The sequence below is a fragment of the Nipponia nippon genome, unplaced genomic scaffold (genome assembly GCF_047370975.1).
Source record: "Nipponia nippon isolate SJK-2023a ecotype South Korea unplaced genomic scaffold, ASM4737097v1 scaffold_12, whole genome shotgun sequence".
In the NCBI taxonomy this organism is placed as follows: Eukaryota; Metazoa; Chordata; class Aves; order Pelecaniformes; family Threskiornithidae; genus Nipponia; species Nipponia nippon.
This window is the reverse complement of record NW_028262313.1, coordinates 3624665-3743012: the sequence shown is the minus strand read 5'-3', so window position 1 is coordinate 3743012 and position 118348 is coordinate 3624665. Positions and strand designations below refer to the sequence as shown.

The following is a 118348-nucleotide window of genomic DNA, read 5'->3' as shown; positions in this document are numbered from 1 at the left end:
AGTGTTGGTGTTTTATCTTCTGGTATTAGTCTGTCTCCTGAAGTCAACTTTTCTTTTTAATTAGAAACACTGACTGATAGTTCTGGTACAGAATCAAGTTTTTTGCATGTTTCTGCTTACCCTTCCAGTAGCTGGCTTATTCAGCATTAGCCGTGGCTATTGCAGCCATGTTGGCCACTCTGATATATGTGCAAATTACATTAATTGGTATAATAATACATGTAATACGCGGCTAGTTAACTTATTTATGGACTTGATATACGGAGGTACCTCTGTGACTTGATAGATCTCTTTTCGCCAGGGCTGTTTATGCTCAAAATTAACTTTTTGAACTAGCAAGTAGGGGCTGTGGGGAGCAGTTAGCAGCGTGTCCTGGAGCTGGCTGATGAATGCTCTCCGTAGGTCAGGAAACGCTGCCTTTTTATTAACAGCAAAAGAGCTTAGAACGGTACAGAAATCTAAGTGAATGCTGGAGTCTTTTCTTTTCAATTCTGCTTTCCAGAGTTGTGTTGCACTACAATAGCTCTGCATCGCTTACTAAAACAGCTGCCAAAAAAGCCACAGCTCTACCTAAGGCACAGCTAACCTGCTTCGTACTTCAGCCACATCCGCATCGCGATTCTAGGTCTGGCTGCAGCACCCCTGTACTAACGACATTCCTGGTTTTGTGGTTAAGTGTTCCAGTGGCTAATTGCTACAAAACAGTTGCCTTTTCAGAGGCTATAAGATAATTCTCATCAAAATTACCCAGAACTCTGGGGGTTTGTTTGAGAGGGGTTTTTGTTGGGGGGGTGTGGGGGTGTATGTGTGGTCTGCGAGTGCCGAGATGTGGGCTCAGGGTCTTTTTTTTTGTGGGGAATCCAGTGTCAGCCTGGTGATCATCCAGATTTGTTTACTTTGGCACACCATTTGATTATTGCTCTGTTACGATTTGGTACCAGACCAACGCTCTGGGTTTTTCAGGCTGAGCAGAATCACAGAATTGCCGTGAACAGGGGTAGCAGGATGTAGCTTGCAGTCATAAGCGTATTTTATCTTTCAACAGAAGCACAGAAAAATCCATGAGTATTGATTTCTATTGGGCACAATTATTTTTCTTCAGATTGATTTTTTTTTTTTCTTTCTTTCTTCTTTCTTTATTGGGCTTCTTGAAGTATGTTGTATAATAATGAATTTTTAAAGCAAGGATTTGAGCCTGAAATGTGTTTTTAATTTTTCTTTATTTTTTTGTGGATGGGTTTTCAGCCTTTAAAAGGGAGAACAGAAGAGTCGTGCAGCCAAGTCTGCGCTAGTCATGCTTGCCGCCTCCTTTTCCACACCATGTTTTTATATATGAAAGGCAGGGGCTCAAATTAAATTAACACCTGAAGGCTGTGCGGGAAGGATCCCTGAGCTGGCAGCGCCACAGAGCGCTCTCTTTAGATGTGAGCACTTCTCATTTCGTAGCCCTTAAAAACAGCCTCAGAGCCAAGCCTCTTCTCTTCTGAAACCCCAGGATGAAAGAAGCGGCGATCAGATCTTGTGCTTTGGGGTGTGAGCTTCTTGTGGTTTTAAGTATGTCAGTCTCTCTTAAACTGCTGCAAATGTCTCTGCCCTTAGAAGGAGCAGGCTTCCATCTGGCTGCGTTTGCCCACTGGTCGCCAGACGCTAGAGTGCCCTTCTGTTCTCCGAGCACCGCTCGCTACGCGGTACAGTTAAAAGCGTGGTGTTTTGGCAGAGGTGCTCGGGTCTTGCACCAAAGGACGTGCCCAGCCCGTGCCCTGTCGCGGTCGGGCTGCGAGCGCTGCCCGCCTGGTGCCTCGCGCCCTCCAGCCTCCTCCGCAGCTACGCTAGTCCCGCTCTCGCCTGCGTGCCTTAGCATCCGTTGTGTTGCTGCTGTTCGCTAGAGGCGGGAGTCCCTTTCTGAAGTCTTTTGAATTGTAAAATCCATCTGTTATTGAAGATAATTATTATAAATACTGTAGAGAAAAACCACGCCGATTCTGCCTGCCGGCAGCATTAGCCGGCAGGGTTATCGCCAGCTATCGCTCCTGTGCTCTGTTTTCCCCTTGCTCACGTAAGAACACCAAACTGATTCCTACAGCAAGTTGTTTTTCTAGCTGAGTTGTTTTGTTTTACTCTTAGCTTCCAGTTCTCTCTGCAGCGCTGCTGCATACCTTTCTCTTTTATAAAATTACACCATCAAAAGACTGCATTATATGTGGAAGCTATTCAACATATAAATCCAGACCCAGACTTCCAAGTAACCACTTTTTTCATAAGGGAGGAAGATAAAACCCTTGGACCAGGACTTTATAGCTTTGAAATAAGATCAGAGTTTAAATTTTGCAGGGCAGGCCCGCATCTAGAAACTCCTACACATGATGCAGTCACTGCTGCTTACCAGATTTCGGAGTCAGCTGAGTTGCGGCAAGCATGAAGTAGTTAAGCCAGTACGAGGCATAGGCTAGGAGCACGTACACAGGCAGTTACCGCGCTTCAGTCGTCTCCGCAAGTGCGGCCATCTGCAGTAGCAGGAACACGTGCCCAAGTCCTGACAGGGTGTTTTTATGTGGTAGGCTCCGTTTATGGCAATACTTTTATTCCAGATGCTAAATCTTGCGTTCCCTGGAGCAGGTGAACATGTTGCCGCTAGCTTCGGGGTGCTGGGGTTTACCCCAAGATCGGTGTCATTCTGTTCTCGTAGCTGCAACGGCTGCTTGACTTTGTTGTGTTAGAGAAAATGGTCTTTTCAGAGAAAGAGAAGCATCCTCTAAGGATGAAATTAACGGCCCATCTAACTGCCTCTGCCCTCTCATTTATATATTTTTTTTTTTCCTGTTCCCTACCCTGCCTATTTGCATTTTCCAATCAAATCTAAAACTGTGGTTTCTGGCTCTTTTAAAACCAGTACTTTTTAATATTTGTCATAGTTGAAAACAAAAAATGTTTTAATGTTTGTGGTGATAACGTGAATGTGTGATTTGTATTACTTTTCAGGAAGCGCAAGTAAGAGGAGATAAAATACACTGCAAAACTTCTTCCCCTGCTTCCCACCTCCCTCCCTGGTCAAATTGGGTATTTTCTGCTGCAGCACATCTGCCTGCCGCTGCAGGGACGGCTGAGAGGATGGAAGTCATTTTCAGGTGCAGTTTGGTTCCCGTTTCTGGAATAGGAAGCACAACGGGGGATTCAGGGCCTTAACTTTGAACTTCTAGGCCTTCTGATGTGAGTGGGAATGTGCACATCCAGCTTCAAAATGTCCTTTTCTATTTAAAAAAAAAAAAAGTAGCCTTCAGTGTTTACGTGGGCATTTAACATTCTGTAGCTGTGGGTCACTGGGATCCTGGGCTTTGCCACAGCTTTTGGCACAGACTGTGTTTATTTCCGTGTGTGTCCACGTTGACTCCCTTGCGCAGGAATCGTCTGCGTTTCAAGGAGAGGGATATTGCCATTGTTTAACTTGAGGAAACTCTTGTTTTACTGGCGGCTTGACCGAGAGCCTCTGGTAGTTGGTGGAAACCTTTTGAAATGTACCTGCGTGCCTCCAGTACTTTAATGAGATTGCTTGGAGGACAGCTTTACATGAGCAAATTACGTGAATGCAGTTATACATTGTTGCTTAATGACTCTTTTACAGCGTTAGCTATATTGCTGTGTATTCCAGTGTGGCTGATGTAGTTGTGCTGGTCGAAGGATATCTTTGGGGAGCAAATTAAAATGGAATTACGCTTACTTAGACTTCTTTGTACAAGAGGAATCGCATTCACGCAGTGCACTTTATTTACCAGCACTTCCAGTGGTTTGTTATTTTCTGTTGCAGACGGGCTATAATGAACGTTTTTGGGTTGTTTTTTTTCGCAGCCAGGTGTTGTGCAGCTCTTGCCCGTGAACACTTGCTCCAGTTTGGGCGGCTGACTTCATTGTAGGTAAGCAGGACTGTGCCGTGTCTTTTTTATGTAAATACCAATAAAAGTCTCTAGAACTGGAGCCCTTAGGTGCTCCTCTGACCACTGACAACCCTTGAGAAGTCTGTGCTGAACCTGATTTTTAAGAACTATAAAATGTCAGGCCTGTTGCTGTTCATAAATGTTTATTATCAATAGGCAGCTGGAAATGTTACATCTGAAAAGGTAGAAACACCTTGAATTTCAGTAGGCGTACATTTTTGGGAAAAAAATTAAACGCTTTTTTTTTTTTTTTCAGTTTACAGTTAAGCTAAAAATACACATAAAATAAATAATTTTATTTATTATGTACATCATTTCATTTTTACATGTTATATGAGGGTATGACATGGAGTCTGCACTACGGACAGAAGAGATGCAAGTAGAAAAGAATGTAAAAGTAAGCGTTTGTTTTTGCCTTTTGCTCTTCCCTTCTCTCCCCCCCTTTCTCTAGGGGTGGCTGGTACTACTCAACTGGCAAATGCTGAGGTCCCCGCTCCGTCCTTACATATGCAAAACTCTTACAACATCTAAAAGCTCTTTTGCCTGGAAAAGGCCATCAAGTTTTTGACCAAAACTAAAATAAAGAAGGAGGAGGAAAAAAAAGCCTCACCTTTTTTATCCCATGAAGTAAAATGGCATTTTCAAATATGCTCAGGTGTGAAGCCATTTCTGTGATAGCTTTTTTAATGAAGATTTAATTTGATATTAAAACTCGATTGCTAAAAAAACTGTTTGCAGAGTAAGCCCGGGTCTCTAGGGCATACCATATAGAAAACAGAGTACGTAAGCATCTGCTGCCATCCTTTGCTTCTCAAAGATCCCTAGCCCTCTAGTTCCCAAACCCACCTTATAAACACATACGGTAGTTTTGAAATAAGACTGTACAATATCCAAAAAATAGCTAGACCAAAAAGTGCCCCCTTGCTCAAAAACAACTATTTATAGTCAAAAGGCATTTCACTCTGTTGGCTAAAGGTATCACAGTGTTCTGTTAGCTGATGCGCTAAAAGGCCAGCTCCTTGATCGATCACGTCTTGTCCTAAGCGCATCGTTTCTTCTGGCTTAGGAGTTACTGCTGATGTGGAAATGCTTTATATGGGAGAGGAGACAAAAAATCCCCAAAATAAACCAAGTAAGCGATGCTGAAGGAGGACGTGCTAGCCAGGAGGAATGGGCCGCGCTGTTTTCCGTAGTCGGTGAGCCGTTGATTGAGAAGGGTCTGTGTGTAAGGAAAGAACTGCAAGATCAGTTTGGCTTTTAAGATTGTGGGTGCTTTGAGCTAGGTTGGGGGGTTCTGTTGCCGCTGCGGTGGGGGGGTTTGTTTTGGTTGCACACCTTAAAAAAACAGAGCAGGTAAAAGTGTTTCCCTGAAGCATAAAACACCATCAAACATTCAGAAGATAAGGATCAAACGCTTCTGCCTTGTAAATATATGTTTTTAGATAAAGCATGTTCTCTTTTTAAGACAATCGTTCTTGGTTGTGAATTTACTCCAGAGCAGTGGTTTTTCTGGGTGGAGGCAATTATGTGAATAATATATAAATGACTTGTTTGTCAAAGTGTAATGGCCTGAAATGGGGACAGAAGTAGTGTGAAAATGAAATCGAATCCAATTACAAATGTTTAGAAAATATGCTAATGTGGTGCTCCCCACCTCCTCCAAAAAAGAAAATCCAGCAAGGGAGTGACTTTCGAGTTAGGTTTTAAGTTACAGCTTCACTGAAAACTACAGATTATTTTGGTAACAGTTTCTTTTAGATGCTCCTCCAGTGAGCTGATTTATTATTCACTGTAGTCTCACCGATTCCGATTGATTCTACCGTTGCATGAATGAGAGTCACTGATGCTTCCAGCCCACCTGGGCAGGCTGCAGCCAGCCGTGCTGCCTGCCTCGGCCGGGGCCGGGGGGCCGGGAAGAAGAGGTCCTTACGCTGCATCCACCCCAAAAACAGCTCCAGGGAGTTTTAGTTAAGTAACAACTTTCATTAATTCTAGGCAGCCCTAGTGGTTTGGATGTTTTTGCTGATTTTTTGCCATTCTGTTTGACTGCAGAATTGCAACGGAGGTGGGAGGGGGATTCTGTTTCTTTGGAAATCAGCCTTTGAGGCTGCGCAGAGCTTTCTCATGGACGAGTCTGTAGAAATGTGTTAGCGCACTGCAGGACAAGTTAACTGGTTGAAGGAGAACTCAGCCAGAAATTAGACCAAAACTGAACTTCTTCCCGGTTAATTGAAATGTGCTTTGCTTTGGGATTTTGACCTTTGGAAAAGGGAAGTAGAAATATCAAAGCAAAGCTGAGAAGTCCCAAGGGAAGTGGGACATACACTTAATGGTGGGAGAGCAGCAGGTCCTTGTGTAGTTTTGTAACTGCTAGAAAACCCAGCAGTAGATCAGATCCTTGCTTACACTGTTAGTACCTGTCCAAATTCCCGGAGCAGATACCCTGCCACTGCTCGCGTTCCTGGAAGGGAGCTCAGAATGCTCGTAGGGCCCTTCCTGCGCAAGTCAAATCTTAGCGCTCCTGTAACACAAACCAAAGACCTTCATCCTGAGTAAGCGCTACAGAAAAACAGATTGTACCCACAGCGAAAGCAGGGCGAAGAGCCCCCTCGTAGGGACACGGGAGAGAGTCTCCCGCTATCCAGGAAGGGTTCCTCCAGCAGCCGCCGTGTTGGCGACGCACCGCTGGCTGATCCTGCTCCTCGGGGCAGAAGAGCGGGCTGACTTTGCCCCAGCCACGGCCTCCCTTTGCCCCAGGGCATTGCGCACCCCGTCGCGCCTTGTCGCCTGCGTGACTTGCTGCCCTTGCCAGTGGGGGGGGGGGAGGGGAAGTGAATACGAAGGAGGTGATGACATGTGGTGAAATTTTCTTACAGCCCTGCTCTGGTACCCTGCCGTGTGCGTGCGCATCAGTGCTGGGCTGCCTGTGGAACCTCCCCATGCTTAGAAGTCTGTTGCATCAACCAATTTTAACCTCTTTAAAAGGTAAGGTTTTATATTTATACATTAAGATATTTATTTAAATACTCTTAATATTTACAGTGGCTGTTTCTGCTAAAAATCATGTTACATGTACCGTCAGAAAAAGGATGAAATGCAAATATAGTAAGGTGACATTAAGGGTGAGACATAAATCACAAAAGCGAGGGTGTTAGAGTTTAGGCTTCCAGGGTATGCTGCTCCTGCTCTCTGTCTACCGCAGAAGTCCCCTAAATTCCCTTTGTGGGAAACCATGCTAGTTTTCTACATGGAAAACTATTGTAACGGACATACAGTTAAATCCTAACCTGAATTAGTTGTAAGAAAATAAAAGTACGTACTACTGCTACGAATATTAACTACTTACTGTATATAGCGCCTTTAATTTGAAGATCTGAAAGTGCTTATAAATAATGAACTAACCCCCCCGCGAGGTAGGTAAGTATTATTATCCCTATTTTACAGATGGGGAAACTGAGGCATTAGAGAGGCTAAGTGACTTGCCCAAGGTCACAGGTGAGGCAGTGGCAGAGCTGGGACTAGACCTCAGCAGTCCGGTTCTCTAATCCTGTGCTCTAACCGCTGTGCATGCTTCCTCTGTAGGGACCACGGATACAAATACTTGAGTATGTACATATGTACCAGTTAAGCGAATAATACACAAATGCAGTTATCCAAATAATCTGCAGAGATATGTCAGATAATTTCTTGTTTCTGAAACAACTTCTTTAATCTCTGACCTGAGTACAAACGCCTCCTAGCTCTATTTGATATTCTTAACCCTGGCTGTTATTTGTTAACTTTTTAATTGGTGACCATTTGTAAGTGTGCTGCTTTAAAAAGCCAGGTGAAAATGACACTGGGGATGGGAGGTGAGAAATAAAGCAACTTCAAGAGTAAGAAACCTAAAGTGGTTAGGATCTCCGTTATTCCGAATTCCAAATTCCTTGCATGTGTATAAGGATTATTGAAGCCCACAGAATAAAGGCCAGGCGCGTACCAGTTGGAGCACAGCCGTGCAGCTTGAACCTGAGCCAAGGAAAAGTTTAACTCCTCACAGGAGAAGCTCGAAGTGTCCCGTCAGCTCCTACCCTGGTGGCCTGTGCAGACAGCACGGGGGTAGTTCACCGATTTCTCTGAAGGAAAGAATAGCTTTCACTAAAACGTGTTTTCTTTTTGAGCAGTTGAAAATGGAAAAACGCTAGTGAAATCCCAAATATTGTGACTGCAAGTGAATTCAGAAAAAAACCAGGCTTTGCTTATCAAATTTATTTTTCACAAGATACTTTAATTTCCCTCCCCTGAAGCTCCTGTTTTAGAGTAATAATAATAATAATTCACCAGCTGCTGTAAAGCCTATTGCTACCAGAGGGGATGCATAGATGCAAACAAACAGAATTTTGCCTTTTGGGGGACCAACTTGGCAGTTTTGCAATCTCCTGGACACATGCATTAGTCACAGCCAAATCAAATATTTGTGTTAAATTCCAAAGTCAGCTCAAACTAGCTCATAGCTGGGAGCTAGGAAGTATCTGAGTCATGAAGTCCCAGGGGAGCCCCAGCCAAGCAGCCACGTGACGAACCTCTCGCCTTTAACGTAACATTATCGAGAGATGTTTGCCGACTGCCTTATCTGTCGTGCTGCTCCAGTGTGGCAGTTCCTACCCCTGCCCTTTCAGGACACAGCAGGGGACCGTGACTCACGCACTTTGCACAGAATGGATTTGTGCTGCCTGGTGTCACTTTTACATTTTTGGGGGGCACCACTGCAGAGTTATTTGTGTTTCATTTTGTTATTTGTACCTGTTAATGCAGTGCTGCATTTGAATGACACAATATAACCCTCGCCAGTAGCACTGTGCTTGCTCTCGTGGAAAACTTAAAAGCCTTTCTGCTGTCCAAGGATATGAACCCTGCTTCTGCCCCAGCCTCAGACTCAGTTGATTTAATCTGCATAAACTGTACTTGAATTCCTTTCATTCTTACTCGTTACACAGGAAATTCCATAAAGATTTGCTGGCCCCGTGTCAAGTAGAGTTCATAAACTGTAGTGTGGTTAGGTGAGGCATAAAATGATTCAAACCCTTTCCTTCATCCCCCTGTAGCAGCTCTTGCTAGTGTTCACCTTGCCAGAAAAGTGCTCAGTTTGGTTTATTAAACCACAGGGCTTTTACCGTGAGCTGCTTTGAGCCTTGCTTTCAGTTGGTTCTGACTGCAGCTCTCGCTTAGCGATGGATTTGCCTCTTAAAAGACAGGGGTGCTGCATTTCTTCACGACTGATCAGCAAGCTGCTTCTGACCCTCAGATTTTGCAAGTCTCCTTGTGTAGCGCCAATGTCAGTTTGCTCAGCCCTTCATAAAGGAAGAGGAGATGCAGTTTTCAAAGACAACTCTAACCCTCAATTACTATGAAAGCCTGAAATCTGTCGATACAAAAATGCTTTTCACTCTGCCTTAACTATCGCATCTAGAGGCTTAAGTATTCGAGGATTTATACTGCGTGCTGGTAACAAGACTGGTGTCATTTATAAGCGAGGAATACAGAAACATTTTTGAGGCTCTGCTCCCAGTTGCTCATTGTTTTTGACACCAGAGCCGGCCTGGAGCCATGGGCTCCACCTTGAGGTCTGCACGGAAAACTTCCCCTCGGTCCGGTGTGTTGGCATCTGCAGCTCTGCTACAGGAGCTGGCTGCATCGTTCCCGTTTACCTCTCTGATGTAGGTGTGCTCCATCACGACCTTTAGCTAACGCTGTATAGGTGCCCAAAGGGAAAACCCCACAAGGTCATTTTCCTTAATGAGAGGAGGGAGCCAGGTTTAAAACTCGGGCAGAGCATCCAGCTGCAGGCGTCCCAGCATCTCGCCGGGGGGGACCGCCGCAGTGAGAAATCCCTCTCCTCCTGACCCTCCATCCTGCCCTGAGCACTGCTCCTGCCCCTCGCTGGCAAAATCTGACCAGTGCCAATGGGGAGGGGTAGATTTTCCAGCATTATGCTTTTACAAATGGAATTCACCACCCAGTTCACAGAAGAGGTGATTTTTGGCAGCCACCCTGGGGGTACGCTCCAGCCTACGTAACCTCTCCTGGGGAACAGAGCCTTCGGCGTGACTGCAGGAGCGCAGCGACGAAGCTCTGTCGTGCAGGAAGGCCGTTTCTGAGCTCCCGGTCAGGACTTGCTTCCTCCAAGGAAGCAGCTGACTAATAACAGCTATGAAGTGGTGGTGAGTGCCAATCATCTGGGTTTCTTAGCAACACCGCAGAAGAAAGTTCAAGTATCACATTGGTTTTTTAAAAAAAAAAAAAAAATCACTGTTAAAAATTCAACCATTTTGCCCTTGATGGGGTTGTCTTCTCCCCTCTCTGATGCTCCTTAGGACAAAAGCAGAGACATTCTAGGCCCCGTCCAGACACTGCCACAACTGGGGAAATAAAAGATAACATCTACTGCCGCACTCCTTTTTGTTGCACCTTAGAAAAGGAACTGCAGAGACTTTCCAGGCTGCCAGGTGCAGTTTGAGCCGCTATTGCTTAGGTTGCTTTTCAGAAACGCAGCTGACAGGCCCAGGGAAGATGTTCTCTCTTAGCACTTGCCATATACCAGGAGGATGGTTTTCTTCCTAAAGCCTGACGTCCGCCAGAGACGCAGCAAAAAGCGAATGCAGCAGTGGAAGTAAGATTAGGAATTTCAAAACCCAGATAACAGCTCAAGGGGCAGGGTGTAAGGGGAAGGCTCAATGCCGCGTTTTGGTTCAGCCCATGAGGAACAGGAGAACCGTGCTGAGGTTTGTGTTTCAAGCAGCCACAGCTGGTTTTGGGTCAGTTCATCTACACAGAAGTTGGGAGCAAGGCCAGGTGCTGGATTCTACTGTCAGCCTAACTAGAAGGTTATTCTGCTCCCTCCAGGGGGAATTTCTTATGGGAATTCGGTAAATAAGCAAATCATACCATGTTCTAGCTGGATGATCAAAGGGGTCTCTTATTCAGTGACGATTTACAATATTACTATAATAAACAACCTGAAAAAACACATGCAACAGAAAGAATCAGAGGTCATATTGCTTAAAGAAAACAAAAGCCAGTTATAACCTGAAACCCTTTCTAAAAAGATGTTAAATATGATTCTCAGCCTTCTGCTAAGCCACTGCTCACCAGCTGGTTGTGTTGATGACGAAAATAGAGCAGGATGCAGAGCCGATCGGGTTGGGTAGCAGCAGTGATAACCCAGCGGCGGCGGGATGACGATGAGCGCTCTGGAGAAATCCGTTACTTGGCCACCAGCCTGTCTGAAGCCTGTGGGGTTTGAAGACTAAGACTGCATCCGAAGGGATTCCTGTGGTTTATAGTGACCTTACAAATGGTGAAACTTTCACTTCAGTATTTGTGAGTGTAAAAAAAATAAATTAAAAAAGGTGCACATGGCTATAAAATAGGCTAACATAAGTAGTTATACACTTTTTTTTTTTCCACCTGTGGACAGAAAGGAAATAGGAATGCTGAATCAGATGAGAGCAAACAATTACAAATAACTGGCTAAATTTTCCAGCAGGTGTTCAGATAGCTTTACTTATAGCCGAGTTGTAACGTGATCCTCCTGCCCGTCTTTCCACTGGTTTATAAACAAGTCACAAGCCTCTCCCCATGAATCAAACACATCCTCTGACGAGTCTATAAGTTTGGAATTAGAGGAGCAAATACTGGAAGCACAGTGAAGGGAGCTGGTACAAACCACAGGGCACTCCTTGCTCTGTCCTGTAAGTCTTGTGTTCCCACTGTAGTCCACCTCATTGAGGTTAATTTCACTTTTGGAACAATTCTCTTCTCTCTCTTTATCAATCTGAGAATATTTAATGTCTTTCCACATGTAGTGTGGCTGAATAATTCCATCTGAAATAGTGTACATGGGTTCTGAATTTGGTTCGGGTACGTGTCCGTTCATCTTGGAGAAAAGCAGGCCCAGTCTCTTGAAGGACTCCTTCTTGGAGCTGGAAAGTCTCTGAACTCGATTTCCGTTTCGGACAAAGGAGCGCTTGCTGATCCCGTTGCTTTTTGGCTTCTCTTCCACCATACCGATCCCAGACATAGTTTTAATTAGAGCAGATACGTTGAAGTCCTTTTTTTTGTTGGCTACGTTGAAAGACACGCTCTTGGCTTTGGATTTTTCTCCAGCACCATCCTCATTTGTTTCATCCTTTTGGGACACCTCTGTGCTGCTGGTAGAATAACTTCTCCTCTGGGGCTTCCTGTTTCCTAAGAGGTCAAGAACTTCATAGCGAAAACTTGAGATGTCCTGTTTTAATTCCTAGGGCAAGAGGAGACACGAGTTACACTCAGCAGCTTTATCTGTGACATGAAAGAATGATCACATTCCTCTGGGAAAGCTGTTAGAGTTATGCAAAGGGCTGATACCAAATCACATTTACAAGAATACCGCATACATCTTTGTTATTCAGTGACACGCACAAAAAAATATTGTTAATCCTGAGAATTTGGAGACCTCACAAGATCTTTGTCTCCCAAGGCTGTGGGACCAGCCCTCTTGACCAACGCCTTCTGCCCACCCCGCCACCCTCAAAAAAAGTCAAATAAGACAGTTATGGAAGAAGGGAAACACTCTGAAATTTAGAAATACAGCAGGAATCCCGTTTAGTGGATAGGCCCAACTTTAACTTTGTTGGTAAGTGTTCTTCGTGGCCATTAACCCAGACTCATTCTTTGGCTCTGTCTGGGTTAGGATTAGGAATGTGATGTTGACTCAACTCAGATACTTCATTCCTACCATTTTCCAATGCTTTTGTCTACATAACATATTATATATTAAAATCTGGGAGGTGAGCATATGAGAAGACACTCAAATAACAATATTCTCTGCTCAAAAAACCCCCAACATGCACATCGTATAGATTCCCAGCTCCAGTAACAGTCCTATTTCCACAGCAGGTTACAAATCACCTTAACAAGTTAGTGTGAACTCTGCAAGAGGCTACTTGAATAAATATAATAAATTATTATTAAGGAATAATAAATTACCTTGAAATTTTCTTCAGTTAAGCCTTCGTTGGTTTTGGAAGTTCTTATCATTGCTGCGACGTATCTTTTCACAAGATTTCTTATCACTTCCTGGAATAGGAAACAATAAGAGTGATTCAGCTGCTGGCTCAGACCAAACTCTGTCCTTACTGCGTTTCACCGAGTTCTTACCGACAGCGGCTGTCCTGACTCTGCTGTCTAAAAAGAAAATCCCTTCCCATTAGAAGCAGAACAGTTGCTTTTAAACAAACCTTTGGAAAGGGTTATATACCTTCCATCTGGAATGCGCAGTTGTTAACTACACCGAGCAGGTGTTTGTACTTGGTTTGTATAGGTAAAAGTCGTTGAGAAAAAATTCTTGATGTTCTTAAATGTCCTCAAGCCATTTAATCTCAGCTGCTGAAAGTTTTTAAAATTACCAATCTCATGTGTATATGCTGTGTGTCCTGACAGGCTAAGCTTGCTATTTGAAGATTGTTTATCAAGTATTTGAAGGCCAAGGAGGGTATGTTGACAACAAATAACCCGAAGAGCAGCCAGGACCCCACGGGGCAATGCACGTTCGTGTTAAACCACATCTGCCAGCTGCCTGGGTGGTCCCTAACGGCAGGTTAGAAACGCCTTCCAAGGCTGCTCGGTGTCTGTGGCCAGTGCTGGAAGGACTGAATCGCACCCGCATGGCTTCTCTAAGGGCTCTCGCTCCTCTGTGTTACCTGGGCTCTTTGTTACAGCACACGTTTTTGGTAGGATGAGATCCATTTTGCTCTGTGTTCGTGTACCTCCTTGCTGGCTTTGCATAAGGAAACTGGTACTTCGAGCTTGTACGTTTATCTGTGCTGGCCAACATACACAGAGGTTGATCTCTTTCTCCAGAAGAGACTACTCCAAACCTTCCCTTCGTTTCCCCCATTTCATAAATAGGGATAACAAGTCTGAGCAACACCAAGCACGAAGATGGTCTCCGCACCAAGGTTTTACTGGGAGGTTTTTCAAGAGATTGCACTGTTGGTACCCATAAGCTATGCTGTGAAGTCAGAAAGTACCAAATGTCTGTTGTCAAAGGTAACTAATTGTGTTAAACATCAACTTCAGATAAAAATACTCTTCAAAAAGCAGGAGATGTCTTAAGACAAATTACTAATGGCTTTTGACAGCCTAGCCGAACGTACCACCTAACATGCTGGAGAATTTTTTTTCCTTCCAGCCTGCTGGCATAATACAACATCACACTGAATTCAAGTACTGAAGCTGGTGTTTTTAATATGGTTTCATCCTTTTATAGGTTGACTTTAATGAGTACTTGATGGCAGGCAGGCTGAGAATAAACAAAACCAGCAAAATTCAACAAAGGAACCATTCCTCCTTCCTGAGCTGTCCAAACCAAAAGAAAATCCCAACTGCTGTTTGAGTTAGGGATGCTTTACAAAAAAAGAGGAGAGGAACAATTCAAAAGTGTGTAAAAATGCTGCAGAAACAGTTTTAATCAGGGTGGCGTGACAGCCTGGTCCCTCTGACGGCAATGGGGATGTCACCTTTGACTTCAGCAGCCAGACTGGTACCTGGCAAGTTTTCCACTACTTCAGAGGGGGTGAAGGGCTAGGAGTGATTTACTGAACCATCCCACCTCTAATGAGGAAATGTTTTAATCTATGATAAGTAAAATCCTGTTAGAGGACCTACATTTATCAAAATATATTCTAGAAGCAAGCAAGAATCAAGGTATTGGAAAATGAGCAGGAAGAAGAAACAGCAAGTAAAGACTTCATGTGCTCAAGAGTTTACCTGGTAATGTTGATTCTGAATCAGGTTGTCAGCGTGCCGTTCCTGGAAAGAGAAAGGCACAGATATGTTACCTGTTCAGTCCTGGCTTTAGAGCTCCTGATGGCTCTTAGCAAGTTATGATCCAGCAACCTTCTACTGCACCAGCGGAGCAGTGGCCCTTGTGATCCTGAACATGCACAAGAGCCCTGAAAAATGAAGTATAAAACCATGCAGCAACTTACTGTGAATGTTTTGAGGTTTTCATGCCTCTTCTGTTCGTTGTCAGAGACGTCGCCTGGGCACAGCTGATTGTGAATCCACTTGCAGAGGTACCAGACTGACTTGGGACTGGGGACAATGTTAAAAGGAGGGGGCAGAGTGGCACCTTCATCAAAGTAACTCATCCAGAGCTTCGTCCGTGCAAACTTCCACTCGATATCCGCATGGTCCTACGAGAGGACAGAGACTATCAGCAGCTTCAGGCAGGCTTTCCTGGAGCAAGTGCCCGTGGCTGAGGAGGTGACATGTGAGCAATAAAGGGTTTCTCCAGCTGCAGGCAAAGCAGTATCGCTTCTCCCATCTCTCTCGCTGGGGGTGTACTTAAAAAAATCAGTGTGAAATGTAGCTGGAGTGTAAAAATACCAACCGCTGAGAAATGAGATGATAGCAATATTCAGCAAAAAGAATTTCACACGCTAAAGCCCAGCTTTGTCCTTTAGAGGTCGTGCTTATTAGTTTGCCAATACAAGAAGCAAGAAAACACATTTCTTATTTTGCTTTTTGCTAGCACTTTCATTACCACAAACCGTTGATTCTCATGTCCAAATCCAATGAATTCTTACATTCTTCCCTGGAAAAAGATCTTTTGTAGTGTTTTTTGATTTGTTTGGTTTTTATAGCATTCATTAACTCAGGTCGTATGAGGAAGTGACACATTTTATGCCTGCTATATTTTAAATCTTGCCCCTGCGTTATCCTTACACATAACGGGAGACATTTTACTGTTCGGTTGGGTTTTTTTTTTCATTTATATTATCACCATCCTAGCTTGCTGTGCTCTAGTGTTTTTCATCCCAACGAAGTAAAGGTGGAAAGTTAATAGCATCATTTTACAGCTGTACAGATAGGCGCACGGTCCACGCAGTCACCAGGAAAGGAATACTGAGCCTATGCAAGACACCGGCGTTACAGGCTGCAGACGCTGATCCCCAAATCGAGCTATTTGCAGTCCAGTCTGTGGAGTCACCAGCCTGTCCTGCCCAGTAACAAACTGCATATATTCCCTTCAACATCAGGGCAGAGACAGCTACCTACAGCCTGTATTCAGAGGGATACTGGAGCTATTCCAAATGGATTTCATGCTATTTCATGCTAGTTTTAAAGTTAAAAAACGCCACTATTTTGTATGTCCTGCAGAAATTCTGACGTTAGACAGAAAAGGAAGGAAATAGTCTGAAGCCTTCAAACCAAGTAGTGGTGAACACAGCTTACAATAGTACACGGCATTTAAACGGCAAATTTGTGCATTGTTATCATTGCAGAGTATAGTGCTAAGCTGATGGTTATGACATTTTAGCTGTTCAGCAGCTACGTTAACAGCATCCGACAGGAGATGAAACCAAAGCCGCGATGATGTAGGCTAAGTAACAGCGCAAGGCAGGAGAAAAGGACAATGCGGGGTTTTAAGCTCCGGAGGAGATTTCAACCAGGCTGGAACAAGCAGCCCTCTGGAGCAGGGGATGCAGGGCTGCAGCTCTCAGAGACCAGCAGGGAAGTGTAAGGCAGGGAGTTTAATAAAATATGGCTGAACATCACGCCCAAAAAATTACTACACTGGCTTTCTGGCTACGCTCCGGTGCCCTGACACGGGTAAAATATGCTCACATTTTGACAGTGAGGTGCAGCTGAACTCCATTTTAGTAGCGTATCCAAATTATGTGCAGCTCTCGATTTAAAATGACTGCCTCAGTGGCCCAGGAGCACATTAGTCTTTGCAAATGGTCTGAATCAGCCCAGAACGCTACTCTCCCTTGCCAACTTACCGAAAGGGCTGTTTTCAAGCCATAGGTAGACTCAGAGAAGCAGCCTGCCATGCCCCTTTTTGCCTCATACATTATCAGACCCCATGAGCAGGGAAATTGCAGCATCACCATGAAGCACTAGAAACTGATGCTGGTGGAAATGAAGTTCTGGGTAGTAAAAAATGCAGTTTGCAGCAGTAGAAATAATTGCCACCAAAGAAAAAAAAAGTTCTTGCTCATTTTTTCTTCATTTATCTCTACCTGCAGGCTGCAGCAAGCTCAGCAGAGCTAGAGGAGAGCAGGACAAGCTGGTGCCACAGAGCTGCTGTTCCTCCTTCCCAGACTCCGGGTTAGTGCTCTGAGCTCCACAACCAGCCCACAGGCTGACTCCTGCCTAGTAACTGCTCAGAGTTAAAGGCAGAGCTGTCCCAGCCTCTTCCAGAAGCAGGGCTGGCTGCTCCCTGCTCAGTCCTAAAGGCGCACTCATGCCCATCTACCTGAACGTTTCCTGGTGTGGGCAACTTCAGTTGAAAGAGTCTTCAGAAGGACAAGGAATGGGCGGCATCACACGCCAGGTGAGCCACGGGGCCGCTGGGGAGGGTGGAGATCAAACCTCTGCTGCTGCTCCCCATGCTCCACCTGGATGTGCTCGCTACCGGGGAAAACCCAGTGGTGGCTGCATCCTGAAAGGCGGCAGACAAGAGGTGCATTGCTGGTTCAAGCATCTAAAGCATTTTGCAGGGGAATAGCTGCATGAGACCAGCAGTGAGTTATTCAGCCCTGCTGTGAGTAAGCCCTTCTCAGGGTGCGCAGGAGCTACAGATACCTGGCAACGCTGATAGCACGATCTGGGGCAGCTGGAGGGTTTAGGGTAAGGCAGTAGCTGAAGGAGAGTGCAAAGACTGTTATTTTGGATGGAGACATGTATGTGTTAAGTTCTTCGTCAATACAGAAGTAGGTGTAAATGTCCTGTCGAGGAGTCAGAAGGGAGAAGGTAGTTTGGAGAAGGTTATACATCCACCCTTCCCTTCTACAAAGGTCCAGCAAAGGTCCAGTGTCGGTGGTGGGGTGGGATCAGGTGCGGTGACTTGGCAGCAGTTTCCTTCAGCGCATTATAAAAAGGCCGTGTCCTGGGCAGCGGTGATTTAGCAGTGGATGTTGGATGCTGTTTGTAGAGGAGGAGAAGGCAAATCTATAGCTTGGGGATTGCAAATTAGTTTCTGGGAAAGGAAGGAAGAAAAGGGCTAAAAAAGTTCTTCTGCACAGAGTGCTTTTCGTTCTTTCATTTTAAAATAGCTTAAGGGGACTGCATGGGCTTGACTGGGGCTGAATGCGAGTGCAGGGCAGCGCTGTGAAACTTAGCGGGAGTTTCTCATTGGGGAAGTTCTGTGGTTTGTCTGAACAGATCCCTGTTGGTCTAAATGTGTCTGTGGGTGAGGCTGGTGGACGCTGGCTTCAGCCCCCACCTGTGTTTCCTCCTGTGCAGTCTCGGTCAACAAGTGCAATATAACCTCTCTTAAAAGACAGACCCTCTGTACAAAGCTCAAAGTATCTTTTCTTTCTCTCTCTTTGCTGCTGCTGTGAAATCCCCAGGGTTTACAAACTCAGCCTGTCTCAATTATTCACCTTGATGTTTTGAGAACCTGAGCAAATCAGATGAGAGCTCCTGGCAGTGCTTTTGTGTTGGAAATATACAGCAAAGAGACATTTCAATTTTACTGAGAATCTCTTTGTGTGCCAGGAAACCACCATTTTCTTGGTTAGAGCTCTCTTTAGTGCTGTAAGCGGTGAAATCTGCACGCAAAAATACAGCTTTCCTAACTCTCCTCCCTGTGTTGAGGTTGTGGTTTAACCCCAGCGGGCAAGAAAGCCCCACCCAGCTGCTCGCTCACTCCTCCCTGGTGGGATGAGGGAGAGAATCAGAAGGGTAAAAGTGAGAAAAGTCATGGGTTGAGATAGAGACAGTTTAACAGGGAAAGCAAAAGCCGCGCGCACAAGCAAAGCAAAACAAGGAATTCATTCACTCCGTCCCACCAACAGGCAGGTTTCAGCCATCCCCAGGAAAGCAGGGCTCCATCACGCGTAACGGTTACTTGGGGAGACAAACGCCATCAGTCCAAACATCCCCCCCTTCCTTCTTCTTCCCCCAGCTCTACGTGCTGAGCGTGACGCCATACGGTGTGGGATATCCCTGGGGTCACTGGGGTCAGCTGTCCCGGCCGTGTCCCCTCCCAGCTCCTGGTGCCCCCCAGCCTCCTCGCTGGTGGGGTGGGGTGAGCGGCAGAAAAGGCCTTGACTCTGTCTGAGCGCTGCTCAGCACCAACTGAAACACCCCTGTGTTATCAACACTGCTTCCAGCACAAATCCAAACCATAGCCCCATACCAGCTGCTATGAAGAAAATGAACTCTAGCCCAGGCAAAACCAGCACAGTTGAGTACCAAGAGTACCATGCTTCATGGTTTGAATCCTTCAATATCCAATTCAAACCTGAAGCACTCGTGAGTTACAGCCAGTACCTCACTCATTGCATTGGCTGTGAACGTGGCCTGGTGGACCACGCGCCGTGCTCCACGTTTTTGGTGCATCTCCCCCATGACTGCAGGCCACTGGGCAAGATTTACATTTTTGAGAGCTGCCCGAGTCTGAGCCGCCTTTGCATCAAAGCTGTTACAAAGATTGCACGTAGGTGAACACTCAAAGCGAGCTCCTGAATACCAGTACAGTGAGAGTCCAACCCGAGAGCCCTTCCCTTGCTCAGCCTGGGCCTGGCCATCACACACCCCGCAAAGCTACGCAGCGATGGAAGAGCCCGGACCTCCTGCTGGAAGGTGCAGAGCCACCTGCAGTGGTGCTGCGCTAGCCGCTGCTCTACCAAGATGGGTCACGGGAGATGGCCTGTTGGAGCCCGCTCCCAGGGACAGGCAGCACGGACACAACCCCGGCAGGCTTCAGCAGAAGTGGGGTTCCTGAGGGAGAGGACAGGAGGAAGCGCAGGGGCTCTGCCCCTGCACAGGGAGCTCAGCAGTGCGCGACGTGCCCCGCAGTGCTCCGCCGTGGCGAGGAGCTTCGAGCAGCCCCACTGCGCAGCGAGGACAGGATCCTCGCAGACCTGCGCTGTCTCATACAACGTTCTTAGATGACAACTTTTTGGTAACATTTATAATAAGCTAAAGAAACATATCCACTAGCTTTGCAAGTGTGACCTTGTTGCTTTAGGAATTTAAATCCAAGTTTGGATTTCACTGTCCTCTCTTTGAGCTCCTGTTGCTCTTGCCCTTGTTCTTGTCACCATTTTCCTTCAAGCACTGCTCATCATTTCAGCTATAGAACACTACTTCTAAGAGGGCCGAGCCCTCAAGCTCAAAGAACACATGAATTCAAAGAAACCAGCGCTCGGCTTCTCTGTGAGAAAAAAAACTGTATCACTTACTATCACAATGCGAATGTGTCATAGTGGCCACATAATCCTCTTGCAAATCTCTGCCATTTGAAGTGAGAATTAATCTCCCGTACAGATTTCCCCGTGGGATTGCTGAAGCCATCTTACTGTAGCAGTTGCGAGGATTTTCTAATTCAGTCAAAATGATGTATTCACAGATATGTCAGATTTTAAATAATTACCTGCTACACTAATTATCCAGGATAATTCAAGCATTAATCTCCATCTTTATATCTGTGTAGAAAATCTGTTGTTTACATTTTGTGAAATGTTTTTTAGAAAGATTTCCATCACCATCTCCTTGCTGGGCCATATGGCTTAGATCATACTTTGCCAAATAACGGCCAGCTTCTCAGCTGGTACCGACCCAGCCAGCAGAGCCCTGGCAATGCAAAACTGTTTCAGTTCTCTGTAGGAGACGGCTACCACTGCTGCAGCCTCTAGGTTCCTCAGCCTCTTCATGTGTTTAGTATTTCAGCTCCCTTGTGGCTGGAAAGCTGATGGAGGAAAACGCTGTTACTTTTAACTTAGCACATAGGAGCTGAAGCACAGGCCTGTCCCGTGGGAAGCCTGCGGCAAATTGGGAGCCCGACCTTGTGACTCTTGAATTAGCATCCCTGAAAGCACTGGGATAGTCCTGAGTTTACGTTAGCTCAGGGCTGATAAGCTAAAATGGATTACGGCAGCTCCCTGCACTCTGCTGTTGCACACTGTGGTTAGCTCTGGATTAGGATGGTGTAGAGCCTGGTACAAACACTCAGCTAAAACATGATGCTGAGATGACAGTAACGCTCAGCAGCCAGGCACTCCGAGATCTTCCAACTTTTCCACCGTAAAACAATCACAAGACAAGAGTTACTTAAGCTCCTCTGTGCTACACAGAGGTGCACAGGGGCTTCTGCCCCTTCCTCTAACGAGAGGGAAGAAGTGTGGTCCTGGGATGCAAATCTTCCCCACTCCCCTTGGAAAGAATCATGTATAAAGATACCTAGCGTCTTTCTGGCTGGCACAAAAAGGGCTGTGCGTGCCTTTCTTGTGTTTTATTATACAAGGGCTGAGCTGGACATCAGGCTGCTGCCTGTCAGATGCAGCCATAGGTGGCTGTGACAATGCCCTCAGGACCAGGCTGTCTGACCGTGGCTGAGCGCCTGGGAAGGAGGCACGAGAAGCTTTCCCGTTGTGCCAGGAATGCTGGCAGAAGCCGGCGTGATTTCTGCATCAGGAGTAGCTGGGCTGCTCTCTGCTGCTGTCCCAGGAGGTGCCAGCAGCAGCCCCACAAGATTAGGCAGTGCCCAAGCCATAGTACTTTCCTCTAGGAAGGAAGGAGGAGACGCGGGCTTCACCTTTAAAATGTGCTCACTGACACCTCGTATTTGCAGCCTATTGAGTACGGCAGGCTCGGTGCCCGAGAGGCACAGGAACTTCAGAGGTGCTTTTTTGCTGTGTAATTAGCTGTGCTGCGAAGTGTGGGAGAAGTCATTAAACTCTATTTAGTGTATTTCTCTCTCACATGCCTCTTACTGCTCTTTGCTAAACCCGGAGCGGGAAACAGCACAGAAAATAGATCAGCAATGGCTTTCAAGCAAGCTAGCGCAAGCAATACACCCTTGCGTGTCCTGAACAGAAAGCATTGCAGAAAGAGGGTCAGGAGAAAGTTATTCTTTACAGAAGCCAACAGAGACAAATCTTGTGCAGTTTCAAAGCTGTTAATTTTGTAATATGTGTTGGGCAAACTGGTAATAACGTCAGCAGAGCTTGGGGGTTTAATGACAAGCTCAGAGAAGCAAGCAGGCTATTTGAGGTAAATGATGCTTAATATTCTTCAAAGAAAAATATGTCATAGAAAGAAAAAAAAAGTCTATGAGAAAAATCAGGGACTTACAAAGGCAATTAATGCATAGGTAATTCAGCTGCAGCTGACAACAAATGTCTGTGCTTTCAAAGCTGGGGATGACATACTGAAGGATAAGAACTTAATAGGATCAATCTAAAAAATAATTCAAGAAAAATTACTAAAGGAGGACAATCTAGCATGAGAAAAAGCAATCAGAACAGTCAGGGAATGAGACAGCCAGAGAAGAGATGAAAGCACTGCCTAGCACAAAATCACAGGCTGCACTGGGTAAAGCAGACGGAGTCCTGACCAGCCACCAGCCGCTCACACCAGGGAAGCTGCGGTGGCCCCACGCCAACCGCACACGGCTTTGAAGAGGAGCGTGTGGCCATGCCCTGGGGAGAACAAGCCCACGGCAGATGCAAACCAGCACGTAAAAAGCGAAGGAGTGCCCAGATGTGAGGGAAAACACGGTCGGAGAGCTGCAAAGCAAACCCGGTGCACGAGCACGCAACGCAGGCAAATGGGCAAGGGGCGTGCGGTGCGGGAAGGAGAGCTGTGGGAAGGGCAGCGGCTCAGCCGGGGATGCGGGGCACTGTCTGGCTGCAGCACAGAAAAGGAAAGGCACGTTTATGAAGCATAGGCAGGCCCTGAAGAAATACTCACAAATAAATACCAGCACTGGGATACAAGGAAAGTGAATTCTTGGGCCAGGATACAGGTAAAGACTTGATTTGAGAAAAGAGCTATCCTTATCTGGTAAAAGGCAGAAGGCAGCAAGGCCCTTTGGTGAGGAAATCAAACTGAGCACAAGGGAGGAAAAAACCCCAAATCTGAATTTTTACTAGCAGACATTTCAGATAAGCCATCAATGGGATTGCGAGCCTTAAAAACTTGACAGCTGGATGAAGATCCCGCTCATGGTAGAGCCCGTAAAAGAACACACTGGAACAGAGGAAGTTAGGAAAAGCTGCCCTAATGTTGCAGTGTCCGAGGTCCATCACTTCAAGCAGATCAAGGGAATGGCCAGTTCGGTGTCAACAAGTCACACAGCACGGCCACTGCGCTTTATAATGAGATGGATAAAGGACTCCCTCTTTGGAGCATAGCCAGAGAGGCTCAGAAATTGTGGCAATGGGGTAGGTCACTGGTTGCAATGGAAAAAAAAACCACTAATGGCTTCTGAATACGCAAGGTCAAGTGAAGAGTGTGGGCGTTCGCTCCTGCGTGACGCCGGAGCAGACCCATTAGATGAGCTGGTGCACTGGCCATCGCTTCCCTGGGACGGACCTCCATACTGCGAGCTGGCTGATTTTCCCAGCTCTGGGGAATCAGTTTGTTTGCACTTGGAAAATGCATGCTTTAGCATCTCTGCTATTTATATCTTCCATGTGCAGAATATATTCATAATTAAAATTTTTATTGTAGCTTGCAATGCACTACTTTCCACAACGTATTTAGGTTATATATATCAATTACCTTTCATCTCCCACCAGCATATTGGATGGAAACAACGACAGCTAATGAGAAGGCCGGGGAATATTATATTTGAGAAGACACAGAGAACTGTGGATTGTGCTGGTTTTAGTGCAGTTACATTATTTGAACCGACACCTTTTTTTTTTCCTTCAGTCATATTCCAGCAAAGTTCAGTTTTTATTTTAATAGTCAAATAAATCAGAACAGTAGGAAGGTCATGCAGACAAATAGTTCTCTAAAAAAGCCTCAGCAGGAAGAAACAAGGAGAAGGATATCACTAAGGCTTTGTTCTTCCTGCCATCCATTCTCTCTCCTTTATCGCTGCCTGATAAGAGCCTCTTTTCATGCTGAAAGTCAGAGAGATAAGGTGCATCTGTGCCGATAATGTTAACTACCTCCAGCCAGGTCAAAATCAAGTAATTTACACATGCCTGTAGAGAAATGGTGGGCTGAGGAGGTATGCCTAACCCAAAGGGCTTGAGCGTTGATGAATCTGTTAGTACCATGGCAAAAAAAAAAGAACTTTGCCTCATGTCTACTTGCACTATTTCCAGAATATTATCTTTGATTTTTTTCTGCATAGCCAGACAGCCTGGGATTTAAGTCTTCCAAGGAAGAAGAAATGTCTTGAAATTTACTGCTAGACTGGTGGGAGGCAGGTACAAAGGAGAATCAGGAACTTCTCTGTACCCCTCTTTATTTATTTCTCATTTCTTTTTTTTCCAAGAGAAATTAGACCCAAGAAGAAAAATCCCAGTTTGGATCCACATGTGAATTTCAGATCCCAGGATCCAGTCTCTGCCATTGTAAGGATGTGATTTCAGCTGTGAATGTGATGTCAGCTGCGACAAAGGTATTTAAAGATCTAGCAGTTTATTTATGTTATTTAGGGCCATTTGTAACTTCTAGATCTGAACTCTGATTACGAATAATCACAAAGCACATCTGTTGGTCTTTGCCACTGACTGCTATGCTACAAAAATGTTTACCGGAGTATCTGGTCACATCGAGCTGACCAGAAGGGTAGTAACACAGTAAATTCATTACTGGTCTGACCCTGGGAGCTGCTTTCATGTGTTGCTGGAATTTCCCTGAATCGAAGCTCTGAGCCTCACTGTATCTCCTTAGGCTTTACAACCATCTTATGCACATGAATAGGCAGCCCTGATATCCCTTCCTCAAGTAACCGAAAGAATAAAATTACCATGCCCAAACATCCATAGTTAAGCAATGAAACCATGTACATGTATTCAGGTACCAAATGCTTTAGTATTTTGCTCTTTTATGACTGGTGATAAACTGCCTTTCCTCAGCGAAGGCGTGGGGCTGGACTATGTCTTTTACTGAGCCTGTAAAGGTCATAGCACCAGTGGGAGAAGCAGGTGCCCGACACCTCTGGAAGCCGGCCTGCTTGCAGAGTCACTTAAATGCAGTGCATGAGCTTAGCTGCCAAAAATTGAAAAACTGCTCAAAAATAAAAAATCCTAGCTAAACATCCTGATTGTTTAAATGTATCCTTGAGCCAAAAGAAGGGAAACCATTATAAATGTATGAGATAGCTGAAGTCTCTAAGTGATTCTTGAGCCATGCAGATAGCACCGATTCAGGAGACGAAGCCCCTGTTTCTTCCCCAGACTCTGAGAGCAGGGTCTGCAGCTGAGGAGCTGCAGGGGACCGGACCGGAGAACAGAAATGCAGACAAGGAGCTGCAGCACAGCAGCTAGGTTATTAGGCATCTTCCCATTTAACTGGATGGAGTTACATGTATCCTGTTTCGTCTATATAATCAGCATCAACTTATTTGCTAGATTGCAGCGTGTTAAAAAGGAAATCTGAAGCACTGGCATCTAAAAAGTCACGTTTCAGAGGATTCTTAATATAGCTGTTCCCATTGCTCAATATCAGGTGAAGGCTTTTCCCAGATAAAATCCCTTTTAGTTTTTCACTGCTTTTTCCTCAGTAATATTTTTCCTTTATCTTTCACTTTTCCTCTTTTCTTCTGCCTTTTTAACAAAAGTCCCCTGGATGCAGAAGCACAAGATAATGCTAATTGAGCTTGTCAGGCCTAAATAAAAGATGGGATAATGCAGGGGGCTGCAACCTATGTGGTTCCATCTGGATACTTCAACTTCTATCATGTAGCAAGAGCAAACCTTGCTGCGCTGCTTCACATGTAATGGACAGAGAATTATTGACCTGTCATGCGGGGCACTGGTGTGTTAACTACACCAAAGAAAACAGAACCCACCCATAGAAATGCCAGCAAATTCCCTGTAACATCTTCAATCAGCCAGGGCTCATCTACAGATTGCAAGCTCATCTTGTTTTTTACTTAAATGTAATGTTTCTGCTTCTCTGAATAAGCCCTGGAGTGGTTTGGGCATGGTGGTATCATAGCATCATAGATTAGTTTGGGCTGAAAGGGACCTTTAAAGGTCACCTAGTCCAACCCCCCTGCAGTGAGCAGGGACATCACCAACTAGAGCAGGATGCTCAGAGCCCCGTCCAACCTGGCCTTGGATGTTTCCAGGGATGGGGCATCTCCCACCTCTCTGGGCAACCTGTGCCAGTGCTTCACCACCCTCATCGTAAAAAATTTCTTCCTTGGATCTAGTCTGAATCTACCCTCTTTTAGTTTAAAACCATTCCCCCTTGTCCTATGGCAACAGGCCCTGCTAAAAAGTTTGTCCCTAGCTTTCTTCTAAGCCCCCTTTAAGTACTGAAAGGCTGCTGTGAGGTCTCCCTGGAGCCTTCTCTTCCCCAGGCTGAACAACTCCAGCTCTCTCAGCCTGTCCTTATAGCAGAGGTGCTCCAGCCCTCTGAGCATTTTTGTGGCCTCGTCTGGCCCCGCTCCAACAGCTCCATGTCCTTCCTGTGGTGAGGGCCCCCGAGCTGGTCGCAGTGCTCCAGATGGGGTCTCAGCAGAGTGGAGCAGAGGGGCAGAATCCCCTCCCTTGCCCTGCTGGCCATGCTGCTTTTGATGCAGCCCAGGAGACGGTTGGCTTTCTGGGCTGCGAGCACACATTGCTGGGCCATGTCCAACTTTTCATCCACCCCCAAGTTCTTCTCTGCAGGCCTGCTCTCAATCCATTCTCCATCCAGCCTGTATTTGTGCTTGGGATTGCCCTGACCCAGGTGCAGGACCTTGCACTTGGCCTTGTTGAAGCTCCTGAGGTTCATACGGGCCCACTTCTTGAGCTTGTGCAGGTCTCTCTGGATGGCATCCCGTCCCTCAGGCCTGTCAGCTGCACTACTCAGCTTGGTGTCGTCAGCAAACTTGCTGAGGGTGCACTCAATCCCACTGTCTATGTCATTGATGAAGATATCAAACAGTACTCGTCCCAGTACAGACCCCTGAGGGACGCCACTTGTCACCAATCCCCATCAGGACACTGAGCTGTTGACGCTCTGGATGTGACCATCCAGCCACCGAACAGTTCACCCATCAAATCCATCTCTCTCCAATTTAGAGAGCAGGATGTTGTGGCGGGCCGTGTCAAAGGCCTTACCGAAGTCCAGATAGACGACATCCGTAGCTCTTCCCTTGTCCCCTGATGCAGTCACTCCACCATAGAAGGCCGCTCGGTTGGTCAGGCAGGACTTGCCCTTGGTGAAGCCGTGCTGGCTGTCTCGAATCACCTCCCTGTCCTCCATGTGCCTTAGCAGAGCTTCTCGGAGGATCTGTTCCGTGATCTTCCCAGGCACGGAGGTGAGGCTGACAGGTCGGTAGTTCCCAGGATCCTCCTTTCTACCCTTCTTTAAAATGGGTGCAGTGTTTCCCTGTTTCTGGTCTCCAGGGACTTCACCTGACTGCCATGACTTTTCAAATATCATGGAGTGTGGCTTGGCAACTACATCAGCCAGTTCCCTCAGGACCCTGGGATGCATCTCATCAGGTCCCATAGACTTATGTACGTTCAGGTTCCTCAGGTGGTCACGGACCTGATCTTCTCTTACAGTGGGAGGGACTTTGCTGCCCCAGTCCCTGCCCTGCGGTCCATCCACTCGAGAGGCGTGGGAAGAGAGGCTGCCAGTGAAGACTGAGGCAAAAATGTTCTTGAGTACCTCAGCCTTCCCTCGTCCGTTGTTACCAGTTTGCCAGTCTTGCTCATCGGGGGGATACGCTTTCTTTGACCTTCCTTTTCTGGCGGACACACCTGTAGAAGCCCTTCTTATTATTCTTGGCATCCCTTGCCAAGGTCAGCTCCAGCCGCGCCTTGGCCTTCCTGACCCCATCCCTACGCAACCGGGCAGCGTCCCTATACTCTTCCCAGGATGCCTGTCCCTGCTTCCACTCCCTGTGCATTTCCTTCTTGCCCTTTAGTGTGACCAGCAGGTCTCGGCTCAGCCATGCCAGTCTCTTGCCTTCCTTGCCCGATTTCTCACACCTGGGGATCGAGAGCTCTTGCGCTCTATGGACAGCGTCCTTAAAGATCTGCTGGCTCTGTTCTGCTCCCTTGTCCCTGAGGGCAGTTTCCTGGGACACAGGGTCAGATAAATATCTGGGTTTTCAAAGCTTAAAAACAACAGAAAGGATTAACCTCCGGATCCTGCTGACAATACTCATATGAGCAGGGGTTTGCAGGATTGGGCCTGAGGATGGAGAGTTAGCTTTGTCTAGTCTAACAACAGAAGGAAGATGCAGCATATGAAGTCAGAGCACATCAAGTGCTTCCATTTAGAGGCTCTGCAAACACCAGATGAATATTAACAACTTGATTCAAGTCCATGGGTTATATGTAATTAGGCCAAAGCCAGCAAAAAGACAAACAGTTCTACACCTTCAAATGAATACTTTCGCTTGCTAACAAAAAGCAATTAAGCTGCCTGCCAGTCTAGAGCGAGGCTCCAGGGCTAATTTCACACACAGGCCTCTCGCTGTATGGTAGCATCACGGCACACCACTGCTGCAACGTATTTCCCTTCACTTTCAAATAAAAATCTACTGGGAGTCCCCCACATCCAGTCACAAGCTCCGGAGAGAGCACCCAGCCTTGGGAATCAATCCCACTCTTCTGAAGATGTGCTACAGCTACCCAGGAGGGAACCAGAGAGCAGAGGTCCAGCATTTCTTCACACATATCATGCTCCAGGGGGAAATGTAACAGAAATCTGCCTGTCCAAATGTCACAAAAGGCACCAAGTAAGTTCAGGAAAATCTGCGACTTCAATTAATTATTACTGATTACATGGATGAGTTTCGGGAGCGCAGTAATTGAGATTTGGGTAATTGCAGTTGCATAGTAGAATGAAGAAGAGACTTGAGCGCATTACCTGCACCCAGAACCGGGGGTCTGCACGTGGGCAGTGACCAGCAGGATGTGTGCGTTGGTCAGCTGGAGCCCCGGCGGGCCAGAAAACTGGGGAACAAACAGTGATACTTCATTCAGCCAGCAAACCAAAGAAAAGCCATTTAATCCTCTTTCTAGAGCCTAGTTGTTTTGCTACACCATAAAAAGCTTCAAGAGACATTAATCCCAGCTCATATTGGCAACAAGAGTATAACAAGAGCATAACTTCATTTCCTGCTGTATGACAGAGTTAAAAAAAAAAAATCTCAATTTCTCCTAAGAAATTCAAATTAATGGTTCAGAAATGGGGCTTGTGGGATGAAGACTTCCTGATGCTTTACAGTAGCTTAGATTTGAGTCCAGGCTTTGGAGCTGGCCTTACCTCTATAGGCGGACAATCTGCCACCCCAAAACCTGCCACATGCAGGGGCTGTCCAGCTGTGTATCTTGAACTAAGTTTATTGATTTGTAAAATTCTTCCTTAGCAAAACCACCGAGGAATAACTGTGCAGGTCATGCGAGCAGAGGAGGTGCAAGATTTTTTTTGACAGTCCTAAGGGTCACAGATCACAGGGGGGAAGAGAATTTCTGCTGCTGTTGTGAATTAAACTGGGTAGCAATTACTGCCATGGTGCTAAGGGAGTTCAGCTGGTGCAGAAAACTAGAGGAATTCTTGTTCTTTGTAGATCAAGAAAAGTTTGATACTACTTCCTGGGGGAAATCCAAAGTCATCTTGGAAACAATGTAATAGGGAGCCGAAAAATCTTTATATTCCTCTGTGCTTTAATTTTTAAGCTCTCTACTCTGCAAAAATTGAGAAAATTCCATGCACAACATCCCTACACTTAAAGTCAAAATTTCCTGAAAGTGATCACTTATTTTTAGCTGCACATACCAACTGTTTCTGTTTACTATACAGCTTTTGTTTTGCTATGCAAAATATTTATAATTTTCATTCTTGTCCTCTACAATATGTGCTAATCCACTCTATTTCATTCCATCATTTAAAACTGCACTCCTGGTTTGGTGTCCGATGCCCTAACTTCTCCAATCTGAACACCGGCAGCTATGTTTCAGTTTGGTCCTACTCTCTACTTGCAGAGATGCACTTAAAAAAATCAAATTTGCAGCTGTCTTTTGCAGTAACAGCTGTCTGAGATGAACTAGCTTGAAATAATAGACATACAAACCAACAGGAGGATACAAAATACAATATACAAACCGATTTTGTAACTTAGTACATACTGCTAGAGTGAAGTCATTATTCCAACATGAGACATACACCATGTATTACACACTTGAAGCTGTAACACCTTCGCTTTCATGCACAGTAGTTAGAGGTAATTTTTCTCAGACCTACTTTGGTGTGATGCTATCCCTGAGGTATTAAGCATCGTTGTACTTTCCTAAAACATCTAAAAGCTGCAAGTGCTTACATCTCTCCTTAGTATGTCAGTGGGATGCCTAGTGCCGCAGTGCTGTTGCATGCCACTTATCGCTCTAACTCACCTGGAACTCCGATTACGAGTTCACAGCCCTATGGTTTTCCTCCTGCAGATGGGTCTTAGTTGCCATTTTTCCATCGATCTTGCTTCCCATTGCTCCTGCAGCTGCAGAGTCAGAACTGCTGGTACAGTTCCAGTGACTAATTCCTGCATGACTTCCCAGAATATCACGGATGTGTCCATAAGGAACATGCTTTCAGAAAATATGCATAGATTGTTAATTCCCTGCAAAATGTACCTGCACCCTAGGGCACCAGAAAGGCCAAAATGCACCTGCACCCTAGGACCCCCAGTAACACCCACTTTCACATCGATTTGAAAAAATTACAAACTGGCAGAAGGATTGTATAACTTCAGATGCAGCCAAGTGGCAATCCTACGAGAAATAGCCTATCACGTAAAGTGTCCTCATTACCCACTCTGTTACTTTCTGCCATGTACAAATGATAGAGCCACCTGGCTACTCTCAGATAAGTTCCACTGTCCTTCCTCTTGTCATCGTGACATATTCCTCTTCTATTCATCAGGTGATGGTATTTCTGTCACGTCTGGGACGGTATTGAGATGAGAGACCTGGCAGTGCATAACATCCAGTTGCATTCTGTGCTGCTTGCATAGAACACTCTGATCTTCACATATTGAAACAGCGCAAAGCGTATGGAAATTTTGGTGTGCGTTTGGATTTTGTTTGCTTTGTCAGTGAAACATAGTGTCTCCTGTAACCAGCTCTTGACAGCGGTTTGGCAAAAGAGAAAAATGGGCTGTACAAAAAAAATCAATATTGAAACTGCTTCAGGGTGCCCTTAGAAAAATGTATTTATTGAAGTCTGAAATAGCTTAGTAAAAAACCAACAAAATTATGGCAGAAAAATTCTTCCTTCTGTGAGTCAGGAATCACCCAAAGCTGCGTGGAGGTTTTACTCTTTGCTTGCCTTGCTCTGTCTTCCACAGACACCCTGTGGTTTCATGCTGTGTGCCTACAGTGCTTAATTAACTACCAAGCCCTAACCCCCATACTGGGGAGTCACACGGAAGAGCGAAGAAAGAGCAGTTTAGATTCTCCTTTCTCTAACTTCACAGCAGAAATTCACGTCTATATGAGACAATGGAGAAAAGCTAACCTGAAGAATAACTGCTACAAATGCATGAACATATTTGTCCGTGGAAGAAAGGAGGGGAGAAAAACTGTTTGCATTGCAGCAGTGCCACTGGCTCATTAACAAGTGGAATTAATTAACATGTCCTGACCGCTCCACTGCAGGGAAATCAACAAGCAGAGATGCACTTTCATCCCTGATGCCTAGCTCATTTTATTTCTCTGCAGAGTCCTGCACATGGCACAAGATTTCCTACTGATGTATTTGAGAAGAAGACCCCCACCCCACTCCGAGGGCTTCTTGGTCCTTTCTCCTCCTCCTCCCTGGAATGCCATTGTTCCATCTGCATTCAATGTAATATAAATACCAGGAGGAAGAAATGCCCAGTCTGGCAACCAGTCTGCTGTGATTCAGAAATGGGTAGACCTGATTATAGGAGGTTAAAAAATGACCCACAGTTGTAAAGCTCAACGTTTATTAATGAGTTGTTTTCTTCAGGGAAGAGATTAATTGATGTTTGCCCTTAGAAGACACATGAAGAAAACTTGTCCCTGAGAGAATGCTGTGAGCATGCAGAAATATTAGCTTCAACAAACAAGCTCCACGCACTGCACGAGAAGAGGCTGGAAGTGGCTGCCTCTTGCCTTCCCAAGAAATGTCACTGCTCTCAGCAGCAATTGCAATATGACAGCTTAAGTGACACAGAAGTATCCTGTAGCATTTTCACTGTCATTCTGAGTAGGGGGCTCATGCTGCACGCTGAATTGGGTGTTATGCCTAGGTTATCTGGTGAGTTCAGTCCTTTACCCTCCGGTCTCTCACAAGCGTACTCTCTGATGGAGCACTTCACTGTTCCCAACTGCTCCATATGAAAAAACATGAATACAACAGTCCTCTGGACGATTCACTTCAGTTAATTGTTATGATGGGTCTCTTAAGTCATGTGGGATTGTTTGTAATGTGTCATTGCATCACTCAAATTATTCAGGGAAAAGAACGATGAGTGGTTTGTATTCCAGTGAATAGCAAATACTGCTATTCTTATGCCAATCTTAGGTTTGGGCTTTGTGTCAGTGACAAGCCTAGTTGATGACAATAAAGGAAGGGAGAAAATGGCCAAGGAGAGTATCTTTGTTTTCTGCCCCTCATTCCAGTCTCCCTGGAATGTGAGGAGTAGCACTGAACAAAGAGAAAGCACTTAAAGCATTGAAACAGACTGATACAGCAGCGATGCCTTTTGTGATAAGCTGCTTTTCTGCTCATTTGGAAGGTCAATGGTCCAGTTTTTCTCATACTTTTTAACGTGATAAAGATCAGATGTCGAAAAGTGTCACCGATGTGACTGGGTCTGTGCTCAGTTTGACTAGATAACTAAATTTAGCAGCCATTTTAATCAGCAGATGATCAAGAGCGGTTGTGGAACCTGTTCAAGCAGACAACTCAATACCCTCCTCTGTGTGCCTTAGCCAGGAAAGGGGCTCATCCATACATTTCCCCAGAGATCTGTCCAGGAAGTTGGGAATGGAAATAGTAGGAGAGCTGGTGCTGGCTCTTTTTTTCCTCTGTTTTATCCTCTATCCACTAGAGTAAATCCAGGAGTCATCCAAAGCAGAGAAGGAAGTCTCTACTCTGCCAGTACTTCTGAGTGACCAGCTGAGGACACAAATGACTTTCCTAACTCCTGTTTCTGTTCACAGATGATGTAACGCTTCGTCACCTCACTATCTCTAAACCTATCATGTTAGGCATCAGAACTGGAAAGTTCGTGACCACTGGTTTACCTGAAGTATTGTGCACACAAGATTTAGCTTCCTTCCATACTGTTTCTGTGCAGTTTACCTGAAGAGCCTTAAAACGCAGAGCCATGCTGCTTTAGTTTTCAATCTGTTGACAAATTTAATCATCAATGTACAGATTGGCTTTTAGGTACACAGAATGAGATTACAGTAGAGAGACTAGTTTTGAACAGTCAAATGAAGATAAAGTTAAGTTTGAAACTGGCTGTACAGCCAACTGGCAGCCCTGAGCTGCCTCAGCTCAGATCCAGCCTGCACTGAGGTTACTCAGGAATCGGAGATTATGGGTCTGCAGAGTCAGCTGCCAGGAGACTGGCAGGTGTTAAGAGTTGGAAATGATCTAATTTCAGTGGGAAGACTGTGGAATAAGAAATTACAGGGCTGGGCTCCTGACACACGGTTTCAAATGAGAAAATAGTAATACGAGAGAGGAAAAAAAAAATACACGACACCCACCCCTCAAGTTAAAACCCACCATCAGGAAGCAGTGGGAAGGCTTCCCTTTATATACCCTCTCTGCTACAGAGTAAATCAGCTGCTAATGACAAGGTGATCAGTGAGGTTACTCTACAGGAGAAGACAAGGGCAGATTACAGCTGATAAGCCTTTTCCAGCTAAGAAGCATTACAAACAGAGCAAAACCTCCTCCGCAAGCATGATTCAGGCTAGTGAGTAGAAATCCCAACTATCTGCTGTCAAAAACTGGGGGCAGCAGTCTCCAGCATCCCAGAAGATACACACTTGCTCTAAGCCAAACAGATGAGGCACATGGAGAAAAATAAAAGCAAAAAGAGAGAAAATGAGGTAACTTACGGCAATGAGCTGGTAGGAGTTGTTCATCATGGCTATGAGCATGTTCAGCAGCACAACGAGGGAGATGACATTGTAGGTCCCAAACATAGTGGCCCCAACAAATTCTGTGAACTCATGTCTGGCTTTCACGTTGGTGACGTAGAGATTCAGCAGACCGAACACAGACCAGAAGAGTGACTGGAGGGTCTCGAAAAGTCTGCAAATAAAACCAGATTTTTACTTGGCTACCTGACTCCGGGGAATGGAAAACAATGCCTGGTTCAGGCAGCGTTCAGGTGGGGAACCCATAGACTTCGGGAGCCTGGGACACCACAGAGCGGCTGCTCAGTACAGTCGTTTACTCTCCCCGGGAGGCAGCCTGCACTCCTGCCACAGCGACCCATTGCCCAGTGCACGTGAGAGTTGTGTCACATCAACAACATTTGCTACCTGTCCCAGAGTCCTGTCCACATCCTTGTGAGATGCAACGAGCCTAACTGCCCTGAAGGAACCCAAGGTTCCCTTTCCCACTCTACACACATGCAAAGAACAGCCACAATATATTCACTCTAATTAAAATTGCCATGCTGTGATACTGCTGTTATCTATAGATATGAACTCTCATGTTTAGTCAGTGCCTGCATCATTAATGTGTCTGCAGATGAAACGTTCAGGGAACCGGTCCCCAAGTACAACATGACCGTAGTAGTTAAACAGTACACAACGACGACGCACCACGAGGTAGGAGATGCGAGAAATCACGTTGGTTTGCACCTTTTGCTCTAATACAGGCTGAGAGCTTGCAAGTCCTTTGTCTGCAAGTGCACCAGGCCAGCGTACCAAGACCCCGCCTGTCAGCAATGCACGTGGCCAAAAATGCCAGTCGCTATGGCTTGTTTGTGCAGTAGCTCCCACCCGCCACGGTGCAGTGCCCTCAGTAGCACGCTGCAACAACTGATCAGTAATGACTCAGAGGAAAGAGAGTCATCACATTAATTCAGCTGGAGAGGTTTTCTTCCTTTGAAGTCTTCCTTCCATAGATGAACTAGACCTGACCTCACTGTGCTTTACAGCTGATGAGATCACCTCAGGTCTCTATTTGCTTCAGCCAAAGACAAGTGACCTTTTGCAATCACGTCAAATACATAATCAGCAATCTAAATAATTGCTCTATTTGGGCATCTTTGTTTTGGCTTTCCAAAATATGGCATTTATATCATCAAAAAATGACATTTATATGCCTGTTTCAGAGTTTCCATTTTGGCCTGAGGTCAGTACATATTTTCAAACGCTCCTACCAGAAAAATCAATACAAATAAGTCGGATACTTTACTTGACGTACCAGGAATCTGTTCTCCCGGCTTCTCCAGGCATCTGTTCCACATGTACCCCCATGCTTTATATGGGGATTTAGTTTCTTTATATTTTGTGGACATCTTATGTTTTTCACTGGCCAAAATTATAAACACTCTTTAAAGCAAAAATCCTTTCTCCCAAAACCCAGGCTGTTTGTTAGATTTATTAAATAAGTAAGGTGGTAAAATAAGGATTAACCAAAGAATGCTAAGCATTTCTCTACTAAAAATGGTGGAGTGCTAGCTATCTTTTAACTTATTTTAACTATTAGCAGTAAAAGTACTGATTAGGCTGTAGGCTCAGGGGAGATGGAGGTTCTTGTCATGAAACTGGAATCAGTCTTAGAAGTGATCAGTGCATGCTCTGAATTCACAGTATTAACCAGTTGGGCCCAGACTACGGCCAATATATTTACATGTGGACATGCAGTCCCCCTTCAAAAAGACAGCAACTGGTTTCTGCAACTTTGCATGGAAGTAAGGCTTAGTTCCTCTTTCCTCAGTGTTCAATGACAGGCCAGAACCAAAATCTCTTTCCGCAGTGTTTCAGGTGGGGCTCACAATACTTCGGAGAAGCAGCTTTAAAAAAAGAATTTTGGAAATTGTGATTGAGTGACTAGCCCCTCCTGGCAAGTGTATTTTGGATCTTAAGCAAACAGGAGAAATCTCAAAGCTCCACCACTCTCCATGGCAGTGTAGAGAGAGCAAGTGTCCCGCTCTGCCACGGGAACCCTCCTGACCTCCTGCAGGCCCTGGAGAAATGGCCCCAACGATCAGCATGACCCTCCAGTGAGAAGGACACAGCGGGCAGTAAGGGGTGACTTCTCCACCCCTTCCTCCTCTTCCCCTCTCTCTTCTCCCTCCTTCAGTTGCCAGAACCACAGCGATAAACATATTTTCAAATTGTCTGCCTAAGCAGCAGACACTCTGCTTTCTAAGGGATGGTGAGGCCAAAGCATAAAACCTTAAATTATTCATGACTTCACCTCATTGCTGTCACAAAGGAATATTACTTTTCCATGATCTGTGTTTGCGATGCAGAAAATTTCCTCACCAAGAAAATATTAAACCCATCCTTTGGGAGTAATGGGAAATAATGCACCAGTAAATAGGTGTCACATTTTAAACAAGCTGTACAAACACAAGTGGCATCCTGCTTTTTCTTCCCTTACAAAATTAGATCTTATTGTGTGATTGCCTAGAAATGCTGGTAGGAATGAAAGGGTACTGATTGAAAGCTTTTTACATTTATTATTTTATTAGGGATGAACTATGAGCAAACTTGAGGTAACACCAGCTCTGACTTGAATTCTCTCCAGCCATGCTTGCTCTCCCCAGCCCAACAATATAATTTTCCGTTTTGCAGGTTGCTCGTTCTTAGCCAGTCACCCATGCTGTGCATCTGCTCAAGAGCCAATGTCAGCTTGTACTGGGGGTGTTAATAACGACTATTTAAACTTTTAAGAACATGTTAAATAAATTCCTTAAGCAAGTCTCAAACAAAAAGTAACTGCAGAGCATTCTGTCCCCTGCCAGGAGACCTCAGTCCTAATGGATCCCCTCCCACTGCGATTTTGTTTTAAACAAACCTCTGCCATAAAGGCTGAGCCCCCTCAATTTCCTTTCTGTGCTACCTTCTCCGTGGCAGGGGGTTTAAACTGAATGTTAGGGTGGGAGAAATTGTGGTCTGTATTTAAGCTGATCTGCACGCTTTCTCATTTCTAGTTCCCAAGGTATTACACCTTCTTACAGACTTGAGGATCTTTTTTTTTTTTCCTGCTGACCCAACGCTCTTTTTCGTTAGTCAAATTCTGCTGTTGTTTTCTCCACCAACCTGCTGACAGTGAAATCTGTAAAATAACTGGTTTGCAATGGAGACAGGTCCAAACCAGAATGTAGAACTGAATACAGCTGTTCACCGTACCTCCAGGGAGAGGCAGGCTCTAGTCCTGAACTTTGTGGTTTTGACCCTTCGTGAGCTGGAAGTTGCCACTGAACAAATATCGTGCTTGCTGAACATTTCTCCCTCTGGCTGCTGCATCGATATGGACGTAGATCAAGGAATAGTATTTGTTATTTAATTCCTTTGCAAGGGCAGCACAACACGTTTCTGGGGCATGCGAAGCAATTAAAACAGAAAAAAGACTGAAGTCTTTAATTCTGTTTTTCATTAGCACAATGCAGTTCCATTCACTTCCTCCAGATATAGATGGGTTTAATGAGAAAATTAATCAAGCCTACGATGTTCCTGCTCTGCAGTGGAAAATGGCAGCTCGTCTGGTCTACCAGGTCGTGATGCTCTTGGAAGGCATGACTCTACCCCACTTCTTTTAAGGAGGGAGCCCGCAGGACACTGTTGGAGCCTTTCCTCTTCCAACCTAGTCATGTGGCCTCAGCCATCATCTGCCTTTGGTAACGGTGCAAATATGTCACAAACCCTTTCTTAATCTCAAACCTTCAGCTGAGGAAGGGTGGAGAATTATTGGGCATTATGACAAGTTTTATTCAATTTAGCATAAAGTGGTGGACAACAGTTTTGTTTTGCTTGTTTGCAGGGCGTAGGCCTTTTTCTAGACCGTGCTTTATTTATTTCTCTTCCCATTGTGTTTTAAGTACTGTGCAAGCAGCAAGAACAATTGGGTGGGGGCTGATTATTATAATTATTTCCACTATTAGTAATTAAAACAAATACATCAGAAAGACAATTCATGTTATTTTTCAGCATGTGCTCTCTCTTTCAACCCTGCCAGCTGTCATGACAGCAATTTCCATGCCAACATCTCAGTAAAGTACCAGCATTTCCAGCAAAAAGGATTTTGCTGTGATTTTAGTCTCACCCCACTGCAAGGAAATCGAAGCCTGCAACACCACGTATGCATAAAAATGGCCTAGGTGAGATTGTTGTTGCTGTATCACATTATTTATTAATACCTTTTTTTCATAGGTTTATCCCTTGTTTTCTACATTTTGTTTAGCTTCCCCTCCTTTCCTCCGGAATCAGACAAAATAATTATTACGGCAAAAGGATACTTGCTTTCTCAAATATACTGAAATGGTACGTAGCCATAATAAAATTTAAGTTGTGGGATCATGTAGGGAGACTCTTTGGTCCAGAACTAAAATGATTGTCTCCCACTTCCAGACCCAAGTAAGAGTCTTTCTGACAGCAAAGCTCAGCAGAATATCTGCCCCAGTTAACTCACACCTTTCCTGCACAGTCAACCAGCTCACCTGATATTTGCAAATGAATAAATAAAGGCACTTTCAGTGCAATGACAGACAACAGGCAAAGGCAGGTAGCACAGGGGACAGTGGAAGTCAACTTTAAAAACAGAAAGGAAAGGACATCTTACGTGGAGAAGGCATTGTTCTGTTTCTCACATCGGATCCCCTTGCAGTTGTTGGGTTCCTCCGAGGCACTGGTCTCATAATAAAAATAAAGCTGGTTCAGTCCATTGGCAAAAGCCAGAAGCACCAGACAGTAGATAAAAAGGAATTTAAGGATGTCTAGCAGCATGCGTCCCAGAGAAATCTGCAAGGGTCCCAGGTGTGAATTTGCTGTAAACAGGGATATGAGACGCAAGGAACTTAAAATGTTGGATATTGCAAAGAGGGCTTCTGCAATGAGAGTCGGGTGCCACATTTCCCATTCCTCCCTTGGACGAGAACCGTTATACTGAAAGAAATAACAAGGGTATAAAAGTGAATTATGTTGTAATTACTCTGAGATAACTCAAAAAGTCACACCTGCTTCACATGTAAATACTAACCAGGTACTGGTGACACAAGGAGTTTAGTACTTCTAAACTCCTAAGCCTCAGCTACTGTCAGACTAACATTTGGGATTCAGGATTGAAGCTGACTTGATCAGGGCAGAGACTTAGGTTTAATGATGCCTTCTTATGAACACTCCCTACCAGATTATGACCCCCTGATAGGGATAGCTGTGGGACCAGCTTTTCTTTAGAGGCTTCTGGTATGTTGGCTGTTCTTAGCCTAAATTTAGAAAACAGGCCTTTTGGATTTTGAGTTCACTCTTTGCGGGTTCTTCAGATCCATGTGTCCATACACAATCTCCTTCTCTTTCAACATTTAGAGGGGTTCAGACTGCCCTTCAGCAGGTTCAGGTCAGAAATGTCAAATTACCTTTTTTTCTTTTTCCTCCTAAATGTGACTGCATATTCAAAACACTGCACCTTCCAGAAAGAATGCGAGGGAAGGAGAAGGGAGGGAAGAAGGAAAGCAATGAACTACTGAGCGTAAGAAATGGATGCTTTCCTTTCCTAGTAATCTCAAAAATAAGTGCCAACAGCCCAGAACCGAAATGCTTTCTTCATGTTAATTTTCTTATTAGTTAATTTGTCATGGCAATTTTAGGAGAGGTGCTAAAGCAGAGGTCATAATTACAGCTGAAACACTGGATATATTTGAGTGCATCAATTATAACATTAACTTGGTTCATAATGTAAGCAGAAGCGTTTTCTGAGCAAAGTGCAGCCAGGTACAAATAGGTAACACAAAAGAGCTGGTTGTATAAATGTAACCACTCTGGCTTAACTACGCTGGCACAACAGAATGGAGTCAAAGACATTTTAACATCGAGGAATAATTGTCCTTTTAACATTTGTCTCTGCTCATTTAACATGTCTAAAAAGGCAAAAATGTACTTAGAATAATATAGCTAATAGTGTAGCCAGCGTGTTTAGAACTCCTAAAATAATTTTGTACTTTTTAAAAGGAAATGGTATCAATATCATACTGACAGATGAGTTTGCAGGGAATTTCTATTTAAATCTGAAGGTTCCATACACGAGCTGACAGTTTTTTTCAAGGACACAGCTAAAAGCAAGTTGATATTTCAAACTATTCCTCTGTATGAAGGAGCTGAGACATGATACGAAGGCCTTTCAGCATGACCTCTGATTGCTTCTGACATTTCCAAACTGTTCTTTATTACATGAGTCTGTTAACTTGATTTGAAGATGGGTCTTAAAATGTTTACAAACAGGCAGACACGTTAACTTTTTGCCAGTATCCAGCAGCGGGGGTGGATGGTTGTGATCGGAAAGCCTCCCCTGCCTAGAGAGCAGATTTGCAGAGCTGTTCGCAGTTCTCTTCTGCGTGCTGGCTGGACACAGCAGCCCAGGGGCTCCCTGCTAGGGTTTAGCATGGACTGCAGGTAAAGGTATGTGAAAAGGTCGTCTTCATCTCACATCTATTTTTAAAGCAACTTCTTAGGGTCATCTTTTGGCCCTTTATAAACTGATGGTATATCCTTGCTTGGAAAAGAGTCGTCTCTTCAGAGCAGCCTAGCATCATAGGTAATAGAGAAACAGAAGATTTCGGGGGTATCTAATGAAGCTGGGTATCTGGGAAGGCTGGAGTTGTTTGGGGTAGGCATCAGAAGATGAAGATGAAATACAGCAGAGATGTATGCAGAACAGTACAAGTAAGTTACGCCAGGCAGTCACATTTACCCTTCCTCATTACATGATAATTCAATGCAGCAAATGAAAACTGATTAAGAAAGTATTTTTACCCTATAATTAGCCTGAAGATTTCATTGGTATTGGACAATATTAGGGCCAGGTCTTGGAACCAGTCAAATCAAGAAAAAAAAGTCTCCGCGTAAAAACAAGGATGGAAAACATTAGTGTCAGTATGCAATTTATTTTTCTGATATTTGGCAGAAAGCTAAATGTCCATGTAATCCTTTGAAGTTCTAAGAAGTGTTAGAATATGGTATATTGGCATATATACCAGCCTTTTCCAGCTCGGGGCTGTTCTATAAATAACAAAGTCGTGTTGCAAAAGGTTTTGAAGGCATTATCAACATTATAAATCCTCATGTGTCAGAGCATACTGCAACCTCTAAGTGACATCGGTCAGACGGGAACTTCTGTGAGCATGCTGTTTCAGAACTACTCCTATAGGAGATTTTATCACCTCTCAGAATTGTCTGGCATTGGTCCTCGTCAGGACCAGACCTTAGATCAGCCAGGTCTAAATCCAAGTGGGTCTGATCTGTACTCAAACAGATATATTCCTGTAAGCATTCTTTTGTGTGCTCTACAGCTCTTTGTAGTTAGCCTGCAAGTTTCTGCAGTTCTTACAGAGTATATAAACAAAGCTGTACTTCCTTCGTACGTGTGGTTTGGCTGTGAGTTTAAATCTCAGTATGTGACTGTATAATAATCTGTGGATGCACAGCTCTTCTAGTAATTTGTGTGTGAGAAAGAGAAAGAATGAGATTGTTAACATTTTAAGATTTGTTTGTGAATCTTATGATTTCCAGCATTTTTTTGTATTGCTCACAGTTTAAAGACCAACCTTTCAGGTCTGTAATTTCCTCACCGGTTCTGAATGTTGGGAGAAAAAAGACATAATCTGTTCCTGCTTTGATGCTGTTACAGAGCTGCCTCTTCAGGGCTCTTAAAGCTTTTCCCTTTGAAAAACTAACTCACCACTATGCAGCCTTCTGGATTTTAAAAAGGCCCCATAGCAGGACTGCTTGCTAAAGAGTTTTTTATAAAAGCCTTGCCATTTTGGAGTCAATGAGCTTTGTGAAATTTTCTCCTCTTATCCTCTCTGCCTGCACACGTGCTTGGGCGGGACTAAACAAGGTTGCTTTGGGGAAGTGCTTGTCCTGGTTGTTAGGAGCTGGGCTAAAAGAAGTAGTACCCTTCTACCAGGGCAAAACCAACACAGGAGCACAGCAAAACTAGAAAGCGCCTAAGTGGCCAAGGAGCAGACTCCAGGTACTTGATTTACACCTGTGTAATTACAGTAACTGTAGTGAAGTTACTGCTGATTCATACCAAGAAAAGAATCAGGCCAAGCACGCAGCTCCAACTGAAGCCAAAGAGAGCCATTGCATAAGGAAGTTTGCAGGAGGCCATTTGTGTCTTGTCTGTGTCTTTGAAAAAGACAGAAGGAAAGTGCTTCAGGCCATCCTCTGGCTTCAGAACATGTGCATACGCTACCTTGGAGCATCAGAAGTTTATAAACGTGGAAGGTGCTTTTGAAGATGAGCTCTGATGTGCTTTCTCGTCATAAATGGAACATGACAGTGAAGAATCTACATGGCGTTAAAGCTCCAGCATGCTTCTTTGTCATTTCCTTGCCTATAATTTAAAACTGTAAATTGAAGAGAATAAGTTGACTCCTTTATATCAGATGGAAGCCTCCTACAGCCAGGCTTGCATTTCTCAGTAGACTTTTCACAAACTTCTGATTAGTCATCTACAGATCTGTAGGACTACAGATTATAAATCTTGGCTGTAGATGTTTTCACATAACCCTATTCTTGTTTTTCCTTTACTGCTTTATTTTAAAATCATGTTTTCACTATGTCTAGCATTGTTGAAAGAGGTCCAGTGTCAGTATGGAAAACAAAACCTATCTTTGGCAACTGAGTACCTACAAAACGGACGGCAAGTGGGGAAACTTCTGCCCAATGCCCAAACAATCTACTTCAGTCTTAATCAAAGAGTCAGGATGAGGACGATCATTCTCCAAACAAATTAATAAGCTTTCCAGGTGAATTTTCAAAACTAGACTGCTTGAAAAGCAGCTATTTTCTTTGATCTGTAATTTTGATTTTGACAGTTTCTACTCTGTGTACTACAGTTCTCAGAAGTAAGTTACAAATTCTCTCTCCCAAGTTACTGTACCTTGACGTAGGCAACAATTTTAAGGGAGATAGTTGCAAGATAGAGGGAGTTCATTGCAAAATCCATCAGATTCCACCAGTCATGTATGTACTCATTGAATCCACCATCCCACATTTCCTTGATTTCTCCCCAGATAAAACCTGTAGAAAGAAAGAGAGTTGATTGTCATGATGAAGTATTATTTGCCATTAAAGCACTGTGTATATCTGATGTAATAGAAGACAATTCTAAATTAACAGCTTGGAAAAAATGTCTCATCCCTCCTGTCTTCTACAAAGTATAATACTGCTGGTTATGAGACATTTTACAACTCTGTAGGGAACATAGTCTAGAGAGACAGGAAAACGACCTAGGTTTCCTATCCAGGGCTCCAGATATACACACAGGGAGACTGCTTGAAACATATGTTAATTATAACTAGTATGAGTGGATCAGCTCAGATGACATTTGTTCTACATGAATAAACTATTTAAGCAACTATTGTATTTGATATAGTTTCTAATCGACTGTCTGCTCTCATAGAAACTGTAAGTAATTCATTGCTCAGTTGGACAGTACTGAGTTTTCCTGACTTTCTCTGCAGAACATGCAATGCTAGTACCAGCTTCTGCTTGCCAGTGTATTTCCTCCCTGACCTGGAAATATCACACCAAAGAAGGAAGAAGTGAATTCATTCTCTATGCTCAGTCACTGTATTTATGCATCTTGCTGCACAAAAAAGCCCATAGGGACATTTGTGAAAAAAGGTAGGACTCAGCATGAAAAAGGGTACTGCAGCCTGGCATTGCATCTCTCGGCAATGACTCACCTAATGTCAAATATGGCTATGGGTTTTGCGAGGTGAGTATTTGTTCCTGAGGATATGGCCAGAGCCCATCATCTCAACTCTGAAATGCCTTCTGGTAAAAATTTTTGGCACTCGCTAACCTCCACTATACTTTCTTGCAGCTGGAGGGGTGAGGGGCAGCTTCTGAAGTTCATTACCAGACTGCTGAACTCACCTGGCATACAATTCTAATTTTAAGTAACTTATATGTCCTTTATTGTAGAACTGTTTAAGTATTTTTGAGAGGCTAAGTCCCATTAAAAAGCAAATGGCAGCTAGGTTCCTTCATCACCTACATGCTTCTGAGAATGTCTTTACAGCCCCCAGATATTTTGAATTATCCAGTTTACAACATTACCCTTGAATGAAGACCTGAAACATGTGTGAAAAGAAAAAGAAACCAACGAAATACACCTCCAGGTGCATTACCAATGTAGTTACCCAAATTGCTACCCATACCTAACCACAGGGTACTGCGGTGGTCACTGAAATGCTACTTGCAACTCAAGTTTTAGGACCTGAAAGTTCAATCTGAAGAGCAGATGATGTCGAAATGAACTGCTGCAAACATCCAAGTATCAATCTTAGCTCTTCAGCTGCCAGCCAGCAGGTCAATGGTCAGGCAAGCATAATGTCAAGGCCAATAAGGTAATTTTATTACAGCTGCCTCCAAATCTTTGCATGCACACAAAAACATAAAATAAAATAAATCAATGGAGAGGAGCCTGTTGAAGAACTCATCACTGTATTTATAGTGAGTTATCATTGCTGGTTACTATAGTTACAGCAATGCTGTGTGTGCCTGTTCTCTCTCTCCTTTTATAGTGGAAGATATTTCTTAAATAATAACCTTTAATCTGGTGAAACTGTTCTAATTTCTTCATTTAATAAACAGTCCCACAATATCCCTATTTATCTGAAACAAAGGAGCTCAAAAAAAAAGAGCCGACAGCTGTAAGAGGTGATTTTGAAAGGGTTTTTTTAGTGGATTATCCTTCTTTCATCTGCAAATTAATTTTGCTGAAATGCCTACCATTTCCTTCAATTTTAACTATAAAGTTAAGGATAAAGTGAAGAGATCACCTAAGCTCAGAAAAGACAGTTAACCTTCTCAGCTTATTCTGAAGTTCCTACCAACACATGCATTTCAATGCCATAAATCAGTTTAATAAGATAATGAGGCTTGAGTTACCGTTGTCAGTTGTGGTAGAGCTATGCAAGGAGCAAAGTGCCCTTGTTCACGATGGAAAGTGATTTGGGAACATGTTTGCAACTCTTTCTTTCTTTCCTTGTTTTCCATCAGCAATTTTAGGTTTGGCATGGGGAACAGCTACGTTCGTTCAGCACAGAACCAGCCTGATCCAGAGCCACCACAGAAACGAGGAGCTGAGGCCCAGTGTTACCAGGAGAGGAGCCAGCAGGTACAGGAGAGCAGAGGTGGACCCGTGAGAAGCACTGAGGAGCCGTAAGGAGAGCTCCAGAGACTGAGGTTTGTGAGAGGTGTCCTCACAAAGCATCAGTGCGGCTTTCCAGGCCACTGACCCCTGCTAGACAGTTGAGGTTCGCTATTACCTAACTTCTGGCATTTTGCACTGAAATGACCTGGGCTGTACGGACAGGGGCTGGAGGAGAGCTAGAAAGGTGGGAAACCGGTGCCCGTGAGCAGGTAGGCCGCCTAGTAACAAACCAGCTCACAGTGGTGCTACATGTTAACAGCACAGCAAGGGAGATGGGAGCTTAATTAGAAGAGGGATCATGCTTCTAATGGAGTCCACAGGTTTTCACTTGCTGTTGTGTTGGAGCTCGGCTTGAAAGGGTAAATACTTGTCTCATCAAAAATATATCCAACTACGCTTCTCGGCTCTTCTCCCTCAGTGGCTCTGTCCTTCTCCCATCCCATCTCACTACCTCACCCATACATCCTGCCCTCAGGAACACAGACGACTCCTTTTCTTCACAGTTGTGGTTGCTCAAGCCAGACCGGAATAAGAGCCTCACGTTTAACCTTCTGATAATAAATACTCCCTCCTTCTCCTGCTCATATTAGAGCTCTCGATATTGATTTGGTCAGTGTTTATCAGCACAGAGGCATAAGGCAGAGTGAGATTTATCTTCCCTTTTCTGCTTTCCTGTAGGCTACTGGGGAGTCTGGGACCCCAGGAATAAACCAGCCTGGTACCTGCACGCTGGCTCCGGGAGCACATCAGTGAGAAGGCAAAAGAAGAGGCAGGCTCTCGGCGCTGCCTCCTGCCGTGTACCAGCCAGCATGAGAAGTGACGCTATTTGTTACTAGCACGACCCAGAAGTTAATTCCTAACCTGTTCCTCACACAGAGCGTGGGGGAAGCAGGGAGAGAGCTGTGTCTGCTGCAGTTTACGCAGGGTCATGTCTATGGGCATGTCAGATGGCAATATGAACAGCAGAAAAGCCCTAGGCCAACAGGATCTGTTGTTCCAGAAGGAGCCCAGCTGTTTCACGTAGTTACTGAAGCTGGCTGCCAAATCTCTTTACGTGCTGATAATGCTGAGATCAGGATGAGTCTCCACACAGTTGCCATGGGTGTGAGTCAGGCAACTGTGGCTCAGGCATTTTTGTGTTTCTGATTTACCTAGAACCCAGGGCAGGATCATCCACTCCACGATGGTGGGAGGCGGTCCCTGCATGTGAAGGTCAGTCCTGACGATGTGCTGCGATGCCAGCAGGAGCATGAAGAGGAAGGTTAGGTAAGAGCCGGTGTGGCAGATAAATTTTATAAATGGCTTTTTAATGAACAGTCCCAGCCTGCTCTTCGGTGCAATCAGATATGCCACAGATAGCACAGGAAATAGCAGTCCAATGGTGACACAGGTCAAGAGTTTTACTGCCCAGTGTTTCCGCCTCCATCCTGGAAAGCCATCATACCAAAGTGTTGCTAGTAGCTGCTGGCAGTTTGGCTGAGCAACAAACTGAGGAGGAAAAAAAAAGAAAGCTTATTACTGACTGGTACTTCATGTGCACTCCCCCTCACGTATTTGTTAGAGCCCACACAGGCCCTTATATTAAGTTTAGGGCTGGCTATGGGGTGAAAAAGCATATTTTGGAGACAGAGGGAAGAAAGGAGGGAGATTTCGCTCTTATTTTTCTACATAGGATTTACGATTTCTTCTATGAGGTCTTTTCTCTTTGAAGCACCCTTATGTAGATCAGTCACTCACCACACATGAAGCCTCGTGCAAAAGTGATACAACGAAAATTACTACGAGCTTTTTCTCTTCCCATGTGTTTCTTTTCAGAATGTTTCAGGTTTCGACTGTCTCAAAGAAATCACTGTCAGCATCTTTAAGAAGTGACTAAAAGATAAGACAGGAGGGAAAAGGTGTAAAGCTCTGAGAGTGTGTGTGTGTGAGAGAGGGAGAGAGAATGTCTCCAGCAGTGTGTGGGGTGCTGCACGTGGTTTCGTGCAAGGAGGCCAGCATATGTGTGTGTGGGATGGGCTGGGCATGAGACAGCATGCAGTAATGTAAAGTTCAGCCAGGTGACATCTGTTGGGAAGCAGGACAGCACATTTGTAAATGTGCCTCACTATTAAGGAAGAGAGCAGTTATAAAATGTAAGAGATTAAGCAGAGGCAAAAGGAAACCTTTGATCACAGTACCAAAAGTGACACTCGAAAGTTTACTTCCACTCTGTAAAAAATAGCATTACAATGGTGATTTATTGCATCTGAGTGACTCCATACCAGACGTGCTCCAGTTGCAACTACTTCAGACTGTTTTAATACCTAACAGCCCTTGGAGTTTCACACTCAAGCCAAAGTATTTCTGGTCTATGCCAGAAGACTTTATGTTCCTGATTATACCTGGACAGCCCCATGGTTTTCAAAACATTTCAGACCCATAGCTAATTAGAGATGTCTGCAAGACCAAGACAACTGTTTTTTAATTTACATATTTGATTTCTAATCCATCTTAATGAAGTTATACTTCTGATCTGCTAAATTCAGATTTCTCACCGGGCTCTGCAGGTTCAAAAGCAAATCTTAACTATTGTTGTGAGGTTGCCTGTTATACTTATTTTGCTGTAATTAAACCAGAAAAACTCTCCTAGCATGGATACAGTTATCGATAAACATACTCCTGTAACAATATAACTACATCTATGATCGGACACAGCTATATCAGAACAAATCCCACTTCCAATGGACACAATAGTACTAGCAGCATTTATCAAGGAGAAGAGACCTCTTAGAAGGGAGACTCAAAGCGGTGAGTAACCTGAAGATGACAGTACTGTTTATTACCCTTGGCTTGTCTATATTTAAAAGGGATCTCCGGGAGGGATGTAGTGCCACCACGCTCTTCTTCCCCCTCAGGGAAGATTTTATCAGGCCAAGCACTCTTTCACCACAACAATTTAAACCAGCTCTTGGAAGGACTATGCCATGGTAGCAAAGGGACCGGCTTCTGAATACAAGTCTTACTGTTTTGCCACCCCAAATCGCTATCATTTTTTGACCCTGGCAGAAGCCCCTGTGTAGACACTACTGCACTCAGTGCAGACATGGCCTGGGCTAATACCGCATCAGCCATCACACACGCATTTATGAGACAGTTACAAGGCTCTTCTCATCATGGCTAAAGATACCTAGGGCTCCCCGTAGGTCTTAGGCACCAGGAGATCAGATTCGGTGTGAAAGAGGCAATTTCTTATTAAAAGCTTTAGCACACACCCATACCTTTTAAATATTCGTTCACCGTCAAAACTGCCCAATATTGGAAGGGCTTTTTATGCCCAGTTCTTGGAGCGCTCTGTACAAGCAGAGCGCTATCGCTGCCGTGTTCAAAATGACTAGACTTTGTGTTCAAAATGACTAAACCAAGGTCAAGCGAAAGGAAAATCAGTTGCTCAGTCTGATAAAGTCATTCATTTCTGCAGGTATTTTTAGATTTTGTGAATATATTTTATATACTATAACAGGCTGTTTATATCAGAATCAGACCATTTTTGGACTGGGTAGTTCAAATATATGGACTGACCAAAATTAGTATTGAAAATAAGATCTCCAAGAGGACTATCTGGCATTTATGAAGCTGGATGTTTATGTGTTATTACTATAATAAACATGACTGCTGCATCTAACATACAAGTGACAGTGTGCTCCAGAGAGCATCAGGGAAGAAAATCAGAAACGCATTTGATTTGGAATCAACCTGCACATGCAGGCAGCAGAAACTGGACAACAGTTGATATGGTGATGATCTCCAGAAAAAGCCAAGACCTGTTGTCTGTAACGATCAGAAAATGTTATTGTAAAATTCCAAGTCTGGGGACAGTGATCAAAGAAACAATTCTACAGAAACTGAAAAAGCATCGAGCATCGATTGTCATTTGGTTGGTTGGTTTTTAATCTATGATTTCAGAAGGGTCAGCATGTCATGTCTAAAAGCTAGAAGAAACGGAAGGTTACACTGCTGTATTTTCTCAGTTAAGATCACAAACAGGAGCTGTGACCGGATGCGTTCTGCAGTAATTTACATGGTAATAGATGCTGCTGTTTCTCTGAGATGAGGTATAACTTTTTTTTTCTTTTGAGGGGGAAAATGTATAAACACATTTTCTCTTTATCACATATGATAGAAAGCTCTAAGGGGAGAATAAAACTGTTTTTCCCTTGAGTCAAAGTCAGAGTCATTTGAGAAATCAAATGACTGTATGTTCCTCTGGTTGCTGTGCAACTTGCAAGCATCTTAAAAGTGCCTCTTCTCTGCCTAATAGCTCATTTCTAAAATCTGCTTTCTGTGTTGTAGCTGATGTTAGTTCTTCAAATGGAGAGAGAAATTCACACATCATGAAAGAGCAGCTTTAAAGACCAGCTTGGCAAAAGGGAATGGAAACAGAAAAAGCCATTAAATTTTCCAATCAAGCCCATCCCAACCTCACTGAAAACGGCCTAAGGGAAATTTAAGCACACCACACAAAGAAACTCTTCCCTAACGTCACAAACCATCAAATGCTGTCTTTATTAAAGGTAAGGCTAAGCACTTAGCAATATAAGCTTTTACTAACTCACATTAGTCGAACTTATTAATCATAGAATTAAAATTAGTAAATGCTGCAGCTTAGATCTTAAGTAGTGCAAGGACTACAGCTGGCTGAAAAACAAAATTTTGCGTGTGCAGAAACACTGGAATTCTGGATTGTAACAAAGAATCCAACTAAGCCCTTGGTGTGCTGCTAGAGAACCAATTGCTTGTCAGTAACTTTGTGTTAACCTGAAAGAATACAGAAACTAGCTGTTGCCTTAAGTAGTCCTGTGAATGTCGGCCTCATCTTTGCTTCTAGGTGTTGTTACCTAGACTAAACCATCAAATTCATTGGCTAGACTAAACCATTGAATGCTCAACTCATTAAAGATTGTCTAGGATTCATACTGCTAAATCAATGCACATAAAATATAAAACCATGAAAAAGCTCAGCTTTAGCCCTTTTAGGTGGGAAGTAGCCTGAAACTGTAATAACATCATGGAACTTTTGTTATCATCCATAATTTCAAATTTCTTCATAAAGTTAAGGAAACAATCTTATTTCTACTTTGCAAATAGACAGAACTGGGATCTGGAAAAGCAAGTCGATTTCTCCAACGCTACTTATGCCGAGGCCTTTCCTGAGTACAAGTTCGATTTCCATATAAGTAGGGTCCCAAATACGTTTTTTCACCTTTTTGCAAAGCCTTTAATTTGCCATAGATAGAAATAGCACATGTGTATATCATAGCCTTCTATCATTTCACATGAACATACCGTATATGACAGGATCTGGTATCAGTTAAATTTTCTGCGCAATGAAAAAGAGAGATTGTGATAATTTGAAAAACTGTATATTGTCCCAGTTTTGTAGCTGGTCCAGAATCAGAGGCAGATGTACTGTACCACAAGCTCTCTATTTGTTCAAGAAGATGAGCATATGACTTGCAAACAGTGTATATCTGCAATACATAACAAGCACGGTATCGAGCATTTTTTTCAAGGACTGCTGCAATATAGGAGCCTCCAATCTCTATTACAAATGGCAGCACAAGACATCATCCCGCAGACATGATGGAGAATGTTCTGACAGCTGCATTAATGAAAAGAAATGCTTCCAGAAGGTGGCATTTACACTCAATTCAGCTAATGTATGAACTAAACATTCAATGCTATAAAGCCTGTGGTAGTGCTGTCATAACATTGCCCAGGATTGTCCCTACCTGTAGACAAAGCCTGTAGAAGCATTTCTGGGGGAGGTAATCCAAAGAGCAAGCTGCTCCTCCATTACCTGTTGAGCAGAACCTGTCCCTATCTGAAGACAGAGTTCAGTTAGTGAGTAGGAGATAAGATGCAACTCAGAGTCCCTTGTGAGGACAATGCCACTGTGTCACCCCTGGGCAAGACGCTCAGTCTCCTGGCTTCTGAAAATGGGGATGAGTATCTTTGCCTTTCCAAGAAGTGAGATCAGCAACTTCAGTCATGGTTGGGAAGCACTTTGAGGGTAGAGACTGCTGCAATACAAAGTCTTTTGTGTTCTTTCTTCTTTCAGTCTTGCCAGGGGCTTTGTGTAACATTTGGCTTGGAGCCGGATTGTGCTATTAGAGAATTTCATTTTCAATGTTCATCATACTCATTGTCACCTGATCTTCTACCAAGGGGAAAATTTTTAAGGGAAAAAAGCAGCTGCTGGATGGAGTGTCTTTTTCCTTAATATCTAATCTTTACTGATATTTTCATGTCACCTAAATTCTACTTCTCAGGAATTAAATGCTTTCTGCATGCTGTGCCATTAATATAAATATCAAACACAGAAATTATGTTCCACCCCCCCTCCCTTTATCTATGGGGAAATCCCTTATCTCTCCCAGCCATAAGTAATTTAGGATCAGACACAGATGGGCTGAGATGTGAATGCCTCAGGGAGCAACTGAAATAGCTCCCTGATAGACATCACAGGGGCTGAGCACAGTATCTCTCTGCGTTTATTCTGATTATTGTGAAGGCTGCCAGCAGGCTCTTCTGTTTGGAGTTTGTTGGAGTTCTTTTCTGTACTCTTGCTGTCGATGGTGATAGTGAATGCTCTTCATAGATGAATAAGCACTAATTTGTAACTGCAGAGCCCTGTGTTAATAAGCGGGACTGAGTTCTTCTATCAGTCAGTGCTATCAGCTCCCAATGAGGTTACCACTGAGAGCCAAATGTGACATGGGAGCCATGAAATTAGCTTTAGTTCCCCTGTCTGACACTCATTTCAATAGGTTAGATCTCACCAAGAGCACTGTATCCCTCAGCATCTGAAACATGGCAACTGAATACCTGCAAGGTTACTGTGTTTGGGGGTATTATTATATGCTGCTGCCCTCTACAATTAAAGCTGTTTTGGCTTTGGAAAGGCAGATTTTCACATGAACTGAGCTAGATTTTGCAGCCTGTGTGACAACTGGACAACTGCAGTGTCTGATGTAGTAGCATAAGTATATATTTTAGCTAGATCTGTAAATAATGTAGATTTCCTGTGAATCCAGTTCTGTCATGAGAAGGATCAATGCTGTTGCCATTCTCCACTCAGTAGAAAGCCCTGTCCCATCCTGCAGAGGTACTGCCTCGCGCCCTCTCTCTGGCAGGTTGAAGGGAGATGTCTCTGAAGACACACATCTCCCCCCAGTGCTGGCGAGCACAGCATGGCCAGGCAGGGCTGGGAGCAGCAGGTCTTTGCCCCTCTTCATCCCAGGTCGCTAGCAGGGGTGACCTACCCAGATGTACCTACTCCACGCACATCAATACAACTGCAGATGGACTGGGGAGAGCACAGCCTTTCATACCTGCATTTTTTGAATCAATTGGCTAGAATTTTTTTCCTTCCATGAAGATATAGGAAACTCCTACACTGTCAGGCCTGCCACAGGCTTGGGTTTATCAATCAATGCCAAATCTTACTGTCTTAACCTGCAAAACTTAATACACACTGTCCAATAGCCCAAACGTGCTGTAACACTGGACACAATGTCAAAAGGCATATGGATCACACTGTGCAATGAAGTGATCCTCTTTAACTTCAACTTCAGGAACGTGAAATGGTATGCAAAGAAATGAACTTTTTAAAATCCATCTTCTTCCTGCACTCCCAAATCCTGCAGATGCTCCTGCTCAGAACCAAGTAGCACAACACACTTCCACTGTAACAGACAAACCACTCTGCCTCCATTTTGTACCAAGGACAGGATCGTCTGAGGAAGAAAGGAAATGCGGTTGTTGTTATCGGTTTGATTGCTCTTAAAGGAAATTCCAGCGGGCAATACTCAAAGAGCTACATTTCTAAATTAGCCCAAGACAGAAGAGAGAAACTATCTGTGGCCTAAGTTGATGTCTGCTGCAGAGAGCCAGTAAGCCCTATGAGATCAGATATTCTACATAAGAAATACCAGCCGCCTCAAGTTTGCAGTGTTTCGAACAGTGAGATGAATGCGAAAAGCCTCTTTTGTAGCACATTTCTTTTTAAAGTTCAACCTTGTTAATGACTGCAAAGTTATTTACATTCTGCTGCCGAAGTGTGAGTTGCAGAGGGTAAACACCTAATGATTGTTCATCCTCTTAATTAAGTACTTTCTGCAAGAGGAAAAAAAGGAAGAAATGAGACAAAGAAGTCGGAGGGGAGGCTGTATAACTTGGGGAAAAAGGACTACAACTCAATGTTCCTCATCAGGCACTTCCAAGAGATAATAGTTTTTTCTCAGGAAAATATAGGATGAATATCCCATCAGAAACACAGCTGCTACTCACACGCATGTTACTACTATCGGTGAAGCACTGATGCAAATCCAAATGGCAGTCATTCCTGCCATTAAGAAGGTCCCTAGCTGAGCTGGAGGAGTCCTTCAAGAAAATCAGGTACTACCCAAATTGCTCAGTCCCTCTGCTGGTGAATAAAACAAACTCCAGATCCTCCACAGATGAACATATGGCTTGAAATTATACAGAATTTTGTCTAATCTGTTCTTAAAATATTTTAAATGATGATGACACATGAATCTTAACGAAAGGTCTCCTATCCATAACACATCTCTTGATGGTAGCAGACATGAACTCAGCTTAAGCAGTAGCAACTGGAAATTCACCAGTGAATGCTGGCAAAAGGCAAGACTGAATAACCTCTAAAAGCCTGCTACAGTTCCATCGAAATTCATAGTTTTCACAAATTTATGTTGGATTGGTTTGAATATTTAAATAAAAGAGGTCCCGCATATTCTAGGACAAAGGTAGAAGCTTGCAAATCCGGGGTACCTACCCATGAAAGAAGCAATCAACAAAGTATTTAAGCTTGAAATTAAATCCATCTCTACTCGGAGCGCTTAAATGTGTGTTTAGCTAGAGGTTTGTATTTATGGCCTGTGTCAGCAGGATTTAAGTGCAGGCATAAATTCAGCACTGAATACAGGCAAGCTGCTGAACGGTGCTTCTGGAGGCCAACCTCCGTTAGCCAACACCCCACCAGAAGACGGTTCGTCTGGGTCAGACCCTGAGCAAGAGTCCAGGTGTAAGCAAAACTTGTCAGCATTTATTTTAGCAGACAGAGGACTACAGTTGATAAATAAATTCCCGTAGGAAGTATTTCAGCAAACATTCCAGGATACAGTTCTGTTACAAAGATTAAGTAGGCATAGACTGGGTTTCCAAAGGCAGAGTGCTGCAGTACAAGCAAGTGCTGATATGAGCGATATACCTAAGACAGACAGACAGTTAATTCACAGCACACTAACTGGTTTCCAAGAGCTGAACAGGGGATATCAAACACATCCTACAGAAGGACTGAAAAAACACTCAGGCTAAAAACTTTTTAGAGACAAATCTTGCAGAGTTTCCTAAGTCCTCTTGCAGGCAGCACTTCAAGAGTTACAGATCTTGCAAATGAATACCAAATGAATACCAGGAGCTCTCACAGGCTTTAGCTGAAGTGGAGAAGGTATTGACTTTTAAGTAAAAGGCTGGGTTTATTCTCCCTAGTGAATTTCTAACATTTACATTAAATAAGTGATAAGTAAAGCAAACATGAGAATTTTAAAAGTCATTCACAAATATTTTTAAATACATACCTACTTTACCCTATTAGTGTTAATAAAAAGTTCTAAAAATATTTTTCATTTGCTTCCTTTCTGACCTGAGAAATATCTATGATGAAACTATTTAATTTTGCTTTCTTTTTTCCTTTTACCTTACCTTCTCCTGAATGAGAAAATTTACTCCAATATTCAGGAAAGAACAGACCAGCATACTATAAACACTTCTCGCATTCTTGGGAACCTCTGCTTCTGAGTAATATCACCATCGTAGGGTGAGGAGGACATATTCTTTGCTGAAGGATGTTTACTCAGCCAGCTGGGGCTTGTAGAGAAAGAATAAGAACACAGAAATTGCAGTCACAGCTTTTAAATGCCATTCTGCACAAACTGATCTCAGTTTGGGGGTTTCTGATTAACCCAGCTATCCATCTCACTTTTCTTGGAGTGAAGAACTATGAGGTAACTGTGTTCTCAATCATGAGACACCTAAATCACCTAAATGGCTCGTCTGGATGATGATGGATCCGATGTATACATAAGAGGAGTAAGGGGAGTGGAATCTCAGTTCTTTTCTCTCTAGAGTTTCATAACACTCTTCAATAAGCGACAGAAGTAAAGCTGAAATTCACAGAAATCAGATAAGTAACAGTGACCACTTCTATATCCAAAAGGGAGAATCCATAGCAATATTTTTTCCACAGAGTTTATTATTTCAGGGTATCATTCAAAGTGAAGTATGAAATAACATGATATACTCTTCACTACTGACGTAAAGCTGATTCTGAAAGGCACTCTAGACCTTCAGACACAGTAAGACTGAACACTTGGCTTATACAATATACATGGCGTCACTTCTCCTTTCCTGTTTCTGTTGTCTATAGAAAGCAAATCAATCATGTCCTGTACTTTAACTTTGGCTTCCCAAGCCTGTTCTCTTGCTGGCAAGAAGACTGATGGGATACATGAAGTTAAGGGAACTGACGAACTCACTAAATCATTCTTGAATGTTCTTAAAACAGTGGCAATCCCTTTAGCTTTCAACGTATTTCCTATCTTTGTCCAAGAGATCATTTAAGTCAGGGGCACGAGGCACCAACAATGACTTAAAGAATGATCCAGGCATTTACTGCCTGCTACACATTATGCTAACACAAGCAGAGTCCTTGTCCTTGACTGACATACCGGTCTTATGTTGTTTTTTCAAATTTGTGCATGGCAAGATTACTCAGAGATGATTTTGCTGTCAAAAGATAGTCTTCTGCAGTTCTGTTCTGTGACAGCTGCAATATGTGGCTAACCTTCATCAAGTTGGAACATTCTGGTGTTACGTGAATAATATACCAAATAATACTGATGAACCATCAGTTCTCTGAATATTTCTTCTTCTTCTTCTTCCAAGTTTGGAGAGAAGTTACACTTAAATGCCACTCGTCCTAATTTTTGTAATACAATGCAGCTGTACAGGTTAAATTTCCACACTAATTTCCAAAACTGAACAAACAGATCCGGCAACTGCACAAACCATAGAGCAGGGGCTCCAAGCTATGCACCACTCACCCTGCTGCCCCACCAGCGATCAGCAGGAAAGACTGTTTTAAGGGTGCAAATGCGGATAAGTCCCCACCTGTCCCCCCGAGGTCCAGCCGCTGAGACTGTTAATAACAGCTCAGTTGGTACCACATGCATGGAAGATTTTGTAATGTGGTCAGCTGCCTGCTGCAATTGAGTCTGAGAAACAAACAGCTTCATTTAGCATAGGCCACTGTTCCCACATCAGATGGTAACTTGGCTACATACAAGAACGAATGAATGAATGAATGCTGTTGGAAAATGAAAGGTGACATTTGGACATTCAGTGCTTTAGGAATCCCTAAATTTACATTCAGGTTTGTGGTGTAGGACAGATCTGGAAGTAGCATAACTGCACCATCCTCACCATCTAATACCGTAAGGGATGAGGATGTTCCAGGTCACTAGAAAGGGAAAAAGCTTCCACAAGGAGCAGCTCTGCTTTCCCCATCTAGTCCTAATAAAGACCTTTTCATGACATGGTATGATTTCATTCTAGAAACCTGAAAGTAAAAGCCTGTTTATTAATCTTCTGAGTTGTACAGGCTCACCAAAAAGCTAGCTTTTTATTGTGCCTTTAAAGAGCACAATACAAATATTCAGCCCTGTATCATTATATCTCCAGGCTGTGTGGCAAGAAAACAGAAAAAAACACGTGAGAATAAATTAGCACTGCCTGCAAGCAAAGAAAGATCTGTGGCTATCCACCAATATACCTGAGTGGCTTTCAAAACAGGTAAACAAGGTGCAGCAGATGAGCCTGGATTTTCACAGACCTCGCACTTCGTTTTTCGTGCATCTCTGATATTTTTAAAAGCTCTTTTTATACGCTAACTGAAGTGCCCTTAGAAATTCGCCAGGTTTGTGCATACTCCCTGGAGAACGATGCTGTGCTTCTAACTGCAGCCACACAGCTGACAAGAGTCAAGACACAGCTGAAAAATATGTGGCATGGCAGGAATGATTATTTATTCACTCCAGTACTGTATCTCAGGAGGTACTTGTCTATGTAAATGTCTTGGAAAAAAGAACTAAAACTTTTGAAGCTTCATCCTGAAGAGGAAACAGCAAAGAACCCTGTTTTTAAATTAGAAAAGCAAACAATTCTACTCCTCTCCTTCCCTGTCATTGATTTAGAGTACAGCGAGTAAGAGAGACTAAGGTTAAGGTTTCTGAGAGGGAATGTCATGCACTCCTTTGATCTAATGCAGTGAAAGTGCTAAGCAATATAGTCATAGGTAAAATACATTTTTTTCGGAGTGCCTTGCATTGTGTGTGTTTCTTACAGACATATAAACTAAACCTGCACATCTGCAACTGTCAGTACCAGAAAAACGCAAAGCACTAAAAACCCACTACTGTGGTGTTTCACTTCATTTTGAAGATGCGAATGACCTGTGATGGAGAGCGGGAAAGCAGGAATGGCCCGAATGTACATTGCTATTCTCGTGGCGTAGCAGAATGTTACACACAAGGAGAAATCTGCCCTTCTAGACCTGATTCACTGCTACACTATGGTTGCTTTACGTTATTTAGGCAATGTAAAAAAACCTTAAAGGACACACAAATTATATTTGCATTCAGCCTATGCTCTGATTCCCCAATACAGTGATGGTATGCTGTACATACAACTGTGCTTTACGTGACTGGCAAGATTCTAAGAGATGACTTTTCCTCATCTTTTCTTAGAAATGCTAACAAATTAACAAATGCAGAGCTAATTTGGTGCCAGAACAGCATAGTGAAGATTGATCCCCAACAGATGAGCTGTGCCTTTTCTTATTAAGTCTTCAGCACCTTTCTCCTTCCAAAATTAGTCATGAATAAAAGAATTTGAAAAGTAATAATATGAAGACAAATGCCATATACTACAGAGCGTTTATGAACAGCCTACTTGTCTCTTAGACCATGAATTCACGTGATCCTATGAAAATAATTTCTTTCGAAAGTGGACTGAGAAAGCTGACGTGTCTGTGCTGGATCTAACTCATCGTGTTTTGCAGTGTACTAGAGCTGTCCTCATTTTTTTCTAACATTTTGTGACTGCCATGCAAAAAGCGATCACATCTATTAAATCCTTCCTATCTTCTAAAGAAATGATCAGGGCCCTTTTGTAATTTGAAACTGAGGACACAACCATTCTAGACTTGAGATGAGATGGAGAGGGAGCTTGTGAACATTGCACAGCATGGTTTTAACATTTACTACTGTAAAATATACTACAAAGCTACCTTAGGGCACATTTTCATCTTTCCTGTATAATTGAAATTTTTCCTTCTGTGTAAAGAGTAATTTACCTTCTAGGATATATGGGCTTATTAAAAACAAACACAAAAAGCAAGAAATTTCTTCTCCATTGTTTTGGCCCTTCTCCAAAGGAAAAAGGTCTTCTTCCTCATGAGCGACACATTTGTCAGTTTATAAAATACTTAACACATGTAATGTTTGGGAGAAATCAAAACTTGTACCTCCCAGGCTTTTTTGTTAGGAAAAAAAAAAAAAGAATGGGAGATTTTTTTACCCTTGTAAAGATGAAACCTGTATCCGTGTCATGAGGCAGAAATGCACTGGCAGTGGGATTTACCTGAGGATACAGACTGAGGTGGAGCCTTTGTGATGAGGCCAGTATTTCTCTGGAGGTAGGACTGAAGTGAAGCGGTTCCCCTCGCTAATCCAGCCCTCGTCAGGTTGCTCACTGTGAAGACTGAGGCACTCAGGCCAGATCAAAAGATGAAGTTGTGTATACCATGAGTATGTTTACTGGATTCAGTGCAGGGAACAGGGATTTGTGTCCATGGCGGGACTGATGATTGCTAATTGTCTGGAAAAACTTAATGTACAAAATCAGATTCTTCTCCAGTAGCTAGGTGCCAAAAGATGCAGCTAATTCCACAGTGGAATTTCAAAATGCCTCAGCAAGATAAGTCTCTAATCTCCAACAGGATTTAGGCACTTACTTAACCAGATTCTACTCTGTTTAAAAACTTATTGCCTACTTACCTGCATATTTAGCAGCCTAACTAGCTTTAAAAAGCTCTCCTTCAAGGGCCCAGTTTGGAGCAAGAACTGCCCGTAGATGTCTAGCTTTTCCCATCGGGATTTTTTTCAGTCCTGTATGTTCAGAGATCATCAACCTGCACTAGAAATTTGAATGCTGTACCTGGAACAAACCAGCACCTACTCTTCAGTATGGGAGTGCAACGGGGAGCGGGGGAAAAAGGCATGGTGTGTTCGTCTGAAATGCCTTGGAGAGAAGAACACTGAATAATGTGTCTGGCGCAGAGTACTCCTGAATTCCCAGATCACTTGCGCTAGTACAAAGAAAAAGAAACTTTAAGATCTACTCCCTACACAAAACACACAGTACTGCCCGTCCATCCAAAGGCAATGATCTCTTTACCAATTCCCTCTTAACAACTTCTCTAGAAAGAATCTTGAATGTGTCTGCCCAATTAAGCTGAAATGGAATCATTTCGTATTTTGGGGAAAATTTTGAGGTTTATTTCACTCAAAAAGAAAAAAGCTGCAGGAAATTTGTCTAGCAATTAGTCCAAAATCAATGTGAGATTACACATTCTTTATGCTGAATATAAAGAACTGACAACTGCGGTAACAATTTATAGCCCCAGAAAATAACTAAGGTCCACGTTGGATTTTCATCTTAGGCTACGAGAGATTTGACTAGTGACTTCGTCAGCATTAAGATATAAAAAGCTTCTCCATCCAATCCAATCCCATGTAATGTTAAGACATAAAAAGCTTCAGCAGAACAAGATCTACTTTTAAAAAGTCTGCTGTTTCTCTCTGCAGAACCTTCTTTCACAAAACCAAACTGGTTTCTATTTTCCTTCCTGCCCCCCACAAAAATTCTCTCAGTCTGATACTCTTCAATCATGATTAAAAGGCATTTCTCAGTGTCTCCCCGACAAATGTTCCTACTCATTTTTTTCAGAAGCTGGCAATGACATTTGTATCTTGCTTGGTGTTTTGTATTGGACTAATTATCATGATAAGAAAACCACTGCAATATTTTCTTGCATACAAACACCATCCTGCAGGATGTATCAGGTATTTGTGAATAACCAGGTAGGATGAGGGGGTTCAGTAGTGCTGGTTTCCCAAACTCATTCATTCTGTTCCTGCCCACCAGTATTCTACCTGGAAACAGCACTGACTTTAACTGGCAACACAGAGCGTATTTGCTATCATTTATATGCTGGAACTGTCATGAATATGTCACAAAACATGGAATTTGTCCATATGCTTGGAATTCAGTCAAGTATGCCTAAAAAAAGAGATAAAAACTGTCAAGCAAGCAAGCAAAGATTAAAAATTTGTCACTTTTTAAAATAAAAGAGCTTCAGGACTTTTCAGCACTACATTTCAAATACAGTGAACTCCTTCAGACTTGCAGTTTCTTAATGTGAACCCAAGATAAGGGCAGCCATAGACTTATGCTTGGATGCCAACAGTGAGCCTGAACTGTGACAAGACATCAAAATCAGCAGTGATCTACACACAGCAGTGCCAGTGGTATCCTGGCTGCCAAAGGGTGTATGTGGGTGCAGTGTCTGTGGCTATCAGGCCAGTAAAAAAAACAGAGTTTCTGGCCCTTCTTAGATTCAAGGAACATTTGACCTGCTACACTGTATTACCCTTCTCCAGAGTAATTCTTTATTACTTGTTCGTGTCCCTAAAGCACTTACGGTGTTACCTAGCCCTGTCAGCTAGAGTAACACATGCAGGCCAGCGAGCCTGACACTTCACTGGAGAAGCCCAGTAAGAGCAGTAAGTGACCATGTGCTAGATCCCAGAAAGCTTGAGGCTTCAGCTCCAGCTTGTTGCATATCAAGCAGCTGGTACTTGGGAGGCATAACAGACCGAAGGAAAGAAAGGAAAATCTGCATCTTTCACTTCTTGACATGAGCACCTCGGATGACATGAGCAACCATTAAGGGAGGTGGACTGTATCATACCAGGCTGTCTTCATCTGGGTCAGTGCATAAAACAAAGCATCAAATGTGGGGAAGACAGTGAAGAGAGGAATGTGGCAGGCTTTCCCGCCACTCCTGTCACCCTCTGGACACAGAAAAATGTAATAGAATTGCAATTCAGTTCCTCAACCAAGCAAGCTAAATTCCTCCTTCAGATAACCTGGAACATCACTGGCCAACAGTAATATATTATCTACTAAATTCTGTCCAGGTTTGGAAAGAGAAAGAAAATCCAGAGCCAACTAATGAAACTGTTGTCAGCATTCTCCTTGGGTTCGTGGCCTTTATTGAATCAACTTATAAATCTCTGGATTTGCAGGGCTTCTGAAAGGCTCTGTGCCCTTTAGCTGAAGTATGTCTTTCCTTTCTGGTACTATGGGCAGGAGTTTGAATTTCTGGGAATTGCTTCTTAGTTCCTAAAACACAGATGAATCAAGGAGCAAGAATCAACCTGAGCTGTCTCAGGTGTGAAGAAGTATTTGCATGACGTGATCCACTTCCTAGCATCACATAAGCATTTTCACCTAACAAAACTGCTGGTAACATGGAGACCTGGGACAGTGAGAGTGCTCTTGATCTCTCCTGCTCTCTTTTGCTGCTGTTGTTTCTCTGGGCCCTATGAGTTAGTGTTGAATGGATGCTAGGAAGTGTCTGGTGGCTGGAGGAAGTGAATTGTATACTATATTATTTCCTGCAGTCAGGACCTTCATGAGATAGGCAACCCCTTCTAGCTTTTGGTTCCTGTATAAAAGCAGCTACTGGGAAAAGCTTTCAGAGCTAACAAACCTGGAAATGTCTGAAGGCTGTTCTTTGCAGGGAGATGGGTTACAATGAAGTGGGATTCAAGTATCTTTGAAACAGAAAGTAATGGTGCCGTAGAAGCCGTAACCCACTGCAGCAAGTCCCAGTCCTGTTGCCCTCAACTGTCATTAGATTCACGCTGTCACCAAGGTACACTGAACCTCCTGGTTTGCAACTAACCCATTTGCACATGGGTCTCCACTCAGTCCAAACTCACCCCTGCTGGCTCTCGGCTAGCAACCCTGAACAAACCCATGGAGACCAGAGAAAGGAATCATTTTACCCAATGCATGAAGCCTTCACGCACCTTCGCATTTAGATGACTCTTACCTCTTTCTGGTGATACTTTATTGCTACCTTTAGCTTTGCCAAATCATGACATTTTTGGGGATCCAGCTCTTCGCTTTGATCATCTCTGTGATTGAGAATGATCTCCAATTCTCGGGAACTCCGTGCTTGATCCAAAAGGTCCTTAGCAAAACGTTTGCACTGCTGTGAAAGCTCTTCATATTCAGCCTTGAACTCATTTTCCACTTTGCTGAGCTCCTTCAGCTCCCAGCCCAGTCGGAAGGCCGTCAAGATGGGGTCCTCGCTTGATAAGGCAATCAACGAAGGGCTGGCTAAAGCTTTGTAGATGTTCAGCCTTGACCTGGAATGCCTCAGGCTGTCCACCTCCGAACTGGAGACACATTCCACACAGTTGCATCTGATCTGGTGTGGGCGTGGAATTGTTACCCGTCTTTGGACAAGCAGTTTGATGATTTCGTAGTTGTTGGTGTGAGCCGCCAGCATTATTGGGGTGATATCTGGAGTGAATTCTGAAAACTGGGTGTCCATCATCAAGGTTGGAACCTACATAAAGGGATAAACCATAGTCATATTTCATGTGGAACAGCAGAAATCAGATGTCCCTCCTTCATACTTTTGAAGTGATGTCATAACAAAACAGAGTTTTTGTAACACCCTCTGTTCTTTAAATCCTATTGTATCCATGCACACACACACACACACACTGCTATTCTGGCAAAACTGTCTTCCCCCAAATGATGCCTGTCTGCCTCCCGAGCAGGAACCTGTGACCATTCAGTTCCCAGTCTGGTGTAACAGTCAGTCCCATCCCCATCTCAATGCTTTATATGTGAACCTGTTCTGAAATGGGTATTGGTTCATATACCGAAAGGTGGACTTTTGTAGGAAAAAAGGAAGACAAAAGGCCCAGGTAGTTACACAAAAAGAAAGGAAAGTCTAGAAAAGAGTGAACGCTGAGTAGATTTCCATAACTATCATTATTTGCATTATATACCTGCATTAGCAGGCCAAGAACCTGCTCGTAGCAGGCCCTACACAAACCAAACCAAACACTGGTCTGCAGTTGAGCAAAGCTCTTCCTCACCTTTTCCCTACTGTTTTTATTTGAAAATACTTTTCAGTGGAAGGATACATTGCATAACTGCCCTCAGAATAGATTTGTTGTTTTTTTTTATGGGTTTGAAAAAATTTAAATGTAAAATTAATGAGCCATAGTCCACTACAAAGACGACACTCCAGGGTGTGCATTATTCAGCTACTGTTGCACTTCTCAAAAGATGAGCTTAATGCACACCCTGTTGTGTCTTATTACTATATGCAGAGTGCAAAATTAGACCAAAATGCTCTTACATCCCAAGCACGCAGTGTGTTTCCATTTGCAGCACAGGCAGCTCTCTTTGTTGTGTGTTAATCATTACTCAAGCGTACTGTACTTCGTGTGCCCACCACTCTTGCCCTGGCAGTCGGCATCCTACTGCGCAAGGGGTGATTGCTGGTGAACAGTAGGCCTGCTTCCCCTTGCAAATGTCAAAGGCGTTTCAGAGAAACTATTGTCAGAGTCCTAATGACAGGAAACATTACTCAGTCTGTAAAAATCCAAAAGTAAAGCGGCGATAAAGTAGCGTGAAGTAACCAGTTAGAAATCCTTCTGTAGGATATACCTAAGCCCGGTTGTGAGACGGTGTACCTCTAACCACTGAACCTGAGTTCCCTGGGAGTTAAATGCCTCTATAGCACAAAAGAGCTAAAGACTCCTGGGCTGGAGCTGATTGATAAACCTCTACATAACCCAGCCGACAGCAGGACAGAGCCCATTCACAATACACAACACGCCCCAAGATCGGCAGCGCACTGAGATGGAGGGTCACTTACTGGAGCAGGGCTCACTGGGTGGCTAGAGGTAGTTTGGGGAATAATACAAGTCTGCTACCCTGGATGCAGCACCTGAGGAGTTAAATCTCTGGCAGCCTACAGACAGATACACACACAGGTGTAAAGAGGCTTTGCTAACAAGGCTGGTCCCTACAGAGGCAGCCAGGAGGGAGCCTATAAATACAGCTCATTGGGAAGGAGAGAGAGTGGCAGTGAGGATTTGCTCTGGGTCGTGGAGGGCTTGGTGTCCCTTAGTAAGGTTGGATAAATGTATTTTAAGATATCTAGTAACAAACAGCTGAAAGCAGCTCTCTTTGTAAGGTCTTTGACTTTCTTTTCCTTTGCTTAGCTTGTGTAGGTAGTTTGTTAAATGTCAAGAGAAAGGTGCGGGTTTTTCTTTTTTCTCTCTCTTAGATGCCTTTTTTTAAAAGCCCTGATGCTTGAATAACTGCATTTATCTTTCTTCCCCTCCTTTTTCAGTCAGTCACTGGCTGCTGTATTTGCAGCTTCTCCCTTAAAGGAAGAACACTTTCCCCCTCTATCACTCCTATTACTGTCAAGTTTAATCTTGTTTTTCTATATGGAAGTTATGGTACCCAGGGCTGTGAAAAGGATTTTCAGCTTTAAACAGATGAGGTATTCATGTTGCTCAGAATATGAAATGGGCACTTGCAGACAAGGTAGTAATGTTACAGGTGGGGATAGTGCTAATCTTGTCTGCTTCTGTCTACTCCTGAGGTTTTCTAAATCTGGATCTAGGGCTCTCAAAATGGTTGTCCCAAGGTTTGGGATCAAATTGGAGGTATCTATCAAGTGATGTCCCATCCCTTATTCTGGCTCATATCACAAGCCCTCACCCCAAAAATGGAGCACTCGGGCAGCTGCTGTATGAAGGCATGTTTTCCCAGGCAGCATGCAGCACGTTTAATTAAGGGATAAGAAGCGAAATGGTGGTGCAGAGACATAGAGGCTCCCTGGGGTCTGGAAGCAGATCAGTCTAAGGCCTCAAATCACAGGAGCTGAAGCTTATTTCTGATTACAGCTAAGCAGCAAGACAAACCACCGAAACACAGAACGGGAATAGCATGAATGATGGCTGCTGTGGCCTCTCTCTTTTCTATGCCTGGCTGATCCAAAGACCATGCGTTGGCTAAAAATTACATGTCTTGTGATGAATATTTTTGTTGTCTTCTTGCATAGCATTTTGATAACCTGCATCTTAACAAACAAACTGTCTTGTTTTAACAACAAGGCTATGCAAAGCAAGCCTTTGCTCTGAAGGCTGTGTTCTACGTATTATCACTGGAGGGGCAGCAGAGATTACAACAACGCATCTTAATTGCTGATGTTGCTCCTGCACTACTCTGACAGGTTGAGTTCATGTTTAGATCAGCTTCTTCTCTGTCTTGGGTTAACCTACAGTGATGGAAGCAGAAGAGGAATGAATTATTCCACCCCAAGGGCTCTGCTAAGCTCTTCCAAGGTTATCTTCATTAAGTGACCTGAATAACAAATTCTTTTCCATTAACCTCATCACCTGACACAAGTTGTTAAGCTGAGTCCTTCAGAACCTTATTGTCACTACTTGCATAGGAGCATGTGCCTTGTCCGTATTTCATCTTGGTAATGTTTGCTTAAGAAATTCATGCTACCATTAACGACGAGTGATTGAATGCTTGTTACCATCTTTCTAGACTTAATCCTCATAAACATAGGCTGCTTACCACGGTACCACTGCTTCTCTGAACGATACTGCAGTGAGTGAAAAATCCCTTATTTTAAAAGGCAGGGGGAGAAAACTTAATTCATTAGAAGAGAAGAAAATGGAGGATTAGCTCATAAAAGCACTGTTCAGTATAACTAAGCTCTCCTCTGAATGGAAAAACAAGTTTTCCAGTAAATAGTGCGCTGCTGGAAAGAAGCTCTGGATAGGAAGAGCAGGAATCTCTGCTTATGTTAGTAACTAGTACAGTGTAAGAGGAGTGAAACCACAGAGCGCAAAAAACCAACCCTGGTACTGAAGACCCAATGGCCTTGTTGTAGGTTTCTTAGGAGTTTTACTTTGGACTTAATCTAGTCTGGTATCTGAGTGCCCCTGGAGCACGTCCTCTGGTTTAGTGTTGTGCAAAAGCAATCTAGCTCAAGGGCTCTGAGACTGCTCAGCAAAGTCAACCAAAGAGCAGCAAATGGGGAGGTTAAGGAGATACACCTCAAAAGCATGCTCCTCAGCCAAGCTACAACACTAATATGAATGCATCTTTTGCCTTTTACGGACCATGGAAACTAATATCCAGGTTTAAACACCAGAAGATTTCAAAGCAAGCTGTAGTATTTCTACAGCATCTGTCATCTATCTGTGCATATAAAAAAGGACAACTAGGTGGAAAAAAAAACCCAACCTGTTCTGCAGCAAAGGAACCTGCCAGTCAAGTGCAAAATCTTGAACTCTGAGGAAAGAGCCTGGCTCTGTCTAATGACTGTTTGGGGGTGCTTTTCCGTTTCTGCCTCTGCGTCTTACACTTTTCTGCCCCTCTACATTGACAGTCCTCCTGATTGTGGTCTGGTAACCCTACCAGACACCAGTCTCCCTTCACGTTCAGGTCTCTCCTCAGTGTTCACCTTTACTGGTGCTCACAGCTGCAGTCTCCCCAGATAACCCTTCAGTGCTTCAGACCTGAACTGAAAAGGGAGTATGTAGAAAGTGAAGCAAAGCCTAACCACAAAATCCTTTACTTTCTTGGTTTTGTTAATCTCTAATTGTAAGCTTCTTGGGTCAGAGATGATCTAAATATGCATGCTGTCTGGCACTGAGAATGCCACCACTTTCGTTTGAAAATAACTAGTACTTTTACCTGTTACAGGTGCAATTGCCACATTTCAAGCCATCTCCATTCCATAAACTAGCACCTCACCTGGACCGGTGTAATAAATTGTAAGTAAAACCATGACAAACTGTAAATATATTAACCTGCATTATGTTCAGCTTGCATAACTTTCTGATACAACTATATGTTATAAAAGATTTTCCAATTGCCAAAACAATGTTGTACTAAACAAAACAAACTCATGCAACTGGAAAACTTCAAATGTAATACTTAGAAATGGAAGCTTGGGTAACTTGTGGAGCAAGGATTTCCTATTTCTAGTTTGTTTTTCTGCATGCAGCCCTATGGGGGAAGTGCATATGCCAGCCACAAGCACGGTAACAGGCACAGCTAATTTCTGTCATTCTAAAAAGAAGATTTTGTACTACATCAATTTAGCGCAAGGCTTCGTGGTCAAAGGAGCTTTAGCAGTGACTGTGATTTTGTTCAGAATTGCAGTCCTGTGGTACTTCTAGCTGCAGCTCTATAAATAGAGAATGAGAGACGGAGTCAGTGTTGCTAGACTGCAGATCAGCCACGTTGCTAGCAAAAGGGTCTTGAAAAAAATACACATTGTGCCTGGCATGACCAATTGAATCCTGCTCCTTGCCTAAACCCATAAACAAACTCTTTCATTGACAGAACTCCATGGCCATTTGTTTCTTCATGTGGGACTCCGGAAAAATATTACATGCTTCTATAAATTTAAGCATTCATTTTAGGTGGTGCAGTGGTGCCACTTTCAATAACTGAATGTCTTAATCAGAGATGCCTTGAGAGACATCTTGTATCAGAGTGATGACAGTATCTATATTAATAGGGAGGTTGTTTTTTTTTCTCTAAAGAGCAATTCATTGAATGAAATTATGTAATTAGGTTAATGAAATATAATGAACAAGACAAACTGATAACGAAAAAGTAAGGTACTTTAAGGGCTTTTGTACTGGTTATGAACAAGTTCGTAACTCTGGCATAAAGCACACGTGGTTGTAGATCTACTTTTGGGCAAGCTCTGCTGTTGTTATTGAAGTATTCCAGTGATTTCAGTACAGCTGTCCCAGAATATCCAGCTGCAGAAAAGGCTCCTTCTGGTCTAAAATCTGCACAGTGACTTACATGCCTCTAAGGCCAAATAAAATCTCTGCCCCTCAGACCAATACTGCAAAACAGAGAAAATCAGTACGTTTTAGTGCCTTGTAGCAAGCCAAATGCTGATACAAGGTTACTAGATGGTACATATTAACACTGAAATAGGTATCTTTGAATAAAAAATAGCATGATATAATGCATTACTACTGAAATAATGTGAAAAATTAGATTTGTGATAGTTGTATAAGCAAACTTCTTTCTCTGCAACCAATAAACAAAAGCAAAATATGTCAATCCATATATATCTGCTCTAGATTCTTCAAGTTTTAATTTGGCTTCTTATCCATGTGTTTAAAAATGGAGGTGGAACAAGGGATTAGTTTTCAGAGCTAAACTGAAACCTAGTGCATTTGACAGTGGCAGAACTGCATCAGAGCTTGTTATGTTCAGCCATGTGTTTAGGAAATGCAGCACAGCCGAAAGATTGTCAAAAGATGTCACCATTTGTAGTTGATGCTACATAATAACTTCTCTTTTGTTGGGGATTCAAAGAGAGGAATCCAGAGAGAAGCCTTCAGAAGGAAAGGATTTTGCAAATATGCATTTAAATGGCCTATGGCAACTTATTCCAGACAGAGCACTCTCTCCTCTAAGCCACTCTCCCTTTCTGATGCGGGTGGAGGAAATAAGACCAGGCACTTGATGATGAAATGAAGAAAGAGTGCAGTCAGTATGGAGTTTATTCTCCCAGTCACAGATGGACACTCTTAAAGAGTTAGCTTGTGTTTGAGCCTCTTCTATTTAAATGAAGTGCAGTCTTGAGGTCTGCTTTGCCCTGAATTCCTGCGTCTTGCTCCAGCTACGAACTACTGAATCCAGCAGGAAGAGGGGCTAGTGAGTGCCTACGGTTGTTTGGAGAAGTAAGACTAGTGTTGTGCCATGAGCAATTGCACCCTCTCCTGGTTATGACTTCTCATGTGTGTAAGAATGGCTGAGAAGTTCACCGTAGTCACAACTTGCATGTTATGTCACATTATCTCTATGATATGACCAACTATCAAACGAATCTTGGTTTTATCATACGTTTACGTAGCCTGGGGCTAGCTGAATAATGACACTTGTCCAGTTAAAACAAACAGGGGACAAAAGTTCGGGACTGTTGCAAATCCAGACATGAATGAAGCTGCTAGAGAAAAAGTGGCATAAGTGACATCAGAACCTGGCTCACAGCATGTTATGGATCTACCAAAGCCTTGCCAAAAAGGCAGAGATGCCCTGGCTGCTTGCTAGATCTGTTTCTTGAGACCCTCTGATACCAACTCAGGTGTAAATCTCGTATTCCTGACATGAGAGTAAATTGAATTGTCTACTGAAGTTTGGATAGGCATACATGCCTGAAGCTGGGTTTTTTCCCCATTTGGAAACGCAAAATGCTGTTTGTTCATTTTTTTTACCTTTCTTCATGACCATTGTAAGAGTTACTCTGTGATAGGAGCAGCTGTTTTGAGTAGGGGAAAAAAAAAAAGACTAAACCACAACAATTTTTAATGTTGTTTTTAAGTTTGGAAATTAATTTTGTTAAAGAGCTTACTTAATCCAGTCCTGTAAATTTCTTAATGACACTAAAGGCCTTGGAATGTCGCTGCACCTTAGATATTTTTTCATTTTATGGATAAGCTTTCCCCTCACCCCAAGCGTGCTGATACAAAGACAGTCCATCGTTAGCTGGAAACCTGCAGGCTCTGTCTTCAAGGTAATCTTTGTTTTATTATGGCTACTCTCTTTCTAGTATTTTCCAGGATTTATTCTGGGAGGGAAGAGTTGTCCAGCTTTTTAATTCATTTTATCTGGTCTCTGTATTTTCTGCTCTTAGTGGTAACAAGGACAAGATGTGCTAATATAGCGTAATAATCATGCTATCTATAGCCTTTTATGTCATCGTTGTACATAAAATGTCCCTATTTCCTGCAATTTATTACTGTGTGCAGATGAGAGATGTTTCATTAAGTTTAGGTGAGGTAACGTTGCTAACAGGGCTTGAAAAGGGGAGGGCTTTTTGCTTGGGAGAGGTGGGGTTGTGCTCTTATTCAATCACATTCCTTTAAAAAAAAAAAAAGAAAATAATCAGATTCAATCATAAGACAACATCACGGAGAGGAGCGAGTGACTGCATCTGGTGCCAGCCCAGCGCTGTATGATGTTGCACAAAACACATCTTGATGCTCACAAAGCAGGAGGCTGCGTTTCTCCCCATTTTGACTATTAAGCTGTGCTTTTGGCGTTGTTACTAGACTAACCAAGACGACACTGGCTTCTGAAAAGACCCCAGAGTTTGTGATAGCAAAGAAATGATAATCTAGACAGGTGGCAGGGTCTCACATGAGAATAAAACTGTGTGGTTGTGATCTTCCTTTATTACTGCTTAGGCAGTGACTTCCTTTGTTATTTCTCATGCTAGGTAGTTCAAAACATCTAGCTAATGATATGCTCCTCATGCTTCAGAGACTGCCTCTAACTCATCATCTGTCTGCCTGAAAAGTGTTTAAGTGGAGCACACAAGCCCTCTCACACTGCCATGAATTAAGTACCAACGGCGCACGTGATGCTGAGCCTCTTGCAGCCTTGAGCGGTTTTCCGTGTTCTCCCAAGGCGATAATAGAGCACAGACCTTGGATTACAGTGTTCCCTTGCTGTAACAATGCGGAGACGAGCAGGGAGAATATTGTTCTCAGTCAATGCCTTTTTGATTCCTGCCCCCCACCTTGTTGCCACCAAAAGACTGCCCAACACAGGGATAAACAAGCCATAAAGGTGCCATTCTACTTCACAAACCCAAGCACAGCTCTATTCAACCGCCAGATAAAGACTAGGGGACTTCCACTAAACCGTCCTGCAGTTCTCTGTAGATCCCAGAGCTTTGTTTTGGAGGAGCCTGTAATTGGTTACGTTCGATTTCCCCATACAAAGAAGCTTCCCTTGGAAAATGTGTTGCAACTATTGCACCAGGCAGACTCTCCTGCATATTTGTATCAGTGAAGCTAGAGAGCGGTGTCAAAAGCCCCTTCTGGGTTTCAGAAGTCATACAGACCAGAGGCAAAACCACGTCTTGTGTGATGTCAGAGGGCTGATGTAAGGGAGCAGCTAATGCTGTCATTGGGGCTTATGAGCAAAGGGTGGTGAGTAAACTAGGCACGTTCGTGGATGCTGGGTAGGTAATGAAATATGGTTTTTTTGAAACTTAACACCTTAATCAGCAGATCTGTAGAAAGACCAAAAGTTTACTTGTGTAGGAACAGGAACAGGATTTTTTTTCCCCTACAAACAGTTTGTTACAGGCAGTCCAGCCAGCTGAATCCCATGCTCCCATCACTCCTAACTGACAATACACTGTACAGTGAGCCGAATGCAGCAAGTCCTAAGATCACTCCCACAAATTAATAAAGATAATTCCCTGGGAAGCATCTCGTATAACAGCGCATTCCCGACTTCTCCACCTGTCTGTACGTTAAATTACAAGCATGACATGTTTGTGCATGCTGTGATGCAGTTCTTGGCCTGACCCCACCAGCTCTCCTAGGAACTAATCACAGACTTTATGCTGGCCCAGGAGAAGGAGCCAGTGACTTATTTGCCACTGTCAGATGTCTGGTAGCTGGCGCTGCAGCCTGCGAGCCCTACCCCCAATGCTACTCATTAGGTCTACGCAATATATCACCCGAGTTCTTCGTTTTGCCTCACACCTCCTTCTCATAGATTTAAGATTATTTGGGGTGGAAGGCAGTGGGGAGAGAGGAAAGAAATTCCCAGTTAAATGTAATCATTAACTGAAGTGGTCTTTGATTTCTCTGTTGTTTAGTTTAATTAGATGGAATTCATTTCGAAGGCAGCCGCCAATGTCAAAGGCGCGTTAACTATAGCTGTGAATTATTACTGCATCAATAATAATAATGAAAAGCTTGGATGCTAGCAGAGCCATTAGGCTTTGGAGCAGTAACAGCTAGTTTTCTGTTTTCAGACACAATCTTTCTTCCCTATTACGCCTTTCAAATATTTTCATACTGAGAACTTGTGGCCAGTTTTTCTCAACTGCTTCTATTCTTCAGAACCTGCTCTTGCTCAGAGTGTATCTAACCAGGTTCAGCCTTCCCTTTTCACTTTGGACCTCTGCTATTAACATGGAAATGGCTGGTTTGAGTCATACCAAAGGGCACAGCATCTGTACTGAGTCATGCCAATCAGCCCATTACCCTCTCTGTTACAGTGCTCAATAGCAAGAACTCAGTGAGAACAGGTCACGCCTATAGACTTGCTTGATACAGATGCCCAGGTTTCAGCAACACCTTCCCGAATGAGCTGAACTTTTTAAACTCCAGGAAGAACACAAATACTGCTGGTGTGCAATGGTTAATACTGCAGAAGGGCTACACAGACCAGCTTGCACTTTGGGCTTGCTTTGGTCACTTTGCTGTACTTCACACCTTTGTAACGCTCCAGCTTGCTGGCACCAGCCTTGTCCGTGGTGTTCCAGAAAAAGACAGTGCATAAACCCAGAATATCTGTACCACCACATAAGCAAGTTGTCTTTGTTCAGCCTGTATGTTAGTGATCTCCCCACATCCATCCTCAGCTTACTGGTTAGGAGCTAGTGCTGCAAGGCTTAACAATTTTAGCTGGGAAGTCCACAAGTCTCTCCTTCCCCTCTAAAAGAAACATAAACCTTTTACTGAAGGGGACAGGGTAACCTTTCTCACAGCTACAAGCCCCAGATCCTCTGGTCCTGCTGCAGGGTACCTCTGTGCACTTTGCCTGCAGGTGAGACAGATCCACAGTAACCACTTCAGCCAGGGCAGGAGAAATACCAGCTGCTTCTGAAACTCTTCTCTTTCTAATTGCCTGCAGAATCTAGCTTTTACGTCATGAGATGTTTGACAACTGATCTGCTTCCTTTGACTTAAAAAGTCCTGTCAGGGATAGCACAGGGCTGACAATGCTAGCAATGAGCTTGTGCATCCAATAACTATCAGCAAGTCTGCAGAAATCAAGGGCTGTTGGTGGTAAGAGCTAAACTTTGCACTGCACTCTGCATACAGGACAAAGAAACCTATGTGAGTAGGAAAATTAAGCTAAACCACATCGTATCAAGAAAGTTACTGGATTTGGGCAAGAATAAAGTGATTTAATGCAACATGTAATTTCTGGTTCACAAAAGATTGTCTCTAGGCTGTTGATCTATGATATTTACACAAAGATTAAGGCAGATTTTCACTCACCAGCTCATCTGAAAGATGATTTTTGAGGTCAAATTTTAAGTTTGCTAATACTATCAATTGCAGTAACCTTCTACCAGCAGGTATCTGAGGATTAGCAACTAAGACTGAAAACTTGCCTTTTATTCTCTATAGTTTCCTCTTCACAACGATATTCTTCCAGGGTTTATTTCTGTAAAGCTCCTTCTTTTGGAAGACATATGGATAGGTATCTGTTGAGATCTCATTGATTCAGAAGGCCTTTGGACTGTCAAATCATAAATACTGAGATCCCTTTTCTTTTTATTCTGATTATTGAGGAATTGCATTTGTAGTCCCATCTGTGAACCAGATTAATTCGGAGCCATCTGCCATGAGCAAATTGCTAATTTTGGCAGATACCAGAGAGATGCTAGTATCATCCTTATGTAAACATTTGATGTCAGCTCTGATTGTTGTGAAGAAAACAGCTACCCGTAAAGGTGCTTATGGCTACACCGTGAACGTGTAGTAATTCAGATGACTGATTACAGCTTCTTAAAGAACGGAAGGAGGGCTCAGCAGTCAGCACAGACCGTGTCTGGTGCGCTGCAAACACATCCACCGTAGCAAGGCAAAAAAAGATGCGAGATCTGTGCAAACTGAGAGCGCTGCCCTGCGAGCTGTGATGCATGTTTAGTGGAGAACCGGGACTGCTTCACAGAATTCACACAAGAGGCTATTAAGAAGATGCCCCTGAAGACCTCGTCTGGAGTCAGAGGGAAAATTAGTACTGATTTCAGTGGGCTTCAAAATGTCTGGAAATACAACTATTACTAATGATAAATTGAAAGTGAACCAAATATGTAGGAAAACGTGAATTTTCAGACATGTATTTCCTGCTCTTTGCTGGTGCAGTTCAGGTGCAGACTCCAGCCTGGCTGAAAACATAACCCACTGTATTCATGTTTGTATAGTAAAAAAAATTTCTAATATGACCTTTAGGAAAAAAAAATGCCAAAACTCAAAGATCAAATAGGTTGGGAGACAGAAGATTTTACTGGGAAAAAGAATTTGTTCAACAGGCTTCATATATACATTCCCTTGCTCCTACGGTAGTACTGAATCAAAAAAATGGAAGAAGTAATTTCAAGTTCTCTGTTAATTCCAGCCCCATAGAACCCCAGCCAGATCTCTGTCTTTGACGTGTACCTATGGAATAGTACAGAAAGTCTTGGTTTGCCATTGTATGTATTGGGCCTGTCCTGTGCACAGACAACTTTGCAGTTTAACATTCCTACCCCAAAAGAGATGAGCCACCTGATTCAATAAGCCTGGGCCAAAGTCAATATTGTCATCTTATTTAAATAACACGACCCTCATCGTGTGGAAGACCTGAGTATGGATTGCCATGCCACGCAGTCTGCAGTGCACATAAACTGCTCTTCTGCCACTATGCAGTACAATATCAGCCTCTTCACTGTCCTGAAAAGAAAACAATAACCATCAAAGCACCAGATTAGGCTCACTTTTATTTCCTGGAGAATACATGTTCACTGACTGCAAATCTCTGCAGGAAAAGCAACGCTTGCATACCCTCCAGGTTCCATGAATATTAGTTTGTTTTGTTGTTCCTCTTAATATTAATGAATAGGCTGCTTGCTTTCCAAATGTCTGTCATCTATTTGGGGAAAAACAAACTATCCTACAATTTAAGTGACGAGTCAGCGATACAGAGTGACTGGCCAAAGCAACTATGGTTTAAAAAAAAAAAAGCTCAGAGGATTAATTGCAGTAAATTACGTAATTGTTATTTGGAAATAACAAGTGAACTTGCAAAAATCACAGAACTAGAAAAACTCTTTTGTTACTTAATCTATTTTGAGTAGATAATTGTATTTTCCTTTATTTCCCTGAGAATTCAGCTCTTAGTGCTGTGCCAGGTCCAGACCACGTTCCGCTGAGGTCAGCAAAGCTCCTACCTACGCTGCGGTGGGCGCCCACATGCTCTGCACACAGGCATCTTCCATCGCACTCTGGACCACGCTTGTGCACTGACAGTAAAAAAAAAAGTGAGACTGCACCTCAGAGCGTGGTGTGGCATATTTGAGGAGAGGTTAGCTCTGATCTGAAGAAGAGAATGGGTGCTTTAAAGCCTGGGCTTTACTCTTTGCTGGGAGTGAAGCACACCAGCGCACCTCTATGGTCTTCCCATAGTAGCAGAAGACAGACGCTTGCACCATGATGACTCTCTCACTGAACCCAAAATCTCCCACAGGTGACAGCATCTTTCAAAACATCTGTAACTTCATTAGCCACAGAGTTATTCTGGCTGTAATTGGTGAAGTCTTCTCCCCAGCTTTATCAAGAGACTCACAGAGCAGTACACAAAGTCGTGGCTGTAAGTTGTCAAGACTGGACAGAACGCATTTGAGGAGAAATGTTAAGTTCTTAAAATAGCCCGTGAACCTTGCTTGGAGGTAAACCTAAAAGGAAATACATTTACTTGAACATATCACTGTTCCATACACTCATCTATCATGTGCTTTGTAGCAGCCTTTAGAGAGAGGTGGTTCATGCTGCTGGCTCTCATACGCTCCACATGTCAACAGAGTAATTTCTTCCTCTTCCGAGACACCCCTTACACGCACGGCTGCAGTGCGGGAGAAGTGTGTTGTTATAGTTACTGGCTATGACTTACCCCTGCCATTGTCATGGTATTTTCAGTAATCGGTGCTTAAACAGCAGTCTAGCAAAGGTTTACAGAGTAATGACTGCCTGCGTTCACTTAGTAACAGGACACGAGCATCCCTGCTGCCCAATCTCTTAATCCGTTTCTCCCTGTCTCTTACATCGTGTATGAGACCCTGATTCTTTTACATAAGGAACACAACAAAGGTCACTTCTTATATTTGAAAGTTTTTTTACTTCTGCTCCCTGGAAAGGTCATCGTACAGGAGAAAAGCAGAGCTCTTCCCCTCAGGCAGCTCTCGAGACAGGTATGGAGCGCCCAGGACACGTTACCTTTTAGAGACTCTGTGGCTGGTGAGCGAAACTGCTTTGCAGGTCAAGTCTGTAAGGGGCCATGGCTTTCTACCTTGCTTTGGGTCTATCTTTTGCTAACTAGATATAGTCACTGTAACCTCACAAGGGGCTGGCATACTGCAACCTGTAATGTTTTTGGTCAGGGTTGTGGTATGATGATAAGGTTGTGGGACTGAGCGAAGATACGTGCCCATAAAACGGATTACGCTGAATGATGCTACTCAGCTGCTTTTGAGATGCAAAGACAACAATTAACTGAGCTGACGTGAACAGATGCAAATAGGAACAGCTCTTCATGCCTGACAGTCAGAGAAACAAGACTTTGGTAGAGTCAATTAATAACCTCACAGAGGCAGGCAGCAGGAAAATGGGAACTAACAGGTTTTCACAGACCCCAGACTCAGATGAATGAAGGCGATGTATTGACATTTAAGAGAGAGCAACCAGAAAACGCTGCTTCTGCACCTTTGCCTGGAGTGCAGCAAAGACAGACAGACAGCCCCCAACTGGAAACAGGCTGCTACACGTGAGTCAAGGAGCGGCCTTCACACAGGTTTGTTCAGGCAAACTGAACCTTGTGTACATTTAATGAATAGATTATACTAAACCTTATATATAAGATCTGCTGTGACACTATCTTACAAATTTCTCAGCCAGACAGAAACCATTCTTGGAAGTGTGAATTTTTGTTACTACTCAACCAAAAAAGCAGGTTTTCTGTATGTTTTAGAACATATAAGTAGCTGATCAGGACAAAGCTGTGCTAATCTGATTTATCAGGTGCTTTTTGTGAAAGCAATTAGGTGTGGGATTCCCAAAGGACTTTCTGAGAAAGGGTCCAGCAAAGATAATTACTGGATGTATATCGACACTGCTGTGGAAGTAGCATCAGGTACTTGTGTTCAGAAACCCCTCCTATACATCAGCTTTGGGATTTGACAAGCTAACCAACTTTGTCCCAACTTTGCTTAACTAAGCACTTCTTTCCATTTAATGTTCTATCACTATACATGAAATAAATGTTAATTACCATCACTGCATGAACAATCAGTGAAACTGCTGAAATGGAAGTCCAGTCCTGCAGCCTTCTACCAGCCAACACCTCCTGCAGTCTACAGAAGAGGCTGGACCACAGCCAGGGAAGTTAATCCTAGTTTGTACATAGGATCTTGCATCAAGCCAGTACTAGTCTAAAACGTACTGATGAAATCTGGTCTTGTAACAAACCTTGTAAATAAAGCTGAAACTGGCACTGCATCTCTTCTCCCACACATGTTCTCCTTCAAGTCGTAAACTTCACAGCAGATACAAACCTAGCTACAGAAGGATAGCTGCACACTGGCATAGAGATACAGAAAAATGAAACAGAGCTACTATGAAATGTATCACTGAACTAGAGACGTTGGAGCTGAATTTCAGTTGTAATAAACCAACCTTATTTCACGGACCTCTCTCTGTCCAGTTAAGCCAGCAAGGCCGTGAATTTGAGTGGACCCAAGTTTTGGTATTCAAGAGATCTTACAGCAGTCCACATGAATTCCATCACTTGCTTTCCATTTCAGGAACAGTTGTCATTAACCTGCAATAATTTCTGGCAGTTCCTCGTGCTACTGAAAAAAAAATTTTCTTTTATGCTACTTTCTGTCCTGTTGGCCTATAGCATGGTCAAACTTTCTAGAAGACCAAGAAAAAAAAATGGCTCATTCTCCATCTGTGGTCCGTTATTTTGCTACTTACATTCTGGCAGACTAAAACCTAGTACTAATATTTCAGTTTTTAGGTCTGATAGAAGAGATTCTTCATCTCTCTAGTACTTAAACCACACATTAGAATCACATTGCTACAGCATACAGAATGCTGCCGGTTTAGCTTAGTATTAAGCTGAGCACTCTTGAATGTTGTCAGGGTTGATCCTTATTGTTTGCTTTAGCTACATAAAATTACTATTGAAAACCTATGTACTAAGGGGCCTAGCCACTGAAAACATTTCCTTCTGTGATTGACTGGTATTAATCATTTTCTTCTTTCACACACAGTTCAAGTACACTTCAAAATGAGGCTTGACATATAAGGATTATCCAAGTTTTGAATGTTCCTTTCTGAGCAGTGAACATGCAAAAATTGTCAGTGGACAGTAATGTACATAAATTATTCTAGTTATTGGCAGTAGTACTTGCAAATGAAAAGAAGCAAAAAAGAAAAGAAAAAGTTCGGGACAGTGCGATATGTGACACTTGAAGTGACAGGATTCAGACTTAGTGGCTTTTCACAAAGATCCTTATGTAATTTACTGATGGCTTTGTAACTAAGGATCCTTCCTACAAGTCACAGTAGTTCATTGCTCAGATATATAGCAGCTTAGCTCATGCTGTAACGTTATGTACTGCCTCAGCATTTCTGAACTAGAGCTCTCTGGAGATGGAGACCAAGACGATATGTCTGTACTATGGCTAAGTACTGAAACCTAGCAGACTGTTTGCTTACTTACAGTTATTTATAAGCTTGTGCGTTTTCAGGATTTACTTATGAAAAGCAATTCCACTTAATATCAGTACAACAGCATGGCTATACTTCATATTTATAGATTGTAATATAACTTCAGACAGCCCCAAATTCCTTTACAAAGTGCGCATCTATAAATCAAACCTATAAATCAGCCTGCTCACAAACACTGTAAGACTGAAAAGAACACTGAGTGGAATTGAAAATGCTGAGTATTTAAGTCCGGCAGAACATGTTTGCTCAGACTGGAAAGTTATCATCCAAACAGGACTGCCCACGTCTACCCTGGGCATTTAAAGCAACGGACCTACATTAAGGACTTTGTTTTATGACTCCTGCACAGCACCTCTCTGTGCAGTACCACTTTCCTAACGCAGGATAATAGCTTAAAACTGAACCGGAACACTCGACTAACCTGTTTTTCACCACTCGGCTTCCTGTAATTCAGCAGCAGCTCCACAGCTCCCACCACCTCTTTCCGTATTGCATACAGCAGAGCATCTCCCACATACACGCTGTGGCTCAAAAGCAACTCCATGATCTCCAGATTTTCATTCTCTATGGCTATTAAAAGGGCACTGCGACCAAGAGGATCCATACAGTTAATGTTGATGTTGTAGTAGATCTCTGCCTCTTGCAAGGCATGTTTCACACTGGCATAGTCCCCCTTCTCCACAGCGCTGAGGTAGGCCTTCTCTTCCGCTGAGAGCTCTGCCTCCGCTCGCACGATCTGTAATGGGATCCGATCTCTGTACGGTGAATAGTTTACCTTTTTGTAGTATAGCTGGGCCATTGTTCATAGTGACCGGGCAACCTAGGGGGGGAGAAGAAGCATGCATAAGTGGCAAAACAGACAAGCAACCCCTATCTGTTCCTCACAGGGGACAAATTTCCAAAGGTCCATCGCGGTAAAAGCTGTTTTATTCTCAACACAGTGTCTGTAACACTCCCTGAGCAACCCCACGTTAAAAGGCTACTTGAAAAAATAAAGGTTACACTACTGCTCAGGTATGCAGAATGACAGGCACTCAGTATATTTTTAAATCTGGTTTAAACACTATGCCATTGATTTCTTTTATCTGGTCAGAAGCATGATCTTGTTGTTTATGGACAATCTATCGCATCTGCAAATAGGTGGGTTTCTCATCTTTGCTTTATTTCCCACTTGATGTTTTTTTCACTTCCCTCCTTTTTCACTGCTGAGCCAGGTCCTCAGAATCTCTGAACTGTCAGTGATGCGAGCTGCTGATTTACACCCTCCTATTTACAGTAATAAGATTTATTTTTATTATTTTTCCTGCTTCTTCTCTGCTTCCATCTCTTAAAATAGGTTTTTATTTTTCCCTAATGTTTACTCTTTGACTAGGTCACAGTTTCATTTTCAAAGCTTGCATGTTTTTAAACGTATTTTCTCACTCTCCTCATTTGTAAATAGGACGTAAAGACAGGCTGATGTAGAAAGCCATCACCCTTGCTCTCCAGAGGCAGTGATGTTGTTTATGGTCCAGGAGAATGAGAAGTAAATCCTGCCCTGGAATAAGTATAGCAAACTGAATGAATTACTGTTCCTTCCCACGGCTCAAAGAGCCTAGCAGGTGACCGAAGTCATAGGAAACATGGGCTGGACAGGTATTCACATGTAAGGAAAAAAGGAGCTATGCTTATCTACCTCTGTTTGGCATCGATAAACCACACCAAATCAGGACCAGGGGACACCAGCAGCTATAACTAATTGCATGACTTATTCCATCTCCTTGCCCAAAGCTCAATGGTTTCCTGCAGCAAATTAGCCAGAGTTTTGTTCCATTTTAGGGCCCTATTCAGGGGAAGGAGGAGGTTTAGATAAAGAGATAATGAGAAGGAGGATCTTGTGGTTCAGGTGCCCAACCTGGAGTGAGACACCAGGGGTTCTGTTTTCACCATCCCACTGCATGCCATAAGGCAACCGTGTTCAGCAGAGCCAATTTGCATTTTGCCTTCAGCTCCAGTGTAACGGGCCCGGTGCGGCGGGAGTGGGTGGATCTGAGCTCCAGCCCAGCTGACACTGCAAAATAGTGGGTGGTTGTAGCGCACAGCAAAGTTACATCTGCGAATTTCCTGGGGAGCCAGAGATCTGTAACGACGAGTTTGGCATCTCAAAAAAATGTGCTCTCTTAGTATCCTCGTTTCCTACAAGTACGAGAAAAGTTTTTGTTTGTTACGTTTCCAGAGTTACAGCTCTCTGTACATATGCTTCAACCTGAAGACGCACACAAAGGCGTTAAGAGGCAGAAGGACCTATGATCTGAATAGAAACCATCATAAATATATTGGCTTATTTTCTACAGAAACGTTATGCCACTAAAGATTTTAGAACTAAGGAACAATCTCGAGTGACTTAGAAGCTTGAAGTCTCAATAAACTACATGTATAACCAACTACTCTGATTTTCAAAAGGACTAAGGTCATTTTTCAAACTTTGTTTTTGAAAGCGTTATCCTTGCAGGGTCCAGCCAATTCCCACTGAAATACTGACAAGACACAAAAGGATGCAGAACAGGTCTGGTAACAAATAAGGACCGAAGAGATCTTTGGGAAAGTAAGGGTAAGCCCACATGGGAAGGGAAATTTTGTCCTCGTGTGACAATCCGGCTCACAGGAGCAGGGAACACCAACCGGTGGGCCTGGTGACAGAGGACAGTAGCCACCGTGTGGAGGTCTCCAGGGGGGGAATCTGTTGGCTCCAAAAAACCCGAGGGATTCCGGTGACAAGAGCAGCTGCTAAAGTGGAACTGGGTATTTTTCACTGCTTTTCAGTTTAATTGAATGTTTTGTAGATGGTGAGTAACATTTGCAATGAGTTATAGCAAATGTCACCTTATGAAACGTCATGCCAGAATTGGATCGCTTTCCTTTCCAACAATTTTGTAGAAAGAAAAGAAAGCTTCAGATATCTTAACTTCTCAGTGCGAGCTCATCTCCCAGTATAACCCCAGTCCAAGAAAGCATTTTGTTAATACTTCAAGCACATAAGCAGCTGCAATAAAACCAAACAAGAAAGACTCATAAAATGAATGATTTGCCCCGAGTTCTTCTCATGCCATGATCTCCATAGCCTAACAAACACACACCGCTGGCTGGGTTTGGAAATGATAGCATGCAGTAGCAAAACAAATATATGTCTGCCTGGATTACATGGAAGATTTCAGCAAAACCTTTAGCTGTTGAGCCGCCCCTCAGCCTGAGATCCAGCACAATTACAGACGGACCTTCCAAACCTGATGTCCTTCCCTTCCAAAACTGGCTAACAGAGCATCAAACATGTGGATGGAATAAACGAGCCCAAGGATCACTGCTCTCCAGCTGTCGCTTCCCGATACCACCAGTCTCCTGGATGCAGCACCTCTTGGTGAAACAAACAGACAATGCTGGTAGACCCTAGACCACTTGTCTGTCCCAGAGTGGTACTGTCTCCTGCTTAACAGTTAAAAAATGAAAAAAATGTTGATGAAATCCAGGTAAGAAAAGGGGTAGGCAATTCACAGGTGCCTAGAGAGCATGAACAATTGAAGTACCTGAAAGGTAGCAAAAATAGAAACATAGTCACATTAAAATTTTGGAATCTGTGCAGAGAGGCTGAAAATGCACATTTTCCATATGAATTCCCTTCACAGGGAGGCATTTTCTGCTACTTGTGTTAATATTTGGGGCAAGGAAATTTTTTTCCAGTCTATGCCTGATTGCAGATGCATCAGACAATATCCAATGACGGGCTAATGCAATGGTGATACCTGCAGCACAAACAGGTGTAGAAAAACTAGGAGAACCACATGACAAACTGCACAGGATAAGGGGAAGAGGACTTACCCCTCAATTTGGACTCTTTCCAGTTGGGTCGCCCTTCTCCCTGAACTATTAGTCCAAATCTTCAAGCCATTTCAGCCTGACACCACTTCTATGTTGCCTGGCACAGAAATGAGAGCTTTAGCTCCTGAAAAGCAGCCGCACCTGGCAGAAACAGCTTGTCTGGTTTGCAGAAGGAAGGTTTCCAGCCACATTACTTTGTCTAATAACACAAAATGGTTTTTCTATCCCTGCAAAAATTTCTCTGCATCTTCCAACACTCAGTTCAGATGAATCTATCCCCTGCATCAACAGGGCCACTTTTTTCACTCTGAAGGGTGAAATAGCATCGCAGCTGCCACAGGTGGGTTTGTTGGGACCTCCTGCTGCCCGCTTTTGGACTGGTCTCTTGGGATGGACATGTTACAGTCACAAGGGAATGGTATTACTTCAGTCGAGGGCTGAAAACAATGGCTTTTGCTGGAAACTACGAAATGTCTTTCTACATGTCACCATCTGTATGAAATCTACAGTCGGCATTCTCCACAGACACCGCACTGTCCTCAACACCCTTGCGCGTCTCCCACCCTGGATCACGACTTGATACCAAATGATCAGTTCATCACAGTGATGTATCAAGAGACAACAGAAAGAACGAAAATCAGCTTTCCTTTCTAATGTTCTTTGTCAGGGAGAGAACATCATGAAAATTGCACAAAGTGACGTGTGGTAGCACGGGAAAAGGCAAGGGGGGCTGCCTGAGCAATGTGTAAGAAGCAGTGAGGAGAGGGCAAGGAGAAAGAAGAGCAGGGGAGCAGCACTGAATAGTAGCCACTAGTTAGAGACGTGGTTGATGACAGTAGACAGGCAAAGGTCGCTCAGCAGCACTGTCTTTTGCCACTAAAAATTCCATGAGTTTTCACTACAAATTTTTTTAGGATCTGTTAGCAGTTGAACCATCCCTCATTTCCCACTTCACAACACACTCCCACATGCCACTGTCTCACGGGAATCAGAATGACCTGTATGAAATGGGATGAGTATAACTGAAAGGGTGGGAGCCAGTGCCGGTAGTCACTAGTGACTGAATGTAGATATCAGAGCTCATCGCTACCAGCTGAAGTGAGCATCTGACTACCTGAGGAACAAATCAAAGACTGGATCTTGAACACGAGATCAATAGACAAGAGCTACCTTTCCCACTTGATGGGACTCAGTACGAGCAGCCAACTCACATCACACATTAGAGCAGACAACAAAACACCCCATCTGCCAAGTTGCAAATGGAGCGGCTGGTTGTTCCCTCCTACTGGAGATTCACTCCGACACATGTTGGCAAAACTGTGTGTGTGGCTTCAAATGTCACTACATCTTCTCTCTCAGATCTGCAGAAGGGTTTATGTGCTGGAAAGCCTGCCTGCATTTTCTAGTTGTATCAGCCCAATAAAAGAACTGATCTCTTGCAACACATCTTACTTTACTGCTTCCCTTCATCCTTCTCTCCGAGGCTATTTTTTCTTTTTAATATTTCAGGGAGAGTATTTTCCTCATTTTGCATTTCTAATCTGGACTTCAGGTCTGGAAATCAGGGACCGTAACTGCTAAAACAGCCTGACTCTTTCATCATGCTCAGAGGCTGGGCGCTCAGTAATATCGATCTTTTTTAAAAAGGTTATAAACTTGAGTTATGAAATAGTCCAGAAGGGCCACTTAGGTAAATAATATTACATGTAGTTAATGGACCAATTGAATTCGTGATTGGATCCTTCTTTTAAGTGCCCTAGATCTTATTTACTAACAATGCCTGACTGAGCTTATACCTCCCACAGTTTGAGGAAACAAAACTGACTTTGTAACAATCTGCAATTCCTGTTCTTCTGCAAAGATACCCTCTTGTTCCAGGAAATTGCTTTTTCCGTGGAGTTCAGTGGCAACCAGATTGCAACCCTAAGTCTCACCGCTTCTCATCGTGTCTCTGCATCACACTCACCACCTTTCTGGTCAGAAGCAGAAATTTCTCCTGATGCTTTTAAATGCAAAAAGAGCCACTACTGAATAAATGTACAACCTCAGAAGTATTTTAAAATTATAAAATTGCAACGACCTTCTGGTGTATATGGCTGCATAAATGCCCTTTAGCAAAGGCCCCATGATCTCAGGAAGTTTATATTCAGCTCATAAGTTATATAAGATATATCATTCCCCTGGAATAAGCGCTTTCCAAAACTTGCAGGGTTGCAGTACAACACAAAAATGAGAAACCGACAGCTAATAAAACTGGAGATGAGTAATCTAGTTTCACTGCCCAAGATGAGTGAAAGGGAGAGCATTAATGGAGTATGTGATAAAAATGCAAGGCTGCAGTCATTCATGATTCACATTGGAGGATATGTCCATAGAAGATGCAGAGAAAAGTTCTTCTTAGAACGTTTTTCACTCATCATCGCTTCAGGCATCGTTAACAACACATACAGTCACTGGGGTACTGCATGTAACCTTCTACTCTGAGAAGTGTTCGTAAAAGAAGACAACCTCAAACTTCAGATTATAAATTTACAGAAGCCAAGAGAAAATTCTTTGCCAGTAACTCAAAATGTCATAATTTGACTCAAGTCCCAGCTGCAATTCTTAACTTCCTGGGGAGGGTGACAATTATCAAAGATATATATGTTTGATTTGGAAAGGCCAACTCTTTGGTATAATTCTCTTCCGCTGCATAATCAATTGATGAGTCATGACTAACCACATATGGGTGTGTGTATATATATGTATATATAAAAATATCATTACAAAAGGTATCGCGTATGCAGTATGCTTGGAGATACAGTTGGGCTTAAGCAAGTACCTGTTTTTCTCTGAGCAATCAGTGGTCCGAACTAAAAGTTAGGAATCAAACTCAGTTCTCAGTCTTCTGGCTTTAGGGTGCTCAATCGTGTCAGTCCAGGACACCTACAAGGCCGCCTAATGCTGGAGGATGGAAATCTTGGCACAGCTGAATTCTCTGCTAGATGAATAAGCTCTCTCTGCTGGACACAGCCTTACTGAGAGCCAGCATGACTCTAGCACAAACTTACCCAGGAAGTAAGGAGTATTGCAAAATTTACCACTTTCCATTCCATGTGCAAAGCACTTGGTTTGACCTTGCCTTCTCAAGCAGGGGAGCACAGCTACCTGTGTATTTAGAAGGAAAATAACAAATCATGACACTCCACCCTAAAAGCCAGCATGTAACAGATGTGAATCGTGTTGTCTTGGTGAAGAGCTCAAGGGCCCTCCCATGCTCTAGTGATGACTAGAGCAGAAGAACCTGGAGAGAAGAACACAATGAAACTGGCCTTGGTGTCAGGCTGAACTCTACAGGCCTGAAACATCCCATTGGTTTCACAGGGGGTTCTGCAGATGCAAGGCTCCACCTCGCCATATCTCTGCAGAATCAAAGTCAGCTACCTAGTAGGCAAGGCTGGTATTCAGGATGGAAAAGGAAGATTTCATTTTGGAGAGATGGAAAGTTCCATTATAACTATACTCGTCTGCAGATGTAAGTAAGGAAAATTTGCAGGAAAAGACTTTTGCATTTGTTATATCTAACTGCCATAGTTAGAAATAAAACTGACACGTTTGCCAGCACACAAGCCCTTCTTCACATCTGGACTGACCTGACTGTAGAGAATAACTCACATCATAAGCCTAACCATTTAAAAAGATGAGGCGTTTGATACTCCTTGCTTCCCTCTTCAAGCCAACTATGAATTTTGTTCTGTTCTTGCTAGGTTTCTCTATTGAACCTACTGCTTCAGCGCTTGAGTCCTTTATAATGCTGGGGACAGGAGCAGACCATTGCTTCACAGGACCAGGATGTTCTTAAAAGGCTTTTTTCCGTGGGGCTGCAGAGGTTGGCTACCACTGATTCACTGCTAGCAATGATCACTTGTAGCAACCCAGAACAGTTGTTCTTCTCTTCTGCCCCCAATGGTTCTTTGTCCTCCATCCCCACCTGCTGAGCTTGATGTTCTCTTCAGCAGACCTGTATTTCAAAGAGGCGTTGTCCAGACATTTAAGTTTTGTACATCTGTGACTTAAATAAGCTAGTTTTTCCTCAATGGGAAACTTCTTAAATGTGTATTTTAGAGTATTTTAGCTGTATTTTAAAATACACAGTGTAACAACATTTCAGTAGATACACAGTCACTACATTTTGCGGGCAGGCTGCTTAATTCATCCAAATGAGTAACGCCCTGAGTTTTAACAGTGCATGGGAAAACACTTCTCTGGGAGACTCTGCTTTACCATGGAGGAAAACGATTTGTACTCGCCTGGCTCAGTTCAGCATATTTCTACTACTGTGCTGGTTTTGGCTGGGCTAGAGTTAATTTTCTTCATAGCAGCTGGTATGGGGCTATGGTTTGGATTTGTGCTGGAAACAGTGTGATAACACAGGGGTGTTTCAGTTGGTGCTGAGCAGTGCTCACATAGAGTCAAGGCCTTTTCTGCTACTTATACAGCCTCAACAGCGAGGAGGCTGGGGGGCACCAGGAGCTGGGAGGGGACACGGCCAGGACAGCTGACCCCAGTGACCACAGGGATATCCCACACCGTATGGCGTCACGCTCAGCACATAGAGCTGGGGGAAGAAGGAGGAAGGGGGGACGTTCGGAGTGATGGCGCTTGTCTCCCCAAGTAACCGTTATGCGTGATGGAGCCCTGCTTTCCTGGGGATGGCTGAAACCTGCCTGTTGGTGGGACGGAGTGAATGAATTCCTTGTTTTGCTTTGCTTGCGTGCGTGGCTTTTGCTTTACCTATTAAACTGTCTTTATCTCAACCCACGAGTGTTCTCACTTTCACTCTTCTGATTCTCTCCCTCATCCCACCAGGGAGGAGTGAGTGAGCAGCTGCGTGGGGCTTAGTTGCAGGCCGCGTTAAACCACAACAGTTACCTACTTCTCCATCGTACATGACTGTTAAGGCCTCTTGCCTGAACAGGATGTACTGGCATCATTTAAGGGTGAAAGTCACCACGGAAACAGTATTAGGAAAGCCCTAGTTTGTGTTAAAACCTTCATTTGCTTCATTAGCTTCTAGTTGCACAGAAGAAGTTGCAGCATTTCACATTAATCTGGACAAGCCCTAGATACATGGGCTTAAACCAGAATCCATTACAACCTGTGAGCAAGCTGGTAGGAGGCTGCTCAGCCTTATACTCTGCAAGTGAATTCCAACAACAAACAGTACCCTTTCTTGGGAAATGACAGCAAAAGCTAATACCAAGCTTGCCTGAATTTATCAAACAGTAAATTTGTCCTATACACCCATGTATAGTGTTTATATTCCAGGAAAGCTGCTAATACGTTTGACTGAATTCAGAGTGCTTTCTCTGGTTTCTGGATGATAATAAAGAGGCCATCTACTCCTTGCCGTTGTGATTCACACACAGCCTAAGCAGCCATGCAGAACATGGGCCAACAGTCATCCCTGGGTTCAGGACAAGCAACATCCTTGTCTATCTCCAGCTCTGTCAGTGTCTTTGCAGGGTCCAGGTAGCCCAGATTTGGTTTCACCTGCCCTGAAAGCTTCCAGCATGTCTTAATGGAAAGGATGACAGAAAAAACCTCTGGTGTAGAGCCAATTGCCAAGCTCCTATTTGGGAGGCAGAAGGAGGGAGGAGTATTGACCCATCCCTGCAATACTTCAGTATTATCTCAACAAAAATCAGTCTGGGCTACTAAAATGCCTAAAATGACTTCCTGGTGATGGAATGGCTGCAGCACATGCTTTTAGCTACTACTACAATGAAGTATTTACAGTCTGTAATTCTCCCACTTCTTTCCACGCAGCCATCACACAGGTGTGAATAAATAAAAATGTACCATTGTGAGGAGCTTAAAAAAAAAAAAGCCCTGGAATATATTCATAGTATGTATCTTTGCAAATGCAGACAGAACAGAAAGCTTATTTTGTCTGCCTGATGTCATTGCTCTGTCCCCTACTCTTTTGAGATGGGCTATCTATTCATTTTCCACCATCTAATAACAAAAAAGAGATGTCAACTGAACTGAGAAATACTGTCAAGCAAGCCGCCCCGTTGTCTTATCTGCTAATGCAGCACTAACGTGGCGTGGCATCATTATCATCTCTGTGCTCTACGTCCACTGTTTCTGCGTCTGCTGCTTGTAATCTCGAGCTGCTGTAGCTATTGAAGAAGAGATTTTTTTTGCCTGTTCCCACTCTTGCTCAACGAGCGTTGTAATCATTTCTTCAATCAACAAGATAATCTGTGAACATCGTCTCTAGGAGAGCCGATGGCAGTGTGGACTGTTAGACCTGCCTCAGCCTGGCTGAAAGCGCAAGCAAACCACCCAGTCGCAAAAGGAAAATACAGGATTATGGCACAGTTGCTGGGATGAGGAAAGGGTAGTTGCAGCAAGCTATAAACAACTGACAGTGACAGTTGTTTACGCTCTGTCTCTCGTCTCAGTAACGGGTGGATTTATTAGTGGTTATCAGTTACCCTTTTTGAACAAGCTCTGCTGGAACTGTTTTCATTGGCACCCGTGTAAAAATATAGTCAAGACCCAGTGTGTGCAGCAGCCATCACCTGCAGCCCCCTACGCTGACGGTCTCTGGGGTTACTGTGCAGTAGTAACTGTAGCTCTGGCTCCATTTTAGTGTTGCTCCTAATTTTGTCATTCAAACTAGACTGGAGGTTCTTGGAAGCAAGAGGAAAAATCATGTGCTCAATTCTCACGTAAATGTTTCCCAATTGCAAAGAAAGGCTGTTTTAGACAATACTATGTTCACCTGCAGCACCTTCTGGAGATGAAGAAGTGCAAGACCCATGAATACTGCTTCCCTGAGTTAATTTCCAAACTCTGGTAAATATGGAGGGATTAAAAGCCAAATTCCCTGCAGCTACAGAACACTGGGGACAAGGAATCTGGGCCCCAAGGGCGGCAAGCACACCACTTGCATTTCGCAGTCATTTGCACAAATGGGACCAAAAAGAGAGCTCCCCATGGGCAAGGAGCGGCTGCCCTCCTCCCGTGAGGGTGCTAGTGCCTGGCAGTGACGCTTGTGTGCCTGCGCTCTGTGGAAAGGGAACAAGCTTTCAGACATCTCTCCTTTCTAAAACCTTCACAGGAGAAAGAAAGATTTCTCAGGGGCTTCCAGACAGAGGAATAAAATTCTGAAAAATCCAAATATTTGAAGTACTTAGAGCAGGTGACTGATTTGAATGCAGCACAACTTGGTGTGGGGGGATTACCTCTCCTTACGAGCACCAGCCGATGCAGGACACAGTACCCTCTCCTGCGGCTGCAGCCATGTGGCCTCGCAGTTTCCCCGCCATGTTGGACCCTGGCTGGTTCAGGTGCACTTCACCAGCAAATCCTGTGGTCTGAGCCACCTGGATGGTTGTAGGGCTGAGAAGGAGAACCGTTTCTACAAGCAAAAGGTCTTGCTGAATGTACCATTTTAAAATGATGGAGACTGCTGCATTACAGATTGCAGTGGCAGTGCAATCGCAGTTTATCTCAGTCCTGTTTTTGCACAAGGCCGGCCTGGTCCTAGCATCCTTCACTGCCACTTCTGTTGAGACTGTCTCTTGACAAAATGACTGCCTCGGCTGTGCAGTAAAGCAGGGTATTTTATGGAGAGGTGAAAATGCCATACAGAAAAAAGAAAAGAGAAATCTTCATAGAAAGAAAGTGGGAGGGAGCTTCCCCTGACAATGATAATAAACAGAATAGCCTGCAGATAAAACAAAGAAGCAAAGCCAAATCCTAGTTCATTAAGATAGCTCAGGAAAGAGCCTAGAACTGCAAACTGGACAGTTTTTGAAGACCCACAGAAAGGCTGAAGGAGATAAAAAAACATTCATTTAAAATGGAAAAATGTTGTTCTCGAGAGAATTAAGCATGCGAATCTAAAAGACACAAAAAATGCTGCACAGACATAAAGCAGCATGGAAGAGGAGTAACACTGTTATACTGCTTGTAAGTAAAGAAATGCATAGGACACAGACATTTGCTTCTATTAATGCCCTAAGAAGGTTTCTGAATAATATCTCCAGCATAAAACTTGCCTATTCAACTACCAGATCATTCTTATAAAGTCAGAGATTTGGGTCAGAGATTTGTAGGAGTAACCATGTTATTTCTTAATCTTTGCACATGTATATTGTGCCCTTTGGCTGTCAACAATAATAACACCCATCTCTTACATGGCTTTTCAGCCACAGCTCTAAAAGTACTTTTTAAAGGACAGAGAGCATTCATCCTGTTATTGTATGGATGGGAAATCTGCAGCAAACAGAAGTGAAGCGACTGGCTTCATCCTTTCATGACAGCAAGTGATAATTGGCCAGAATTGCCCAGAAATACACGCACACACACATGCACACGCACGCGCGCGCACATGCACACACACACGTACATATATATGTATAGCTTAATATGTGTAACTGATCCTTTGGTATCTACTGAGTACTGAGACAAGCACAATGCCAGAGCGATCTGGAGTCAGAATACCTCCAGGGGAGCTGAGTCACTGATCCCCTTTAGAGGGATGTGAAATGCTCTTCCCCTGCCCTATTGTCGCCTTCTTTATGGACAGAACCAAGCAGGAGCTTTGCCTCTGCCCACACCTGCTCCTCACCTTACAGGCAGCCACTGTGGTTAACAGGAATACTGCAGTCTTCCTCCCTTGGGTTCACGTCTGAAGTTTGCAGACAAGTCCTGCCCCATGATCTTGCAGTGGAAGCCTTCTGGCACCCTTTTCCAGTCTCATGGCAGTGACCTCCCTCTCCTGGGGCCCATGCCCTGATGGGGGGCAGTAGTTCTGTCCCACGAAAGGCCGCACAAGTAGTAGTGATAAAAAATGGAAGTGTCCCACCTTACTAGGGAAACACCTTATTTTAAATATTCCACAGGACTACTCTGTCACATGCTGAAAAATCTGCAGGACATTCATTATCTTGGAAATCAGTCCCTGGTCTTCCTAAGGGGAACTTCTCACATGGGCATAGGATGCTTTTTTCTTCCTCCCCAAGTTCTTGTCTGCAGTATAACTTAATGTCGCTGCTTTTTTTTTTTTTTTTCCTATTTTCTTTCTTCGAGGTACTATTCTAAAATTTTCTCCCATTTTCTTTTGGATTTCATTTTGCAGTTTGCTTCCCTGTTCAGTTAAGTGTTCATTCAAGATATCTCGGCTTTCAAGAGACATCTGAGGTGAGGCTCGTCAGTTTTTCTTCAGAAGAGATTTATTTTGTATGCTCTCAGTTTTAGGCTCAGCTACAGTATAACTGCAGGGGGTTCATGTTTAAATTGAGCTGTATTCCTCTGGCTGCAGGAGTGGGCCTATGCAAAGGAAACGCACAAATCCATAAATAAGGCTTGGCACGATTTCACTGCTCTACTTAATGCCGACATTTGCAAACTCTGTTTTCCCAAACCTCTTGCTTCCAAATCCCTGCACCTGCTAATTTGTTAATTCTGTTTTCAGTTGAGTTTAGACTTGTGTATTCTTAATTATGCTAATGAAGAATAAACTATTTAAAATATTAATGTTTCGCAAACTTTAAAAAGAAAACAGTTAACAAATGCCTTGCCCCTAGGTCTGTCTCCACTGTTGGATTCACAGACTGGTCCAGGGCATTACTTTTTTCTCTCCCAGGTTCTCTTGAGTGGACGTCCTGTCCTCCCTTTCTCCCTCCTCCTCCTCCCTCTCAAGTCTCTTCTGACACAGCTTCACTTTCCCCTTTTCTGTCTGATCTCTGCTGACAGAAAGATCTTGCAGGTTAATGAAAATCACCCCTCAAATGGTAATTACCACAGCTGTCTCCACTAGTTTTCTTTTCCTCTCTTGATACTGATCTCCTCTCCCCTCCAAGGCTCTGTAAAGGCTCTTTGCTTCTGCTCTCTTCCAGCTAGCCCCTGTAATTGGTGTCTGGAACCTGCTTGGGAGTTACTGGGGTGCCGCAGACCTCTGCCCCCCTCCCATCCTTTGGGCATCTCTCAGATATCTCTGCCAGGTAGGAGAGTTATACTTCTGGCAAAGGAATGAGGCAGGAGACAATGTGTGGTCCCTACAATGCAGTAGCTGTGGCCTCTCGTCCCCGTGCACCTACAGTTTTAACGCACCGCTCTTCTGCTTTCCCTAACATCGCTTTGCAGAATTGGTTTATGTTTTCCTGGCTTCTACATAAAATGTAGGTCAGATCATGGTAGACATACATCAAAATTGTGATTTACTGCACATGAAAGGAATAGTGAGCACTGAACCTGCAAAGAAGAAAGGTGACTAATTGCTTAATTTACCCAAACGACAGCTACCAGCAGAATGTCTTTGTTCTTGGCTTCTTGGGGTTTCTTCCTATATGTGCATTCCTGATGCAACTTTAGCTGTGCTTTTTATGTGCCTGTCTTTCCTGGATGTCTAAGCAGAGCTGCTAAATCGCAGATATACAACATGTAAGATATCGTTCTCACCATCTCCCTGACAAGATAGCATTGTTTCTTACAGTACAGATGGCTTACAAGATACTGATCTCTGCCAATGGAGCAGCAATGTACTATCTGTAAAGTGACTCTGAAAGGAACTGTTTTGGCATTAAGATTGAAATTGAGGATAAACCACACCATGCAGCCAGGGCTGAGCAGGCCTCGAGAAGGCCATGTAGGCAGTATCACTCTTAGCAGCGTATCAAGGAGTTGTTTCACCCCAGGAGAGCAGTTTTCCCCAGGGTTGTGTGCTCTCCATAACTGTTCACAGTCTGCACGACTAGACTACACTAGATTACAGTCATGGAATGCTTGTCACTTCCTTGGGAGTCTAGCCACATTTGCTGGGGTTTATTTTCAGCCCTGAGCCTTGGGAGTTCAATAATTACATGAGAATGTGTTCTTCTGGAAAAAAAAAAAAAGTTTCTAGCCTCTAGGGTGTGAAGTAAAGAGTGTGAGTCACTGAGTGAACTTCATTGATGCAGAAACCAGACAGAAAGTGTCCCAAATTCTCTAGGTTTAAAAATCTCATTAACAGGCAAAGTTTGCAGATCTGAGGTATGGGGCAGAGAGGGGAGGAATGGGGCTTTGGAGCCCGTGGACTTGGCAGTACTACAGCTGCTTGATTTGGGCATGCCAGATTTGGGCTGCCAGATTTGGGCAGAACTTCTCTGCAGGCCCTTTCCTGGCTGGAAAAAAAACAGCATGGTCCATGCAGCAAGGCATGTCTTTGTGCTCTGCTCTGGTACCAGACAGGTCAGGGCAATGGTGGCATTTTGTACACGGACTCACGCCCGCACACTTTAAGGATTGCCTGCTCTGCTATTTATAAAACTAAAAGGGTGTTATCACTCAGTCAACACAGAAGCATCACTGGGTATTCTCCATGAAGACAGTTTTGTAAGTCCATTAAATCATGCCAGCTAGATACCATACACCCTTGTTCACATGTAGCGTGAGAGGATCCCTTTGACTCAATCAGATAAAACAGCCACCAATTTAACACCACTTTTGGCAGAGGAGAAATGCATTTCTATACATGCCTACTTACAGCCAAGGCCTGCTGAAGCTTCTCTACTCCAAGACACCTCTATTACTGCCATGCAGAGCTTAAAATCAGCTGAGAAAATATGTTACACACTAGACAACTTTATTTAAGCATAGTCATAACTGTGGCTATAGACAGAAATGCAGACAGCGTGTATATTACCAGACAGGCACTATTTTCAAATGCCTTTCCTTTTTCTTTAAAGGACTGGGCCTGAGAGCTCTCCTCCCACAAATCCTTGCTTACTAACATGTCTGGTTAAGGCTCCCTCCAAAATAGAAAGTATCGTCACCCCCATTTTCTAAGAAAAGAAAAGCAGGAGACTACCAACTTTCGACAGGAAGCCCAGGGCCAGCAAAGAACCTCATTCCACTCTGGGCTCACACCTTAACCACTGGCTGACAGCTCAGCTATGTGTGGAAGACTGTAGAGGAGAGTAAGGCTTCAGCACAGCTGTTTCCCCTACTGATGTTTTCACAAGAACAAGGCACTGGAGCAGCAGATATACAGTGATGATGCACTGCTAGTCTCTTCTGACAGGCACTGTTCTCTCAAATCCTCATTTTCTTTTGCCTTCCTCTTGCCTTTTTTCCTCTTGATTTCTTCTCTGGAAGCTTCCATCTACAATGGCTGTGAAGAAAAACTGAAAAGGTGGGTATCTGATGCTTAGACAGCTACAGGAGTTAGCAGAGAGCCTGAAAGCTTTGAACAGTCCCATCCATCTCAGTGAGGGGCTAATTCTGGGGCATGATCAACAAGGTATCAATGCTGATTGCCATTCCAGTCCTTATACAAGAGAAGAGATGGAAAGTTACCGGTTTGCATTATTTGTCCTTCCTACCTCCAAGCTTGGGTGATGTTTGAAGACACCCTCACCTATTTTGCCCCACCTAAAAGGGGCTGCATGAACAAAATTTGTACAAGAAGTGATCGGAAAAGGAGCTGTGCTGAAGGCGTTCATTGAAACACAGGGAACACACAGACAGAGAATTTAAATAACTTCACAAACTGCTGGAGGGACCACTGCAGATGTCAGGCATCACTCAGATGCCGTTTCACCTGGCATATGTTACTTTAATGAACAGAGACTGGAGAGGCACTTCCACCTTTTGCTCACTCGGTCTGACCCCAGTCCTGGACTCTGAACTACCTCCTACTGTGAACACAGTGCTCACAATGTAATCCTCCCTTCTGAGAGTTATTTCCAGAGGAGCAGGTCTTTTGACATTGACTGGAGAAACGAGTACCAAGCTAAGATCCCCTCTGCCTAGCTACCTGAGGCTTAGCTTTCCGCAAACCTTCAAAGCTGTCAGGAGGGCTGGGGACAACCTCTGGAATGACAGCAGAAACAGCGTAACATCAGCCAAGTTTCTCACAGATCATCAGGTCTACGGCAAAACAAGCAGAATTAATGTGTGGGAAATGAGATTAGTCCCCAGCTCCGCTCTGACTTCGGCCTCTCGTGTCAGTTATGTGAAGGGTCTGGTGGTTCCCACCAGAATCGGGTCTGTCTGTTATAAAGTATATTCCATCAAAAGTGGCAACATAAAGGGTGGGTAAAATCCTTCAGGTGCCTGAGAGCTCCTCTGGAGTTGAAAAGAAATCAGGATTCTAGCTGGGAGTTTTAGCAGCAGCATTTGATCTGTCTGACAGCCACATCCCAGTGACACAGCAAACTGGGGATTTTTCCACTGCCTTTCTGGTGCACCTTTGGGCAAGTAGTTTTTCAGATCTGCACTTCTCTTTGCCTCTCTCATTTGGTTTTAGAGTATATGGCTGGTGGCTACAACTAAGGGCATCAAGAGGCCCTGGTCTTGGTTGCTGTAACAGGAATGTATTCTGTTTCTAGAATTCATTTTTTGCCTTCCTCCCAACTTCGATAACTTTCTCTCACTGCACAGCTCTCATTTTCAGGATACTGTCAACACTGTTCTTTCCAGACACATAAAGCAGATAAAGTGTCTGATTAAAAAGCAGATCCAAAAGGCTAAACCCAGCTTGTATAACAAACAACCGGCAAAGATATTAAAAGAAGACCTGGGGATTTTTTTCACTTACACTTTCAATGGGCACGGGCATGATGACCATGTACAGTTCTATAATTTCAAGCTCTACGGTTAGTAACAATCCTATTTTACACATTTTTTTGTTCATCTAATTAGCTGTTAGTATTCTTGAACACTGTCCATTAAATTTTATTACCCGCAATCAAATTTTCATAACAGCATAGCAAAAATGACTGCAAAAAGAGTATCCATGGAAGACATGATATGTTCCATGCATCATTGCAAGGCAAAATTGGGACTTTCCTCAAATTCTGAGCTGTTCCTGGATGGACTGCATGATTGATTAAAATCCTGAGCCTGATTTTGCTTGGGGGTACGTTGTCACAAATCTGAAATTAATTCTTTGACTCTTCAGAATAACCCTGCGTCCCTACTGGCTTAATTACACACAGGATTTAATTTGGCTTCACCGAAAGTATTCAGGTCCATAATTTTCTCAAGACCTTCTCATTTTTCAGGTCCCTTTCTGTAACTATAATAAAGGAATGCTTTTGTATATAGTAGCTAGTTTCAGCTAGCACGTGCATGAAAAAATAAATAAAACAATGAATTTTTTACACTGATGAACTAAGGGCAAATTCTTCTCAACGTGCTGAGGTTACGTTTCCGAGGCCCTGTGTTCTAGAGTGCCACAATGGACCAGAAATATCTTTTTGTTTAATGTTACAGTACTTGTAGCCTAGCTATCTTTCCTCAGCTTCTTCAGTCCCCGTTTCTCTTTTTTCATTCCCTGCCCATCAAATATCTTTGCACAGCACAGCTCTCAAGTGGGAAGCTAGATTCGGCACAGACTTTCCTGTGCCCTCCAGCACTCTGAGGAGCCCTTGCATTCTCTTTTTTCGCTGGATTTTGCTGTCAGTGAAGACCTCTTTTCAATTTTGTCTAAAATGTATGAGGCCAGTTGCTTGCTATTTGCTTTCTTGTTTGCATACCTTTGGCCCAGCAGGTCTGGCTCCTTCCTTTCAGAGCTGTTTTCAGAGCTACACTTCAGGTCCATCTTTACTGATTTCTGATCAAAACACAGTAGTGTAGACCTTACTACCAGCAAGCACCTCTGACAACCACAAATACTGTTCTCCTGTGCAGCGTCTCCAGCCAGAACAGCAGCCTGCGGAAGCTGAGCCAAACAGCCACATACATATTCTCCAGTTTTCATATAGGCAGATGCAAGCATGGAAAACTATAGGGCATCAGCCACACTCACAAAGGGTTCCCTGATTTTAGGCAATGGCAAAGTTAGCTATTCACCTGTTTTGGCTTTACCTATGTGAGCACCTTTCTCCCCACAATGAGCAAGGGATGCTGCTGCCGCTGCTCATCCTACAGTTCCCAGGACAAGGAACTCATCTGCTCCTTTGTCAGCCTTTCTCCTTGCAAGAGGGGTATTTTAGCTGGAGTGAGAATTGGCGCATCTCTTAAAAGTCTCTGTTCAATCCTATGCACTCAGGAATTTCTCCTGTCTCCTAAAAGACACACTGAAAGTCTTCTGCAATTAATTCATTCCGTGCCAGCTTAGTAACTGTCCCCTCTGGATGAATCCAAGCACTTTTGTGTTTGTTAGAAATTAGTTACTTGAACACACAGATTGGGTTTTTTTTTACCACTGGTTGCCTCTATATTTCCATGGGGAGGATGAATGATGAAGGGGAGGAGGGCTATATCCGTATTATCATGGTGACTACAGCTCTTCTCTCTGCCCTGCTTTTGCTCCAAGCTCTACCTTAAAATAAGTAAAGCTACTGCTTGCTGCTGACCCAGCTGACCCTGGCACGCTGTTGTGCATCACACCCTGCGCCAGCAGTGTCACTGTTGTTCTCTTTGCCCCCATGATGCCTGCTTGCCTCCTGCCCACACGCTCTTGCAGTGGGAAGGAAGGCACTACAGTCCTTGCACCCTTCCCCAAGGCCAGGCCTTGAGGTTCCAAGTGGCATTTATTTAGGGCATGCAATTTGGAGGGATTCCAAGTTGCAGATGCTTTTCTACCTCAAGTCTTTCTTTTTCCTCCCAGTACTCTGGATTTTCTTTCATCCCTGAGGTGTCACAGAACAGTCCACCCTCGATCAGTCATGGACGACTTATTTTCCTTGGCAAAATCAAAATGTTTTGCTAAGGGTATATTCTGGGCCTTGAAATAGTTTGGTGTTTTTTTTTTTTTTCTGGAGGATTATTGCCCAGTTTCCCTTTACTTGTGCTTTGAGTTTTCTGTGGTGCTTTTAATGACAGCAGCACTCAAGCTTGCTCTGAATGTGCTAGGTCAGGTAAAGCAAACAGTGTCCCACTCTGTTAGTGAGGCCCTCTGAAGCCAACAAACCTGCTCAACATATCATGCTAATACTAACACCCTTCCCAAACCTCTGCTGACTTAGCCACGATACCATGCATCGCCTTCAAGGGGAGCTACAGGAGCGAGGGGTATGGGTGAAAGAAGCTGGACTCCTCCAAGAATTCCCCTATATTTTAGGCGAGCTACCGAGCCTCCTTGTAAATCCTTAGCAGGACGGTCCAGGCTGTTACACAGTGACTATTGCCTGGTGTCTGGCTATACTGGTTCCACAAATGTTACTTGGCTGACATTTCAGGTTGAAAAAGTCAAATGCTATCCATATGTTTCCCAAATTTCATTCTGGACTTCAACTTTCTATAAAAGATAATGAGGGGCAGCGATAGCTCTAGGGATACTGCATTCCTGCCAAGGATCCTACAGTTTGAGCTGCCCTAAAACAAGCACAAACACTGCATCAGATAACGCCACAAATAGTGAGTGGGAAGCTGGCATGAAATGTTCAGCACACCTCAAGTATGCCCTCCTTAAAGCCTGAAAAAGGTGAAACCATTCAAACAAACAAACAAACAAACACCATCCCTCCCTGGGGAAAAAACCAAGATTGCCCACTCTGGTTTGTGTAGTGTTTGACAAGAACTACACTCCCAAAGCCACTGCACCAGCCAGCCTCCTAAATCTCTTATTGACAATGAAGCTGTTTGTTTGTCATCTCGAGGCTGAACAGGAATGACATTTCTGTTGCAGTGCAGTAAAAGGTTAGCACTTGCATAAGCTGATAAATGTGAAGTCAAGGTGACTCTACTTTATGTATTACATTAGCATAGGAGTGCAAATCCTTAGGGCACACAGAGAAGTCCAAGTAAGCAATATAAGCAACTACAGCATTGCAACTGAAAACATCTCGGGGAAAATCCTCCCTTTACACGCAAAAACTGCGGGACAAAATCTCATAGCGTGTTTGCAGTCTGCTAGGCTCAGGGCAAAGACACAGAACAAACCAATGCTAAGGTACAAGGGATGAATATTGCCTATTAACACGGGAGATACCTTGTCCATTATATTATTACTTTCCACTAAGTTGAACAAAAAGACCCAAGTTCTAGAAACAGTGTCTCATTGTAACGCCTGCATGATTGGATGAATAAATCTGTTTTAATTAAATGACATTTTTATAGTAGGCTGTAGCAAAATATTGTGAGAAAGTGAGAAGCTGATAGCTGGCTTTGAGATTTCAAGTAACCTTCTCCTAATTAAGTCTGTATATATTTATATGTCATCTTAGTGCAAGAAAATACTTAGAGCTCTCCTTTCTTTTAACTTCCTTTTCTATTTTCCTTTCTAGTGTGTGTTATTCATTTACTATGCTCTTCCTTCACATTACTTCAGCCAAAGCAGAGCCAAATTGTTTCAAATGCATCTTACGCACTCTGGATATCATTCTGCTTATGCAGATTCACTTGTCTTGCTGACTTCAGTGACATAATTCCTAATTGCACGGGTGAAACTGAAAAGAGAAGTCTCTGTTCTGGACTCCTTCCTGCTTCGTTACGCTGGGCTGATGCCATTGACTACAGCCACCAAATTAAAACTCTCCTCTAACTCAGCAGGAAAGGTATTGCAAAGCTTTGGTAGCACATCAAAGTATCTCCATGCTTTGCTTCCCGTTTCATGTACCACCGATGTAGTCTATCACATGCTGTTACTGAACTTCTTCAGTTCTCAGCCCCAAAGCCTGCTACGTTTTGAGCGAAGTCTTTTGTCACTCTCACTTTTGGGCTCTATCTTCCCTACTCAACACCCCCAAAAAAAGCAAGAGAAGAGAACAAGTGCCAATTTAGGAGTATGTCTCTATCCATATGTCACCAGTGCTTTGCTGGGCTGGGATGTGTGCAGCAGGGGAGCTTTAGGACCAAATAAAGCACAAATTTGCAGGACCATCTCCTGGTGCCTTATATATCTGTATGCAGAAATAGGGTGTCCTGGTGACAGGAAACATTGGAGGGTGCTCTGCAAAAACTGTACTGACATTACCCCGGAGGGTAAAGAAGATGTTCAGGTCATGGTATGTTCCTGGGCTGTAACAAATACAAATACGACTCTTTATTGAAACAATCACATGCGGTTGGGTTCTAATATTTCCTATGGGCTAAATGGATATTTTGCTGCCCCATAAGGTCTCCCCAGCTGCCCAGACATGAAAGGCACTCTCAGCAGTGCTACAAACACATACTAGGCTGGTCTAATGTGAACAGATGACTGGGTTTCCACCAGGAACAGTCCATTACTTTGTAGTATTCATCAGTTCCCATGGACTCAGGCACTCGTGCAAAGTGCAGTCATTCTCCAAACATCTATGAGAAGAGAGATGGTCAAACTAAAAAACCTTTGGGTATTCAAACACCCCTCTGTGTCTCCAGCATCGCCATTGCACAGAGGTGGTCCATCTAGGCTAGAAAAATGCTGCAGTCTGAGGCGGCTGTTTCCAGGGTTCATTTTTCAGGTGCCGGAGGTTCTCTTTAGGACCAACCTGATGCTCTTGATAATGATAATTGATCCATATGGATTCAACAGGAGTGTTGGATAAAAAACTGTAGATCAGGCCTCTGGATCCAAACCAAGATAAAAAAAGAATGAATTTAAATGAGAAAAGAGTAGGTCTACTTATGTGTTGGTTAATTTGGAAACAAACCAGTACTTTTGAATAGCATCAGTTATCCATGATATTTATAAATGATCTTTCCTATAAAAGACTTTACTTCCACTGAAGAGATGACTTGCCCGATTTCTTCACTTTTCATATTTGCAGATTAGAATTCAGTCATTTACCCCTGCTTTGGGCTGACCTTAGCAGCAATAACATTGGCATCTACGTAATGGAGAAAAAAGACTGCCCCACAGCTTGGTCCATTCCCCATCACCCAGCAAGACAGAGGCAAAGAATCAACCTGCACGCTTCTTCTGCAAACTTCTACAGGAGCTTCTTCTACAAACTCTCTTGCTTGGATCCTCCATCTAAGAGCGCTTCATAATTATTTCATAAATATCCTACTTTATGTTCCTTTCTTCCCAACTGCCAGTCCCATTTTAGCACTGGACATGTTCAATATTAAGTTTAAGCTGGTCATAACAACACGATGTGCGCGCGTGCAACTGCACCACTGCTAATGGTCTCTTTGTGGGAAGTGGGCTGGGCTTTGTGCCCCCCTGTCTGAAGTCTCAATTCTTTATGACTTGATTCCTCATTTAGTACTCACAAAGGCATGTTGTACATGTTGGGGCTATAAAAGATGTTTAAAATGGGAGTCCATCCGTCACAAAATCTACACAGCATGTTGGTATCCCTCGTGTAACCACATTATTAGTAGCACACTGTTCTTTTGCTTCTGGATTAATAACTGAACTTAGTGACAGCTTTGTGTGGCACGCCATCAAGGAAGCAGAAGACCTGCCTTTGATTTCTTGATCTTGCATGATCATGGACATGCTGCTGTGTTTCTCTTTCCTTGTCTGTAAAATGGGTGACGATGCTGCTAATCTATCCTAACTCCATGTTAAGAGGCTCAGTCCATAAAGCTGATTTAAACAGCAACTGCAATATGGGCACAGTATTAATACCATTTAACATACTTCAGATTTTCCAGAAATGAGCAAGAACTAAAAGCCTAACTCAATTTCTTTTGAACTCTGCATTCTCTTCACAACACTTCAACATTTAAGCATAAGAACACGCTACAGACCAGGCCTCGCTGCTCTGTGACTGCGCACTGCTGTATGCCCCAGCGTATACCCACTCATGTATGGTTATCGCTTGAAAAGGGAGGAAACCCCATGCTATAATGTGTGCAACAGCACTCAGCTTGCCAGTACTACTGGAGGGCATTTGAACAGAGCAGGCTCCCAGGCTCAAGCATCAGTGTCTGGATCAAGAAGAGCCACATCATGTGGCTGTCCAAATCTTCCTACAGGCATCACAGAAAGTGAGAGACCAGTCTACAAGCCATTGCTGGCAAAAATGCGTTTGGCCAAACATCCAGGAATACCAGAGCCATTTGTAGAACCTGGATCAGGTTCTGAAATGTCCATAAACAACAACAAAATCCATCTAACAATGTAGTTGCTGTGAATAATCTGACAGCAGCGGAAATTTGACAGGTGTTTGTGGTCTTATCCCGGTTCAAATGTAGGAACAATCAGGCACAGGATCCTCTCACGGCACCACAGCCTCAGCACTGCAAGTTCGGCGGCTAAGGGACTTCAGCCAAGCAGAATAACCAGATTAAAGGACTCTAAAAGAGCACTGCCATGAAAGGGACTATGTAGCAGGACTGCAGGAATCACACCTCCGTGACGCTGTCTGGAGCAACTCCTTCACCTCAGCCTGTCACAGTGCAAAACAACACACTCAGCTTTTATCCAGCCATTTGTAACTCCACGCTTACCAAGGGCTGAGCCTGAACACAAGCCCAAACTCCTGGGCTGAGTCAGCCCCCATCCTGGGAGGGACAGAAAGATTCTTCTGAAGAAGTCACCTTCACAAGTCGCCTGCCACACCAGCGAAGGCTGGTGTCTCTGCTCCACATACGCACCTCTGGTCACTGAGGGGAAGCTCTGCATGCAGAAGCAAGAAAAAAAGAAAGGCTCTGATCCTAAAAAAGCGAACACACAAAACAGCCCCGAACTGGCCTGCTCTGCATAGGTCAGTGCCACAGGGGAGGGAGCTTTGTTTCCAGTTGATTTTTGTGAGGGAGAAAGATCAATCCAAACATCCATGGGAAGGTCGTGGCAGCAACCCTGCTCCTTCATTACACCCCAAATACTTCACCCTGAATTTTGGTGCCACCAGCTATTGGGCCTTAAAAAAGAATTAAAATAGGCCGTTCAGAGGACAGTGAGAACATCTGAAAAAACCCACTGTTCTTCAAGCCCAGATCCAAAGCTCAGTAAAGTCGGTGGGAATTTTTCCATTTCCCACTGTTGCTTCTGTGCTCACCTCGTAGGTCCAGAGGGTCCCTTCAGATTTCACCAGCAATTCAATCCGTGCCCAGTCCCAGGACTGGTGAAAGAGGACAGGCCAATTAGAGCTACATTTCCCTTCAGTCAGGCAAGAACTGGAAATTCTGAGAATCGAGCTTAGTCTTGGACTGGAAATGTCTTTGAGCAGGGACCAAACAGAGCTAATAGCTCTGACAAATCTGATCCTTCTTCCATGCAAGAAAGACGAAACAGACTTTGGGCCAGGCCCACCCTTGTGTTGGTGGCCTGAATCCCAGCCTTTTCTTTCCCCAGCCCTCTGCTGAGTGATTTAAGTACCAGGCTCTTGGCTTCTCTAGATGCTCCATTTTGCATAAATAATTACAAACTTTCAGGGCTTCGTGTCTGTTATGTTTGTGGGCTGGAGTGACATTTTGGGAATCTGTAAGATTTTTGTGGGAAGAAGCCCCCTATTTTCTATTTTGTTCCATTCATGAGTACATTCAAATCTTTGGCAAAATCAGAAGACGACACAGAAAGATCTGCTAATATTTGTGCTACCTGACCCACTCCATAGATATATGGCCAGCGCAGATGAACTATTTTTGACTGGAGATTGGAGGGAAACCCTCGCATGAAGAGCTAGAAGACTTCTAAAACACCTCTTCCTTTCATCCATTGCAGCATCCTGTATATATTACTTTCAGCCAAGCCACTCTTCAACTTCTTTCTTTTCACAAACTATTTCAGTCAACCAGGGGTTCATGTGGCTTCTGTGGACAGCAATTGGTTTATTTTTGGGAGGGGTGTCTACCCTCACTGATTACATTTTGTGCCAATAGCTAATGTGATGGCTTGTTGACTGCTGATATTCATACCCATGTCTTTGACAGGCAAGGCACCCACTCACCAGCTGCTCAGCCTGTTTGATTAGGTTACAGACAGGGTGCAGGGAAAACTGCAGGAGATAATGTGGAAGTGAAGCCATTTTGTGTGCGTGCACAGGCGCGCGTGCTTGCAGGACCGTAACATATCGCTCCTCATCACCAGCTCTTCGTGTAATCTTAGTAGTGTGCATGTGTGCACAGCAGCATCCATCCCAGTATATGGTGAAGAAGTAAGGACAGTTGGAAAGATATCATTTCAAACTTGGCATGATTTCAAGATCAATAGAAACCCACAGACAAATGTCAGAACATTTGCCCTAACACTCCATAAACACAGAGCTCCACGCTTAAACAAAGATGTGCATTTTAAGGCATACACTTGTTTTAGACCTTGAGTCTGAGAAGCCTGAAGCCCTCTTCCCAGCTATAGCACACAGCCCTGGTCTGGGTTCAGGTTGTGCCCAAAGGGGCACAGAGGGGGGACTCGGTCTCTGTCAGGAACAGTGACATGGCCATGTTGTGTCTATCTCCTGTTGTGCATCCCCCTGACAGCGGGAGCTGGCAATGGGGTGTCAGCCAGGACCTCATGGGAGCTGCTCTCCCTGCCAAGGAACCAGGAGGCTGGTGGAGATCAGAGCTGCTGGCTGGGCAGCCCTGTTCTCTCCAGCAATCCCTGTGGAGCCACTGGGCACAGGCAGCTCCAGATGTGGCCCTCACAGACTTTCCCAAGAATGAGGTTAGTCTTTGTTTTCTTGCTGAAGAAACAGGATATTGCAGGAGGAGCAAACTTAGGAAGACTTTTAGGATTTTTCAGAGACTCAGTCTGCTCTTCCCAAATTAGGATCCCCTGATGGTGTTATACAGGAAAGAAAGATCTGGGTAAAGGATTTTCACTATAGCCTTAAATATACTGCAGGGACTTCACGTCTTTTGTTCGAACATTCTCTGTGCTCTCCTGCCCTCTTCCTCTTCCCTAGATCAGGCTTTACTTCCTTCGCCAAGGTAACCTCTCCCCTACTGTTCAAAAATCCCTCTCTTGCAGCAGATGCTTCTCTTTGAAATAGCCTTTCCTAGCTGTACCTTGGGTACCCATCTCACAGCCCCTTGTCCACTTATTCAGTGGCCACGTCCCTGCACCTAACTCGACTTCCCAAGAGAAATGGGCGAAGAGTCAGTGACGAGGCACTGACATCCTCAGAATCTTTATTCCTATTGTTCTCATTAGGAACAATTTTAGGGCATTAGGGCAATTTTACAAACCTGGAGGTCTTTCCACCTGGAAACTTTCAAATACACATAACACAGATATTTCCATTAACTGCAGCTCCGGGCTAAGTGAGAGATCAGCACCTCCATTTCACAATGCAGCATAAACCAGAATGAACAGGACACAAAGACTGAATAAGCGAGTGGAATTATTTCATCTTCTTGTCCCAGCCAGAGCCCTGAGCCCCAAATGGCTTCATCCTCTCATACCGCTTTGCCAGTAAGGCTTCACACAATGAAATTCTTGCAGCTTCCTATGTTAATCCATTAATACCTGTGAGAGCAGGCTGAAATCTCTACTCTGGTTATCATTCTGGAACCAAAATGCCCAATAAACACTATTCCATAAGCTCTGTTCTTCCCTCTTTATTTTACTGAGAAGACAGCGAATTGCTGTTTTAGCAAGCTCTGTGTGTCGGTGCTGGGAGAGCACAGGAACCGATTAGACCCATGGTCCTTCTGTCCCAGAATGTTATCTCTGGTGATGGGCAGCAGCCTGTCCCCACTGCATTTACAGCGACTGTTCCCTTCTGCACTCTCCCTGCATCTGGCAATTCGTAGTGTAGAGAGCCAGAGGTTACATCCAGACCATCGTGTTTCCTATCCACTCTCTGTTCCTTGTGAACTCGTCTCACCTTTTCCAACCTGCTTATGCTTTTGCCCTCCACAGCATCCTGTGGTAATGAGCATTACAATTTAATTAACAGACATGATAGGAAGCATATCTGACTCTATTCAGGTGCTTAAGTCGGTCTTTCCCAAACAGTTCCTCTCTGAGGATGCAAAAGGGATGCAGGACACATGAGAGGGGCCAGGAAATAGCTTCAGTTCTCACTGGAACACGTTCACTGCACATGAAGAAGGAGAGAGACTGAGAAAAGGGAGAAGGGAATAAGGACAAAGTAGCTTCCTGGCTTGAATCCAGAGATTGAGCTGAGAATAAATAATAACACGTGTCTAACGATCTAACAGAAACACCCATAATTCCTATCAGCAAAAATTATCCTGCTGCCTAAGTCAAGTCTGTTATGGCCACTGTGACCAACACTATTGAAAACCTGATATACTCTAAAGAAAATAAAAAATGGAGAAATGAGGACTGAGGTCTACCTGCTACATACACATAGAGAAATATACCTCGTCTCTCCAGTTCCTCCCCTTCACACCCATCATCTCATAGAAAACACCACAAGGACGCCATACCTACGGCCACACTTCATTCTAAGGACTCCTCATTGCTTTCCAAGACAGGAATCTTAGAAGAGCACAGGTTTTACGTTGAACAACTCCACACAACAACGCAGCATCCTCTCTTTACCATGGTAAAAGTGGCCAAAACAGGAGGCAGGTTAGCCAGCAGGACGGCAGAGCTCTGGGGAACTGATCCATGTGCAGCAGAAGGGGACCAGCCCCAGCTCTCCTACTTTCAACCCTGGCTGCCAGCACATTTCTTGCTTCCCCAAGAGGGAACTTAACCTAACTTACCCTGAAAACACACTGAAGCGTAATAGCTCAGACAGCTGAAAGGGATAAAAATCCTGCCCCAGCTTTCCAGTGACTGCAGTCTCTCCCACACAGAGACAGCTCCATCTTCCTATGCCTTTTAACTGCACTGGGCCTGGGCATTCAAAAGAGGACCTGACTGGCAAGATGCTCTGTTGCCGTGATTTGTGCTTACTGGTTGTCTCCCTTGGCAGGAAAAACAAATGAGAATAGCCTTTGTCTTGCTCTGATTTTGTGCTAGAGACTCTCCTAGCTAAGAAGAAACCTACAGTTGTTTCAAAGCCACTGACTTGCCCTGGTACTTCCTAATCTGAACCACAAGCTGGGTCTGGATCCTTCTGCAGTTACTCATACCAACACCACATTGCTATCCAGGATTTGGGGTTCAGAAACTTCCAGGAATCACTTGCTAGCTTGTATTTTTCCCGAATTGGACATTGTAGAGACTACCAAATAGCCACTGGCAGCATCCTGCCTCCCTGAGACAGGCAGTGCACCTGGTTCCCCACTCTCATAGTGAGCCATTTAAATGTGCCCAAATGCAGCGTTTGACATGAGCCTGCTCACCTTTGTACCAGGCTGTCAGCCCAAGCAACTGGAAAACTCTGCTCACTTGTAATACTTGCATTTAGGCACTCACTTCATACAGGTTCCTCTCATTACCAAAGGTAAAAGACCATGGCAATTCCAGCCCTGAGTTTTTGATGGCTGAATCCTGCTGAACTTGGTGATCCTTGCTGATCATGTCATTACAAATGTCTCATCCTTGAGGCTGGCTTTTCTTTGCTCTCTCATGTTTTCCCTTCTCTCTCCCTAGCCAGAAATGATTTCCATGTTTGTTTACTCTGAGCTACATTCATCTGAGTCATTCAGCAACCCTCTACCCACAATCATATTACAGCAAATTTTGAATTGGAGTCTCAGTGAGTGAATATTATGCTGTTGTGAACATGAGAACAGGGGGCTAAAGTCTGGGCCATATTCTGCCACTGGGTTTCAAGACAAACTGACCTTTGCCACGGAAATGTCAAAATTCAACAGCATCATAATCCCCTGTGTTCTACATTACTTCATAAAGAAGGAGAAACTCCAGGCAAAGGAATTACTCTATATTTACACCACTGTAACAATTAGTAGGATTTGGCTCATTTCGTACAAATTATACTACTGTACTTGTAGGAATAATCTTTTCTGTTTCAAACTAATTTTAGCCACCCTTGAGTGGTGATTATCGAGCTCTTCCATCTGTTGTAGAAAAAAAAAATTATTTGCACATAGCTTTTGTGAATTTTCTCCTCTGAGGTATGTTTTCAAGAACTCTCTCTCTCAAAAAACAATGTAATCATATTATTAGCAAGACTCATAACTCAGCTGACAGTACCTTGTCTATTAAATCCACAACATGAAAAGACCTCAGAATTGACGTTCTAAGAATTTTTTTAAGGTTGTCTGAAAATAAATCTTTGCAAAAAGCAAGCTAATCAAAGAATTTTGTGTCTTGCATTACCTCAAATGCAATTCTGAGCAGAAGCTATACGGAGATTCTACCAAAGCAGGAGGTGGTTAAGAAAAATAACAAAAATTTATTGCCTTTTAACAAACATATTACAAAACCAATGAGATTTCGATATGCTAGAATGAAAGCAATGCACATCAAAATATAAAGAATTCTCTCAGAATCCCATAATAAAAATCAGGAATTCTGTTAATGTTCTATGTACTTGCAAGATAAATTAAAGCTGATCGGAGGTTAGTCTCAAACTCAAGCCCTTTTCCATCTAGTTTCTTTTCACAGCTTAAGGGCGGGGGGGGGGGGGGGGTGGAAAGCCAGCACCTGGACTTTTTTCTTTGCTTTTAACGCTAGAAATGTGCCCTGTAGCAGTATCTGAGACATAGTTCTTGCCTAGGAAGATATCCTAGCTGATAGCATATTGATCATTGCTATATCTCAGAATAAAAGTACAACCAAACAGGACAGCAAAGCCACACCACAGAGACCAGTGGGCTTACAGTGGGCCAGTTTGATGTCATGCTCAGGGTTAGCTCCTTCATGTCTTCATCCACCACTTACAGCTTAAACGGTCTAGGACAGAAGTGTTTCTTCAGCTGGTAATTACTGCCAAGTTACATGCGGAGAAACTGGGGGTAAACATTCATGGACAAAGAGTGACACGTCTGAAAACACCCAAATGTGATTTTTTTTTTCTTTTCTTGAGAAAAGACACTAGATTTCTTTACAGGGGAGTATTACTCAAGCAAATAGTTCCTTTAGTCTGCTTTGGAGCTGTCTGAAAAGACATTTGGCTACAGTTTCAATAAACTGCCTAAAGATACCGCTTTAACTTCTGAAAAGCATTTTTAAAACAGCAATATAGTAATTTGCATTTACACAGTACCTCCCTGGCTGAAGTGTTTTCAAGGGCTTCTGAGTAGCTTCACACAGCCCTGAGAAGCAGTAACACATGATAAGCCATATTTTACGGAGAAGGCAAGCAACACCGAAGAAGACTGAGAGACTTGCCCAGGACCAGGCAGGATGTCCATAGAACAGAGGTTAAATAACCTTCCTCGATTCGTCTCCCACGGGGACAGGCACACACACACAGAGGCACTGTAACCACATGACCATCCTCTTCCCAAAAATCTTTCCTTCCATCTCCTCTTGCATTCTGCACAGGGTGCCGCATTACATAAGCTTGCTTGCAAGGAGGTGCACCTGACACAAAACTTAGGGTTTACATTTGACCGGCAGGAAGATGAAATATTTTTTATAACACAGTGGAAAAGTTAAGAGGAAGTAATCAAACGGACTGGAAGTTCAAAGCGATGTTGCTCCCTTGCAGCAGCAGCCAGGATGCAAGACTTCATACATGACTGTTCAACCATGTTACCTAGAGCATGTAGAATTTAATGGATGATTTGCACATTACCATATTCATAACCATGACTAACAAATCTGTTGTCGATGCCACCAAAAATATCACACAAGCAGAATGTTTTTATACCAAAGAGACCATTAAAGTCACGGCTCCATAGTAAACAAATGAACTTATGAAGAGTCTTGAAAATCAGCCCTGAGGTTTTTTTTTTTAGGCTGCGGAATTTGATAAACTATAAACTGCAAGATGCCCGATGGTCTGTGGACCGAGGGTACGATAAATGAGGCGTTTCTTCTGCGAGCACCACGGCAGAGAACACCCCCTCCGATACCACCGTTACCTTTCCCATTTGGAGGGCTCGGGGGTCAGCGAGACGACTCACAACCAGGTCAAAGGATGCCCTAATTAATAGCAATTTACATTTGTATTTAACCCGTACATGTGAGGATGCGGGTGGCTGACAGGGTACGCGCTGTCATTTAGCCCAAGGACAGCTACAATTCAGCGCCGTCCCTGAGGCTGCGAGTCCCGGCGCTGCCGGCAACTCCCGCGGGGAAGGCAGCGCGGCCCCGCCGCCCCCCGGCCCTGCTGCACCGCCGCCGCCCCGGCGCTGTCAACTTCAGCGGGAGAAACCCTCCGAGCCGGGGCAGGCGGACGGTTGTGCCTGCGGGGGGGGATGCAAAGGAGCGGCCCCGGTCACAGGCGGCGGGTGTGCGGCGCCCGAGGAGACGGGACGAGGCTCCAAGTTCGGGCAGCGCCAAGAGGGGGGCTGCCAGCCCGAGGGGAGCCGTGCCCCCTCCTCCCGCCCGGCCCCGCCGCCGAGGGGCCGCTCCCCGCGCAAGGTGCTCGCCCGCTCGCCCGCCCGCCCGCCGCCCCGTCCCCCTCGCCGCCCCGGGGGGTCGCTCACCTCCGCGCCGCTCCGTCAGGCTCTACATGCCGGGGTGCCTGCGGGCCCGGGCCGCCGGGCCGCGCCGCTCATTTGTAATCCGCTCCGCGCCGAGCGCCGCGGGGGGCGGGAGCCCCCATGCCGCCCCGCCCGCGCTGCCCAGCCGGTGCGCCCGAGGCGGGAGCGCTACGCCGCTGCCCGCGGCGCCGAGCCGCGGGGCCGCCGGCAGGCAGGGCAGGGCGGGCGCGGCATCGCGCTCCTCGCCCCGGCAGCGGGCAGGCGGCGGGCAGGGCTGCGACCCGCGTCCGGAAAACAACAAAAAAACGCGGGGTCTGCGCGGTGCTCCCTGCCGCCCCCGCCGCCTCCGGCCGCCCCTCGGCGGCAGCCGGGCCCGCGGCGAAGGGAGCGTCGCGCCAGGCACACGCAGCGCCCCTCGCACTCCCTCACAGGCACACGCCGCCCCTCACACGCACGGATACTCCCGCCCCTCACACACTCACAGGGATACAGCTGCCCCTCACGCTCACAGGGATACAGCCGCCCCTCACACGCTCACAGGGATACAGCTGCCCCTCACAGCCGCCCCTCACACGCTCACAGGGATACAGCTGCCCCTCACAGCCGCCCCTCACACGCTCACAGGGATACAGCTGCCCCTCACAGCCGCCCCTCACACGCTCACAGGGATACAGCCGCCCCTCGCGCGCTCACACACGCTCATACGCATACAGCCTCCCCTCACAGACTCATACACACCATACACGTACCGCCTCCTCTCTCTCACACACATACACCCTCCCCTCATGCACAAACACACACGGGCACAGACTCCCCTCACACACCCCCAAACACACACACACAACACCCTCACAAACACACCCCCCACACACACCTTCACACTCACACACACCCACACTCACCCCCGCACACCCCCACACCCACCTCCACACACACCCCCTCACACCCCCACACCCCACACACACATCCACCCCCACACACACCTACACACGCATATCCACATCCACCCCCCACACCCCTACACACACACATCCACACACACACCTTCATACACACAGTCACCCCCCACACACACACCCCCACAAACACACCCCCACACACCCACGCGCTCACCCACACACACACATCCACCCACCCACCCTCACGCATCCACACCCACATCCAGCCCCACACACCCACACATACCCACCCACACATTTACACACCCCACCACACACACATCCACCCACACACAGCCACCCACATACCCACACACACCCACATCCACACACACCCCCACACACATATCCACCCACACAGCCACATCCACACCCCCACACACCCACACACATCCACACCCACACCTACTCCCTCACAGCCCTCAGGGCCCGGCCTGGGCGCGACGCTGGGCCCCCGCCGGGCTGGGCCGGTGGCGGGGTGGCTGAGGGGCATCCCTCTGTCCTGGCCATTCCTGGGGTGGTGGGAGCTGATGGAGGGAGAAGCAGCTGTGGCCTGGCACCTCGGGCACCCTGGCCTGAGCCTTGCTGACACCGGACCAACCTAAGGGCCCGCCTCGGCCGCATCCAGCCAAATACCCGTCAGCACGCCGTTGAGTGATACCTGGCTCTCGACTTGAACTTTCCAGCCATCTCGGGGCTCTGAGTTCATATCTTCTCTTCATTTCCCAGACATTTTGACACATGGGTGTCTAAATCTATTAGATAACTGAGAAAATCTCATAACTCGTTTACTGACAGACTGAATCCAGTGAAATCCAGTTGTTACTTTTTCCCTGGCCAGGAAAGCTTCCCTCTGGTCAGCAGGAGAGCCTTTTTCCCTCCTTCCGTTTCCCACTGACTCCCCCAGGCATCGCTGGTTATACTGGGGTTCCCTTCCCCCCTTTCTGCCCTTTTAAGCCAAGTGTAGTGTTTTATTTACGCCAGAAGAGAGGAGCTCCAACAACACCAATCCTGCCTTCACCATCACGCTGTGACGTTGCCCACGGCCAGACCCATTACGGGGAGGATCGCACCGTCCTGACAACACCAGTGCGGGAGCACGTTGAGTTTCTTACTCTGCTCCTCCATGCTAATCCCCTGCGGTTCTGTCATGGACACAAAATCCCGGCATTAAATTGTTTTTCCTTTGTAAGCACCATAATTGCTACCATGAGCCTTTCTTACCACTTTACGCTTGAAACCGAGACTTGACGCTCAAGAGGAGTTTGTAATTGGCCTTATAGACACGTCAAACCTGTGTCCTGCCCTCTTTAATGATCAAAATTGTTGCTGTACTCCCCTAAATTTTGCTGTGATATTATTAAAAGATGAATAATACATACTAACACTCTGAACTCGCCGCACTTCGCTAGCACTTTTCATAAGAAAGCACTTTACTAGCTACAGTCTGTGCACAGGGACCACTTTATCTGTCACAAAGATGTACCCACCTACAAGGTGAAATGCAACAACGGCTTTAATGGGGCACAACAACATTACGCAGACAACAACGGGCTCCGCAGCTCGAAGTGCCGGAGCCTGCTGGCAACCGCGCTAGGAACGCACAAGCTAAATCGGTCAGAGCATCGGGGCGAACGCTTCTTCCCCTGCAAAACAGTACAGAGTCGACTCAATATTTCATCACTGCAAATGTTTAGAAGCCCTCCTTGTCCTCCGAGGTACCAAGCAGCGCCGAGTAAATGATTCAGAGCAAATCATTTATTCAAAACTTCTGCCTGCATTTTGTGTCGGTCCAAGAACACAAAATGATTTTCTTCCTGCTCAGATTCAGTCAACCCATGCTTAAGAGTTTGTCTGGGTTTTAAATCCAAGGGCTGGGACACGTGACGCCTTGCTGCAGGGCTTTCGCTGTACCGTATATATGTATATGTGCTGAGTGGGTGCAGTTGGCTTTGTAAATGACATCCATTTGTCCCTGTTCCAGTGGGATGAACTGAATTTACTGCCAAGGAATGGCCTCGAGCCCAAGGAGAGAGTCCCTTTAGCGGCCAAGATTAGGTTCAGATTATGGACAGAAAATAGTTTTAGTGAGAAAGGAAAAAAAATTTGCAACCATGAAGCAAAAGCCTCAGGCCGTGTAGTGACAACATAGGTCAGGGCTTCTCTAGCAGTCCCTTCTGATTGGTTTAATTAATTGTATATTCTCTATAGGATTTTTATTCTCCTGCATTTTACCGCAGATCCTGGCCCTGGGTTCTGCCCAGCCAGGGCCTCTTACAAGGCAACCACAGGCTGGAAGAGCAAAGGGTTGATTTCTGCACATACAAAGAGGGTGCAGTGCCGTCCCAGGGGACGACAGGAGAAGCTGTTGGAGCTCTGCGTGTTGGAGACGCGGGCAGCTGATGCCAGTGGCACGGCCGCCCCACGAGCAGGGAAACGGGGCAAGGCTGCAGCTAGCGCTGCCTCTGTCCCCCAGGCTGTGACTGGGGGCTGGGCAGAGGCGAGCTTCACTCAAAAAGCAATGCAAAACACCCCAAAAAATCCCATAAATGCAGGTGATTAAAAAGCAGTGTCATTTTTGAGAAGCGATACTAACCCAAACTCCATTAAAAATGTATATGTATGTGTATCCCGTTTGGGAAGTCATTCCTCTGGAGCCACCTGAACTAAATTAAAGCATAAAGGACCAGATTTCCATTTACACCAAGCTCTGGCAGTGTGTGGTGATACTGGTGTCAACCAGAATCAAACGGCCAGTGGTCCATTGACAACCAATTTTGTCTCACCAAAGCTGTCTGGTGCCAGTAACCTCGAGAACAAAACCAGATTGTTTATTTCCCATTTCTCTGCCATGAAGTGAAGCAGGACAGTAGCTGAGCCCTAAAACCAGAGAGGGGAGCAATTATTCTTAGAAATAAAGCCTCCGGAAAAATGCCTTTTATCTCGCTGGAAAAAATGTGTATTCCTTCATCATGCAGAAAGGGAGATTTTGCATATTTTAATTAGATCAGTTGAAAAGTTGGGAAAAAGAGAACCTGCTTTGCTGTCAAGCTCCTTAGCGAAGAAAAGTTCTGAAAGTTCAGGAACTTGGAGAGAGCTTTAAATCTCCATGGCTAAAAATAATTCGTCCCTTAAGAAAATGCCATAGATTTTTTTCTTTTTTTTTTTTTTTATCGCTGCCTTAAATGACTTCAGGTCATCAGAGCATGGATATTAAACTAGGAAACTGGAAATCTTTTTCTTTTTAACTTTCCGCACTTCAAAATCTTTTCGCTGTTAACTGGGCAGCGGGTAATCCCTGCGGGGCTGCCATTTTACTTGTATTTGCAAGAAGTGGTGCAGCTTGATGAAATACAGCTTGACAAGATGTTCGGGGCTACAGCTGGTGATGCAGACAGGAGCAGGAGATTTCTGTACCTCCTCTTCAGTAGCTTGAATTTTTCTCTGGATTACCTGTATTACCATTATTTTGGATTCTGTCTTTTTTGCTCCAGTGAACGCATGCTGAGCAAGCACTCCAGGCCAGCTGCTTCGCTGGTGCGCGGTCAGGACAGCCTGGTTCGTGTTAGCGGCAGAGCACCGATTCACCTCAGCTGAAGATCAGGCCCCAGGACTTAAACCTGCTGCTCTCACTAACCCGTACAGAAAAATTAGTTCAATTCCTGTTGTCACAATATCCCTTCCATCCTGCAATGGATGTGCTAGCCCAAGGACAGTTTGTTTCAATTTACTTGTTAAGCTCACGGTCGTTTTTTCCCTTTTGCTAATGCAGAATTTACATTTTTGTTTCCCGCTTGCAGACAGACTCGCCACCAGTCTGTTTGGCTGCTCCCATCAGGATGGTTATTTTCTGGCAAGGCTGACACTGAGCTGTACGGCAGGCAAAATGACCAAAATTATCCCTTAGAAAGACAGCTTTAAAAGAAGTTATTCCCTTCTTCAACTTTACTGCAGTCCTTCAGCATGAGGCAAGTCAGCTTTGACTCTGTTATACGAGCGCATCGTTTCACGAGTGCTGCTACCTGCAGGAGCCGGGAGGAGAGAGACGACCGCAAGCAGCGGTCACACCGCTGTTTAATAGATTGCTGCTCATTAGCTTAATGCCGTTTGCTCCGTCTGTGCATGTGCCTCTGGCTTGCTGCAAACACAGGTTGTGATGTATTCGCTGAGCCCTCCTCACGCTCCCCACGCACGTGGCCCGTGCAGTTCTGCAGGGCACGCTGGCCCCAGCACGGCTTCCCTGCTCCCGCTGGCAGAGCCTGTGCTCGTGCACCTGATAGTCTGTCCTCAGAAATGCCCTGGCAATTCCCCCTGCAGACACAGATGTGGGTTTCAGTACAGACTTGAATTGTCACAAAGAAAGCAAAGACCTTGACCTAGCAATAAATATCCTGGGAAGAGTGTGGTGTAACCGCACACAGTCCTGGGGAGCTGCAGAGGGCTCGGCAGCCGCGGGCACTCAAGCATTCGCTACTATTTGCAGGCACTTGTATGAGACCAAAGGAGTTTCGTTTCCATCTTCCCACAATTCACCTCTAATTTTAGCCTTTAGGAGGAATACCTTTGAAACTTTGCCTTTATGCTCTCTTGCTCTGGTTTGGAGATCTGTCTTCAAACCTGGTCTTTTCCTTAGTATGCAATTCTTAAGTCTTTAAAAAGGAGAGTTTTAAAAATAAATAATTACTCCTGAGCTACTCATGGTTTACTTTGTACTAAGTGACTGAAACTATTTTACGTTCCATCACTGCCTTACATTATTATTGTTACGTTTTGTCCTTGGTTCACAAGCTTCCTTTCCCCAGCGCCCCTGTGCCACCCTGCATTTCAAGAAAACCACTAAACCTCTAGGTAGAACTGGAAACTTATTGGCAAAGTCATTTCTTTCATCCCAGGCCAGCTGGGCAAAAGCAAGTGCTGTCAAATGCTTGCTTGAGAGGGCAGTGGGAAGGGGTTGCCATCAGCTCTACCTGCGGGTTTCCCCTGGCATCGTATTCCGCACCCACAGCCTCAGGGTGAGCCCCAGGAGGGACCCCAGAGGCAAGAAAGGAGTGAGGATTTGGGGCGCAAACTGCTTGAAATGCCAAGTTGGAAGGTGATCGCTTCTGTACTGGATGGTTTGCGCTTTAGAAATAGAGGGGCCATTTGCAAAATCCACAGTTGGCTCCAGGCCAGACCCTCAGCACTGTCAAAGCAAAGATATTTTGAAGGGGATCAGCTACGGGTGGTGGCTGCCAGCTGATGCAGATTTGAGAGTTCAGCCAGCTCTCTTCTTCCCAGGCAATATCTCAAAATGCTGTTGAACCACTTAGCTATATGCTGTGCCTGTCCCTATACAAATCAATCTCTAGGGAGCTTACCAGCAAAGTGATGCAGCGTATCCTTGTCTGTGTTTAATTAGGATTTGCATATCGGGGTCATCAAATCCAGTGCCCTATCCTTGTCAGGGCTCCGTTCTAGCCGAGTTAGAGAAAAAAGGCAGGAAACCACATCGTGGATGCAAGCGGAATAAACAGCCTGGAGAAAAGGCGTCTCCCAATCTCTGCTGGCAGTCGGCTTCTGTGCTGAAACAGGAGGGATTATATCCCTCAGAAAAATACAAACTTCCTCTGTCTGATACAGTGGAGAAAACTCTCACTTTACAGATAAACCTCACTATGTGCCATCTTCAGTGCTATTTATCTGCTATGCATCTCTCAGACTAACTACAGACAGTGACTTTCTTTGCATGCAGTGTCTTGCACTTGTGATCATCGCGCTCCTTGGTTTTACGTTCTATGAAAATCATGGACTCAGGAAAATCTGCCAATGCAGAATATGCAATATATGGCTCATGATTGTCTGTCCTTTCTGTGCATGTGTGTATCACCTCCCCAAACTGAATCATTCCCATCTTTTCTCTCTCCCCTTCAGTAAGGACATGTATTTTGATCCAGGACTTTTTCTTTTCATCTCTTCAAACCTCAAGTCTTCCAAACTGAAGCAGGATAGTGATTATCTAGCAAGACTGATGGTGTAGCCCTGGAGCTGGTCACCTACAGCCAGACTCTGATTTCATTTATATGCCTCAGCCTCAGCAAAATACTGATTTCAGTAGTGTTTCTCATTATTTATATTTGTGTAACAGAATTGTTTCTGCTACAAATATCCA

The 118348-nt window shown here is 44.2% G+C and overlaps 1 protein-coding gene across 1 annotated transcript; it reads right to left on the bottom strand.

Annotated features, from left to right (window-relative positions):
• Positions 1 to 4207: 4207 nt before the first annotated feature.
• On the bottom strand, positions 4208 to 111373 carry TRPC5 (transient receptor potential cation channel subfamily C member 5). The gene is made up of 11 exons (XM_087748533.1): positions 111266 to 111373; positions 79554 to 79952; positions 62563 to 63084; positions 46415 to 46751; positions 42981 to 43120; positions 38661 to 38983; positions 33974 to 34169; positions 14939 to 15145; positions 14718 to 14759; positions 12936 to 13025; positions 4208 to 12207 (listed from the first exon to the last, which is right to left on the bottom strand). The coding sequence occupies exons 2-11, from the start codon at positions 79929 to 79931 to the stop codon at positions 11473 to 11475; spliced, it is 2970 nt and encodes a 989-aa protein (XP_087604659.1). The 5' UTR covers positions 79932 to 79952; positions 111266 to 111373; the 3' UTR covers positions 4208 to 11472.
• Positions 111374 to 118348: the final 6975 nt, after the last annotated feature.

Excerpts from the sequence above, each read along its gene's own strand:
- TRPC5 (XM_087748533.1), bottom strand. The coding sequence starts at position 79,931 with ATGGCCCAGCTATACTACAAAAAGGTAAACTATTCACCGTACAGAGAT. Across the intron at positions 34,170-38,660 it reads CAGAACAATGCCTTCTCCAC|ACTTTTCGAGACCCTCCAGT; the intron begins GTAAGATGTCCT and ends TTTTATTTGCAG. Across the intron at positions 15,146-33,973 it reads ACTCCTACCAGCTCATTGCC|GACCATGCGGATATCGAGTG; the intron begins GTAAGTTACCTC and ends GTCCTCTCGTAG.